This window comes from Zingiber officinale, chromosome 2A (assembly GCF_018446385.1).
Source record: "Zingiber officinale cultivar Zhangliang chromosome 2A, Zo_v1.1, whole genome shotgun sequence".
NCBI lineage: Eukaryota > Viridiplantae > Streptophyta > Magnoliopsida > Zingiberales > Zingiberaceae > Zingiber > Zingiber officinale.
Genome location: NC_055988.1, coordinates 166,266,110 through 166,410,288, shown reverse-complemented (window position 1 = coordinate 166,410,288; position 144,179 = coordinate 166,266,110). Strand labels below are relative to the sequence as shown.

General features: G+C 36.6%; 10 protein-coding genes across 15 annotated transcripts; 5 read left to right on the top strand and 5 right to left on the bottom strand.

Moving 5' to 3' along the window:
* The first annotated feature begins 24,239 nt into the window (after positions 1–24,239).
* LOC122043085 lies at positions 24,240–25,231 on the top strand. Its single transcript, XM_042603544.1, has one exon. The coding sequence runs from the start codon at positions 24,263–24,265 to the stop codon at positions 24,863–24,865; it is 603 nt and encodes a 200-aa protein (XP_042459478.1). The 5' UTR covers positions 24,240–24,262; the 3' UTR covers positions 24,866–25,231.
* A 2,105-nt stretch (positions 25,232–27,336) lies between these two features.
* LOC122040251 lies at positions 27,337–30,054 on the bottom strand. The gene is made up of 3 exons (XM_042599584.1): positions 29,965–30,054; positions 27,705–27,805; positions 27,337–27,604 (listed from the first exon to the last, which is right to left on the bottom strand). Exons 2-3 carry the CDS (start codon positions 27,796–27,798, stop codon positions 27,459–27,461), a joined length of 240 nt encoding a protein of 79 aa, XP_042455518.1. The 5' UTR covers positions 27,799–27,805; positions 29,965–30,054; the 3' UTR covers positions 27,337–27,458.
* Positions 30,055–32,898: 2,844 nt separating this feature from the next.
* Positions 32,899–40,200, bottom strand: LOC122043084 (ADP-ribosylation factor 1-like 2). 2 transcript variants are annotated; one of them, XM_042603542.1, is made up of 6 exons: positions 39,803–40,200; positions 38,810–38,900; positions 37,616–37,731; positions 34,126–34,185; positions 33,973–34,038; positions 32,899–33,303 (listed from the first exon to the last, which is right to left on the bottom strand). In XM_042603542.1, the coding sequence occupies exons 1-6, from the start codon at positions 39,875–39,877 to the stop codon at positions 33,127–33,129; spliced, it is 585 nt and encodes a 194-aa protein (XP_042459476.1). In that variant the 5' UTR covers positions 39,878–40,200; the 3' UTR covers positions 32,899–33,126. The 2 variants fall into 2 exon arrangements, with proteins under 2 accessions (XP_042459476.1, XP_042459477.1); XM_042603543.1 differs by having other exon boundaries at positions 39,821–40,198.
* A 38,472-nt stretch (positions 40,201–78,672) lies between these two features.
* LOC122043083 (protein transport protein SEC23-like) lies at positions 78,673–85,254 on the top strand. 2 transcript variants are annotated; one of them, XR_006129435.1, is made up of 13 exons: positions 78,673–79,596; positions 79,676–79,849; positions 80,442–80,603; positions 80,766–80,908; positions 81,564–81,639; positions 81,734–81,906; positions 81,989–82,067; positions 82,357–82,434; positions 82,815–82,976; positions 83,149–83,412; positions 84,186–84,290; positions 84,802–85,000; positions 85,066–85,254. XR_006129435.1 is itself a non-coding variant. In XM_042603541.1 (12 exons), the coding sequence occupies exons 1-12, from the start codon at positions 78,811–78,813 to the stop codon at positions 84,946–84,948; spliced, it is 2,349 nt and encodes a 782-aa protein (XP_042459475.1). In that variant the 5' UTR covers positions 78,673–78,810; the 3' UTR covers positions 84,949–85,254. The 2 variants fall into 2 exon arrangements, 1 of the variants encoding a protein (XP_042459475.1); XM_042603541.1 differs by having other exon boundaries at positions 84,802–85,254.
* Positions 85,255–85,584: 330 nt separating this feature from the next.
* Positions 85,585–95,362, bottom strand: LOC122043082. The gene is made up of 4 exons (XM_042603540.1): positions 95,258–95,362; positions 93,834–93,953; positions 89,025–89,104; positions 85,585–85,913 (listed from the first exon to the last, which is right to left on the bottom strand). Exons 1-4 carry the CDS (start codon positions 95,345–95,347, stop codon positions 85,841–85,843), a joined length of 363 nt encoding a protein of 120 aa, XP_042459474.1. The 5' UTR covers positions 95,348–95,362; the 3' UTR covers positions 85,585–85,840.
* A 103-nt stretch (positions 95,363–95,465) lies between these two features.
* LOC122043081 (pentatricopeptide repeat-containing protein At4g04790, mitochondrial-like) lies at positions 95,466–122,305 on the top strand. 2 transcript variants are annotated; one of them, XM_042603538.1, is made up of 16 exons: positions 95,466–95,798; positions 96,277–96,327; positions 97,167–97,799; positions 98,940–99,125; positions 101,453–101,517; positions 103,301–103,408; positions 112,675–112,788; positions 114,200–114,295; positions 114,782–114,880; positions 115,800–115,919; positions 116,038–116,142; positions 116,551–116,715; positions 116,831–116,958; positions 117,037–117,106; positions 120,616–120,827; positions 121,787–122,305. In XM_042603538.1, exons 1-16 carry the CDS (start codon positions 95,552–95,554, stop codon positions 121,917–121,919), a joined length of 2,532 nt encoding a protein of 843 aa, XP_042459472.1. In that variant the 5' UTR covers positions 95,466–95,551; the 3' UTR covers positions 121,920–122,305. The 2 variants fall into 2 exon arrangements, with proteins under 2 accessions (XP_042459472.1, XP_042459471.1); XM_042603537.1 differs by having other exon boundaries at positions 95,466–96,092.
* A 2,102-nt stretch (positions 122,306–124,407) lies between these two features.
* LOC122043080 (monodehydroascorbate reductase 3, cytosolic-like) lies at positions 124,408–131,288 on the top strand. Its single transcript, XM_042603536.1, has 10 exons — positions 124,408–124,577; positions 125,123–125,194; positions 126,976–127,027; positions 129,056–129,136; positions 129,491–129,609; positions 129,711–129,930; positions 130,136–130,254; positions 130,327–130,452; positions 130,620–130,760; positions 130,828–131,288. Exons 1-10 carry the CDS (start codon positions 124,527–124,529, stop codon positions 131,149–131,151), a joined length of 1,305 nt encoding a protein of 434 aa, XP_042459470.1. The 5' UTR covers positions 124,408–124,526; the 3' UTR covers positions 131,152–131,288.
* Positions 131,289–131,325: 37 nt separating this feature from the next.
* Positions 131,326–131,649, bottom strand: LOC122044218. Its single transcript, XM_042604744.1, has one exon. It carries the CDS (start codon positions 131,647–131,649, stop codon positions 131,326–131,328), a length of 324 nt encoding a protein of 107 aa, XP_042460678.1.
* Positions 131,650–132,138: 489 nt separating this feature from the next.
* On the bottom strand, positions 132,139–134,516 carry LOC122040250 (GDSL esterase/lipase At5g03610-like). Its single transcript, XM_042599583.1, has 5 exons — positions 134,447–134,516; positions 134,145–134,336; positions 132,983–133,257; positions 132,579–132,873; positions 132,139–132,501 (listed from the first exon to the last, which is right to left on the bottom strand). The coding sequence occupies exons 1-5, from the start codon at positions 134,502–134,504 to the stop codon at positions 132,281–132,283; spliced, it is 1,041 nt and encodes a 346-aa protein (XP_042455517.1). The 5' UTR covers positions 134,505–134,516; the 3' UTR covers positions 132,139–132,280.
* Positions 134,517–135,743: 1,227 nt separating this feature from the next.
* On the top strand, positions 135,744–140,308 carry LOC122043078 (nuclear pore complex protein NUP50A-like). Of its 3 annotated transcripts, XM_042603535.1 has the most exons (3): positions 135,773–135,942; positions 136,045–136,110; positions 138,667–140,308. In XM_042603535.1, exon 3 carries the CDS (start codon positions 138,695–138,697, stop codon positions 140,093–140,095), a length of 1,401 nt encoding a protein of 466 aa, XP_042459469.1. In that variant the 5' UTR covers positions 135,773–135,942; positions 136,045–136,110; positions 138,667–138,694; the 3' UTR covers positions 140,096–140,308. The 3 variants fall into 3 exon arrangements, with proteins under 3 accessions (XP_042459468.1, XP_042459469.1, XP_042459467.1); XM_042603534.1 differs by lacking the exon at positions 136,045–136,110 and having other exon boundaries at positions 135,744–135,898; XM_042603533.1 differs by lacking the exon at positions 136,045–136,110 and having other exon boundaries at positions 135,777–135,942.
* Positions 140,309–144,179: the final 3,871 nt, after the last annotated feature.

Here is a 144,179-nt window from a genome sequence, read left to right as displayed (position 1 = left end):
AGAAGATGTGTTACTAATTTCCATTTGTTGCATCGTGGGAGTTATTGGATTATAAATTGTCAACCATCATACCAGAATAGATAACTTCCCTATTTTTCTTGATAACAACTTTGTTATCAAAATAGACACAATATCTATAATAGTTTAGAAACTGAAATCAGGTTCTTTCTAAACTTGGTACGTAAAGATAATTACTTAAAATCCATATTTTATTCTTATCAAAAGATAAACATCTCCCACTGCAACAGCTACCACTTTTACAGTAGTGCCCATGCGGACGGTGATTTACCTTTCATTTAGTTGTCGGGTTTCCTGGAACCCTGCAATGAATTGTAGACATGATTAATGGCATCTTGTATCTGTTGGTGCAATATCCCTCAGGTCAAGGTTGACCTGGGTAACCAAGCTGAGTCTTGGTTTGAGTTTAGATGTTTGACAATAAGATATTGATTGAAGAAGAGTCAAGTAGGTCAAGGATGACTGGATACTTGACTGGGAAGTCCTAACTGGGATGTTAGGCAAAATGAAAGTCCTGGTGAGTGAAGCCAGGCAGAAGGAAGTCCTAGTGAGTGAAGCTAGGCAGATGGAAATCCTGGTGAGTGAAGCCAGGTGAAAGTCCTAGTGAGTGAAGCTAGGCAGATGGAAATCCTGGTGAGTGAAGCCAGGTGAAAGTCCTGGTGAGTGAAGCCAGGCAGAAGAAAAGTCCTGGTGAGTGAAGTCAGGCAGAAGGAAGTCCTAGTGAGTGAAGCTAGGCAGATGGAAATCCTGGTGAGTGAAGCCAGGTGAAAGTCCTAGTGAGTGAAGCTAGGCAGATGGAAATCCTGGTGAGTGAAGCCAGGTGAAAGTCCTAGTGAGTGAAGCTAGGCAGATGGAAAACCCTAGTGAAGTGAAGCTAGGTGAAAGCCCTGGTGAGTGAAGCCAGGCAAGGGAAAATCCAGATGGATCAAGGATGATCGGACATCAGTCTTGGGAAGTCCAAGTAGGTCAAAGGATTGATGGATACTTGGCATGAAAGAAAAGTCCAAGTAGGTCAAAGGGTTGACGGATACTTGCACGAGAAAAGTCCAAGTGGGTCAAAGGATTGACCGGACACTTGGTAAGGGAGTCCTAGCAGGTCAAGGGAGTGACTAGATGCTGGGCATGACATACCAACAGGTCAAGGTTGACCGGATGTTGGTTTGGGAGGTTTAGGACTTGGTTTTGGACAAAACCAAGTCTGGATCGATCATGGATCGATCCGGGCTGGATCGATCGATGGATCGATCCGGACTGTCTGGATCGAGCTTCGGATCGATCCGTGGATCGATCCGATGTCCCAATCGATCGATGGATCGATTGGGGCGCGATAAGCGTGGATCGATCCGTGGATCGATCGGGAGCACAGAGGCGCTCTGGATCGATCCAAAGCCTCCCCGATCGATTGGGAACATTCGAATCGATCGGGATCCGACCGTTGGCGTCGTTTATAGCTGCAGGCGTTCGATGGCTGCGGAAGAAGAACTTCTCCGATTCACTCCAGAGCTCTCGCCAACTCCTCCACAGCGCTCACAAAGCTCAGATCGCCAGTTCTTGAAGGATCTTGGAAGCTCTCCAAGTCAAGAGGCGAGTTGCAACGAGAAGAAGAAGAAGCTAGGGTTTTTACTGCATCTCTTGTAAGCTTTTGCTTATTCTTTACTACCCTTTCTTCTACTTGTATTGAGAGTCTTGTAGGGCTTCTCCGCCTTCGGTAGTTACCGAAAAGGAGTGTTTATTAGTGGAGGTGTGTGTGTGTGCGTGGATCCTTGGACTAGTCACCTCTTGTGAGGTGGATACCAAGTAAAATCCTATTGTTAGCATTGTTGTAGTTTGTTTCTTTGTATTCCGCTGCGCATCACTTGAAGAAACAAGCAACGAAGCTCGACGAGCACACGCGAAGCTATTCCCCCCCCCCCCCCCCTCTAGCTACTTTTCGGTCCTAACAAGTGGTATCAGAGCAAGGCCGCTCTTCACCGGAATCATTGCCGGAAGGGTCAAGCATAACAAGAAAAGCTAGAGGGTGTAGAAGTTGAAGCAAATTCTTCAAGTTCAAGACTTTATCAAGCTCAACTTCAAGATGCAATTCCAAGATGGACTTAGATTTGACACAAGGGTGGCTCCACCATATTCATCTACAAGCTTCGATTCTTGGAAATCAAGAATCGAAAATTTTCTTATGATGGAGATAGAGCAATGGTTTGCTCTCATGGAAGGTTTTGAAGCTCCCACAAATTCCAAGGGCAAAGTACTCAAAAGGAGCAAGTGGAGTAAAGACCAAATCCAAAGATGTGAGGCCAATGACAAAGTGACCAAGCTTTTGGTCAATTTATTGCCAAGCAACATCTTGGAACAAATTGGAGAGTTTGAAGATGCCAAGGAGCTTTGGAGCAAATTGGCAAGAATTCATGAGATCCCCTCCACTGTATCAAATCAAGGAGAATCCAAAGAGGGCGACTCATTGGATCAAGACCAAGAGGAGGACTCCGAGGTTGAGAGATGCTCAACCTCCGAAGAAGAGGAAATCCAAGAAGATTCATCATCAAGGGAATGCACCGAAGGGAACAAGGAGGGAGCATACTCCTTGTTTCACATTCAAAATGATGAAGCCTCCACCTCTAGGATTGAGGGGGAGCAATTCTTGGTGACGCCGGATCAAGAAGAAGGAGAAGCTTCTACATCCGGGTCAAGTGAAGAAGAAGAAGATTGTGCCACCTCCGAAATTCAAGAAATATCAAATGGAGGAGCAAGTGCCATCCCTATACAAGAAGGTATAAATGTTTTAATTAAAAATAAAAATCATATAATATGTTTTGAGTGTAGGGAAAGTGGGCACTACAAGAGCAAATGCCCTAAATTGGCCAAGAAGAAGGGCCAAGTGGCACAAAAGGGCAAGGAGAAGCCCAAGGAGACCACCCCCGGGACAAAGAAGAGCAAGGAGCACATTGTGTGCTTCTTGTGTCAACAAAAAGGGCATTACCGAAGTCAATGCCCCAAGGGGAAGAAGATGGTCAAGGCTCAAGGAGGCACTAGTCAAGGGGAGCCTCCAAGGTAAAAAGGAAGGTAACTTTCATTGAGCCTATTCCTTGCAAAATGGTAAAAGCATGCTAGATCAAATCTTTATCATTTTAATGCGACTTACCATAAGAATAGGAAGCATGAGGGCTTTAAGGAAAAGCATGTGGCCCTACATGCCAAAACTACTATCCCTAAGGCTAGGAATGTAGGTAAAAACCTAGGCGATAACTCTAAGGATGTAAGATACAAGCCTAGAAACAAAAATGCTCATGAACTTAATGGAAAACCAAAAACTAAGGACTTAGTGATAGAAAATCAAGTCTTGAGATCAAGGCTTGATAAAATGGAAAAGACCCTAAAAAGGATGGAAAATATCCTATTAGGGCAAAATGAGCATAACCTAGGTTTAGGGGTACAAAAGCCATCCAATGGCCATAGAGGTTTGGGATACAAACCAAAGGCTAAGAAGGATGTGCCCTCTTACCATAGAGTTCCATATAGTTATGGAACAAACCCTAGGTCTAGTGGTCAAGCCAAAAATACTAGGGAAGTCATCCCTAAGAGTATTTTTGCAATAAATGTGACTAAGACTTCTAAGAAGTCTAAGAAAGTCACAAACAAGGTCACAAGGGAGGTTATCCCTAGAGTTGACCTAGAAAATGTGACCAAGGCTTCTAAGAAGCCCAACAAGGTCACTAGGAAGGTATCTAGGGAAGTTATCCCTAGTGAGTACCTAGAGCATCCAAGGAGCACCAATAGGTGTTGGGTTCCTAGGAGCATCTTCTCTACCCCATAGATGGGTTAGAGAGTGTCAACTCCGATTAGAAGGGTAGTTAACCCAACTTTGAGGAAATTGACACTCAAGGAGCATTTTCAAGGTTTTAGTTAACCTTTGAAAATGAAATGGACCTTTTGATTACTCCTTGAAAGAGTAAATGTGTCAAATTGGAGAAGTATTGATTTTATTTTAAAGTGGCACAAATTTGAGAAAACACAAGAACTACCAAGTTGGGATTTTGGTATGTTCTTAGGAAATTAAAGGCAAACTAAGCCTTAATTTAAAAGTGCTACTCTTGAGGAAATTATAAATGCCAATCTAGGTTTTGGCACTCTCTTGAAGCACTTTAGGGCAATCTAGGTTTAAGGTGTAAGTTTAGCTAAGACTTTAAGGATACTTAGATAGTTAATCTAGGTATATTTTATTTATGCTAAATCTTGCCATGATTGTTTGCCCATCATATGCCATGACATCATGTCTAGTTTTTGCATCCATGTTTTATTATGGAAAATCTAAAAATACCATGTCATGACATTCATACATCATGTAGTAATAGGATATTTTTTTTAAAGTTATTTTATTTTGATGTATGCCATAACATAATCATGCATTAAGTTTAATTCCTTGTAATTAAGGATAAATGGCATTTAACGACACTTATTGACAAGTGACATCCTAGGTGGATGTCTAACATTTCTAAAATGCCTAGATAAATATGCATGATCCCTAGATTAGGGCAAAAACCAAAATCTACATCTCACAAAGACTATAAGGTGACTTGTATGTGTTTTAGTGCATATTATATACAAGTGAGATGTTAGGATGATGAACAAAGCTCAAGATGTTGATTTAGTGCATTTCTTTGAGTTTTAAATTCATCAAAACACATAGTTATGTGTTTTCTCATCATTGGGAAAGCTAATGTACAAGTCATGTGCATTATACCCAAGGAACATGATGGGATATTGGTTTTGAAAATGTTTTTAAAATGTTTTTGGAAAACCTTGGTGAAGGCTATCTTTTGATAGTAATCACCATTGAATAGTTAGACACAAACTTGAAGAAAAACACTAAAGTTTTTGCAAGTTTTCAAGTTTGTGTCAATCTTTGAAAATATGATATATTTTCATAGAAAGCTATTTTTTCATGATTAAGTATGCCCTAAATAATGTCTACACGAAATTTCATAATTTTTGTATTTTTGTAGAATTTTCTAGGGGTTTCTGAAGTTGACTGAAATGGAATTTCAGCAACTATCAGAGCTCTGATCGATCCATGGATCGATTGGAGTGCCCGAATCGATCCATGGATCGATTCAAACGGAAATTAGCAGAAGCTCACTGGATCGATCAGCCGATCGATCCGGGAGTCTGAATCGATCCGTGGATCGATTCGAAAGGTTCAATCGATTGGAACCCAACTCAATCGATCCAAGTTGCTGATTTTGGTGGGAAGGCCTGATTTCAGCATCTTTGAACCTCTTTGAGTCTAGGTAACCATTCCAAACCCCTTAAATACATTTGTATACATACAAAGGGTGTTTTCATGTTGAAAACAAGGATGGATTGGTTAACGAAGACTAAGTAGAAGTTTAGGTTGAGGTTGTTTCAAATTTTGAATATTTGAACCTCAAAACTTCCAAATTTGGGTTTCCTAATGTTTTAGGGATTCCAAGTCATTGTTGCAATGACAGAAGTAACCACCATGTCTTTAGGGGGAGGGACTCTTTAAAGACATGAAAATTATTTTTCATGAACCTTGGAAGGTGGTTAACCTTCTGTTGTAAACTTGCTCAAGGTTGAGCATTTAAACTTGAAATGGGGAGAAATGGGGAGTGGATATCCTCATTATTTCAAGTGGACACTCAAGTAGTAGATAATGCTCAAGGTTGGGTAGTTGTCTACATTGAGGGAGAAGTTAAGGAAAATGAAGGGTATGGGACCTTCATTATCGTGTTGATCACAACGAGTGATGTTGTGAACAACGATGAGCAACTCTTCAGGGTAAGAGTCTTCAACAAATGGATTTGTTGAAGTGTGCCCAGAATTGGAGCATAGGTTGATGTGTGTCCAACGATGGGTTGATGTGTGCCAATAGGGGGAGAACGTATGGTTAAGCTTAGTCCTTCATTACCTATGGGAAGGTCATAGGGGGAGAATGAAAGGACTCATGAAAGGGAGTAAGTTAGGCTTTCATTACCTAGAGGGAGTTTGCCCTCTTAGGGGGAGAATGAAGAGCTTAATTTATGCTTTCATTACCTAGTGGCATGAAGAAGGAGGCTATGGGATTAGCCTAACTTACATATGGGATTATAAGTGTTATTGTGGTATTGTCAAACATCAAAAAGGGGGAGATTGTTGGTGCAATATCCCTCAGGTCAAGGTTGACCTGGGTAACCAAGCTGAGTCTTGGTTTGGGTTTAGATGTTTGACAATAAGATATTGATTGAAGAAGAGTCAAGTAGGTCAAGGATGACTGGATACTTGACTGGGAAGTCCTAACTGGGATGTTAGGCAAAATGAAAGTCCTGGTGAGTGAAGCCAGGCAGAAGGAAGTCCTAGTGAGTGAAGCTAGGCAGATGGAAATCCTGGTGAGTGAAGCCAGGTGAAAGTCCTAGTGAGTGAAGCTAGGCAGATGGAAATCCTGGTGAGTGAAGCCAGGTGAAAGTCCTGGTGAGTGAAGCCAGGCAGAAGAAAAGTCCTGGTGAGTGAAGCCAGGCAGAAGGAAGTCCTAGTGAGTAAAGCTAGGCAGATGGAAATCCTGGTGAGTGAAGCCAGGTGAAAGTCCTAGTGAGTGAAGCTAGGCAGATGGAAAACCCTGGTGAGTGAAGCCAGGTGAAAGTCCTAGTGAGTGAAGCTAGGCAGATGGAAAACCCTAGTGAGTGAAGCTAGGTGAAAGTCCTGGTGAGTGAAGCCAGGCAAGGGAAAATCCAGATGGATCAAGGATGATCGGACATCTGGTGCTGGGAAGTCCAAGTAGGTCAAAGGATTGACTGGATACTTGGCATGAAAGAAAAGTCCAAGTAGGTCAAAGGGGTTGACCGGATACTTGGCATAGAGAAAAGTCCAAGTGGGTCAAAGGGATTGACCGGACACTTGGTAAGGGAGTCCTAGCAGGTCAAGGGAGTGACTAGATGCTAGGCATGACATACCAACAGGTCAAGGTTGACCGGATGTTGGTTTGGGAGGTTTAGGACTTGGTTTTGGACAAAAACCAAGTGCTGGATCGATCAGTGGATCGATCCAGGCTCTGGATCGATCAGTGGATCGATCCAGACCTGTCCCAGCGAACAGATCGCTCCGTGGATCGATCCAGATGTCCCAATCGATCGGTGGATCGATTGGGACGCGGCTGCTTTGGATCGATCCGTGGATCGATCCAGGCGCGTTTCCAGAGCACAGAGGCGCTCTGGATCGATCCGTGGATCGATCCAAAGCCTCCCCGATCGATTGGGAACATTCGAATCTATCGGGATCCGACCGTTGGCGTCGTTTATAGCTGCAGGCGTTCGATGGCTGCGGAAGAAGAACTTCTCCGATTCACTCCAGAGCTCTCGCCAACTCCTCCACAGCGCTCACAAAGCTCAGATCGCCAGTTCTTGAAGGATCTTGGAAGCTCTCCAAGTCAAGAGGCGAGTTGCAACGAGAAGAAGAAGAAGCTAGGGTTTTTACTGCATCTCTTGTAAGCTTTTGCTTATTCTTTACTACCCTTTCTTCTACTTGTATTGAGAGTCTTGTAGGGCTTCTCCGCCTTCGGTAGTTACCGAAAAGGAGTATTTATTAGTGGAGGTGTGTGTGTGTGCGTGGATCCTTGGACTAGTCACCTCTTGTGAGGTGGATACCAAGTAAAATCCTATTGTTAGCATTGTTGTAGTTTGTTTCTTTGTATTCCGCTGCGCATCACTTCGAAGAAACAAGCAACGAAGCACGACGAGCACACGCGAAGCTATTCACCCCCCCCCCCTCTAGCTACTTTTGGTCCTAACAGTATCTACACTCCAGGTTCTGGTAGATAACACCACTAGACATGTTTCAACTAATGAATTAAATACACCTAAATTGTTCTTAGTTCTAAGAAGACAGTCTACCTTAATGTCCAAGTCCTATTTCCAATCATTACAATTGGGACTACTAAGTATTTTTCTATAGTATGACTACTAGGGATTGACAAACATCCTAAGAATCACAAAAATATTTGGTCAAGATCAACTCCTTAAAATCTCCATGAATTTTGTGTATACAAAATCGAAGAGGAGATTTTATTCATTAATTTTATTATCTCGTCAACTTTACTTTATGACGAATAAAATTAATAGATGATCTGTCTTTGATCAAATATTTGGTCAAAACTCTTTGAATTTAAAATAACATTGATTCCTCAAACAATATTATTTAAATTCACCAACACCTCAAACACCGTGAATTTTGCATGCCACGTTAGTGTGGACGTATACAAATTCAGCATTTGTAAGAGGAGGGTTTTACCCATTGACTATCTTGTCAATATAACTTTTGACAAATAAAATTACCTCAAACACCATGAATCTTGTATGCCACGTTAGTGTGGACGTATACAAATTCAAACATTTGTAAGAGGGGTTTATTAATTTTATTATATTGTCAATCTAGTTTTATGACAAATCAATAGTTGGTTTCCCTTTGGTCACACAAGTGATAGTAGTGACTCCGTTGGGGAGGATACTATTAAATGTGTCTAAGTGTATACCATTACTTGACACTAAGTCCATTAATAAGATTATGCCCCTTCCGTTGGGGAAGATCACACGCTCTTAATTAACTTCCTATAGTCATCCAAAAATGGAAGTCTGTTCTAGTGATCCACAAACAAGCTCATCCGTTATGGAGGAAGACACTCAGAGCCAACGCGCAAGCTTGTTTGCATCACTTACAAACCAGTAATGGAGACCATGGGATTTACTTAAAAATCCCTCTCCCACTTAGTTATTTATAAATGAGGAATTTTAACTATGCTAGCCTACTAAATATGTAAACCAACATGCACACACAGCACAATATAAAAGAAATAAATAGAAAATCTAATTTTCAACTATTATGGCTTTTATCTCTAGTTGTCCTCCGTGTGTTGTCATCCCAAGCTGCTGCCATATTTGGCCACCGCCACCGGGTCTAGCTGTCGCATCCATCTTGCTCCTAGTTCCGCTGCGCCTCTGGTCCTTAGAAGGTTCCACGCTTTGCAAGATTCGATCCGCGACATAAATAGAATTTTACATTTTTTGATCCTATATTCCATAAAAGGAATGTACATGTATCTAGATCAAAAATAAAATCCTAATAAAACTAAATACAGCTCCTGCTGTATTTTAATACAATCATGCACACACATATAAATGCCCTTGACATGTCTAAGGGTCTAATCACACACATAATAACTAAAAGCCATAATAGTTGGATCCTGCATCCACAAAGTTAGCACATCCTACTATTATCCTGCCTAAATTATGTATGACATGTGCATAATTAAACTAATACCAAATACACAGAGGCAAAACCCTAGTTCTGATACCAATTGTTGGTTGCTACTCGGAAAACCTAGAGGTTCCACTGTACAAAAATTTTGTACAAAGGTCTGAACCTTTTCCTAGCTACCATGTGTTCTTTTAAATTAAATTTTGGATCGCCTGCGGAACTTAACACGTTTGATCCAAAACATAATCTATTCGTTCTTTTAGGTTTTGACTTGGGTCTCCTGCGGAACATAACACGTTCGACCCAAATCACCTTAAGTTATTAATTCCATTAAATATTAATTTCCATAATTGGTTCCCAGTACTGACGTGGCGAGGCACATGGCCTTCTTGGATATGGGAGCAACCACCACCGACTAGACAAAACCTTTTATAGAAATCTAATATTTAATTTCCTAAAATAACTTTAGGTTAACCAAAAAGAACAATCAAATCACAAGGGAAAAAAAAATAAAAGAACACAACTTCGAAAAACATATTCGAAATACTAGAACGTAAGCCTCTTGTACTTGGTATTATTTCCATAAATAACTAGTATGATGCGGAAAAGGAAAAACTACTAGTTATATCTTTTAGAAAGACCTCTTGATCTTCTACCGTATTCCTCTTCTAACTTCGGACGTTGTGTGGGCAACGATCTTCCGAGATGAAAAACCACCAACCACCTTCTTCTCCTCCTAGCTAGGTTCGGCTACAAAAAGCTTTACCAAGGATGAAGAACAAAACACCAACCAAGCTCCAAGAGATGCTAGCTTTTTCTCCTTCTTCTTCTTCTTCTTCTTCTCCAAGTAGTATCCAGCCGCCACAAGAGCTCCAAGCCTTTGAGAGTTTCGGCCACCACAAAGAGGAAGAGAGAAAAAGGATGGCCGACCCTTCAAGGAATAAAAGAGGAAGAGAAAATAATAGAGGTTGTTCTCTTGAAGGCACCCTCACCCCTTCTTTTATATTCCTTGGCCTAGGCAAATTAGGAAATTTAATTACAATAAAATTTCCTCAATTTCCTTGACATGATTTAATTGAGAAAAATAAAATAAAATTTCCCCAATTGAAATCTTATGGCCGGCCACATTAATGAAATCAAATTGGACAAGTTTCAATCAACAATTAAAACTTCCTAATTTGTTTCCGAAAATTTTAAAAAATAAAATTTCTCTTCAAAATCTCTTCATAGTTGATAAAAAGGAAATTTCTATAATTTTAATTTTACAACATGTGAATAATTTTTAAAGAGAAAATAAAATATCTCACCAATCTACAAATAAGGAAAGAAATCTAATCTCTTTCTTTAATCTTTTGTAGATCTTTTACAAGAGAGATATTTTAATTTTAATTCTCTTTAATAAATTATATCTTCCATATAATAAAAATTAAAATTAAATTTCTTTTTTAATTTAATTTGGCCGGCCCCCACTAGCTTGGATTCAAGCTAGGGTCGGCCACCCAATCTTATACCTAGGCCGGCCCTAGCTTGGTTCCCAAGCTAGCTTGGCCGGCCCCCTATTGGTGGGTATAGAAGGTGGGTATAGGTGGGTATAGTACTCTATAAATAAGAGGCTACGATAGGGACCGAGAGGAGGAATTGGTTTTGGTCTCCCGATAAAATTAATGTTCATTTCGAACACACAACTTAATTTTATCAATAATAATTCATTCCACTAGAGAACTATTATTGAACTACCGCACCAATCCCAAATTACATTTTTGGGCTCCTTCTTATTATGAGTGTGTTAGTCTCCCTGTGTTTAAGATATCGAATGTCCACTAATTAAGTGAGTTACTGACAACTCATTTAATTAATATCTTAGTCCAAGAGTAGTACCACTCAACCTTATCGTCATGTCGGACTAAGTCCACCTGCAGGGTTTAACATGACAATCCTTATGAGCTCCTCTTGGGGACATTATCAACCTAGTATCTCTAGGACACAGTTTCCTTCTATAATCAACAACACACACTATAAGTGATACAATTTCCCAACTTATCGGACTTATTGATTCATCGAACTAAATCTCACCCATTGATAAATCAAAGAAATAAATATCAAATATATGTGCTTGTTATTATATCAGGATTAAGAGCACACACTTCCATAATAACCGAGGTCATTGTTTCTTTATAAAATCAGTATAAAAGAAACGACCTCAAATGATCCTACTCAATACACTCTAAGTGTACTGGTGTAATTATACAGTCAAGATAAACTGATACCTAATTATACTACGACCTTCTAATGATTTGTTCCTTTCCATTTTGGTCGTGAGCTACTGTTTATAATTTATAAGGTACTGATAACATCATCTTCTGCATGTGACACCACATACTATGTTATCTACAGTATAAATTAATTGAACAACTACAACTAAATGTAGATAAATTGACCAAATGTGATTCTTTATTTAACATAAATGTTTACAAAAGCTTAGGCTTTCAGTATACACTCCAACAGTAACCCCTGTAGAGTACAAATGGGTTTTTGTACAAAAGCAAAATGAGAAAAATGAAATCATAAGATATAAAGCTCGTTTAGTGGCACAAGGTTTTTCTCAAAAATCTGGTATTGATTATGAAGAAACATATTCCCCTATAGTGGATGCAATCACATTTCGATATTTTCTTTGTATGACAGCACAAGAAAAGTTTGAAATGCGTTTGATGGATGTAGTAGCAGCTTATTTGTATGAAAAACTTGATAATGATATTTATATGAAAATCCCTGAAGGACTCACAATGCTAGAAGCATCAAGTTCATATTTTAAAAATATTTATTCCTTTAAATTACAAAGATCTTTGTATGGATTGAAGCAATTTGGACGTACATGGTATAAACATCTAAGTGATTATTTGGTGCAACATAAATATCAAAATGATCTAATATGTCCATGTGTTTTTATAATAAAGGATGTACTAAAATTTATCATTATTTCTGTATATGTTGATGATTTGAATATCATTGGAAGTCCTGATGAAGAAGTTATAAATACAATTGATATATTGAAAAGAGAATTTGAGATGAAAATCTAGGAAAAATGAAGTTTTGTATTGGATTACAAATTGAACATTTTGTAATTGATATCGATCGCTTGATGTGAACAAAGATCCTTTTCGACCTAGTGAAAATGGTGAAGAACTGCTTGGTCCTGAAGTACCATATTTAACTGCAATTGGTTCATTAATGTATCTTGCTAATGATACAAGACCAGATATAGCATTTGCTGTAATTATTAGCAAGATATAGTTCTCCAACACGTAGACATTGGAATGGAATTAAACATATATTTAGGTATCTTCAAGGTACCATCGATTTGGGCTTATTTTATTCTAATATATCTACTTCAGAGTTTATTGATTATGCAGATGCAGGATATTTATCTGATCCACATAAAGGTCGATCTCAGACTGGTTATTTATTTACATATGGTGGAACAACCATATCTTAGAGATCTATCAAACAAACCATAGCCGCTATATCATCGAATCATTCTAAAATACTTGCAATACATGAAGCAAGTCAGGAATGTGTTGCATGAAAAAGTTTTGCTATTAGAAACCAAATAGGGAGGGGTCTCACGGAGAGGCGACGGCAATAGGGACAGCGTGGCGTCGACGACTCTCGACAGACAATGACGGCAGCGACGAAACACGACAGGGATCGACGAGCAAGGAACGCTGAGGTGAGGGCTGCGAGGATTGGAGAGCGAAGAAGGCGGCTCTCGACAGACAGCGGCGGCAGTGACGAAAGACGGCGGAGATCGGCGAGAGAGGAGCATCGAGGCAGGGATCGGCGAGCGACGTCGCGAGAACGACGTCGAAAGCTAGGTTTAAGAAATAAAAGGAAATATCAAATGATGCGACAAAGAAAGAAAAAAAAAAAGGAAAAAAAACCGCATGAGATGCCACGTTAGATGACACGTTTACTGTTGCGTACAGGCGCGTAAAATAAAATTACGTATAATATCAGTATTTGAATGAATATAAAAAGATATTAAAAGATTTGCAAGATATCTTTGATTTGCATGTTACATGGTTTTGTTGGATTTCCCATAGATTTTGTTACGTTCCAATGGATTTATCAAAATACTATTTTTTTTATCCCTCTTATTTATAGAAAGCCTACCTTTCCATTAGATTTCTCTTGTTACTTTCCTCTCTTTTCTTTTGGCCCTTTTCCAACTTGAAATCAATTTTAAGAAGTAACAATTAGGGGGTGAGACTGTGATGCACGATAACTATTTTTTGGTAAAAATATCTTCTTTTGAATTTTTTTAGAGAAAAGTTGTTTTGTTTCATTACCTTAAAGTTTAATCACAACAACTTGTTTTTCCGGTGCATGATTAAATTTGGTACTCTGTAATGTAATTTTTTTTTTATCAAATTAATGATTCAATCAACACATTGCGCTATTTTTGCTAGAAAAGAATTATTTGTTAATTATTGTTAGATAAAGAAATAAAAAAATGTAAAAATTTAGTGGTAGAATTTTCTTTTATAGAGAATTTAAAATTACTCAAAAAAATGAATAAGATTGTGATTTAGGAAAGGGACGCGAAAATGATAATTATTATTATTTTTTAAAAATAGATTTAAATTTAAAATGTATTGAGTGATTTCTTTATTATAGAATGGTTGTATATTGATTAATCATTATTATTTTTTTCTCTTGTTTATAAAAATACATCTAAAAAAATGTTTATTAAATTTGTATCAAATTTTAAAGTTTCATTATATTGAAATTGCAAGATATAAATCAAAATTTTATTCCTTTAATTTTAAACATTTTTATTTTAATAAATTAGTAGAGGCTTATATTATTATTTGTATTATTATTATTATTACTATTATTATTATTATTATTATTATTTGAATATAAATATGTTTACTAAAAAAATCTATTGTTATCCGTCTCAAATCCGAATGAAAATGGGTGAGAGATTTTTTTAAAACAATATCAAAGCCTAAATCTTTTTCTACCTAGGGCCTCAACTAGGCTTAAGTCGGCCCTGAACAAGGCTATCGGATTTACTTAGTTTACAACTAGGGATGTTGCTAATCTAAGACAAGTGAAGTACATTATCGAAACTCCTTCGACAAGGTCAGAGACGGAGAAACCTCATACAATAATTAATAGCTCAGAAAATGAAAACTGACTTTAAAGACTCATATACAAGTGTTGTATTTGAATAGGAGAACAAGCTCTCCTTTTATAGCCCTCTGCTCAAATTTGACCATTTGCTAACATGATAGCTCCAGGTTAGAGTGGGTCCGACCGCCTCCAGTGGTGCACTTTATCTCCTTCGCAAAACGGCTCTTGGAAAAAATTTTATCCACGCCAGGACACCTGGACCGGTCCTGGTGTTGAACTGTCGCTGACACGGACTTTGACATCATCTTTGCAGCAACAGCTTGCTAAGGCACCCTTTCTGCACCAGGATGGTCCGAGCACTTGGAATTTAGGCGTCTGGACTTGGTCCAAGCACTTGGACAAGTTGACTTGTTCGGCTTCCACTTCGGTCGCTTAGGTGATTCTCCGACCATCTAAAGTTAAGCTCACCCGTTGTAAAATACCGAACTAGATAATAATTAAATAATAAGGTTTGATAGGCTAATAGCCTTAACGGAATTTTTAGAAATTTTTAAAAATTTTCTGAGATTTAATTGGAGCTCGTATGAGGTACGTTAAGGGGATCAATTATTGGGCCAAGGAAAAGTCTGTTTAAGTTACCTGATTTAAACGAGGAAATGTTTAATTTACTTAGATATGTTCTTTTCCCTTTTCTTTAAAAGCCCTCCCATGCCCCTCCTCCTTGTCGCCGAACACCACCACCTCCCCATGCCCTAATTCCCAATTCTCCTCTCATCCACGCCGATCTCCTCCTCCGCACGCGGGCACCAGCCGCCGAGCCACAGTGGCCTCTCCTTCTCTTTCGAGTCATAGTCGCAGCCTCACCTGTTCGTTGAGCCCCCGCCATCGCCCGATTACTCTCTGCCCCGCACCCTAATTGTCCTTGATGCCGGCGCCACAAGGGAGCTGGTCACTGGTAGCTGGGCACTCTATCTTTGTCTTCATCACCGCCGACAATCTCGACCCAAGCAGGAGTTCCCTGTCGTCTTCCCGGCGATTGCCCTTTCTTCCTTGACTAGCCGGCTACACGGTCCGAACTTCGGCCAAGGGAGGAAAGGTCGAGCCCTAGCCTTGATTCACTGCCGCCACCTTCTACTTGTCTCCGGCGGAGGATCACAGGTCAAGGCTTCGGATTTGGGTCTGCCATCGTTGGTTACCTAGCTGCCGGGAGATAGTCTTCGTCGGAGTTAATTTCGTGGGCACAGATTTGAGGTAAACATTAGGTTATCTGCTGATTATATATTCTATTGTTGGGTTAATGATCTGGGCTTCGATTCTTTAAATTGGACAGCACTGTCACCTTGCCGATCTCCACTTACTCCGGCCAATAACACCAGCAATACCACGATCGAGTTTGGGTGAGTTGGTTGGGATAGGATTGATCCATTATATAATTGGTTGTTCATGTGTAGCTAGGTTAACTTGGGGTTAAGTTAGGAATGGATTGTTGTTAATTTAATTTCATTTCTATATTGGATTTGGTTTGTGGATTGATGAGGTTAAACGTGGATTTTGTGTTAGTAAATCTCTCATGGTTTGCGTAATTGGGATTAGTTGAATATCATGATTGTATGTTTGTCGATGGGCTCATTGAATTGATTGTCATACGTGGAGTGTTTGATTTTCGGTTGAGGATTATTGGATTTATTCGATGAATTGGGAATGCTGGGTTAAACCTGACTCAATCAAATGGATTGGATAAATCGAGATTAAATGTTGAATAGGGTTTTCCTCCGAGGGTTTGGATCTTTAGGTCTAACCGCTTGTTGCTTATCTGTTAGCTAAATTATATAATATATGATTTGCAGGACTTGGATTCGAGATAAGTGTCTCGACGTGAGAACTTTCGGATACGATCTCTATTTTAAAGGCGAGTACTTCTTGCTTTGTTTTCTTTTAGTACTTTGACCTTAGTGCATGAATTATTTTGGGATAAGGACTGTTAACTTGACTCCACTCTTACTTTCCTGCGCTTGATACTTCCATGCAATTTTTGAGAAATTCATTCCATATCCATACAGTCTCTTCTTGTTGTCCATGATCCGTAGCAGATACTAAATATCATATTTATATGCTTTGACTGTTGCTTATTTATGTACGATATTGAGCATGCTGACTTCATGTAGCATACCTGTTTTTGCTTATGTATATATGATGACTGTTGCACTGTTCGCATCATGTCATTGCATGCATGCCGCATCCTCGGCCACTCAAGAGAGTGGTAGTTGGAGTTGATGTCGCTTGTCCTGTAGTGCCACACTCGGCCACTCGTGTGAGTGGTAGCTGGAGTACGAGCAGCAGGGACCCCGTCGCAGATGTAGCTAGTTAGCTACTATGCAACTGTCCCCTCGGCCACTCGTGTGAGTGGTAGCTGGAGTGGTGTACAGTCTGTCACTGACCCAGTCTCTCGACCATACAGGGGTCATGGTGCAGAGAGGTGGGTGGGAGTGACTATCCATGCATACGCTGTCGTTATTATATTTGCTTTGGCTGCTGCTGTCTATATATGCTGTTATTGCTTACTGCGGTTGTTCACATATACTTGCTTGTGTTGAGATATATTTTCATTGTCGACATTTAGTCATTGGAAATTTGTATACACCTTGCTTATTACCTCTGTAGTTATGAGCAGTACTGTAGTACCAGTTCTGACCTACTATACCTAGCATAGGATATGATTTCAGGTATGGGCATTTATCTTGGTTCTATTATAGTATCTGCTATTCTTCTTATGAGGCTGTATATTGTTGACACTCTCTATTTATATCTTATGTTCATGCACTATCTCTTTCCTTACCCGCTGAGTTCCAATACTCACCACCCCACAAAAATGGTTTTTTTTCGCCAGGTAACAGGTAGATGAATCATGGATGCTTGGAGAGTCTCGGCTGCCGGTCCCACGTCACACTCGAGAATAGTTTCTTTTGGGTCTTGTCACTATTTGGATGTATATTAGTTTTGCGTATTTTGATTTTGAACAAGTCGATTTATTTTTTTTAGAGTCCAGTCTGGTGGTTGTAGGTATTTTTGTTAGTGCCATTGTTGGTTTTACGTTTGTATTATTTTGTGTCTTCCGCTGTGCATGTTTCCATCCATGTGGGTTGTTGTTAACTGTGTGGTTGTTTTTTTTATTCATTTATGTCCAGTCGGGTAGGCTGTGTATATTAATTGCGTGGTTATATTATTTCTATTGTGTATATATTCCAGCCGAGTGTGGCTGATGTATATTTTGTATGTAGTAATGTTTCAGATTGTCACCCGTACAGGGGAGATGCTGTCGAAATTTCTTCTGGCAAGGACTCCTTTGGGGGCGTGACACCCGTACCCAACTTCGACCTTCTCTCCTCGAGCAGTATTCCACTCCAACTTCTCGTCCCTCAAAAGCATCACACGCGTCCTTAGGGATGGCAATGGGGCGGGTTCGGGCCGAGTTTAGCTAATCCCATAACCCGCCCTGCCTAAATTTTCAACCCACCTCGCCCCGACCCTGCTCAAAACCCAACGGGTCCATAGTGGGTTAGACCCACCAACCCGCTAAACTTTAAAAAGATATATATATATCAGGGTGAGTTCATTGAAACCCGTAACACGGCCCGATCCCGCTTCCAAACCCGGTCAACGAATTTAGACCTACCCCGTAACCCGTTTGACCTGGTTTAAACCCACCCTAAATGGAGCGGGTTTAATACGGTTCCAGGTTTAAACTCAACCATTGCTATCCTTACGCGTCCTTCTCGCTCTACCGATGTACTCTTCCATACTTTCTTGTCCCTTGAATGCACTAAGCCCGTCGACTCGCTTCCCATGTCATCCTTCTCGTCCGCTGTATCTTCCGCTCAAGTTCTTATTATGTTCCTAAATCCCTGCACACTTAGACACAAGGCATCAAAATATAACAAGACCTAACTTGACTTGATTGATTAAATTAAAACCAACCCGGGGTATTTATAATCTCCCCCTTTTTTGATATGCATCAAAAGTTAAAGTTAGAGTAAAATAAATATATAATTTATTTGAAAAATAAATTGACAATTTAAAACATGAATAATGCAATTATTAAAACATGAATTTTGCAATAATTTTATCCATGCCCGAGCGCCTGGACCGATCCGGCTGCCTGGACTGTTGCTTACATGGACTTCAATGTCATCCTCTCAGCAACGGCTCGCCGAGGCGCCGTTTCTACACCAGGGTAGTCTAGGCACCTGGACTTAGTCCAAGCGCCTAGATAAGTCAACTTTGCGTTGACTTGTCCGGCTTCCACTCCGATCGCTTGAGTGATTCATCGGCCATCCAGAGTTGAGCTCACCTGAACACAACTTAGACTTTCTCTCCTTGAGCAGTCTTCCGCTCCGGCTTCTCATCCCTCAAAAGCGTCGGACGCATCCTTCTCGCTCAATCAATGTACTCTTCTGTAACTACTCATCCCTCAAATACACCAAACCCGTCAACTCGCTTCTCGTGCTATCTTTCTCGTCCACTGTATCTTCCGCTCGACTTCTTATGTTCCAAAGTCCCTGCACACTTAAACACAAGGCATCAAAATATAACAAGACCTAACTTGACTTGTTTGACCATATCAAAATCAATCTAAAGTACTTATACAAACAACTCATATAAAAGACCCTGTTTGCTACATGTCCAGGAAAATTAGAAACAAATACAGAAAATCTTGAAGACTTAGATCTTCCTATAGATTATTTACTCTCTCTAGTATATTTATTTCACTTATTAAACACTAAACCCAGCTTAGACTCCCTAATTTCTAGATGGGAGAAAATAGAGATTATAGGAGAAAACCCTACTAAATACTAGGAAAGAGATAAAGTCAACTGCAAACTTTCTATAATAAATCTAGATCTAACAATTAAAGCATAAGACTTAAGATATATTAATTGGGAAGTAGAAGAATGCACCATGTGCATTAAACAATTTATTAAACATATGAGCAATCCAATGATCCATCTCTAGACATAGAAGCCCGACATTTATAGTAAATAAAGGATCTGAGTAAAAATGTAGACAGTCAAGAATGATCTTTAATTACAAGCGGTTAAATGATAACTATCAAGAGAATGAATAAAAAATACCAAATAAAGATCAACTTCTTAACAAAATATAAAACCCAAAATGGTATTCCAAGTTTGACATGAAATTAATATTCTAACAAGTGCAAATGCATCTTGAGTCAATTGATGGACAATCTTCTCATGTTTAGAAGGACATTTTGAATTATTAGTTGTCATTTGGACTTAAAGTAGTGTCATAGAGGATTAAAAATCTATTGAGAATATATTAAGGAAATAAATAATTTCCTAGCGGATACTTTATCTAGACTATTACATTAAACTTCATTGAATATTTTAGGATTATGGATAGGCAAAAGAAGATATGAACTTTTGCCATGAAAACTATGTGATTTGACAATCATTACAACAATTTACAAGACATGAGGAATAATTTCATTTTCCTCCAAAGATAAACTTGACCATATACAGATTACCTACTAGATAATATTTGGAATATTCTGACAATACCAAAAAGTTTCAATTATAAAATTGTTATCATCAATACTTTGTCCAACTATTTCTTAGCAACAGTACAGAAATCGAAAGGCAAAAAATTCTCTTATTAGGTAGTCTTTTCCGGAACACAACAGAAGTCTATTATGAGTAGGAGGTGTTAGAATGTATACTAAAAGTCTAACTTTTTGTATAAATATTTATTTTGAAATGAGAATCACATTAGTTAAATGCAGTTGCCCATTCAATTTATATTGTAGATAACATGGTGTGTGGTGTCACATAGAAAATCATGTTATCAGTTCCTTATAAATTATAAATAGTACCTCACAACCAAGATGGATTGGGACAAACCATTGGAATGGTTGTAGCATAATTTGGTATTGGTTTATCTTGACTATAAAATTGTGTCCTATTTATTAGGATGATGATGTCCCCTTGAGGAGCTCATAAGGATTGTCATGTAAACCCTGTAGGTGGACTTAATTCCGACATGACAATGAAGTTGAGTAGTACTACTCTTAGAGCTAGATGTTAATTAATTGAGTTGTCAGTGACTCATTTAATTAATGGATATTCGATATCTTAAACACAGGGAGATTAATGCACTCATGATAAGAAGGAGCCCATAATATAATATGGGATTGGTGCGGTAGTTCAATAATAACTCTTTAGTGGTATGAGTTATTATTGATGAACTTGAGTTGGGTGTTCGGGTCGAACACAGGAAGCTCAAGCTCATCAGGAGGTCAAAGTCAATTCCTCCTCTAAGTCCATATTGTAGCCTCTATGTATAAAGTCTCGTATCCAACCAAGTCCACTTCTTACCCAAGTAATGGGTCGGCCACATCCTTACTTGGTGGCCAAGCAAGGAACGGCCAAGCTTTGCTTGGAGCCCAAGAGGTTGTCGGCCAAGCCTTGCTTGGTGCCCAAGTAAGGGGCCGATTACAAGGGAATTAAAAGGGAATTTTAATTTTTTAAAATCTTTCCTTTTATAGTCATCCTCCAAGGGATTTAAAAGAGAGATTTTAATTTTAAAATCTTTCCTTTTATAGCCATCCTCCAAGGGATTTAAAAGAGATATTTTAATTTTAAAATCTTTCCTTTTATAGTCATCCTCCAAGGAATTTAAAAGAGAGATTTTAATTTTAAAACTTTCTTTGTATAGTCATCCACAAAGGGATTTAAAAGAGATATTTTAATTTTAAAATCTTTTTTTTTAGTCATCCACAATAGTTTAAAAGAGATATTTTAATTTAAAAATTTTCCTTAATTGATAAGGGTCGGCCACACATAATAGGAAAGTTTTAATTTTAAATCTTTCCTTTTTTGCATTCACCAAAGATTATAAAAGAGAAGTAGATGGCGTCTTATGGGAGAACACAACCTAAGTCTCTTCTTTTAATCCTTGTTGTGGCCGACCCTCTTCCCTTTCAATTATCCCCTTGTTTCCTTTACCAAGGGTCGGCGACATCAAGAGGCTTCATCTTCTTGTGGCCGGTTACTTGGAGGAGAAGAAGAAGAGAAGGAGGCTCCCTATTCTAGCATCCCTTGGTGGCCGAAAGTCTTAGAGGCAAAGAAGTGGTTCGGGTGGTGTTGTCTTAGTAGATCGTCGTCCACACGACGTCCAAAAGGAGGAGAGGAATACAACAGAAGATCAAGAGGTCTTTAAGATGCAAAGAAAGGTATAACTAGTTAATTGTTTCCGCTGTGTACTAATTTAATTTTCCTTTGTATGGATCCTAAAATACCAACACAAGAGGCTATCGATTTTATGCTTCAATTGAGTTCTCTGTAATTAAACCTAGGGTTTACTGTAAGGAGTTTAAATATTCAATTTCTTGAAAGGCTTTGTCTAGGAAGTGATAGATGATCCCATAACCAAGAAGGTAAAGTGTTTCACCAACGACTTGGAAGTCAGTTCTTGAAATAGATATTTAATCAACTTCTGTAATATGGTTTAACTTCTGAAGAGCACATGAGTTGAACTTGGATTAATAATGTTAAGTTTCATTTGCAATCCAAGTTTAATTTTTGAAGAACACATGGGTTGCTAGGAAAAGTTCTGTACTTGTACAAATTTTTGTACAGAGGAAACATAACGAAATTCCAAATAGCACCCAACAGGAGGAAGTCAAAATAGCAATAAAAAGTTGTAAAAAACCTTTTGACAAAGGCTTTTACGTTTTAGATGAAACCTTTACTTCTACAGGGTAGCAATAGGTCCTAACTGCTTTATCAGCACATTACTTGAGGAAGGCGAAAACATTCAGATAGAAAAAACTTAAAGTCAAGCAACTATCAATGAACGTGAACAAAACCTTCTAGTCCTCCTCATCGATCTAACTATTTGGACCCAACTTAAAGTCAAGGTTACTGAAACAATAGAATAAAGAGCTTTAGAAGCAATGCCCTTGAGACTCCCCACAACTATTCCAAAAGGCATCTCCACATATGTTCGTAGTATGGCAAAAAGATTCATCTTCCAAAATTTCTTAGACTTATTTGAAATACTTAAAACTTTTCATAGAAGCCCTCTCGCGAGCATGACAATTGTCTATGAGGCAAAATTCATCTATAAAATGAAATACCAAAAGACTTTCCAGACCCATATATATTCAGTAAAATATGATAATCAATGTCAACTAATTTGCTTTTTCAGAAAAGTCAACATTAACTATGAAAAATATATCTCAATAAACTTTAAAAGAAGACTTATCACTCAATTTACTTTCTAAGAGACAATATATTTTCAAATAATCAGCATTCAATTTCTATAGGATACATTTATTGTGATTAAATTACTCCTGTGATGTTGGATCGCCATGCCAGACCATGAATCATCACATGTCATGTCACACCATGAGTTATCATGCTTCCTAAGTTTACTTGCTAGATGAAATATGGAAATGAACCGTCCATCTCAAAATTAATCAGCTCAGCTCGTAAGAACTAGACACCGGATTATTAAAAAAAGGATCATGCTTAGCTCTCGATTCAACTTGACTACCCATGATCCTCGCTCGACGTGACTAAATTGAAGCCATGAAACCTTTTGAAAGTTTTTTAGAAGCTAAAAGTTACCAAATAGACAATTTTGATCCTGTCACCGATGTAAATTCAAATATCTTGCCTTTTAGCATTCATTATTCAACGAACTTGCTCTACTTGATGAGTCAAGACAAAGTCGAGCTCGAAGGATCAATTTGACCCATGTTTTAGCTTCGATCCTTGCCTCTCGCATGCAAAAATAACTATAAATGTCCCTAATTTAACAAATCATTTTTTAAAAAAAAAATAGAGAATATTATAGCCATTTTAATACTATAATTATCATAATTCTCCATCATTTTCATCCTAATTAACTTCTAATTCATCTCGTAAACCCTAATTCAACTACGGCTAGGTAACGAATGACCCATTGACATGATTATACAATTCAAATAAATAAATTAGCCGGTAAGAGACCAGCGACTTTCAAGATTAATTGATGTAAGTTGAATAACGGATGCCAACTTGAAAAAAAACAAAGGTTTCAAATAAATTACAAACCGCATTCATCTATATATACAAAAATGATTATTCAGCCTTGCTTAAGCCTCAGCTTTCACTTCGTTGAAAAATTATGGATATGTATTGTGCACGATAACATAATCGACAAACAGGAGAAGAACTTTTCCCTGATCAGAACATTCTACGATCGACACTTTCTATAGAACATGAACTTCACCGAAAGAATAATGCAGTAAAACGGCATGTAAGTACATAACAACATCATTTATAGCTTCCATAGCGATCGAGGCATTTACTATTGTTGAGGGAAAGCAAGCTTACCGATTTCGGATACACCAACTACAGATGGTTGTTTGAGATTCATTCCTTGTCAATGAAGTAATCTTAAGTTGGCATGTACTTGAACTCCGCTCGGAAGCCAAAGCCTTAGTTGCAAAACACAAACACCCGCAAAAATGATTAGAACACTATGATAAGAGAAAATATATTAGCCATATCGATTCCTTGATCTTCTCTAGTGATGGCACCTCGTAAAGAAAAGGTTGAATTGCACAAGGCAAGCATGGTATTTTTCTTCGGGAAACAAAGAAAGCGATCAATTCCTTAAAGATCACATTTAGCTAGAAAACCTATTACTCAGCAAAGAAGATACCAAACTTTCCACATTACCTTGGACAAGAACCCCAGCACAGGGATGAAGCCACCGGCCGACCTCATACCATAGCTAACATCATAAGAACACGAATTGCGGTCGCTGTATTTCTTCTCCCCAATGCTGTTGATCACGGCTCATAATGCCACCCCGCCTGATTTCCCAAGAGGGTCGGCAGACCCATTTCGTGATCTGGACACTTGCAGTTCTGTGTGCCATCCTTACGATAGCTGTTATCGTCGCAGGCATAGCGGTGTTTGTAGTGTACATGGTCTACCAACCAAAGATGCCCTACATCAGGGTGGCCTATGCACATCTCGACGAGCTTCTCTATGATCAATTAGGGTTGCTCGAGATAGACATAACCCTAAATTTGGAGGCAGTGAATGATAACAACAAGGCCCACACCAGCTTCTCGGCCCTGAGCTTCCTTCTCCAGTTCCATGACATTGATGTTGCAGTGCTGAAGTCCAACTCGCTCGAGGTTCCTAAGAACAGCTCCCGCCCACTCAATTATCACTTTCACTCGTCGCCAATACCACTGGACCAGGATGCAAAGGAGGCCATGGACAAGGCGTTGAGGCGGGGAATCGTGCCATTTGATCTCAGAGGGCATGCAAAAACCAGGTGGAAGGTGGGCATCTTTGTCTCCGTGAGGTTCTGGACACACATCTCGTGCCGACTCCATTTCTTCCAGACAAATGGCAGTACAGTTGAGTCAGGTTGCAGCACCACATCCCATTGATTGCCGTCGAATCAGATTGAATCCATTTCCCCTAAACAACAACAACTCCATTTCACATAAATTTACAAAATCTGTATAATCTAGATCTTGCTCGGTGATAGTTAAACAGAGATGCATAGAATGTGGCTAATAATGGAATAAGAACAAGAATCTTGTGAATTCATAAATAAGAACACAAACCTTGTTCTTCATGTTTTTGCCTCTACTTTCTCTCAATAGCATCTTCTCCATTTCCCTCAAGTTTATGAAATCTGTATGTTACTAGAGCAGTCTAGATCTTGCTTGGTGATAGTTAAACAGAGATGCATAGAATGTGGCTAATAATGGAATAAGAACAGAAATTTTCTGAATTCATCAATAAGAAACACAAACCTTGTTCTTCATGCTTTTGCCTCTATTTTCCCTGAACAGCATCTTCTCCATTTCCCTAAAGTTTACAAAATCTGTATGTTACTAGAGAAATCTAGGTTTTGCTTAGTGATAGTTAAACAGAGATGCATAGAATGTGGCTAATAATGGAATAAGAACAAAAATCTTGTAAATTCATAAAAAATAACACAAACCTTGTTCTTCATGTTTTTGTCTCTATTTTCCCTAAACAGCATCTTCTCCATTTCCCATAAGTTTACGAAATATGTATATTACTAGAGCAATCTAAATCTTGCTTGGTGATAGTTAAACAGAGATGCATAGAAAAAGGCTAATTATGGAATAAGAACACAAACCTTTGTTCTTCATGTTTTTGCCTCTATTTTCCCTCAACAGCATCTTCTGATCTTCTCCATTTCCCTCAAGTTTATGAAATCTGTATGTTACTAGAGCAATCTAGGTTTTGCTTGGTGATAGTTAAACAGAGTGGAATGCGAATAAAAATCTTGTGAATTCATCAATAAGAACACAAACCTTGTTCTTCAAGTTTTTGTTTCTATTTCCCCTCAACAGCATCTTCTCCATTTCCCTCAAGTTTATAAAATCTGTATGTTATTACAGCATTCTAGGTTTTGCTTAGTGATAGTTAAACAGAGATGCATAGAATGCGACGGATAATGGAATAAGAACACAAATCTTGAATTCTTGGTTGAGGATAAGATACGCACCTTGTTTTCGAGACAAAAGCACAAAAAAGGGGCCCTTTTTCATCTTCTTCTACCTTTACCAGCTAGGGTTCGCTCGCTTGTTCATTGCTGCTCAAATCCAGCCGAAAGCGAACACTTCGCGAAAAGAGAAAGTAGGAGAAAGAAAAGGCAAGCAAGATCGTCACAGTTTCCTTCTATAGTTGACTTTAATTGCAAGAAGAAATAGTTTATCCACAGAATGAGCTCCGGAAATCCAGAAGTAGATCGCAATCGGCGCTGGCGCCCCGCTCAATGCCTTCGCTCGTGAGAAGAAGCCGCGAGCAAGATAAATTTTCATTTTGGCCCTAATTGTTTTGTCTTTTTCATAAAATACTCTGAAGAAATAAGAATTGAACACGAACATCCTTCTTTATGTAGAGACCAGGTCTCCTGGTCCGCAAAAGAGAAAAAATGGGATGAAGAATGAACCATTTATAATTTTGATCAAAGCATGGCCGTGATCCTGCGATTCCTCATTCTCAAGTAATAGTTTGAATTGGGATGGACGACGAGAAGTTGTCAAAGTGGGCAAATGGTCATGTTGCGGGGCGCTAAGAGGGGGTGGCCTCCAACCACTCTCTCCGATCTAAATTATAATGTGGGGGACGGTGAACCTAAGAGAGAATTGAGCCCGAATCATGATCATAATTACGATTGGTTCATCCCTAATCATTTTTTTAATGAACCAAGAAATCTGTTCCCTTCATGTATGCCCCAAAGTTAATATTTTTAAGGAGAAAATTAAAAAAAGGCGACTTTTGTTTTTTAAAAAAAATTATTAAGACTGTAATGTATTTTAAAGTAAAATAGCTTTCATTAAGTTGTTTATCAAAGCTTAATATAATTGCTTAACAAGCCTCAGGCTGTGGTATTGCAATTAGGCTCTTTAAATAATTGGTCACTTGAATGGATTCCATAAGTACTTCCTAATTTCTCTTGGATAAATAAATATAAAAAAATAATTAGGTGGACGGAACTCCTATTAATAAATTTGAACCGCGGATGTTTTGAGTGACAACCTGGATACCCTGTCACCGCATCATAGCCCAAGGACGTTATCTATATTATAAGAGGTTGTTCCCTAAGTGGATAAATGAACATAAAGAAAATTAAAAGCATGAATATATAAATAGCATTTAATTTACATTTATCCCCCCTCCCAAAAAAATCAACCATTGATTTTTTTTTTCTTCTTTCAATGATGTTCAAGCATGATAAAAACAATTTGTGTGATTAGCCATAACACAAAGAAAAGCAAGAATTGATCTTTGAGTCCATGAATCTGAAACAGAGGAATCTTAAATGCTGAAACCATGTTCATAGTTTTCATAGTAAACGGATGAATAAGGACATAAACCGGAGTCAATCTGGAGAAATTATTACGACTTGGACATCTCCAGTAAGCAATAATTTTCAAACAGAACAGAAAAAATGGGAGATCAAAATGGCAGCAGAATGTTACAAATGGCTTCCCTTCTTCATGACTCAGACGAATTGACGATGAAGTTCTGTCGGCGAATAGGATTCATGACGACGGGTGGTCCAGCAGTACGAGGCCATGCCTGGAACTTCTTATCAGTCTCCTCCCACCAGCTCTTGTCCGAGACTGTTTTGGGGGTTGTACCTGGTTTGAAACAAAAAGATGAGGTAAGTCCATTTTGTTAATTTTCAATTGATGATCTCCAGTCTCCACCTACAAACTATGGGCGTGTGATCTAACTGACCTCCAAAAATCTTTACATCTGAAACTACTGTATCGGATACATATGATAAAATGCAGACTGCAACAGTCGTTCCAATAATTTTTCCGGCCGTCATGCCTGATCTGTAGAATAAATATAAGGATTTAAGTTTTTGAGCACTCAAGAAAAAGGATAAAGGCCATGTAAATATGAAATTAGAAGCCGGAACACCATGTTTGGAAATAACTTAAGTCATGGAATTGAATTGAATTCCATAATGAATTGAATTCAAATTGAATTCAATTCTCATGTTTGGAATGAATTGCAACTTAAGTTATGGAATTCTTATGTTTGACCATTTTATCCTTCTCTCTTTTTTCTTTTCTTTTTTTACAAAGAAGAGAGAATGAGGGCACAATAGACATAATATGGAGAATTGAATTTCCTAACTAAATCACACATAAAGAGGTATGATTTCCTTTTGCCTTGTTTGATGGAATTGGAATTGAATTCCATATCAATTCTTAACTAAAAAGTCATTCCAAAACATGGAATTCAATTCCAATTCTAAAAGGAATTGAATTCCATATCATTCCAAACAGGCTGGAAAGTGAAAATTGCAAAAAGGAACAACTATAGTTGGTAAATTTAAGGTTTAAAAATAGTATTTTGTGCCAAAATTTTAGTTTAAAATGGAAAATAATTTTTGATATCATGTTGTGCTCCCAGCACACTTAGTATGACAAGATCAACTCATGAGTTTTAATTTCATAGTCATCTTCTATTTAGCTTGTTTAAAAATTCAAGCCTACCACAATGAAAAGTCCACCCAAATTAAAATTTATGAAAAACAAGTTACAAAATAATAACAAGCACTTTAAGTAACTATTACTCACTAGTACCAAAATGGATGTCATGCATTCAAATGAGAGCATTGATTCTTGTAGCATCCTAGTGAGATCATTTTGATACGGTTGAAGAAAATTCACATCTATTAACTTTTAAGAAAACATAGTTGTCTAGTTGATTTAGTGAATGCCCAACTAACTCCAAATAAAGTGATGAGCATTGCCCCGTTATTATAGCTTTACAGTGAAAATGAAGCTTAAAAGAACTGTTTTACATAAAGCTCCAATGGGCTGGCACTTACTATATAAAACCACCTTTTAAAAGCTTGTCATTTCATTTCTATAGATCTAGACTCTGCCACTGTTTGTCTGGCGACCAATTCAACTCAATGAGACCCAACCTTACATATAACCAATCAGAAATCTTACCACTTCAGACCATCTTGAACATTGGTTCCTCGTATTCAATTTAAATTAGCTGCTTCCTGCCTAATCTATTGGTCTCATATCCCCATTTTTTGGGGTTGACTACACCCAAAGATCATATCCCATGTTTGAATTATAAGTCTATCTATATATTTTGTGATATCTAGATATTCTAAATCACTTAACCAAGCCAAATATATATTTTTTTGTGATATCTATAAAAACTTCCACAATGCTCATGCCTAGTCTTTGAATATGTCCATGTCCTCCAAATCCGTTTCACTTATATCATGAAACATCGTAGCTAATAAATAATGCTCCTAGACAGTAAGCTTGTTCACCGTACCATGCAATAACATCTGCAACCAGTAAACACCAAGGCAGTAGAAAAAACTATCGTAAAAGGCAAGGGATCCAAGAGATGCTAGAAAAATAATTAACTGCAAGCATTATTTTAGTTCATCCATGCTAGTTTCCATTCATCGAGGTCAAGGATCCACTTTCAACTGGATTCATAAACTGTATCTCTCATGCAACTGACATGGAATCTAAATATGTCAGTTCTAAATGGGCCGCCTATATATATGCATAGAAGATTCAAACACCAGATGGATACCCTTCTCTCTGAGGTCAGATACATGATCATTACTAAACCCCGCAAATCTGAAAGATCACTTGTTTTTGGTTGGCGCTATTGCGATCACGTAGAATTACAAAGTGACAAAAAAAAACTTATTTTCAACTCTAAGATAACCAAAAGAACAGATATATCAGAAGTTGAGATGAAAATCTTCAGTTATATCCGCAAGAGGAAGCCATTATCTTTTTAAATTGAGCAGGCATCGAAATTTGGAGCCCTAAACGCCGATCGGCCAATCCAAAAAAAGATAACGCGAAATAAATCCCTGACGACCACTGCAACACAATAAGCATCGAAACCCAAGATCGCCAGTCGATCGGGAAGAAGAAGAAAAACCAATCGAACAACAGAACGACTGAAAAACAGAAACATAATACGACAAACTCACGAGAGAACTGGATCGGTAGTTCTACTCTTCTCTTCGAGATTGCTCCACTGTGGATTTGGCGGCTCTGAATTCGGCGAAATGCGTAGCTGATTCCTGAAACGGAAGGAAAACGCTTAAATAGAGAATGGATTAATAGCGGACAAAATGGATTAATAGCGGACAAAAGGGGAGTACGGGAAGGTGACGACATTAGGGCTAAACTATAAATTTAGAGAGTTTAACGTGGAATTAGATTTTATATATTTGTTTAGATTTTTTTTATTATATTGATATCCTTAAATATATTTATTATACCGAGAACATTAATTTTTTTACAGATAAATCAGATTTTTAAAATATATTTATGTTTAAAAAAATTCACTGTTTGATATTTAAAAATATTAATATAATCGGTTAAATTAGACGGGCATATATAACCTAATTTTATATTATTTTAAATTTTTTATGTTTAATAATTAATTTTATTCAAAATTAATTGATAGATTTAGAAAATTTATATAAAATTAAGTCAGGTAGGTTTTTCTAGTTATCTTGATTATATTCATATTTTTAAATATTAATTTAATACATTATATGAGAATAATAATTTTTTATTTAAATCCAAATTAAATTTTAAAATTTAACTGACTGTAAAATCATTCTCAAATAATTTATCGTCGGATAGTAAAAAAAATAAATTGGATATGGAATATATGATTTGATAATTTTAAATTTTTAGATAATTTAAATATTCTGGAATTTTATTTACGTTCTTTAATTTGCCTAGACATAAAAATGGAGTGAATTTGATTTATTAGATTTAACCTTCCTAGAACCAACCGATTCATAAAATATTACCTTTTATGTTTAAAAAAAATTAAATTAATGTATTTATGGAAATCACCTTACCACCCACCTTTTAAAAATTTTAAAAAACTATAATTAAAACTATAAAAATGATTTATTTGGGATAAAATAAATGATAAAAATATTATTAATTATCTATATTATCAAAAATATATATATAATAATTTTTTTAATTATTAAAATAATACTCCACACTAATTAGATACCTAAATATCCCTCTTCGAGATTGCTCCGCTGTGGATCTGGCGGCGCTGAATTCAACGAAATGCATAGCTAATTCCTGAAGCGGGAGGAAAATGCTTAAATAGAGTAATGGATTAATAGCGGACAAAAGGGGAGTGCGGGAAGGTGACGACATTAGGGCTAGACAATTCGGTTTAGAATTCAGACCGGTGCAACTTTTGAAATTTACAAACCCAACCGGATTCTTGAAAATTTACAAACCCAAATGAAATCGTTCAAGTCGACTATAAATTTAGAAAGTTTAACATGAAATTAGATTTTATATATTTGTTTAGATTTTTTTATTATATTGATATCCTTAAATATATTTATTATACCGAAAACATTAATTTTTTTACAGATAAATCAGATTTTTAAAATATATTTATGTTTAAAAAAACTCACTGTTTGATATTTAAAAATTTTAATATAATCTGTTAAATTAGACGGGCATATATAACCTAGTTTTATATCATTTTAAATTTTTTATATCTAACAATTAATTTTGATCAAAATTAATTGATAAATTTAGAGAATTTACATAAAATTAAGTCATGTATATTTCTCTAATTATCTTAACTATATTCATATTTTTAAATATTAATTTAATACATTATACTGAGAATAATAATTTTTTGTTTAAATTCAAATTAAATTTTAAAATTTAACTGACTATAAAATCATTCTCAAATAATTTATTGTTGGATAGTAAAAAAAAATAATTTGGATATGGAATATATGATTTGATAATTTTAAGTTTTTAGATAATTTAAATATTCTGAAATTTTATTTACGTTCTTTAATTTGCCTAGACATAAAAATGGAGTGAATTTGATTTATTAGATTTAACCTTCCTAGAACCAACCGATTCATAAAATATTACCTTGTATGTTTAAAAAAAATTACGAAAGAGTTCTAAATTAATGTATTTATGGAAATCACCTTACCACCCACCTTTTAAAAATTTTAAAAAATTATAATTAAAACTATAAAATGATTTATTTGGGATAAAATAAATGATAAAAATACTCTTAATTATCTATATTATCAAAAATATATATATAATAATTTTTTAATTATTAAAATAATACTCCACACTAATTAGATATCTAAATATCCCTATTCTAAATAGATTTAAGGGCGAACTGCCCTAAACTTCCTACATGCAAATTTAATTAAAATTTATTTTCACCCTCTGTATATAAATTTTTCTTTGAAATACCTATTTATTTAATTATCCTTATTTTTTTAGTAAAAAAAATTTAAAATGAGATATAATTCTCCTAAAATCAGTATATTTTAATTAAAATTCAATATATTTTCTATTAAATTAAATATAACTCTTTTTCGGCTTAATTATACTTAATTATAATTAAATGATGCTAAATTTAAAATAAAATATGTCATTATTTTTATACCAAAATTATTTATTAATTTTTATAAATATAAAAAAAATCTAAAATAAAATATGATTTTTTTTAAATTCAATATCATTTACTTAGAATCGAATATATCAATCGTTTGATCAAATGAAAAAAATTTCTACCCAATTTGATTAAAAAAAATATAATCGAAGGAAATTGACTTTGCTATTAGGGATTTTAGGACAATTAGATCTAACCACAAAAGAGGATTATGTATGAAATACTATTTTGATCATTTTTAAAAGAAAATTTTCCTCTTAACAATAGAAATAATTAGACCGCCCAAAAATTAATATACAATTTTTCAATAACACACTATATAGCACAAGGAAATCTCACCGAAATAATTTCAGATTACTTATCTGTGTAAAATAAATCTAATATAAAAATTACAATATCTTTTTAATAATAAAATATTTATTTCTGAAAAAAATACAATAAATTTATGTACTAATATTATATTAAATTTATTATAAAAATACATTAATAAATTATCTCTATTCCAAAATTCAGAAGACTCTTCACTCATAACTTGTGATGTGGAGCAAATGCAGTATGAATCAGTATACAACATACTCTAAAAACCCAAAGACACTGTACAAAGTAACAAACAATCTTCAGGATCAAATCTATCATAAACTTGCAATGGAAACAAGGAGTCACAAACCAATCAAGTCGGATGCCGTCCAGGGACCTGCAACTCCTTCAGAGCTGACACTAGCCAGTCGAGCCCCTCGTACAGACCATTTCCGGTGAGGGCACAAGTTCCCTGAGCGTGCCAAGTTCGGTTCCGCAGATCATGGAGACCCAACCCTTCGGCCACTTCCATTGGAGTCATTGCACCTCTCTGAATGAGAAAAATGAAGTTGAACACCAAAATCAATCTAACATGTAACTTGAAAACATTGACTCTGATTATTGAGAAGTTATGATGTAACCGGACAGACGTAATAAGAAGATTTCACTGAGCTTAAGGCACGGCACGTAGGTTGATCTAAAGGAAATATCAAAAGGAGCAGGAAGAAAATTTTCAATGATAATCATGCGATCTGAATGTAGAATCGAGACAAGAATAAGGTCAAGTTAGCAAATAGAAGCATTCAAAATCCCAAAATCGAAAACAAAAACACTTCCATGTATTACTAACTCTACAAATACCATGAAGTTAATAACTGCATGACCCGGATGATATTTGGAAAATGAGGATAGATCTATGCAGGGATATTTAAGACGACAGAATGGTTTGAAATCTTATATCGTATCTGGAGGCACAGTATGAAGACGAAGACACACTTTATATTGTTTCATAAGAGATCTTCATATTGTCCCAACAAAAATTGATTGTATAATCTTTGCTGTCATAAACTCCTTTTTCTCTTATTTGCACATTTTCACAAGGAATAATTCCACTCTCTATCCTCGAAAATAAACACAGACAAAGAACAAAAAGCAAAGCCAATGTTTGTAACAGAAACACATTAAGGATGACATGATGAAAATGAGATCGCCTACTTACCAAGTCTTGCTTATTAGCAAATACCAATATCACACTGTTCAACATGAATGGATCTCTGATGATAGTCTGAAAGAAATATACAAACTATTTATCAGAATTTTGTAAAGGGAAACAAGGCTAAATAATGGCATCATCAATCATTACACTCCATACCTGAAATTCTTCTTTGGCCTTTCCAATCCTTTCTCTATCCAAAGAATCAACAACATAGATCTAGAAGCATAAACAACATTAGAGCCGATAGTGATCAGTCGATGGAAAGCAAATCTGTGATTCAACAGATAATCAATTGTGCGAAACAAGAAAACAGTGACTTGTTGTAACAAAAGTTGGAGAGAGAATCTTGATATCCTGCTAATATTGATCATTTTACCAGGTTATCAATCACCAAATAGCTTCACTGCAAAGAATAGAGTTTCGTACAGAGAAACCTTCTTAAGCTTGCATCAGTGAGAACCTAATGCACTTCAGCTGCACTATTCTAATGATTCATGATTATGCATTCAAGGTCAAGGATATTGAGGCTAAAATAGCCATGCCATGCATGACGTGTCGTTATTTTTGTTACTTCCTTATCTCACTGTATCAGTTTTTTTTTCTTTGATTCATAAACTTGCAGTATACAAGTTTGTCGAACTAGACACCATCATCAACTATTCATTAAAGTTTGTTCATAGATTCATGCCATCGTGCAATGCAGCAACAGAAAAAAAAAAAAATAAATCTCCCCCAAAATTACATAAAGATAATCCAATGTTATTGTTGGAATTTGTAAAGTTCATCATCATTATCAAGCCATAACATTTTGTTTGATTCTCGAATCATGAATCATATGGTTCAGATCAAGGTTTAAAATTTCGACCCGTGTCGAGGTTTCGGTCTCAGATCGGAACGATACGGTTTCGGTATCGTATCGTGCCGTGCCGATATAGTTTCGGTATTTTTTATTTATCTATAGTAATTATAAGATAAATATGTTTATTATGTATATAAAAATAAGTTGTATATTGATTTATTATAAGTTCTCAATTATTGAATAATTTAATATTATTCGAAAAAATAATTAAAAATAATTTTATTTAAATAGAATTGATATATTAATAATTCAAATTTAAATAGAAGTATCTATAATAATAATAATAATAATTAATACAAGATGTTACTTTATATTAATAATAATTATATAAACTAATTATTTATTCATTTAATTAATTATTAATTAAATAATATATATTTTAAATAGTAAAAAATATCAAGTAAAAAAATTTAAAAAAATAAAAAAAACAGAATATAAATATAATTTATTAGAATTTTTTTAAAAGTTTTTTAGAATTTTTAAATTTTTTTTTAAAATTTAAATGAAATTTAAAATAATAAAAAATATATTAGAATATAAATAAGAATTATTATATATTTTTTAAAAATTTTAAATAAAATTTAAAATATTAATTTTTCAGAATATTAATTAATAAAATTTATTTAATTTATTTTAATTTTAAATATATTTTTTATATATTTTATTAGAATAATTTAATTAGGGTTTATAAAAGTCTCTTCCAACTATCACACATTCTCCACATATCTTTGGGAATTCTTTAAATTAATTAAATAAAATACAAAATTATTAAAAACATAAAAGAAAAAAAATCGCGGCGGCAGAACGCGAGATCGCGCGAAATCGCCCGCGGGCGATCCCGCGAGGGGAGTCCGGCGGCATCGGAAGCGTCGCCGGACGCGTCCGGCGGCTCCGGAAGCGTCCGACGACCCTGCCGGACGCTTCCGGGGCCGCAGAAGCCGTGCGCACGACGCCTTCGGCGCCGAAGGCGTCGCGGGACGCCGCCGGAGGCGTCGCGGGACGCCGCCGGAGGCATCCCGCGTCTCCTCCGGCGCCGACAGAGGCGTCCCGCGTCTCCTCCGGCGCCGCCGAGACGGGGACGCCTCCCATGCCGGTTTCGGCCGCCCGGCGGAACGGTAAAAACCGTCCGTGCCGGTTTCGACCGCCCGGCGGAACGGTAAAAACCGTACGTGCCGGGCGGCACGAAACGGTATTTCACACCTTGGTTCAGATAATTTTTTAAAAAATATATTAAAAAAATTCTACTTTATTTAGTTTAGTTTTGATATCCTAAAATATAAAAAATCACAAAATGTTTCATTTAATGGCAAAATAGAATAAATACAGTAAGTTCATATCATCAATTTATGACAACATATAAATTATTGTTCCATTAAGAATTAAAATAAAATGAGAAATAAGAATCTTTTGCTTTTGACATCAAACAATACATTGTTGTCAAATGTAAGCCAATTTAGGCACCACGTATCTTCTAAGTCACTATCGATTTCATCATTATTCTCATTTTATATATCAATCCAACAAGATTTATTGTATTTAATCACTGTGAGGTGTCAAATTCACATTGCCTATCATAAACTTTGTATCTTCACTTAACAAATTTTTTTGACACATCATTAATTTCTAAATTTCACTCTATTTGATCATTATACTTCAATTCTATAACACAAAATTTATCATTTCTTCTTTTAAAAACAATTCAGTTTAATTTCTAGTATATTGATTTAATTTAGATTGACTTTAAATTGGTTAGATTTAAGTTCTTAATGATTTCTCTTTCTTATCTTTAGATTCATACAAAATCATAGGATAAGATTTGTTTCAAATTATCACAATTCATTTTTTTCATATGTTTGAATCTTATTATTTTATATGTGAATCATATTGCATTGTATAATACATATCGTGAATTGTATTCTAACAACTATGAATTGTATTCTTTGATCTTCATTATCCCTCAAACCTTCAAGTTTGACCTATTCAACTTTTCTGACTAAAAATCTATTAAATTTCTTTGAAAATGTCAATATCATCTTATGCTATTTTCTTTTATTTTATAATCTAATTTGTTCATTTGATACTGAATTAAACAGTAGCATTTTGTTCATCCATAGAGAAGCATACATACAACTCATAGCGCACACAAATTAACAACCAAGAAATTTTTGATGCTTTGCATCATAAAAAGTGGATGATAAAAAATATTTTAGTGAGTTAAATGGAGCCGATAATATACACAAATTAACAACTAACTAAAGAATCTTTTGATGGTGCCATTGTCGTTGTCATCATACTAATCAAGCCATCAAGCCATGTTTTTCCTAACTATTTAAGGTTGGCTACATGAATCCCTTCATTAATTTATGTTCATGGTAGTATGATTAATAATATTTTGTTTTACTGACTAATATTTTTTATAGTCTCTCTCTATCTCATACACCTACTCTATTCGATTCGACTCTTCTAACCTTTGTGCATTTAAATACAATTTTTCATTTTCATAATTGTTGAAGCTATACTTATTACATTTTGCAATAACTTTGAAATAATTCAGGTGACATGCCTCAAAAAAATGGAAGACAGAAGGAATTTTAGCAAGTCGAGATGTGTTTAAAACAAACAAAAATATAATCAACTTTGACACTCAAAATTGTCAGATATCTCACTACTGAATACTACATCAGTACTACTTACCAATACTAAAACTACAATCAGATATCTAATGATTAACACTAAACCATACTGCTAACCAAAACTAAAACTAGAACATGAAGGATGACAAATTACCAGTGCATCAGTGTTGCTAAAGTAGTGCCTCCATAAGGGTCTTAATTTTTCTTGCCCACCGACATCCCAGACAGTAAAAACCACATTCTTATATTGAACCTTCTCCACATTGAAGCCTAAAAATACGTAAAAGAGATTTATTATCAACAATGCAATAGAGGTCAGTAAAACTCTCATAGCTATATAATGAACAAAGAGAAGAATCATATTAGATATAATCACTAGAAAGTGGAATAGAGAATAGTTGGAAGATTCTAATATCATAGGCAAATAGATAATTCATTAATAAAGTTAAGAGAGCCATATGAAGCAAGAGATCTTTTACATAAAAGGACTAATATAAAACCAAAAAAAAATGAGTCACAAAACTAGTTGTCTATCTATCGATGATATATTTTAATTACTAATACAATATCAATTTTAACCATAGAAAGGTAACAGATTATAATTTGAGTGGCTGGAGGGATAAGATCCATTGAGCGGGACCACATTCCACTTAAAAATATGATATCAAAAAGACAATGATCAAGAGGAAATAATAAGCAAGATGATAATACTTCATATAAGCTCGAGTAGTAGTTCAAGATGATATCAAGAGGAAAGTTAACACATTATAATTTGAGTGGCTTGTGGAGGGATAAGATCCATTGAGCGGGACCACATTCCACTTAAAAATATGATATCAAAAAGACAATGATCAAGAGGAAATAATAAACAAGATGATAATACCTCATATAAGCTCGAGTAGTAGTTCAAGATGAATATGAACTTCCACCCATAAACTAGTGAGTTTTTCAAATCTATGTAGACAACAAAATGTCTTCAAGTAAAACAAATTTCTTCCCCTCCAATGCATGGTAGAAGAGTATATTCAAAACCAGACCAAACCGGCTAGTTCAACCAGCTAACTCAAGAACCAAAGAACAAGGCTGTCCAGTTTGATTGATGGGGGCATCCTGGTAGAACAGAATTTTAGCCCAGTTCAACCTGAAAAAGTAGGAACTAATTGGCCACCAGTCACAGTCTGGTTTTAAAAACACTTGGCTACTCTACTACTCACACCGAAATTCCATCACTATCAATGAAAGCCATGCAGATCTTATACTCATAACTTCTTGAATAATTATAATAAGCAAATCAGCTCCATAATTTCTGCAGCTTACCTATTGCATTTAACAGTGAAAGATGACTTACCAATAGTTGGAACTGTCGACAAAACTTCTCCAATGTGCAACTTATACAAAATAGTTGTCTTTCCAGCTGCATCTAATCCAAGCATTGCAACCTACAAAGGTCCAGATTCAGAATGTCATAGATATTCTCTGTGCTAATTCATAAAATGAATACAGATAAAACGAAAGGAGTATGATGTGAGATTTGATGCGCACAGAACCAACAAAGTAACACCTATGCAAAGGAAAAAAATGGCTGCAAACCTTTTTACTTATCTATCTTATAAAATCCTATCATGTTCTAATGTTTAAAAAGCATAGTTTCGATAGTAAATATAGCAGGTTGCAAGGGTCTGTATTATGGATTCAATTTCTTAATGCAGTTAAGCAATTACATTAGGTTCCTCCCCGCTTCTATAAGAGTAGCATCTGCTCTTCTTTGTTCTAACCCCAACAGAGTTATACAGGACACCCAATTGATAAATTGAAGTCTTCTTTATTCTCTGGCTAGCCAGTCAGCTTCTCCATTGTCTTCCTGCAGTCAGTAGTTGATCCGCGACTACCAGTTCTTCGTTCATCGACCCTTAATACATGGAATGTTGAAGCAAAGTGATGGGCACCTTCAGGCTCCATTCACGATTCCAGGAGCCTCCAAGCTGATATATCAAAATCCATCTCGGTACAAGTTACTCTGGACTGATAGGAATTATGAATTATACCATTCCACACAAGCTTCTGTGTATTCTCAATCTAGCTTAAAGCCTACATATCTTGCTATATAATTTTGGCGCCGAAAGTACATGTGCGTCTCTATACGTGCTCCTTCTCGTTCGTTAAATTCTAGATCAAAAATCTTCTTGCTCGTCCATAAAGCGTCTTCCCAGCTACCTACCTAAAAATCCGATCTTGCCAATCCTACCGATCACAGAGAAACAAAGAAAACTACGCGCTAATGGTTGATTTATCTGGACAACGAAAAATATCCGATCTCTACGAACAGAAAGAGATGAAATACGGGGAGCGGAAGAGGGACCCTCATTTCGACGAGGCCGAAGAATCTGTCGAAGAGCTTGCGGAAGGCTTGCCCCATGGCAGGACTCGCTGCTCTCTTCCTCCCCCCTTGCTTCTCCTCCCGCAGCAGATATTCGCGTAACTCGAAGCCGCTCGATCGAGCACCCGATTGGCGATGGCGAAGAAACGAAGCAGCACGTGCGATTGAACAATAGAGGAAAAGGAAGGAGGGGAGGAGATCGGTGGTGGGATATGGCTGCTCGACTGGCCGGAGACGACGATGGGTTTGCGCTGGGTGCCCTAAACCGGTCGGGATTCGGATCTAACTGCGAGGTGCCTGCGTTCGCAGGGCATCGCTGATTTTCCAACTTGAAGACAGTCGATCAGCCCCTCCACGCTTTTCATGATAAAAAAAAAAATAGTGTCCCCTCGGATGGTACGATGGTTAACATATGTTGCCACATGAGATTTTGGGGTTGAAACTCGGCGTGACCGAATATAATCTCTCCCATGTCTTGGCCATTTGCACTAATGGCTAGTAGTCATTCATGGTACAAAAGGCGGAATCCGCCGCCCCGACAGCCCCCTACGCCTGTCCCATGGTGATGTAGGAGGAGGGTTAATCAGGGTGAATGCTGGGTTGACAAGTGGCTGTCATTCATGATTTACCTCCTTCGTGTTGGCCTAGGGACGAGTTGGCGGGAGCGAGCGAATCGTCTTTTGTCACATGATAAAAAAAATAGTGGTACTTTCGGATGGATCTAGTGATTGTGTTGTCATGAAATCCAGTTCAAATCTCCTGTCCCTAAATTTCTCTGTCCCTGTGTCCCGGACCAGATTACATCTCAAGGCATCATGATATCCTTAAGATGTATGTAGTATCATCGTGATGTATAAGATATCCTTGAGATATAATCTAGTCCGTTCGATTGATAAGGGGACACTGAGACAGAGAAATTTAGGGATAGAAGATTTGAACTCCATAAAATCTGGGACGAACGTATTTATATTTTATAATGATAAAAAAATAGTCAAAATAAATAGCTGCAACAGCGGACGCCTTTAATGAATCTGAAAATATTAAAATTAATGAATGAATTTTCTATAATCTACTATTTGACTTAATAACATTAGGAGGTCCGCTCCATTTTTAAATCGATTTCAGATTTAATGAATTATCGGATAAATTTTTTTAATGAATAATTAATTTAAGAATGTTAAATTAATGGAATGTCTATTACGAATATTTTTTGATTGACCATCGAAACCTTTTTATAGGACTGATGCTTAATGTTAATTTAAAAAATAATAAAAAATTAAAAAATAAATACACCAGATAAAGATACTGGATGTTCAATAAAAAATAAATGTTTGTGAGTTTTTTCAAAAAGAAGTATTTGATTTATATTTTAAATTATCAAATTAAGTTGAATTAGATTATATTCGATATAATATTTTATTTAATTATTCATGAGTAACTCAGGATGAAATTTTATTTATTTTTATATAATTTTAATTTAAATATATCAAATTAAAATTCTAATAATTCAAATGAAATTGAAATTAAAATTAAAATCATTTCAAAATTATAATTTAATTACGCTCAAATTAATATTCGAACCACTTCAATCGAACTCAATCAAATTTCATTTCGAATAATATATATATATATACTTTTGACAATAGAATTTAAATATTAATATTTTTATATTATTCACGTTCAATTCGATTCCTTTACAACCTCTCCCTCCCATAGATAGAGATTTTAATTTTTTTTGTTTTGTCGGATTATTTTGTGCAGAGTGATCGTTTGGTCCTTAATTTTTTTTCTTTCATAATTTGTACGTTTGGTCCTAATTAAAATCAAATTAAAATTAATTATGATTTCTTCTAGGTTATCTTTTCATTTAAATTATAGTTTTGAGTCGAATCAGGTAACTGGAGGTCGTCGACGATGAATAGACTATATGGTACCGAGTAGGGTGGCCCACTCATTAGCGACAACCTCTAACCCCTTATTCGATTCAAAATTATAATCTAGATGTGAAGATAAATCTAAACGAGATCCTAGTCAATTTTAACTTAGATTCTGACATGATCGAATGTGTATTATAAAAGGGATCAAGAAAATTTAGAAATTATAGACCAAGAATCTAGACTCCTATTTAGAAAGATCATTTAACTAAGGTTCGAATAAATTTTTATGATTTATCCCTTCCAAAATATTTCTTAGTGGGCTGCTAAGGTGACAGTAGAGCAGAGGAGACACTTCAGCGGGGGAGAGATTTTTAAATTTTACTTGAGTTCGGATGAACTAATAATAAAAGAATGTCAATTTGCCACTTAACTTTATTCCGCTAAGTGCTCACTCACCCAGCCACCGTGCATGGTAAGCAATCAGGATGATTCTGTTGGTGTAATAATTATGCCCTAAATTTAATGATTGTTTATGTTAATATGTTCGATTTTACTCGAATTATAAGTGTGTAGGATAAGGAAATTCTAAGAAGATTAAGGGTTGAATTTTTTTGACAAAAAGATGTTAATGTAGATCGAAATATCATATACCAAAAAAAAGTCCAAAAAATTCTAGGGTTGAATTCTTAACAAGAAAAAATTCATACAAGTTGAAAGATCAAAGATCGGATGGTAAAAAAAAATCTAAAAAGGTCGATGGTTAATTTTTTTGACAAGAAACAAATGTATTAGGTCAGAAAACAAGATACATGGTAAAAAAAGATTAAAAAGAAAAAGTATAAAATCCACTGTCACATATTTATTATAATAACATCATTCTTTCACCCCACATTACTTTTAACATTAATTCTCATTATTTATAGGTCCCACAATCCGCTCAGTTATTTTAAAATTATATCATATTAAATAAATACATTTTAAATACGTCTGTAATGGATGTTTAACACTATCAAAAAAATATTATAACATCCTTATTAACTAGCATCGTAGATGCTCTTATATAATATTACAATAATTACGGATTCGTATATGTTACCGTATAAATATCGTTGAATAGATTAAATTTATCTAACATTATATTTAAATCCATCATTTTACAGGTTGGAGTGCTTTTTTTATTAAAAATAAAATAAAAAATGCCCCCTTCAACGTCCTCTTAATATTTATCATAATAATTTTAATAAGCACGAGGAATTTAATATTTTTTTTTGTTAAGATACTTTGAAAATTAGAGAGACATGATTAACCTGAATCACTTTATCGACGATGATTTGTCACAATAAGAAACTCGAATAAATACTAACACTATAATTTATTTGATATTCATCTTATTAAGGTGATTAATCCAAGAATCCACTCTCTTCACGACCTCATTCATTATGAAATCACTCTTTCTCATAAATAAATCGAAGGCAATGAAGCCTCGTACAAACTCACAACAAGAATACAAAGAAAAATAAGGAAGTAAATACATAATACAATGAAAACCTTGATTGTTTGATCTTTTGTTGCTCAGAGATGCCTCTTGAAGTTTGGAAAGTGCAACAACACTTGCTCAAGAACTGGCGGAGAGTGTGTGAAGGATGTGGTTCAAAATGTCCACGAAAACTCTTTTCTAGGGTTTTTTGACACCTTCCAATCGATTAGGCTCACTTCTGATCAATTGTCACGTAGGATATGCTCGTTCAACTTGCAAAATGGCTATTTTTCGAACTCTAATCGATTAGCGAGTCATCTCAATCAATTCAGAGAACCTTAATCAATTACCCAATCAATTCCGCAACTCTCTGTTCACTCGCAAGAATGCCTTGATTGATTGTCTCAAATGATTCTTGTTCTCGCGACAAAATACTGTATAATCGATTGACCCAATCAATTAGAAGTGACTGAATCGATTGGACGAATCGATTCAACCATTGTTTTCACAATTTCTTTTAGCGAAACTCCTAATCGATTAGGAATCCATACTAATCAATTGGAGCAGTCCTACTCGATTAGTCTAATCAATTAGGCTCGGCCCAATCGATTGCCCTAATCGATTGTCTAACTCTAACTTGTTTGATCCAAGTCTAAGGTTCTCTTGCCCAACATCTAATCAGCAGTGACTTGTTAGAACTTCTTCACCAAGTGTGTGTTAGGTCAACCTTTAACCCATTAGGGCTTTGCCAACTTTTCGTTGGACCTCTGATCACCAAGTGCAACCCTCCTTGACCTACTTAGGTTTTCCTCTTATCTAACTACAGTTAAGACTTTCCTTTTGCCAACGTTCAGTCCTCTCTAACTAACTTGGGATTTCCTTTGTCTAACCGCAGTTAGGACTTTCTTCTTGCCAATGTTTAGTCCTCTCTGACTAATTTGGACTTTTCTTTGCCTAACTACAATTAAAACTTTTTCTTTTAACAACGTGCGGTTGTCTTTGACCCACTTGGACTTCTTTTGCTTAACCGTAGTTAAGACATTTTCCTTTGCCAACGTGCTATCTTCCTTGACCCACTTGGACTTTTCCTTTGCCTAACCCTCGAGTTAAACTTGCCTTGCCAATGTACGGTCCACTTTGACTCACTTGGACTTTATCTTACCTAACCTCCAGTTAAAACTTTATCCTTGCCTAATCCTTGAGTTTCTTCATCCACGACCTACTTGACTTTCTTCTCACACATCGTCAAGTAATCAGTCAATCTTGACCTATTTGACTTTTTTAGATATTTTTCAAACATATTATCCAAATATCAAAACTTAAGTTTGAACTGACTCGAACTTAGTTAACTAGTCAACCTTGATCCGAGGATGATTGCACCAACAATTTTCTCCTTTTAGATGTTTGACAATATGTATGTTTAAGTTCGGCTAACCCATATACATGAATGTGGATTTCTAACTTAAACATGAATGTGGATTTCTCTTTTTAGCCAAATTCCCATGCCAAATACATGAATGTGAATTTATAACTTAAACCCTACATTTTCTCCTCTTTTAATACACATAAAAAATTCTTCACCTTAAGAGTCAATTTTGTCAAAAGAACTCAATGAAAGTCTCATACCTTTCATTATATTATATTCTCAACCTTAAGCATAATTCTATTATAATGAAGATTTCCAATCTTCCATAGTTTTCAATGCTCATCCTCGAGCATTCATAACAATGAAAGTTCCCTACCTTTCATTGTTTCTTCATCCTTATATAAAGAAAAATCATGCTTTTAAAAAAGACCTCCACCTCAAAACATGCACTAAATTTTTATCATTTTACTAACAATGATTTGATGTTTCTAAACTTCTAAGAAACCTAAAAATGAAGTTTTGAAGTTAAAAATTCAATATTCAAACCTCCTCCTAAACTCCAAATTAGTCTCCTTTAACCATGCATTTATTATTTTCATTAATAAAATTATTCTAAAATACTTGTAAAGACATTTCTTTAGGTCATGGATGGTTAACTCGACTAAACGTGCCTTAATGGACTGAAATCAGACCACTTAAACTAAAATCAGCCTTTCTAATTGATTGGTTTTAACTATCAATCGATTACAACCTCTCTTAATCGATTGGAGTTGGGATTCAATCAATCATCGTGTGCTAATCAATCAGTACCTCTTAATTGATCACTTGATCAATTCTGCAAGCCTCTGTGCTCGCGAAAATTTACTTCAATCGATTGCCCTAATCAATTATGGTGTGGTAATCAATTAACCAAACTGATTACCGTAACTAAATTAATGATTTTGATTTCATACTGAATTTCATAAACTCCTAAATAATTCTATAATTTTCTAAAAATCATGAAATTTTACGCAGACATTATTTTATTAGTGTAGTGAGTACCATTTATCAAACTTAGGTTTTTATAAATGACAAATGGTTAAAGTTAGGTTCCTTGTTGTTTAATGCTCTTATTAAGTGTTTAGGACTTGACGAGTCTAAAGGACCTGACACCAGGTTAAAATCCAGCTAGGTCTGTTGGACCTGACAGCCGGTGGGAAGTCTAGATAGGTCAAAGAGCAACCCGATATCTGGCGAAAAGTTCGACTAGGTCCACGGGACCTAATAGCTAGCCGAAGTCTAATTGGGTCTACGGACTGACAACTGACAAGAAGACCTAGTGGGTCAAAGGAGAGTTAAGCAATTTTGCATGATAAAGATAGTGATCTAGTGAAGATGAGTCTCATTTAGAGACTTTAGGCATTGGTCCGACTAATATTCATTTTAGAAGTCTAAGTTGAAACCACGATTAGATCTTTCTCTCAAAAAGATAAAATCTAATTAATAGTTATTTTATTTTATTGTGTTAACTCTTTTTTATAGGCTATTATTTATTATTTGGACTAACATGTATTACAGGAGTTAGTGTACAAAAATCAGTCTCGAATGAACAGTGTCTGAGGCGCTTCGGAGGGTCAAAGAGATTCTTTGGAGTAGTGCGGAGGCACCCTTGCACGGATGAACTTTGAGAATAAAGTTCTCATAGTGGGGAGGCACCTTGGAGGCTCCTCAGAGTGCATTAGAGGTTCCTCGGAGTGCCTAGAAAGCGCCCTTGCGCTGATAGGAACCGCAATCTGTGGAGCTTATTGAGTTCGAAGGCAAGGGGATCACATTTGTAGTTGGAGGCCCCCTCTGTTGGATCGAGACGCACATGAGAGGGGGGAGGGGGTGAATCATGTGGTTTTGAAAAAATTCTTTTTCATTTTATAAAGTCAAGTGCACAACGAAAAATTAAGTACTAAAGTGAAATAAAAGAACAAGCAACAAAACACGCAGTCGGTTTTACTTTGTTCGAAGTCTTCGGCGACTTCTACTCCAAGACCCAGGTCCCGTAAACCTATCGACGGATAATCAACTAAATAACTCTTCTGGAATCGCCGGAAGAGTAAATGAGTACAAGGAAAGTCAGAGAAGTGTAACACACTACACTTCTCGTTTGCAGAAAGTAAATGTAGTAATTAACTTGTTATCAAACACTTGTTTGTAGTCGGTCAACTTCAGCTTGGTGTTTGGGCAGCTTCTTGGCGGTAGTCGGGTGTAACAAAGTTGTAGTAAAGTAGTAGCAGCAAACCAGAGCAGTCAGAAGGCCGCTCGGACGCGTACAAGCTCGTATAGAAGTTGATGAAGAAGCTTTGGGTGAAACATCCTTTTATTGAGCATAGAAGGTGCCTTCCATAGCCTTGAAGGCATTTCCCATGTGAGAAATTTGATCCCGAACCACCCGCTCCTTATCTGCGATATGGTCTGAATTTTATCTTATGGAAGGCACCTTCTACAGTATCGATGGTGCCTTCCATGAATAGTGTGAAGATACCTTCCAATGCTTGAAGGTGTCTCAGGCACTGTTCATCCAAGGTCTTTTGTGCTCCTTTTATCCTGTAAAAAGTATTAGTCCAATAACCTTCAAGATAAATGTTAGCATAGTAATAATGATGAATAGTCATTAGACCATGTCTCCTCGAGACGAGGATCTAGTTAGGGTCTCAATTTAAATTTTCAAAATGGATCTAAATTGGACCAACGCCTAATGTCCCTTCAAATGGGGACACATTCTCACTTAGTCACTCTCCTCCAGTGACTTACCTCTACTTACCAGGTGTAGTCGTGTAGAGTTACCTTCCGGAATCAAACATCCAAACTTCGGGAATTAAACATCCCGACTTACCAGAATTGCACATCCCGACCTACTAGAATCGCACATATGGTATTCTCAATCGAGAATCGCACATCTCAACCCTTATAGAATCCCACATTTGGACTTCAACCTGTTGGGAATTGAACATCTCGACTTGTTGGAATCACACATCCGGTCTTCAACCAATCAGGAATCAAACATTCTAACTAGGGTTAGTCAACCCTGCACACTCGGTAATAAGGTTAAATTGTAATATCTCTAACTTTAACTTATTTGTCATTCATCAAAACTTAGGTTTGACTATCGATGTTGACTGCACCAACAATCTCCCCCTTTTTAATGCAATGACAACTTGAGTTAAAGTTAGAAAAATAATACAAAAGAAATAACAATAAAGATTAAGTAAGTTTGTTCTATTCTCTTGAGCATTTTAAGGTTTTCAAATTTTTAGTAGTTTTCTTATTTAACCCTTACCCTCCCCCTTTAACATTCATTAAAGAATAGGTAGGTAAGTATACCAAGAAATTGAAACACACAATCAATGTTTCCAAGAAAATTCTCACTTAATTTTGAAGAAGTTTACTTAATTTTGAAGAAGTTTTCAAAATTTATAACAGGTTTTGAAAGTTGACTTTTACAAAATAATTTCAAAGTTTAAAGTAACTTTAAAGATATTTTCAAACAAATTTGTTAAAATGCTTGAAGAGTGGGTTGCAAAGTATTTTTTTAAATAACTTTCAAAATAAGTTTTTTCAACCATTTCAAAAAAGTTAAGTAAACTTTAAAAATATTATAAGAATTTGAAAGATTTTCAAGAAAATTTTTTAACCAAGAATTTAGAAAGATTTTTAAAGTATGTTAAATAAGAACTTAAAAATATTTTCAAAATACTTTAAATAAGAATATTCTAAGTTATTTTGGTAAGTAAAAAAATTCAAAATAATTTTCAAGGTGAAAAAGATAACTTTTGAAAAATACTTTTTAAAGAAAATTCAAAGTTTTTTCTAAAAACGTCCTTTAAAATATTTTACAATTTGCATTTTTCAAAGCAGAAGGGAACTAAGTTTTAAAAAATTATTTTTAATTATCCTCCCCCTGAACCTGATATATAAAAAAAATTTATATAAAAATTTGGGTTAGTTACTAACTGACTATCAGAAGATAACAATATTCACTAGGATAATCAAGATAAGTAAACATATCTAGTTAGTGTTTGACTAAAATGGATTTCTTAACTTGAGCATTATAATTTTGGTATTTTTCGTCCAGACTTATATTGATGCACTAATATAAGCATCTGAAATAAAGCTAATAGGCGTATGCATCTCACGTTGTTCTAAGTTTGTGAATACATAATCAAGGTAGACCTATTGTGTTGTGAGATGCTCAATTTCTAGATCTATAGGAATATGCTTTCTATGCATTTGATATAAATTAAAGCTCAAAATTAATTTTGAAATTCTAAGAAAATAGAAATTTTTAGAAAAAATAAGTAAAGAATTTTTTCTAGAATTTGCAAACTATTTGAAAGTCCTAGTCTATCGTGCACATTCCCAATCGTCTTTGTAGATTACTGAATTTAGATTCTGGTAATAGTTTGGTGACAATGTCAACTAAATTTAACTTGGACTCAACACAATTAATTGCAATTGAGTTCAATATCTCCTTTGGCGACATGATTTCTAATAAAGTGATGTTTATTTTTAATATGTTTAGTTCTTGAATGATGTATTTGATTTTTGGTTAAGTTGATTAAACTAATATTATCAATATAATTTTTTACATTTTTATATTATAGGTTAAAATCGTTTAATGTGTGCATCATCCATAGTAGTTGTGCTACACACTCACTCATTGCTATGTACTCTGCTTCAGTAGTAGATAATGTAACACAGTTTATTTTTTACTAAACTAGTTGAAAAGTGATGATCCAAGTAATTGGCTTCCACCACTTATACTTTTACGATCTAGTTTATAGCTGACATAATCTGACTCAGAATAATCTATTAGTTCAAAATTAGATGTTTTAGGTACCAAATTCCTACATTTGGCGTGCCTTTTATGTAACGCCCCAAATTTCCTCAATTAGAGTCTTAAAAGTAATTTAAAAATGCTATAGAAATATTCTAGGGATTTTTAGGAATTTTTAGAGTATTTTTATGTAATTTTTGGAGGTCGTTTGGTATTTTTACTAAATGAAGGAAGTTTTGACAAAAAAATATCCAAACAGAGGTTCGAACCAGCAACCTCTGACCCGGTCAAAACCCGACTTACCAAGTGGGCAAGCAATCATTACTAATTAAAAAAAGAGAGAAATGTATTTAAGTAGTAGAAATTAATAAGAGGAAATAATAGGAAGAAAATGATTGCAGCCGAGAATCGAACCCGCGGCCTTTTGACTCGGTTAAAACCCGGCTGACCAGGTGTTCAAGCCATCAGATCTGTTTAGAAAAGGTAGGAAATTTTATTTAAGGAAGTTAATATAATTCGGGAATTTAAAAAGGAACTTAGGGCTTTCCGAAACCTAATTTTCCCCGATCCCTTCCTCTCTCGCGCGACAAAGGCAGCTCGGGCGGAAACAAGCCGCGGCTAGGGCACGATTCCGGTGGCCGGCGGGTGGCTGACTCGGGGAGGTTCTTCACCGTCGTGATCCTTGCGTCGAGGAGGAACCGTAAGCATGAAGGAGTCGAAGCTTGCAATTTCCGCAAGCCCTAGAAGTTGTTCCGGTTGTAGGTTTAAGAAGAGGTAAGTAGCTCCTCACCTGCGGTAAGAGTAGCTGTGGAGATTTTTTTTCTTCTTGTTAGTTTTCCTTTCTTCTTTTCTATCCGAAGTGTGTTGTAAGGAACAAGCTTGAAATTTTCTGCCGTGGATTGAGGTTCCGGGTTTCTTGTTAGTTTCCTGTTTCTTTCGGAGCTTTGTTGAAAACCCTAGAGTAGTTTCGAGATTTGATTGCTCCTGTTGCTTCCCGTTCGTGCCTATGGCTCGAGTAATTCGGTGTAGATTTTGTTTGTTATGGTTTGTTGCCGTAAACCCTAAGGAAGGAGGGAAGGATTAGTTCAGTCCAAGCATGTGGGATTGTTAGATTCGGAAGTTAACAGATTGTTTAGTTTGTGGTTGCTCATTTCGGATTTTTGTGTTCTTGAATTTGAAGCATGCTGTAAAGTTCGAAGCTTTTGATTTTGTGTTGCTGTCGTGAGGTTGTTCTGGTGCCAGGTAGTGCTATTTGGTTTTAGTTTGGGAATTTTGTGTAGCATACAAGCTTTGAACAAGTTTCATATAGGTTTAGTAGATATCAGTTTAAATCCTTTCTGTTTGTTATTTTAATAAGCATGTTCGGTTTACACAGAGCACGGTAAATCTCAGATTTTGTTGCTAGGCAATGAACGTAAGATAGCTTGAATAAATTTTGAGCATGTAGTTAGTTTTCTTCATTGCAGTTAGATTTTAGTTTGAACAACCCCATTTTCCTTGTGTTTACAATCAAGCATGAACAACTCTATTGAAGCTTAGAACAAACCCCTTTGGAGTTTATTCCAGTCCGAATTTCTTTTGTTATATACATGCATGAAAGGGAGTAAATAGCTTTTGTAGTAGTGCAGATTTTTGCATTTAGGAGCAGTACAGATTTTTCATATTGTAGCATTGCAGATTTTGGTTTTCCATTGCGTTTAGATGTGCACGAACAGATTTCTGGATTTCCTTATTGCCATTAGTTGTGCACGAGCAGATTTGAGGTTTAGATATATTTTCTTGTTACACTCATTCTAGGATATAGATTTGAATTTCTCTATTCTAACATGAGGTTTAGATATGTTTCCTTGCTACCATTTATTCCAGCAAGCTTCACATAAGTTTAGAGTCAGTCAGTTTAGTTCTCTTAATTTGAAGCATGCAGTATAGGTTTTAATTCCAACAAGTTTTAGATTTAGTTTAAGCTTGTATGGTATGCAGATTTATATAAGTATTGCTTGCAGATTTTGATAAGTATTGCATGCAGAACTCCAATCTTAGAACAAATTCTTATTAAGCTTAATATGCAGAATTTTATTAGCATAGTAGGCAGATTTTTTGTTCAAGCATTTTAAAGTTAGAATTTGCTGAAACATTTCAGTTTCTTTTTAAAGAAGCATTCTTTTAGAAGTATTAACAAGTATAAGAAATATAAAGAAAAGAAAGAAAAAGGCCAATGCCTTAAGTAGATCCCAAAGTCAAGACTTTAAGGATTTTGGCACACAAGGTGCTTAAAGAAAATGCCGAGGCATTATATATTAGAAGTATTAAAAGATAACAAGTATTTTACTTTTATCAGTGGCACTGTACTGGACTCTTAGTGGTCCTTGGGTTGGGCTCCCATAGTCGTCCCTAGGTTTAGATAACCTAGTATGCAGGACTCTCAGTAGTCCTTGGGCTGAGCTCCCATAGTCGGTCCCTAGGTTTAGATAATCTAGTAAACCCTACTAGATTCGGGACCAACTATCTCAGGTCTAGTTAGGGATGCGCGCATAGCAAGTACAATTGCCGGGCCCAAGAAGAAAGTTGATTATTATTTTGAAGTATTATAAGTATAAATTTTTGAACAAACAAAATAAGTTTCACATAAGTATAAAAGTATAAAAGAATAAGTTTAGAACAAATGAATTAAGTTTCACTTTGTTTTAAAATCAGCAAGTTTAGTTTCCTTTTATGTTAGCATGTTATTTAAATTAGTTTACTGTTCTTTGCTATTAGAAGAGCATGAGTAGCTTTACATGTTTAACACTTCAGTATGTTTGTTTATTTATTAGTAGATGAGCATGAGTAGTTTTCCTTTTGAGCATTCAATTTTAATTTTCAGTATATTCACATGCATATCGAGTTTTTGTGAGTTAGATAGCGCTTACTAAGCATTTTGCTTATAGTTTGCATTTCCTCTTACTGCAGATAAAGGAAGACGACGAGGAGGTGCTAATGGTGTGTGATGCCAGGACTATGGAAGTCTTGGGACTAGAAAGGAGTTCCTTTAGTCTTCTTTCCTTATTTTTAGTTTCCGCATTTTAGTTATTGTAAACATTTGAGTTGTATTTTAAGTTCATGTCATTTGAGATTATTCTATTTAGATTGCATGTAGGATGAGTTATCTTGTGTGGTGATTTCTGATATAGTTTTCTTTTGTTTTGGATTATTTACTGCATGAGTTGCATGATAGATGTTCCAGCCGCCTATGACTGAGGTATATTGTGTTTGTATATCAGTTTAAGGTCACCGGTACAAGGGAGACTCTGTCGAAATTTTTCGGTAGGGTTTCTATGTGATTTTTAATCATACCGGTTAAGTAGAGTTAGTAGTTAAGTAACGGTCATCCTTAGAGTGTAGTAGTAGTAAGAAGGGTGGTCGTTACATTTTAAATATCTAAAAATTCATTTTACATTAGTTAGGTAGGATTCTTTAGTACAGGTTTGATATCTGGTACACATACTAATTGTAAATAAAATATCAGGTCGACTTGTAGTTAAATATAAAAGGCTGCTTATGACACTCCTATAATATTTTAGATCTACAAGTTTTCCATTTAGATCACTATCTAAGGTTGTATTAGTTGTTATTGGTATTTTTATTTATTTGGTATTTTTCATTCCAAATTTTTTATATAATTCCTTTATGTATTTTTGTTGGTAAACATAATTTCCTTCATTAATTTATTTAATTTGTAATTATAAAAAATAGGTTAATTTACTTACTAAGCTCATTTCAAATTCTTGTTCCATTAAGGTTATAAATTATCATAGAAATTTTGAGTTAGTTGAACAAAAAATTATGTCATCTACATATACTTGTGCTATGAAAATATCTTATTTGAGTGATTTTACAAATAAAATTGGATCAATTTGACCTTGGTTGAACTCTTTGGAAATTAGATAGCAGGTTAACCTTTCATACCAGGCTCTAGGTGCTTATTTAAGACCATACAAGACTTTCTTTAGTTTGAATATATGGTCAAGATGATCTATACTTTCAAATCCAGGTGGTTGACTTACATACACTTCTTCTTTAATTAGCCTATTTAAGAAGACAGACTTAACATCTATTTGATAAAATTTAAATCCTTTATGGGTTGCATAGCTCAGTAGCATTCTAATAGATTCAAGTCTGACTACTGGAGTATATGTTTCATCATAGTCAAGTCCCTCTACTTGGCTAAATCCTTTAGCAACTAGTCTGACTTTGTTTCTCACAATTGCTCTATTTTTACTTAGTTTACTTCTAAATACCTACTTTGTTTCTATTACCTTTTTATTTTCAGATAGTTGTATTAAGTCTTAGACTTTATTTCTTTCAAATTGGGTCAATTCTTCTTACATGGCTATAATCCAGTCTGGGTCAAGTAGAAAGTCTTCTTGTAACGGCCAGGCCCCTCGGCCCCTTGGGCGGCCCAACTGGTGGCCCATTTGGCGGCCCCTTGGCGGTCCCTTGGGCGGCCCAATTGGTGACCCCTTATGTCATCGACCGACGACCCTCGGCCGTGTCATTACTCACTAGGTATTCCCACCCCTGGCCAGTGGATTTTTGCCTTCCTCAGGATTCGAACTCTAGACCTCCAGGCTAAGTACTAGAGTTTATGAATCTTGGTAGCTAAGTGAGCGCTTGGAGGTCTACCAGGATTCATAAACTCTAGTACTTAGCCTGGAGGTCTAGAGTTCGAATTCTGGGGAAAGCAAAAATCTACTGGCCAGGGGTGGGAAGACCTAGTGAGTAACGGTATGGCTGAGGGTCGTCGGTCGACGACATAAGGGGTCGCCAGTTGGGCCGCCCAAGGGGTCGCCAAATGGGCTGTAACGACCCGACTCCTGGGTACTAAGCTGTGAGCCGGATCGCACATTAACTACTGAAGCTACTGTGCCGTACTGTGCGGAAAACTGGGTAAAATAAAAATTTCACTAACTGACTCTGTTGATCTGACAACTGATACACCCATGCTGTTATAAGGAAGGATTCAGGGCCCTTTCCGGTTGGTGTACATGTGCTAAGGAGGATACTTGACCTCCCATCTGAGCTAGGAACTCAAATCTAACTTCCCAGCTAGCTATTGATCGATCCACGGATCGATCAAACTTGCTACGATTCTGTGCCCTGCTGGATCGGTCGGCATGACCGATCCAGGTGTGTCTGGATCGGTCTGCAGACCGATCGAGGCACCTGGAGACGCCGGGATGCCCTCTGTTCGATGCTGGATCGGTCGGACGACCGATCGATAGCATACTGTATGCCTCTGGATCGGTCGGCTGACCGATCCAGGACCCTGATACTGCAACGGATCGGTCGGCAGACCGATCCAACTCTGATATGAAATCAGAGTTCCTGATTTCAGAACTTTCAGGCACTGGAACGTGCCACAACTCACAGACATAGGTTCTAGATACATGAAAAACATTCTAACATTAACCTACATGCGTCCCAAACTGGACAACCTGAATAGTGCATAGTTCTACTGGATTAAAACATTTAACAAGCTAAGGACTAAACCATAAGTAAACTAACAACGTAAATGCTGGAATTAAGCTGTTTAGACCCCTAGGATCTTTATTCCAAACCCCTTGCACACACACACCTCCATAGAATTGTCCTCCAGCCTCCGCTAGTCCACTTTTCTTTTACCTGTATCTGCAGTATAAGAAAAGTAGTACCTGTAAGCTAAAGAGCTTAGTAAGAAACCATCTACCTCACAAAAACATGCAACGATGCGATTATGTTTTTAAAGCATGCTGTTTGAAAACTGAACTGAGCATGGCAACATGGCATGGCATACAAACATGTACTGAACTGATCATGACATACAAACAAGCTGAGCATAGCATACTGTATCTGAAACTAAGCATGAATACTGATCTAGTAATGCATAAACATCTAACTGGTCATGAACTCAAATCATGAAACTTCACTGAGATAAATAGCTGAAACTGAAACTAAGTTAGTGTTTCCATCACTGATTACATCTTTGGAAAACTATATATAATAATAGATGAAAATACTAAACATGTCATTGGGGCCCAATCAGATTTTCAGGCACAAGATCCCTACGAGACCCGGATTGCAAGTTCGAATCCAGGGTTACTAGGTTATCTCAACCTAGGGACGACTGTGGAGTCCAACCCATGGATATCTGATCCAAGTACAATGCCAAAAAAGTAAAATCTTGAATATTTTTTTATTGTTCTTTCTAGGTTATCTGAACCTAGAGCTAGGTTATCTGAACCTAGAGGCTACTGTGGGAGCCCACCCAATGGATATCTGATCCATATAGCTGTAATAACTGGTAATAAGCTGAATAAAATGTTTCTAATACATTTTACATGCTGTTAGGACGCCTACTGGTGCATCCTTCTGAACTGGGCATTCTACCGAATGCTTGGTGTGCACTAAAAGCACACCCTAAAACTGAAAACTGTAGAACTACTGAACTAACGCCAAAACTAACAAGCGAGAGCAATTATACTGCAGGTGAGGGGTTTCTTACCTCAATCGCAAGGTTTTCTTACGATTCTATCCGCTAGGTTTTCCGGAAAACTGCTCCGTTCGACGAACCGCTTACGTCCTCGCGTTCCTCTCGCAGAGAAGAACCGACTTCGTGCTGGTGTTGTCGCCGGAAAGTGAACACACGATCCTAGGGAAGGAACCCTAGGTCTCCTTTGCTTTGTTGGTTGCGCCGAGAGAAAGAAACCGGAGAAGGAGAGTTGCGTGAGGTTTTCTTTGTGAGGAGGGGCTGCCGAACCAATAAAACCAACCCAACTTATATTTCTAATTTATATTAAGTGGTTCAATTGAACCCAACTCTAACATAAATTTATTTGATTCTCCTTTCTTTCAGCACGGCCCTGCTGGGTTCACCGGTTACTAAAGCTAACTAAGGGTTTAGCGGACCCGAGAGGTTCCGGGTTCGATTCCCGCTTAAGCCTTTTTATTCTTCTAATTATTTTTTCTACTTCCGCTACTCGGAAAATTCCGGAAAAATATCTAAAAATTCCAGAAAATCACAGAATAATTCTAATTCAAGTTTGAGAATTTTCGGGCATTACAATCCCCCATACCTTATAAAAAGTTCGTCCTCGAACTTAGAACAATCCTGGGTACTTCTGTCTCATGCTGGCTTCTGTCTCCCAAGTTGCCTCTTCTGCTGTGTGATTTTGCCAACTGACTTTGACTAATGGTACTTCCTTATTCCGTAATTTCTTTACTGCTCGGTCTATTATCTGAAGAGATCATCACGGACTGTACCAACGGGGCTCAATCACCTGGTGGCGTCTGGAATATGCTTCAAGATGGAGACATGAAATACGTTGTGGACAGTGACATCTCCTGAGGTAGCTCTAGCTCATATGCTACCTTGCCCACTCTCTTCGTGATAAGGTATGGTCCCACATATCTGGGAGCTAGCTTGCCCTTCTTCCCAAAACGCATGACTCCCTTCATGGGAGCTACCCTGAGGAAAACTGTATCCCCAACTGAAAACTCTAGGGGTCTGCGTCGTGTATCAGCATAGCTCTTCTGACGGCTCTGTGCTGTCTCTATCCTCTGGCGAATCTGCTGTATGGCTGCTGTGGTATCTGCTACTAGATCTGTCTGAAGCTCTAGTTCCTTCTGTTCACTCATACCAGCAGATTGGTGATCTGCACCTCCGCCCATAGAGTGCCTCATAAGGTGCCATGCCGATAGTGGCCTGATAACTGTTGTTGTATGCAAATTCTGCTAGACTCAGATATTTGCACCAACTTCCCTTGAAATCTAGGGCACAAGCCCGGAGCATATCTTCGAGTACCTGATTTACTCGCTCCGTCTTACCATCTGTCTGAGGATGGAAGGCTGTGCTGAATTTTAACTGGGTGCCCATAGCTGACTGTACACACTTCCAGAAGTGTGATGTAAATATGCTGTCTCTGTCTGATATAATGGTTCGTGGGACTCCATGCAGCCTGACAATCTCCTTGAGATATAACTGAGCTAGCTGCTCCATGGAATAGGATATTCTGATAGCTAAGAAGTGGGCTGATTTAGTCAACCTGTCGACTATTACCCAGATGGCATCAAAACCATTCGTGGTTCTGGGTAATCCCACTATGAAGTCCATAGAGATATCTGTAAGACCGTTGGATTCGATAGAGGGGGGGGTGAATATCGATTCGAAAATCTCGAGTTAAAACGCAGCGGAAATGTAAGGAAGTAAAGAGATGAACACTGTTGATTTTTACTTCGTTCGGAGCCTGTGACGACTCCTACTCGAAGGCCCGTACTCCTTGAGTACTTTCGTTGGGCAATTCACTAGTAATTCGGATAATTACAATTTACGTACAAATATTGCTAATGAAAGGAAGGAAAACAAAGCTAACCGACAAACAATAAATTAAGAAGGAGAGCCGGAGTGAGTCGTCGGAGCTTTGTGAGCGTCGTTGGAGCGCAGAGCAGCAGAGTGATTGGATTCAGAGTTCTCAGAAGACTGATGTTTTGAAGCTCCTACATGGGGCTTCTTTTATATGCTGCTCCGGGCGCCTGGATCCCTTCCGGGCCCCTGGAATGTGACGTACCACTCCCAACCAGCATTCTCCAAGTGTCAACGTCGTCCTGGGGATAAAACTTGCCTCCGGGCGCCCGGGCCCCTCTTCTCCAGAAAGTCCTTCTCCTGCAAGAAAAGGTTAGTCCGAGGCAAATGTACCCTGCAGCAAAGAATGTTAGCACAGTTTTATCGATAAGCAAAGTATGACTTAGATTCCGTCTTTCCGAGACCGGAATCTAGTCACGATCTCGACTTAGATATCCGAAATGGATCTAAGCCGGATCGACGCCTAATGTCCCCTTCCCGGGAACGCGTCCTCACAGTCACTCCCCTCCAGTGACTTACCTTACTTACCTGCCAGACGTCCGGTCAGCCCGTCGACCCGTCTGGACTTCTCGCCAAGCGTCCGGTCAGCCCGTCGACCCGCTTGGACTTCTCGCCAGCTATCCGGTCAGCCCGTCGACCTAGCTGGACTTCGTGCCAGACATCCGGTCAGCCCGTCGACCTGTCTGGACTTCTCCTGCACACTTGATCAAAGTGTCAGACAACAACACAACTAACTTAACCTATTTGTCATTCATCAAAACCTGGGTTAGACCGTTAGTGCTACCCGCACCAACAATCTCCCCCTTTTTGATGGAATGACAACCTGGTTAAGTTAGTGAAAGCATATGTACGAAACAACATGCATTTGTGTGGTTTTAAAGTTAGTTTGTGTTTTCAAATTGGTTTAGCTAACTTAACCACCTAACCCTTCTCCCCCTTTGGCATTCATAAAAAAGTAAGCAGGGGTAAACAAGCATAGTGTAGAGTAATAAAAAGTTTGGTTAAAAAAATTCAAAGATATTGATAAAATTAACAGCAAAAAAATAGTCAAGTTGACTTGGGGGAGTTTAAGCTTTTGAAAATTCGTTTAAAGCATTTAGCTTTTAGCTTTTAGAAAGCTAGTTAAGTTTTGATTTTCAAACACAAGTTTTCAAAAACTAGAATTCCAAAACTAAGTTTGAAAAATTTATTTTTCAACACTAAGTTTGTAAACGATTTAATTTAAAACTTAAGTTTTGACAGTGATTTAAGTTTCTTTCATAATTTTTAACACTTGAGTTTTTGCAAATCAAATTTCAGTTTGTAAACATTGATTTTGAACTTTACTTTTAGTTTTCAAAGGAGTTTGGTAGAACTAATTTTGATAAAGTAAAAATAATTAAGTCTAATTTTCAAAAATCAAAATTTTAAAGTTCAAAAGTACTATTTTCAAAACCATGGTTTAAAATACTTGAAAAGTTGAGTTTTCAAAGACTAAGTAAAAAGGATAAAAAGTTTGTGATTTAAAACAAAGAATTTTCACAATTTTAAGCAAGTTGATATTGAAAATTGATTTTCAAAAGTAAGGAAAGTGATTTTGAGAAGCTTAGTTTGTAAACTTAAGTTTTGAAAAATCTAATTTCCACAATTTTCAAAACTAAGTTAAATCTAATTTTCAGAATCAATAAAAAGTAAAACCCAATTCTTAAAAAACAACTTAGTTTTATAAGAGTTAGTTTTCAAAAGTAGGTTTAAGAAATTTTTGGGAGAACATTTTTCAAACAAGATTTAAAATATTTTATATAAAGGAAAAATTTTTTTAATTAATTCCTCCCCCTGAACCTGACATCACTTTAACCAGCTGTCTAACCAATTAGGTACTAACTAACTATCAGAAGATAGTAGCTTTCACTTGGTTAGTCAGATTAAGTTAATTACAACCAGTCAGTGTTTGACTTGACTGATGAACTTTAATCTGATTAATATCTGAATTGTATTTAACGTCCAGACTTATGTTGATGCACTGAAATTAGCATCTTAAGTCCAGACAGTTGGCCTATGCATCTCACCCCTTTCTATGTTTGTCAAACACAAGCAAGGTAACCCTAGGGTGTTGGTGAGATGCTCAAAAACTAAACCTATGGGTACATGCTTTCTAAGGATTCAAAACTAGTCTAAGGCCAAAACTATTTTTGAAAAATCTAAAAATGGAAAGTTTCGAAAACAAGCAAGTTTAACCTATAATTTGATAAACCATTTTTGAAAGTATTTTGAAATTTCCTAGTCTATTGAGCACATCCCCAATTTTCGTCGTAAGTTGCTAAATTCACTCTCAGGGAGTGGTTTTGTAAAAATGTCAGCTAAATTTGATTTAGACTCAATGTACTTGAGTTCAATATCACCTTTAGTAACATGATCCCTGATGAAGTGATGTCTAACTTCAATATGTTTGGTTCTTGAATGATGTACAGGATTCTTGGTTAAGTTAATCGAACTTATATTATCAATTAATACTTTTACATTTGTGATATTTAAGTTGAAATCTTTTAGAGTATGCATCATCCATAATATTTATGCAACACACTCCCCTATAGCTATGTATTCTGACTCAGTTGTAGATAGTGCAACACAGTGTTGCTTTCTACTAAACCAGCTGACAAGGGATGGACCAAGTAGTTGGCATCCACCACTTATGCTTTTGCGGTCTAATTTGCATCCGGTATAATCTGAGTCAGAATATCCTATTAATTCGAAGTTGTTGGTCCTAGGATACCAAATTCCTACATTTGTGGTTCCCTTGAGGTATCTAAAGATTCTTTTGACTTGAGTCAAATGAGATTCTTTAGCACAGGTTTGGTATCGAGCACACATACTAACTGCAAATAAAATGTCAGGTCGGCTTGCAGTTAGGTAAAGTAGACTACCTATTGCGCTCCGATAATGTTTTAAGTCTACTGATTTTCCATTAGGATCATCATCTAGGATTGTGTTGACGGCCATAGGTGTTTTTATTTCTTTAGTATTTTCCATTCCAAATTTTCTAAGTAATTCCTTAGTATATTTTTGTTGATAAATATAATTTCCTTCATTTGTTTGTTTGACTTGTAACCCTAGAAAATAAGTTAATTTTCCTACCAGACTCATTTCGAATTCGTGTTCCATTAGGTTTGTAAATTCGTTTAAAAACTCTGAGTTTGTTGAACCAAAGATGATATCGTCTACATAAATTTGAGCTATAAAAATATCTTCTTTTATTGATTTCACAAATAGTGTTGGGTCAATTTGACCTTGGTTGAACTCTTTGGAGGTTAAGTAAGAGGTTAGTCTTTCATACCATGCCCTAGGTGCCTGTTTAAGTCCATATAATGCCTTTTTTAATTTGTAGACATAATCAGGGTGTTCTAGGCTTTCAAAACCTGGTGGCTGACCTACATAAACTTCTTCTTTTATCAATCCATTAAGAAAGGCAGACTTGACATCCATTTGGTATAGTTTGAATCCTTTATGGGCTGCATAGCTTAGTAACATTCTGATGGACTCTAGTCTAGCTACTGGGGCATAAGTTTCATCGTAGTCAAGTCCTTCAACTTGACTGAACCCTTTGGCAACTAACCTAGCCTTGTTCCTAGTAATTTCTCCAGTTTCACTTAACTTGTTTCTAAATACCCATTTGGTTTCTATTATTTTCTTATCGTTAGGTGGAGGTACTAGGTCCCAAACTTCATTGCGCTCAAATTGAGCTAATTCTTCTTGCATAGCTATGACCCAGTCTGGGTCAAGTAGAGATTCAGCTACAGTTTTGGGTTCAATGTTTGAGATTAACGAGATTTGACTTAGGTTTCTGAAAGATGACCTAGTTTGGACCCTCAGGTCTGGGTCACCAATTATTTGATTAGTAGGATGGTTTGGGTTTACTCTTATGGTTCTAGGAGGTTGACTTTCTTGTAGTTGTTCTTCTTCTTCATGATTTTGGGTTTGGTTTGTTCCCTCAGAATTGATATGTTCGTGAATAGAGTCAACTGGTTGAGGTTGGGCTTGTTCTAGGTTTTGATTGGATTCTTTGAATTTTACATTGGTGGTTTCCTCAATTCTTAAAGTGACTTTATTATAAATTCTGTAGCCTCTGCTATTCAGAGAGTAACCTAGAAAATTTTCATTTTCTATTTTGGAAGTGAATTTGCCTAAGTGTTCTCTAGTATTTAGGATAAAGGCTGGGCAACCAAATACCTTAAAGTATTTTATATTAGGTTGTTTGTTGTAAAATATTTCAAAAAATGTTTTATTGTGTTTTTTGTTTAGTGTTGTTCGGTTTTGTACATAGCAGGTTGTACTAACAGCTTCTGCCCAGAAATATTTAGGTAAGTTGTATTCATTTAGCATAGTTCTCGATGCTTCAAGTAAGGTTCTATTTTTCCTTTCTACAATTCCATTTTGTTGGGGAGTTTTAGGGCAAGAAAATTCATGATGGTAGCCATTTTCAAGGCAAAATTTTTCAAAATTATGATTTTTAAATTCTCCTCCATTATCACTTCTGATTCTTTTAATTTTTATGCCTTTTTCATTTTCAATTTGTTTGCAGAAGTTTGTAAAAATTTCAAAGGTTTCATCTTTATTTTTTAAGAATTTGACCCAAGTGTACCTAGAATAGTCATCTATTATAACTAAACAGTATAGACTTCCATTTATTGATTTAACTCCATGGGAGTCAAATAGGTCTAAGTGTAACAGTTCTAGGACTGAGTTGGTTTGGGATTCATTAATTGGTTTGTGGGTAGATTTTGTTTGTTTGCCTTGTTGACAAGCATTACATATTGTTAAATCTAAGTTAGGTAATTTTGGTAAGCCTCTAACTAGACCATTTAATTTACTTATGTTTCTGAAATGTGTGTGTGACATTCTTCTATGCCATAGCCAGGTTTCTTCTTTTTGTGTTAAATAACACTTGACTGAAGAAGTGGTTAAGTTAATGGCATAGATATTGTCTTTTCTAAAGCCTTTTAGGCTTATAGTTGGATTATCTAGATGTTTGATCAAACATTCTGTGGATAGAAATTTTACCTTATACCTAGTGTCACATAATTGACTTATGCTCAGGAGATTGTATTTAAAGTTTTCAACAAGTAGAACATTTGTAATTATGAAATCTATTTTTAATTCAATATTACCTATACCAATTACCTTGAGTTTACCGTTGTTTCCAAAGGCAACTGTTCCTAGGCTTTTGTAGGTTAATTGAGTGAACTTGGTGTGATCTCCAGTCATATGTTTGGAGCAACCACTGTCCAAAATCCACTTGGTTTCCTACAACAAGTAGGATTTTTATGTTAGTCTTAGTTTATCAATTTTTAATCAATCATTATTTAAGTAAAAAAATCTTAATTAAAATTTTGAAATTAATTTAAGTTTTAAAATTAAAGTTTTGAAATTAGTTTAAGTTTTAAAATTAAGAGTTTAAGTTTTAAAATTAAGATTTTGAAATTAATTTAAGTTTTAAAAATTTTAAGTTAAAGTTTTGAAAATAATTTTTAAGTTTAAAAAGAAATTTTGAAAATAATTTTTAGGTTTAAAAACAAATTTTTAAGTTAAAATTTTGAAAATAATTTTTAAGTTTAAAAACAAATTTTTAAGTGAAAATTTTGAAAATAATTTTTAAGTTTAAAAACAAATTTTTAAGTTAAAATTTTGAAAGTAATTTTTAAGTTTAAAAACAAATTTTTAAGTTAAAATTTTGAAAATAATTTTTAAGTTTAAAAACAAATTTTTAAGTTAAAATTTTGAAAATAATTTTTAAGTTTAAAAACAAATTTTTAAGTTAAAATTTTGAAAATAATTTTTAAGTTTAAAAACAGATTTTTAAGTTAAAATTTTGAAAATAATTTTTAAGTTTAAAAACAAATTTTTAAGTTAAAATTTTGAAAATAATTTTTAAGTTTAAAAACAGATTTTTAAGTTAAAATTTTGAAAGTAATTTTTAAGTTTAAAAACAAATTTTTAAGTTAAAATTTTGAAAATAATTTTTAAGTTTAAAACAAATTTTAAGTTAAAATTTTGAAAATAATTTTAAGTTTAAAACAAATTTTTAAGTTAAAATTTTGAAAGTAATTTTAAGTTTAAAAACAAATTTTTAAGTTTAAAAACAGATTTTTAAGTTAAAATTTTGAAAATAATTTTAAGTTTAAAACAAGATTTATATTTTGAAAGTAATTTTTAAGTTTAAAAACAAATTTTTAAGTTAAAATTTTGAAAGTAATTTTTAAGTTTAAAAACAAATTTTTAAGTTAAAATTTTGAAAATAATTTTTAAGTTTAAAAACAGATTTTTAAGTTAAAATTTTGAAAGTAATTTTTAAGTTTAAAAACAAATTTTTAAGTTAAAATTTTGAAAATAATTTTTAAGTTTAAAAACAGATTTTTAAGTTAAAATTTTGAAAGTAATTTTTAAGTTTAAAAACAAATTTTTAAGTTAAAATTTTGAAAATAATTTTTAATCCTAATTCATCTCACCCGATCTGTATTATCAATCAGGGAAACCTATGGTTTTTGTGAGATGAAATTGGTTTGATTATAGAGTTTCGGTTTAACTAGTGTTAGATTCAGACTTAGCTTTGGTTTCCACAAATAGGCATTCTTCGGATAAACTTCTAAGCTTGGTGAGTCACAAGGACATCATTAGAAGTAACCAACCTTTCGAGGTTTTCCGAATAGTCCTATCCACGGAACTTAGTACTAAATCTTGGTCTAACTGGTTAGGATTCGTTTAAGGGTAGCTTCGATCAGTTCTACTTGGCCAAATGCACCAGATCGAAGCCATATCTTTCTAGACATGCGATGCCCAAGCTTCCCTAACGTACTATCATCCAAAAACTTCACCAGTACCATGAGTCAAGTTAAACTTGGTCTCTTTTTAACTAATCCTAATTACCCTGTCGGGTTTGTTACTTTTGGAGGTGCCAGCTATTCTGGAGCCTCCCCCTGAATTATTGGCCATTAATTTAGATTTTGGGTTTGTGTCGATTCTTTTTATAATTATAATCAATTTGGTGATAATCTAAATTTTGTTGAGTTTTGAGTTTTGATTTTAAATTAAATTTATATTTTAGTTTTTGATCTGATTTATTATAATGTATTTTATCTTTAGGTACATAGAATTGATTAAGTCCTACTTGCGAGGTTAAGCACGCTTTCGGGACCCAAGCTTGTTTAGTTGCTTTGTGTTGGGTTAATAATGATTTAAAGGTTTTGTTTGAATTTGACTTATATCCAAGTCCGGTTTTATTATAGCATGCCTTTTGGTTATTTAGAATTAAATCTAAATTTTTAGATCTTGTTGTGAATTTTTCCAACAATTCTTTCAACTTATTAATTTCATTTTTTAATGATAAATTCTCCTCCTCAAGTGTTCGATCTTGAGTTGGATTCGAATTTTTTAATTGTTCCTTGAGGTTTTAATTTTCCTCAAGAAGAGATTTACTTTCATTTTCCAATTTAACTAATTTTTATTTAAACACGAGATAATTCTAAAGAATTTATGATTTAAGTTTAGGTATACCTCTTCGAACCTTCGGAAACGAGTGCGGACTCGTGGCTTGATTCGGGTTCGGACCCGTCTTCGATTCTTCCGATTCGTCTTCAGTTTCGGCTTCGCGAGCCATCATGCGAGGTGACTTTGGTGCTTTTTCCTTTCTCCTCCGATTCGTCTGAGGAGGAATCATCCCATGTTGCTTTGAGGGCTTTCTTCTTTGTTGACTTTGGTTTGTCAAGTTTCAATCTTGGGCATTCGTTCTTGTAGTGCCCCTTTTTGTTACATCCAAACATGTGACATTTCTTGAGTCGGCTGGCGAACTGCTGAAGTTTCTCTTTTTCCCGGTGAACATTTTCCTTACCAGGTTCACTGGTTTCTTCTTCAGAGTCTTGATCGGAATCTTCTTGATAGGGTTTGTTCTTCTTTTCTTTAGAGGAACCCGCAAATAAAGCTACACCTTTCTAGACCCGCCGTTAGTTTGCTCATGAAGTTCTAATTCACGAAAGAGTTCATCCAATTTTAATTTAGATAAATTTTTGAAATTTTGTAGGCATCTACAATTGATGCCCACAAATTATTTCACGGAAAAGCATTTAACGCGTACCTTATTAAGTCTCGGTTCTCCATTTGGTGGCCTATTGCGTGGAGACCGTTGAGGATATCTTTGATCCTCGCATGGAGTCGACTTGCCGTTTCTCCTTCCTGCATTTTTATATTAAAATTTTATTTAACAAAAATCTCTTTTGTTACCTTTGCATCGCTTGTTCCTTCGTGAAAGTTTATCCCAAAGCTCCTTAGCGTTTTGATGCGGTCCGACTCGGTTCAGTTCTTCTCGTGTTAGTCCGCAGTGTAGAGTATTGATGGCTTTGTTTTCAATTGATGCCTTTTTCTTTATATCATTTGTCCAGTCTTCAGGGTCTAGTATGTTCCCGGAGTTGTCTACTGGAATTTTGTAAGCCCTTGTGACGCTCATCCATTGGTCGTAGTCTGTCTTCATGTAGACCTCCATTCTCCTCTTCCAGTACGAAAAATCATCCCCATTGAATAGAGGAGGACGTACTGTGCTGAAGCCTTCTTGTTGAGACATCTTATCCTGCACACACTAAATTAACTGGAAAAAGAAAATCCCAAGACTTCGTCTTGGATTAGCAGTGCGGGAAAAAATAGAAGCTCTAAGTTGGTGTTGTACCAATTTAGATTTTAAATGCAACGAAAAAAATCTTCCAAAAAGATAATAATATCAGTTTGGAATTAAAAAAAATTATTTCACCCCCTGTCTGATTGGTGGTTGCACCAAATCAGAGCGGTACCTGCTCTGATACCACTTGTAAGACCGTTGGATTCGATAGAGGGGGGGGTGAATATCGATTCGAAAATCTCGAGTTAAAACGCAGCGGAAATGTAAGGAAGTAAAGAGATGAACACTGTTGATTTTTACTTCGTTCGGAGCCTGTGACGACTCCTACTCGAAGGCCCGTACTCCTTGAGTACTTTCGTTGGGCAATTCACTAGTAATTCGGATAATTACAATTTACGTACAAATATTGCTAATGAAAGGAAGGAAAACAAAGCTAACCGACAAACAATAAATTAAGAAGGAGAGCCGGAGTGAGTCGTCGGAGCTTTGTGAGCGTCGTTGGAGCGCAGAGCAGAGTGATTGGATTGAGTTCTCGAAGATCGATGTTTTGAAGCTCCCGCATGGGGCTTCTTTATATGCCGCCCGGCGCTGGATCCCTTCCGGCGCCGGAATGTGACGCACCACTCCCAACCAAGATTCTCCAAGTGTCAACGTCGTCCGGGATAAACTTGCCTCCGGCCGCCCGGATCCCTCTTCTCCGGCCCGGGCCTCTTCTCCAGAAGTCCTTCTCCGCAAGAAAAGGTTAGTCCGAGGCAAATGTACCTGCAGCAAAGAATGTTAGCACAGTTTTATCGATAAGCAAAGTATGACTTAGATTCCGTCTTTCCGAGACCGGAATCTAGTCACGATCTCGACTTAGATATCCGAAATGGATCTAAGCCGGATCGACGCCTAATGTCCCCTTCCCGGGAACGCGTCCTCACAGTCACTCCCCTCCAGTGACTTACCTCACTTACCTGCCAGACGTCCGGTCAGCCCGTCGACCCGTCTGGACTTCTCGCCAAGCGTCCGGTCAGCCCGTCGACCCGCTTGGACTTCTCGCCAGCTATTCGGTCAGCCCGTCGACCTAGCTGGACTTCTCGCCAAGCGTCCGGTCAGCCCGTCGACCCGCTTGGACTTCTCGCCAGCTATCCGGTCAGCCCGTTGACCTAGCTGGACTTTTCCTGCACACTTGATCAAAGTGTCAGACAACAACACAACTAACTTAACCTATTTGTCATTCATCAAAACCTGGGTTAGACCGTTAGTGCTACCCGCACCAACAATATCCTCCCACTTCCATTCTGGAATCTGGATCGGCTGCAGAACTCCTCCTGGTCGCTGATGTTCTGCCTTAACCCTCTGACAGGTTAGACAGATGCTGACGTATCTGGCGATATCTCGCTTCATCCCAGGCCACCAAAATTGTTTCTTTAGATCCTGATACATTTTGGTGGAACCAGGATGCATCGCATAGGGAGTCCTGTGAGCCTCGTCTAGAATCTGTTTTCGTAGTTCCTCCTGATCTGGAACACAAAGTCTGTCACCACAATACACTACCCCACTGGCGGACACTCTGAACTCTCCACTTTCTGATTCTGCTAACCCTTGCTTGATTTTCTGGATTTCAGGATCCTGCTCCTGAGCTGTCTGGATATCATCAAGCAAGGTAGATGCTAAGGACATAGTGGAAAGCTGCCCGACTATAAGCTCGAGACTAAAAGCTGTAATCTCCTTCCTTAGGGGTGGTGACATAGCTGCTAAAGATAATAAGGTAGCACTGGACTTCCTGCTGAGTGCGTCTGCTACCTTATTAGCTTTCCCTGGATGGTAGAGGATATCTATGTCATAATCCTTGACCAGCTCTAACCATCTGCGCTGTCGCATATTCAGATCCTTCTGAGTACTTCAGACTTTGATGATCTGTATACACTCTGCACTGAGCTCCGTACAAATAATGTCTCCAAATCTTGAGAGCGAACACCACTGCTGCAAGCTCAAGGTCATGAGTAGGATAGTTCCTCTCATAATCCTTGAGTTGTCTGGAGGCATAGGCGATCACCTTGCCCTGCTGCATCAGTACTGCTCCTAATCCCAATTTAGAGGCGTCACTGTAGATGTCGAAGCTGTCTGTGTTTTCTGGTATAGCTAAAATAGGAGCACTGGTCAATCTCCGTTTTAGTTCGCTGAAGCTGTTCTCGCAGTCCTCTGTCCACTGAAATTTCTTGTTCTTTCTGGTGAGAGCTGTCAGTGGGGAGGCTATCCTGGAGAAGTCCTCTACGAATTTCCTGTAGTAGCCTGCTAATCCCAGAAAGCTTCTGATTTCACTGGCATTCCTGGGTCTCTTCCAGTTACTTACTGCTTCTATCTTGCTGGGATCTACCATAACACCATCCTTGGAGATGATGTGACCGAGAAAGGCTACCTGGTCTAGCCAAAATTCACATTTCGTGAATTTGGCGTACAGCTGGTTCTGCTGAAGGATCTGCAACACTGTCTTCAGATGCTCTGCATGGTCCTCCTGAGTGCCTGAATAGATAAGAATGTCATCAATGAATACGATGACAAACTTGTCTAAGTATTCTCTGAATACTCTGTTCATGAGGTCCATGAAAGTAGTTGGAGCATTTGTCACGCCGAAAGGCATGACTACGAACTCATAATGTCCGTATCTGGTCCTGAAAGCTGTTTTAGGTACATCACCTTTCTTGACTCTAACCTGGTGATATCCTGATCTGAGGTCAATTTTAGAGAACACTGTGGCTCCCTTTAGCTGATCAAACAGGTCATCTATCCTGGGGAGAGGGTACCTGTTTTTAATTGTGACCTGGTTCAAGGCACGGTAGTCTATGCATAGGTGCATGCTTCTATCCTTCTTCTTCACGAACAACACAGGTGCTCCCCATGGTGAGTGACTAGGGCGTATGAAACCCTTGTCAAGAAGCTCCTGTAATTGATCCTGAAGTTCCTTCAGTTCTGCTGGAGTCATGCGGTACGGTGCCTTGGAAATTGGATTTGTGCCGGGAATGAGCTCTATCTCAAATTCAATCTCCCTGTCTGGTGCTAAGCCTGGTAGCTCTTCAGGGAAGACTGCTGGGTAGTCACAAACGACTCGAACCTCTGATAGCTGTTGGTTCTTGTCCTGGCTGGTGTTGACTACATTTGCTAAAAATCCCATGCATCCTGAATCCAATAGCTGCTGTGCTTTCAATGTTGAAAGAAACTTCCTGGCATTTCTCTTGGATTTTCCCATGTACTCAAACTGTACTTCTCTTTCAGGTTGGAATATGACCTTCTGTTTACGGCACTCTATAGAAGCGCCGTATCTGATCAGAAAATCCATTCCAAAGATGACATCATAGTCAGTCATTTCTAGCACTATCAGATCACCAAAAAGTTCTCTCGCTATAATGACCGCACCGCCTCGAGCCATGTGTAGATGCCATAATGTCTCCCGAGGGTAGCGTTGTCGAAACCGACTATTGAGTACCTCGAGGTGTTGCTAATTTCTCGAAATGCCCGGATACATAAGAGTGGGTTGCCCCAATATCGAATAAGACAGTTGCATTATGCAGTAAATCTGACCTGTGACAACCGTCGAGGCATTTGCTACGTCCTCTCCGGTCGGTGAGAAAATCCGGCATTCGTGTTAGCATGGGGGCTTCTAATCGCTCGACCGATCATGGACCATCTAAGGCAAGATACATCCGTGTAGGCGCGAGCTCCATCTTGTATCGGCCGAGGTTGAGGAAGGTCGTTTTGTTCTGCACTGCTTAGCCATGTGCCCTTCCTATCCACATTCAAAACAACCTCGCGTACCCTTGCGGCAAACTCCTGGATGATGTTTCCCACAAATAGCACACTTGGGATGTCTGGAATGTTTTCCTGCTGGCCCTCCTTTTGGGTCACTGCTTGCCTTGCGTTTCCCCTTCCAGTTGGAGCTATGTCCCTGTTGTTTCTGCTGAGTACCTGAGCCAGTTTGTCCCTTGGCCTCTGTGGAAACCTGCTTCTGCTGGGTGATGCTGTGCTGATAGTGCTCAGTGATCAAAGCACTACTCACTAGCTCCTCTGTGGTTTGTGGCCTATGAACGCCACCAGCCACATTCATTGCGATCTCTGGTCTGAGCATCTTTAGCATCAACCGTACTCGTTCCTTCTCTGTGCTGACTAGTTCTGGACACAGACGGGCCAACCTGTTGAATTTCTTCACGGCTTCCTGAACTGATAGGTTGCCCTGACGAAATTCTGTAAACTCGTCATAGTGTCGGTTCGTGACTTGCATGTGAAAGAATTCCTCGAAGAATTCTTTCTCGAAGTTGGCCCATGTCATCTGGTTTACTGGCCACTTCGATTTAATCCGCTCCCACCACATGCGTGCGTCTCCTGTTAAATAGAAGGAGGCACACTTCACCTTTTCGTGCTCTGGCCAGTCTAGAAGTTCCATCGTGCTTTCCAGTGTTTTAAGCCATGCCTGAGCATCCCATGGTTCGCTGGTGCCTGAGAAGTTCTCGGGCTTAATTCTCTGCCACTGGATAAGGTAAGCTTCTCTCTTAGCCCCTGCTACTGGGGCTACTGGGACTGGTACTGCAGGCTGAGCTGGTACAACCTCTGTGATTACTGGAGTCGTGAGGTTCGGTACTGGAGTGACTGGGGGAGTAGTCTGCTGGTTAGCCTTTAAGGAGGCTATCTCCTGCTGCTGTTCAGCTAACTGCTGCTGTAGGTCTGGGGGAGGCACTGAATTGCCTGCCTCTTGCTGGGGCTCAGCCGCTGATGCTTTCTTAGCTGGACGTCCTCGTATCATTTTCTAAATAGCAGAGAATACATATATATATAACTAGGCTATCATGTTATAGTTAACTACTGGTAACATGTTAAATACTATTACTGTAAACATGAATTAATTAACTACCAACATGAGAGCAAACATGAAAGCACATATAACTGATATGAAAGCTGAAAACAAAACTGAGTGAGAGATGTTCTTACTTGGAAGCTGTAGCCACAATGCTGATGTGTGTGTAGGAAGTGAGGAACTTGCTCTGATACCACTCTGTAACGACCCGACTCCTGGGTACTAAGCTGTGAGCCGGATCGCTACATTAACTATTGAAGCTACTGTGCCGTACTGTGCGGAAAACTGGGTAAAATAAAAATTTCACTAACTGACTCTGTTGATCTGACAACTGATACACCCATGTTGTTATAAGGAAGGATTCAGGGCCCTTTCCGGTTGGTGTACATGTGCTAAGGAGGATACTTGACCTCCCATCTGAGCTAGGAACTCAAATCTAACTTCCCAGCTAGCTATTGATCGATCCACGGATCGATCAAACTTGCTACGATTCTGTGCCCTGCTGGATCGGTCGGCATGACCGATCCAGGTGTGTCTGGATTGGTCTGCAGACCGATCCAGGCACCTGGAGACGCTGGGATGCCCTCTGTTCGATGCTGGATCGGTCGGACGACCGATCAGATAGCATACAATAGCATACTGTATGCCTCTGGATTGGTCGGCTGACCGATCCAGGACCCTGATACTGCAACGGATCGGTCGGCAGACCGATCCAACTCTGATATGAAATCAGAGTTCCTGATTTCAAAACTTTCAGGCACTGGAACGTGCCACAACTCACAGACATAGGTTCTAGATACATGAAAAACATTCTAACATTAACCTACATGCGTCCCAAACTGGACAACCTGAATAGTGCATAGTTCTACTGGATTAAAACATTTAACAAGCTAAGGACTAAACCATAAGTAAACTAACAACGTAAATGCTGGAATTAAGCTGTTTAGACCCCTAGGATCTTTATTCCAAACCCCTTGCACACACACACCTCCATAGCATTGTCCTCCAGCCTCCGCTAGTCCACTTTTCTTTTACCTGTATCTGCAGTATAAGAAAAGTAGTACCTGTAAGCTAAAGAGCTTAGTAAGAAACCATCCACCTCACAAAAACATGCAACGATGCGATTATGTTTTTAAAGCATGCTGTTTGAAAACTGAACTGAGCATGGCAACATGGCAACATGGCAACATGGCATGGCATACAAACATGTACTGAACTGATCATGACATACAAACAAGCTGAGCATAGCATACTGTATCTGAAACTAAGCATGAATACTGATCTGGTAATGCATAAACATCTAACTGGTCATGAACTCAAATCATGAAACTTCACTGAGATAAATAGCTGAAACTGAAACTGAAACTAAGTTAGTGTTTCCATCACTGATTACATCTTTGGAAAACTATATATAATAATAGATGAAAATACTAAACATGCTGCTGGGGCCCTGGCAACTGTACTTACTGTGCGCGCATCCCTACGAGACCCGAGTCATAAGATTCAAGCAGTTATTATAACGCATGCCCACGAGGATCATAGTGGTGCATTGCCATGAGTAATCTTGCTATAAAATCTTGAATACTGTTTTATTTTACTTTGCTGTTCTACGTTATCTGAACCTAAAGCTAGGTTATCTGAACCTAGAGGCTACTGTGGGAGCCCGCCCAATGGATATCTGATCCATATAGCTGTAATAACTGATAATAAGCTGAATAAAATGTTTCTAATACATTTTACATGCTGTTAGGATGCCTACTGGTGCATCCTTCTGAACTGGGCATTCTACCGAATGCTTGGTGTGCACTAAAAGCACACCCTAAAACTGAAAACTGTAGAACTACTGAACCAACACCAAAACTAACAAGCGAGAGCAATTATACTGCAGGTGAGGGGTTTCTTACCTCAATCGCAAGGTTTTCTTACGATTATATCCGCTAGGTTTTCCGGAAAACTGCTCCGTTCGACGAACCGCTTACATCCTCGCGTTCCTCTCGCAGAGAAGAACCGACTTCGTGCTGGTGTTGTCGCCGGAAAGTGAACACACGATCCTAGGGAAGGAACCCTAGGTCTCCTTTGCTTTGTTGGTTGCGCCGTGAGAAAGAAACGGGAGAAGGAGAGTTGCGTGAGGTTTTCTTTGTGAGGAGGGGCTGCCGAACCAATAAAACCAACCCAACTTATATTTCTAATTTATATTAAGTGGTTCAATTGAACCCAACTCTAACATAAATTTATTTGATTCTCCTTTCTTTCAGCACGGCCCTGCTGGGTTCACCGGTTACTAAAGCTAACTAAGGGTTTAGCGGACCTGAGAGGTTCCGGGTTCGATTCTCGCTTAAGCCTTTTTATTCGTCTAATTATTTTTGCTACTTCCACTACTCGGAAAATTCCGGAAAAATATCTAAAAATTCCAGAAAAATCATAGAATAATTCTAATGCAAGTTTGAGAATTTTCGGGCGTTACATGGGCCGCCAGTTGGCTCGTCCAAGGGGCCGAGGGGTCGGGTTGTTACACTTCTATTATTTTGGGTTCATTTTTAGAGATTAAGGATATTTGACTTAGGTTTTTGAAGGATGATCTAGTTTGAACTCTTAGGTCTGAGTCACTATAATTTGTTCAACTGGGTGGTCTGAGCTGACTCTTATTGTTCTAAGTTCAGCTTGTGTTTGTTTATTTTCTTGTGATTGATTTTGTTCATGTTCGTATTCATCTGTAGGATTTCACTTACTCTTCCTAGGTCAGTGCCTACTCTAATGAAATCAATTGACTGGTATTGAGGTTGAGTCGAGTTAGATTCTTTAAAGTTTATAATTTCATCAAATTTTGCATTGGTTGTTTATTCAATTCTTAGTATTATTTTATTATAAACTCTATATCCTCTACTGGTTAGGGAGTATCCTACGAAGATTCCATTTTCTACTTTTGAGGTAAATTTTCTTAAGTATTTTCTTGTGTTTAATATGTAAACAGGAAATCCAAATACCTTAAAGTATTTAATATTTAGTAATTTCTTATAGTAAATTTCAAATGGAGTCTTATTATGTTTCTTATTTATTGTTGTTCTATTTTGTACATAATAGGCTGTACTAATAGTTTTTGCCCAGAAGTATTTTGGTAATTAGTATTCATTAAGCATTGTTTTAGTGACTTATTAGAGAGTTCTATTTTTTCCCACTATTATATTTTGTTGAGGTGTATTGGGACACGAGAATTCTTGATGGTACTCATTTTCTAAATATAATTTAGTGAACTTATTATTTTAAACACTCCACCGTTATTACTCTTGATTTTAAATCATTTTCATTTTCAATTTGTTTACAAAGATTGCTAAATATTTCATTTTTAGTTTTTAGGAATTTTACTCAAGTGAATCTTAGGTAATCATCAATTATTACTAGACAGTATAAATTTCTATTAATGGACTTAATTCCATATGAGTCAAATAGGTCTAAATGTAGTAATTCAAGAATTGAATTAGTGTGAGTTAGATTAGTTGATTTGTGGATTGACTTAGTCTATTTTTCTTGTTGGCAAACATTATAGATTGTTGAGTTTAAGTTGAGTAGTTTTAGTAGTCCTCTAACTGAGTCATTTAGTTTGGAGAGGTTTCTAAAGTTAGTGTGAGATATTCTCCTATGTCACAACCAAATTTCCTCTTTCTGCATCAAGTGACACATAAGTGAGGGGCTGGCTAGGTTAATTATATAAATGTTATTATTCTTAAGTCCTTTCGATTTTATTGTAGGGTCTTTTATGTACTTAATTACATGTTCAGTGGATGTAAACCTAACCTTATATTCTGAATCACACAATTAACTAACATTGATTTGGGTTAACCAACCTTCCATTTAGAGTTGACACACTCTAAATCCATCTAGGGTGTAGAGAACACATTCTTATGAACCCAAAACCTATTGATGCTCCTTGGATGCTCTATGTATTCATTAGGGATAACTTTGCTTGATACTTTCCTAATGATCTTCCTAGTCTTCTTAGAAGCCTTGGTTACACTAGTCTCCTCAAGGTCAACTCTAGGGATAGCTTTCCTTGTAACCTTGAATTGAATCCTAGACCTAGGGATAATTTTATAACTATACAGAACTCTATAATAAAAGACCACCTTTTCCTTAGACTTAGACTTGTACCCCAAACCCTTCTTTCCCTTATATGACTCTAGCTTTTCCAAACTTAGGTTTTGTTCTTTTGACCCTCAAACAAATTTTCTATTCTTTTAAGGGATTTTTCTAATTACTCAAGTTTTGACCTCAAAACTTGATTTTCTGTTATTGCCTTGGACACTTTTCCTTTAGGCACATATTTAATTTGTTTTGATTTCTTATCTAAATTATTTTCTATCTTCCTATTCTTAAGTAAGGTCGTTCTAGCATGAAATGACTTATAATTTTCCCTAGGTTTTTCATGCTTTATATTTTCATGATAAATAACATTAAAATAATAAAAAAATATTTTTAGTATGTTTTTTATCATGACATAAGTACCATTAACTAGTGGTACATTGGGGTTGCCCTTCGAAGCTCTCTCTTGACTTGAGCTTCCTCCTTTCTTTTTGACTGAAGTTCTCCCCTTTAGATATTAGTTCCGATAATGTCCCTTTTGATTGCAAGAAAAATATACAATGTACTCCTTGCCTTTTTGTATCATGGGATTGATCTCTTTTGACTTCTCCTTGCTCTTGGGTGTCACTTGAGCCTTCTGCTTGGTTAATTTTGAACACTTGCTCTTTAGTGACATTTTTCCTACAATCAAAGCAAATAATATGATCTTTATTTTCACAAATTAAAATTTTTATACCTTTGCTTGTAAGGGTGACACATGATCCTTCTTCATTTGACTCAGAAGTAGAGACTTCTTATTCCGGTGTCAACGAACTACACTCCCCCTTAATCCTAAAGGTGGATGTTCTTGAATTTTGTCTTCGGATGTTGAATGTCTTTCAACTTATGAATTCTCTTATTCTTGATCCAATGAGTCTCACTTTTTAGATTTGTCTTGATTTGGTAAAGTGGAGGGATTTTTATAGAGCTTGGTCAATTTACTCCATAACTCATTAGCATTTTGATACTCTCTAATCTTGCATAAGATGATGCTCAATAATAGATTAACCAACACTTTGGTTACTTTTTCATTGGCTTCGCATCTTTTGATTTGCTCCTTAGCCCATTTCTTATTCTTGAGGAGCTTCCCATTTCTATCAATTGGAGTTTGTAATCCCTCCATTAAAGCAAACCATTACTCTATCTCTATTATAAATAATTTTTCAACCTTTGATTTACAAAGGTCAAAACTCCTAATTCCGTAGGGTGGAGGTGCTCAAATATCATATCCGAATCTATTTCCAAAATCCATTTAAAGTTGAGCTCCTTGACGATGAATCTTTGACCATTGAAATTAGGGCTTTACTTCAAAACTTCTTCTTCCTTTAGCTCGTCGCTTTCTCAGCGTTTAGTTTAATAAAGAGAGACCTCACTCTGATACCACTTGTTCGGACACTCTGGGATCTAGAGGGAGGGGGTGATTAGATTCAATCGCTTCGTCGATGATGATTTGTTGCAGCAGAAAACTCGAAGCAATGCTAACACTAGGATTTACTTGGTATCCACCTCCTTGAGGTGACTAATCCAAGGGGTTTACTCTCCTTACGATCTCATCCACTATAAAATCACTCATTCTTAGAAATAAACCGGAGGCGGAGAAGCCTCATATAAGCTCACAATAAGAATACAAAGATAAACAAGGAAGTAAATACACAATACAATAAAAATCTTACTTTCTTGATCTCTTGTTACTTGTAGATGCTTCTTGAAGCTTGGAAAGTGCAACAACACTTGCTTAAGAATTGGCGGAGAGTGCGTGAAAGATGTGGTTTGAAATGTCAATGAAAACCCTTTTCTTAGGCTCATTGCTAATCGATTGTCACATAGGATATGCTCGTTCAACCTGCAGAATGACTCTTTTTTCAAACTTTAATCGATTGGCAAGTCATCCCAATCAATTCAGAGAGCCTTAATCGATTCCATAACTCTTTATTTACTCATGAGAATGCCTTAATCGATTGCCTCAATTGATTCTTCATTCTCGTGACAAAATATTGCTCAATCGATTGACCCAATCGATTAGAAGTGGCTGAATCGATTGGGCCAATCGATTAAGTCATTGTTTTCATTTTTTTTCGTGAAACTCCCAATCGATTAGGAATCGGGGTGGCCCTAATCGATTAGGCTCGACCCAATCGATTGCCTAATCCTATCTTACTCGATCCAATCTAAGGTTCCCTTACCCAACATTTGGTCAATCATGACCTGTTCGAACTTTCTCACCAAGTGTCTGGTTAACCTTTGACTCACTTGGACTTTATCAACTTTTTGTTAGACCTCCGATCACCAAGTGCAGTCTTTCTTGATCTACTTGAATTTTTCTCTTGCCTAACCACAGTTAGGACTTTCCTCTTGCTAATGTGTCGTGCTCTCTGATCCACTTGGACTTTCCTTTGTCTAATCGCAGTTAGAACTCTTCCCTTTGCTAACGTGTGGTCCTCCTTGACCCACTTAACTTTCTTTGCCTAATCGTAGTACCTTTGCCAACGTGTGATCCTCCTTGACCCACTTAGATTTTTTCTTTGCATAACCCTCGAGTTAGGACTTGCATTGCTGACGTGCGGTCCTCCTTGACCAACTTAGATTTTCTTTTACCTAACTACAGTTAGGACTTTTCTTTGTCAACGTATGCTCCTCTTTGACCCATTTGGATTTTACCTTGCCTAACCTCCAGTTAGGATTTTACCCTTGCCTAACCCTCGAGTTAGGATTTTGTCTTGCCTAACCCTCCAATTAGGACTTTACCCTTGTCTAACCCTCGAGTTTATGAATATGTCTTGGCTAACCTCCAGTTAGGACTTTACTAGTTAAGTATTGGTCCTCCATGACCTACTTGACTTTCTTCTCACATATGTCAAGTATCCGGTCCATCTTGACCTACTTGACTTTTTTCAGATATTTTCCAAACATATTATCTGAACATCGAAACTCAAATTCGAATCCACTAGGGCTTAGTCAAATCGATATCTTGACCTAAAGACGATTGCACTAATAATCTCTCAACATTTTTAGGATGAAAAATAAAAAAAGTATTGATTTTCTATCATAATCATTTTAATAAGCACAAGGAATTTAATATTTTTAGGATGAAAATTTTTAAAAAGTATTGCTTTGATATTTTTAAAAATTAGAGAACCTTTTTTTTTAAAAAAAATTACAATAAGGGGGCTTTTGATTTTCACCTTTCTTCTTAATTTTTGCCACTTTTTTTTTAATAAAAATGTGGAGATTTAAGGGAAAAAGGCCAATTTTTAATTTTATAGGGGTGTTCTTTGAAAAAAATGAGCCAAAGGGTGTTATTATTAAAATTTAACTTTAATTCGATAACAGGTAATTAACATAAAAAACCCTTTTTCTTTATTTTGTTTTTTTTTCCTTGATCGACTCCTCCGAATCATCCGTCCACGCTTCCTCCCCGTAACCGTTGCCGGCGATCGATCTCCTCCGCCAACGCTACCGCTGCCACCACCACCACTGCCCCTATCAATGGCGGAGGAACTCGCCGGCACGGGCGCCGCCGCTTCCGATCCGGACGGTCCTGACGGCGTCCGCATGACCTGGAACAATTGGCCCCGCACAAAGGTGGAAGCGAGCAAGTGCATCGTCCCTGTCGCGGCCTCCATCTCCCCGATCCGCCCATCCCCCACCCTCCTCGTCCTCCCTTACCACCCTCTCCGATGCAAACCACCGTGCTTCGCCGTGCTCAACCCCTTCGCTGTCGTCGACTTCGCGGCCAAGATCTGGATCTGCCCTCTCTGCTTCACCCGCAACCATTTCCCCCCTCACTATGCCGGAATCAGCGAGAACAACATGCCCGGCGAACTCTATCCCCAATGCACTACGGTGGAGTACGCTCCCCCGCCCCTTGACCACCTGTCGTCCCCTCCGCCGCCCCCTCCTGTGTTCCTATTCGTGATCGACACTTGCATCATCGAGGAGGAGCTCGTGTTCCTCAAGTCGGCCATGCGTCGTGCCATAGGCCTTCTCCCTGATAATGCGCTCGTCGGGCTGCTCACGTTCGGCAGAATGGTCCAACTTTACGAGCTAGGGTTCACGGAAGTCTCCAAGATCTACGTGTTCAAAGGGACCAAGGAAATTCCCAAAGAGCAGATCTTGGATCAACTCGGGCTATCTACTACCAATGTCCGGCATGGCGCTGTAATTGGAGCTCCAGGATATCCCAAATCGCCGCAGAGTAATGGATTTCATCCATCTGGTTCGGTTAATAGATTCCTGCTTCCAGCAGCGGATTGTGAATACGCTTTGAATACTGTGAGATCCGCGTCTATGCAAACAAATTTATGTAACTATTCTTCTTAACTTAATCTTGTGTTTTTTTTTCCTTTTGCAGTTGTTGGATGAGATGCAGACGGATCAGTGGCCAGTCGAAGCAGGGAGTCGGTCTCTACGTTGCACTGGGGTGGCTCTAAGTGTTGCTGCTGGCCTCCTTGGAGCATGCATGCCTGGTACTGGGGCTCGTATCATTGCTTTGGTCGGTGGACCATGCACCCAGGGCCCTGGAATGGTAAATATTATGTTCTCCGCTTCATACATTTTTTAAACTTTTGTAGTTATTAGATTTCTTATCCCTAAACCACTTTAGCTTGTAATGATACATATTGATTGAAGATCTATGTAATTTAGTTTTTAAAACGATGCAACAAGAGAAAGAAGGAGGGAAAAAAAAATGCAATGTACTCAGTTATCACATTTCATTTTGTTCTTATATATATCTTTTCTAACTTCCTTGCAAATATAATGCTTCCCTTTTTTTATAGATGGCTTCAAATGTCTGGCTTTTAAATTTTATTTTATTTTATTCTGGTTCCTTGATATTTTAATTTTGATTGCTCTCACCATTCTATAGAATCAACCATCCCAATTATATAATTACTTTCATTGCAGTTTTACCCAACACATTATACAGCTTAAAGTCTTGTATTAGGCCTAATTTGCATCTTTGAGATTTCAGCGGAGTGTATATATATACATATATTATATAGTAGAAGAATTCATTTTTTTTAGCTGTGTTATACCCTCTTGCTTCAGTTATTTCATCAAGATCTTCTCTGGACATATTATGTTCATTTTCCTTGATTGTGCTATTTGATACGCAGATTGTGTCAAAGGATCTGTCAGATCCCGTGCGATGCCACAAAGATCTTGATAAAGATGCAGCTCCACATTTTCACAAGGCTGTTAAATTCTATGATAATTTAGCCAAACAACTGGTTAACCAGGGCCACGTATTGGACCTATTTGCTTCTGCCCTTGATCAGGTTTGAGTCACATGGCTCCCACTTTTTCTGTATTGTAGTAGTTGTTTTGCCTCAACTAATAAATTTCTCTGGTTGTAGTTGTTATAATGGCTAAATTCAGATAATATTTATAGCTGTGGTCACAGATTTGATTTTACTTTCACTATTGCAACACATATACAGGTTGGAGTTGCAGAGATGAAAGTAGCAGTTGAAAGGACTGGCGGGCTTGTTGTTCTTGCAGAAAGTTTTGGCCATCCGGTTTTCAAAGACTCATTCAAACAAATTTTTGAAGATGGAGAGCAATCTCTTGGCCTTTCTTTTAAGTAATTTTCTTGCATTTTTGGAGTCTTGTGTGATTGTTCTGTACTTAGGTTAACAGAAAATTTAGATTCTAATACGACCTGTCATATGTACTAACAAAATCTAACGTAGTAATTACGTGTAAGGTTTACTAAAGAAGCTAAAATAACAACAGTACCATCTGGGAGCAATTGGATGTAGTTCAAATAAATTAAAAATGATGGACAATGATATAAATATGTTCAAAGGCGACCAGAGATATTATCTTCTATGACATGTCAATCATGATTTGGAAATTGACAGTAGTTGATATTGATGGGAAAGTAACATAAAGTACTCAAGGAATCATTCTTTTAACATTCCAGTGGAACTGGTTCTCAATTATTAATGGAATCTACTGGTTGTTTGTAAACTATTTTATATTTTTAGCCCATACAAATTTATTCTATTAGCTCTATGGAATCTTAAGTGTAGTAAGTTATTTAGATCCGGTGCAGACTAGGTGGCAACGATTCAAGAGATGCCAAATATTCTTAGCTAATGGGCAATATTATTCACTAAATTTTTCCTTTTTTTATCCACTGATGCACCACTTTTAATATGCTGTCATCTTCATTATCTTCTCTTTAGCTTCTATTTCCTATACTGTTAATTCATACAATTACATGTTCCTTGTAGTGGCACACTTGAGATCAACTGCTCGAAGGATATCAAAATTCAGGGGATTATTGGACCATGTACTTCCCTAGAGAAGGTTGTTGTAAATCTCAATGTTATTTATCAGCACAAGATATATAATTAACATTCTCAAATTTTCAAATTGATTCCTAACTTTGTAACATTTGCAGAAGGGAGCTCTTTGTGCTGATACTGTTGTAGGTCAAGGAAACACAACGTCATGGAAAATGTGTGGCCTTGATAGGAGCACTTGTTTAACAGTATTCTTTGATATTTCAACTACTGAACGATCAAACCAATCTGGAATTCCCAATCCACAATTATATATACAGTTTTTGACAAAGTATAGTATCTTGTTTTTTTGTTCATTTACAATGCCATAAGTTGATGTTGCAACCTAAAAATCAGATGAGTTGTCCTTGCAGTTACCAGGGCCCTGAAGGTCAAATGAGGTTACGTGTTACAACTGTTACCAGAAAATGGGCAGATAGTTCTAACACAGAGGTTAGTCAAAATTCAGAAAACTGTTTGCATATATGCTTGAAAATCATTACTTTCTAAAGTTTGATTTAAAATTGTTATGAAGTGGTCATCTAGTTATTTCCATCTTATTAATTTGTGAATGTAACTTCTTGTCAGAAAATAAGTTGATATAAAGTATAAATCTCCTTAAACCACTATCATCAAAGTGAATATAGAATATAGTTGTAAAAAGAGACTCTTGCCGCAACTCCTTATTCCTCACTGTTAGTTTAAATCTAGTTGATTGATTTTTTAATGCTGCCTTGTACAGGAATTGGTTCAAGGATTTGACCAGGAAACAGCTGCAGTTGTTTTGGCAAGATTCACCTCCTTGAAAATGGAAATGGAGGTAAGATACAGAAATTTTAGATATGAAACCAAATGTTTACAACATGATATTCATTATTTGTTTTATTGTTTGTCACAATATATGGTGGTACTTATAGTTCACAGTTCAAATGAGAACATCAATTATGCCTATACAAGGATATTTGTTTTTCAACTAATTGTAATCTATGTAGTTTTTCACCTTTCACTATCCAGGAATAATCTCACTGTACACGCTTCCTTTCTATGAATTAAGAGTTTGAGACTATTTTGTCGCCTATATATTTTTCCCAAGTTCAACTTATTAAATGGGTCTCTTTTGTATTTTCTTTAAGCAGCTAAATCTAAAAACTAGGTGATGTGTAGCATTTGCTGTAAGAATCTGATCTCTTCAATATTCAGGAAGGATTTGATGCAACAAGATGGTTGGATAGATCTCTTATCCGCCTTTGCTCAAGATTTGGTGATTATCGAAAGGAGGACCCTGCTTCATTTACATTGAATCCAAATTTCTCAATACTTCCACAGTTCATGTTCAACCTGAGGCGCTCACAATTTGTACAGGTATCTGGATTACTTACAATATAATTTCATATCTGTGATTCTTTTTTGACATTTGCACTTGCAATATATATATATATATATATATATATATATATATATATATATATATATATATATATATTTTCCTTTTTTGCAAATCTTTCTAAATTTCTTTTTGCAATTCTTACGTCAGGTTTTTAACAACAGCCCAGATGAAACAGCTTATTTCCGCATGATGTTGAATCGCGAAAGCATCACTAATTCAGTTGTCATGATACAGCCTTCACTTCTTTTATATTCTTTTAACTCGCCTCCTGTTCCTGCACTATTGGATGTGGCATCTATATCTGCAGATCGTATACTTCTGCTAGATGCTTACTTCAGTGTTGTTATCTTCCATGGTATGACCATTGCCCAATGGCGCAATATGGGTTACCAAAATCAGCCTGAGCATCAGGTAATTAGATTATACACAAGCATTTCTATTGATCTGATCATAGCATCAGGTAATTAGATTATACACAAGCATTTCTATTGATCTGATCATTAAAGCGTCGACCTTTTTGAAGTTAGAATAAGTAAAGAAAAACAGTATCTAAACAGAAGGATAGGGGCCTCTTCTATTATGATGTTCTACATTAACCGAAAGCAAACTAAGAATTATCTCTACCAATGTTGTTTAGTGCAAGATTGAACTCCGTCAGTAGAATTTTACCTTTCACTGGAAAAAAATTCAGTCCATCGCAGAAATTCAATCTATCGCAGAAACTATCATGAACTTTTCAGACTGATACTACTGCAACCATGCAAACTATATGGGATGAGCAACCGAAGCAGACTGAGCAGGTCGGGTGAGTCGAGCTAGGATAACGGGTACCGACTTCTATTCTATTCCTAATCTACTTCATTCACTGTGGGAGCCCATCTTAAGTTCACAACCTGACTTTCATCTCCTCTAGGAAGTTAGTGTGTGTACTAAAGATATTTCAATGCATGTATGACCGATCAAGTCGATGCTTGTCATAGTTATAACAATTAGGGATTACAGGCTCGTTTTTTAAATGACACTTAATGTTGGTCTTTCAGTTTTGTGATTCCATCAGAGCCAACCTTGGATCCTGCATGTCTAGTAAATCATACTTGATGACAACGTGAAATCTTTACATGAATGTATTTGTTTTCCTAGATAGTATCACTATAATTGATTATATTTGCTTCTGCCATCCACAGGCATTTGCTGAGCTGTTACAAGCTCCTCAAGACGATGCCCAGACGATCATCAGAGAGCGTTTTCCTGTTCCAAGATTAGTTGTTTGTGACCAACATGGCTCCCAGGTTTGTTGCTATTTGCCTTTTACAATGTCAAAATTTTCTCTTCTACACTGTGTTATTCCTGGATGTTTCCTTTACTTTTACCTAGCATAACCAAATTGGAACTGAAGAAAGACATGGAATCAGATCTTGCATCCCATACATTTATGAAAATCGTTTGTTTGGAACTAAAGAAAGACATGGAATCAGATCTTGCATCCCATACATTTATGAAAATCGTTTGCTTGAAAACTGAAAGGACGAAAATTCTACAATCTCCAAAATTTTGAATTTGAAAATTCTTGTAGAAGCCATGAGCTCACCATCTTGTTAATATCACTCGATTTTACCTAATCGAGTTGAAAAAAATGTAGAAGAAACACTGTGGGCCTCCAGATATATGTTTCCTGATTTAGACAATTAACTGTTAATAGTCAACCTTTTCCCATTTGATTCCTTTTATAATTCAATTCAAGTTTCCCCCTTGTACAACTGCAAAAAGTTAAGGCAATTCGTGGTTTTTCAATCTCCGCAGGCAAGATTCTTGTTAGCAAAGTTGAATCCATCTGCCACATATAACTCTAGCCATGAGGTGGCCGTGGGCTCTGATATCATCTTCACCGACGATGTTAGTCTTCAAATATTCTGCGAGCATCTTCAGAGGCTGGTTGTTCAGTCATAACAGCATTGATCACCAACTGGATGCCTGTCTTCAAATATTCACTTAAAATGCAGTAAGCGAACTTAGATCACTTAGTTATTTGGTTCTTCGACACTTAAATCTATTGTTTCCCATCAGGAATAAGCCGCCATGCTTCTTGCTGTTATTTACTCGGGCAACTTAACATTTTACTCTTTTGAGAATAAGGTGGATAACTTTTATCAGTCGACTTTATTGTATTTTCGCCTTTTGCTTCCCTCACCATTGTCCAATGTAAGATGTATTGTATTAATCATCCTAATTTGAATTTATTTTTTTTACAATATATAATGATATTGGTTAGCATATAATGTATTAAGTATGCCAATATGTTTTACATTTAGAAGAGAAATTTTGACACAGATAAAATTATTATCATGTGATCTCGAAGTCGCAGATTTGGATCACGAAAACCTCTGATAAAATATAATATAAGACATAATGGACCTAATTTAGTCTAGATCTAATGAGATCCTTCTTTGGGATTTTTGAGATATTTCATTGACAGAAGTTTGGTATACTAGATTAGTTTTTTTTATACAATGTTTTAAATTTAAAACACTTTAAGTTGTAGTGATTAGAATGAGTTTTGGATCTGCCAAAAGGGGGCGATCGAGAGATTCAAACTAAAGCAACCATCCAAACAAACACAAACATGATGTTACATTAGAGTCTAAGCGCACAACTTATTCGTAACTGCGCCAATTTAGCACTAGTAGAATTCAAGCACTTTCAAGCAGTTTTAGCTGCGCTACATGTACATGCACATGTGATGGTTAAGCAACATTTGTTTCTCAAGGCAGAAAATGCAGCAAGAGCTAGCGGCACCACCAATTATCGAATAGCGAAGGCTCTTGTCCAACAGAAGCATCAGCTATTCTGATTCAGTCTCTGGCCTTTTTGGTGGATCCAATTCTAAGTAGTAGAACGGTTCAGTTGGTTCCTCCCTGCAAATAGGGACAGATGTATCTTCTTGATCATTGAAGCGAAGAAACACATGAAGTTTGAGACACTAAAACTTATGCTTTATAAGGACTTATTTGTGCTACTAGCTTTGCAGCACAAGGATTCTAAATTCATATGAAAGCATACTTTTCCTTGCTAAGAAAGTTGCTCGACAGGAGAAGCAACATTAACAACCAAATCATGAATTATCGTGTCCGGTGTAATCCAAACTCCATGATTCTAAGCTGGAGGATTTAGTATGTACATTATGTTAGAAAAACAGAACAGCTACAAAACTTCTGTCAATACAGGATCCCAAAGAAGCTGGACCACATTAAATCTATTATGTTAGAATTGATCCAAAAATTAAATAAATGCAATAAGTTAATCAAGAAAAGATGAAGTAAATAAAACCATGAGGCGAGAGGCTATGCCTTAGGCTATACATCCGAACAACCTGGGCAACCGGAATGTATATCCTAGACACAATTATAAGGGTGCGTTTGGTTCAAGTCATCATGTATAACCTTGGTTATGTGATTACCAAGTAATCACATAACCAAGGTGATCAGGAATAAAACATAACCTATTAAGTGTTTGGTTCAACTTAGGTTATGCAACCACTTAATTTTACATTTACTAATTTATCCATTGACCTTTTTAATTAATTTAATTAAATAAAAACCTTATTCTCTCTTCTCTCCCGTGACTTCTCTTCTCCCCCTCTTCGCTGCCGCGGCTGAACAGAAAAAGGGGAAAAGGGGCTTCCCCTTTTTCTTCTTGTCGCCACCGACTAGCCACACAACACATGACTTCTCTTCTTCCCCTCTTTGCTGCTGCCGCTGAACAGAAAAAGGAGAAAAGGGGCTTCCCCTTTTTCTTCTTGTCGCCGCCGACCAGCCACACCAGCAGTGGTTGTCGTCGCCACGCAACATCAAGGAAAGGAAGGGGCTGCCCTCTTCTAGCCGCCGACCAAAGAAGAGCTTTCTAAAGAAGCTGCCCTCTTCTAGCCGCCGGCCAAAGAAGAGCTTTCTAAGCTGCTGCTCCTCCTCTAAAGAAGCTGCCCTCTTCCAGCCTGGCTTGCCGTCCAAGCCTGCTGCTCGCATCAAAGAAGAAGGCTAGCAGTAGAGTCAAAGACGAAGGAAAACAGAATTAATTCTGTTATCTTTATGACTTCGGTCAAAGAGGAGAGAGGGGAGAGAATTGTGGAGGGTAATTTTGGGAAAAAAAAATGATAACCCCGGAATCGTCCAAAACCTTATATTTCGGAGGTAATGCAATTCCGGGTTACATGCCAACTTTGCTGATGTGGCGGGAATCGCTTATTACCAGGAATCCTGATTACCCAAACCAAACAATGTTTTTATTGATAACCTATCAAGATTATCAACGATAACCTCCAACCAAACACCCCCTAAGGGTAATGTTTTTGTTGATCTATAAAGGAGTATTACATCTTTAAATAAGGGATCTATTCAACTTATTATAAAGGAAATTGAGCTTATTCGATTTTGGTCTTTTGGAAGTATCATGATCATCCAATAACAAGGGTTCCAATTTATTCAAATGAACAATTGCTCATTCCAAGTTTTATCTAGCATTAATCAATAAAATAAAGAGTATAGATAAATTAGTTTGAAATAAATGTCAGCAACAAAAGGAAATAAATTAATATATATTTTTTGAATTTAAATTTAAAATTTTCATCATCCAGAAGTAGAAGGTTGACTAATTTGAAGTAGAAGGCTGACATTTAAAATTAGGACTCCCAACAACCCTCTTTTTCTTTGGAGTAGAGAGAGAAAGAAAACCTTTGGGTAAATTGATCTCCACATGCAATGCAATGGAGCTAAAATCCAACCTTTTAAAAATTTAAAATTATATTTTTAGAAATCTATTTTTGATATATATATATATATATATATATATATATATATATATATATATATATATATATATATATAACTTAAAAGTAAAATCTTATTGACATAATCAAATGTTTATTTATTTATTTATTTATTTTAAAAGTTGTATCTCGATCAACAAGAGACATACCATACGGACCTTATGCTGCACACCCGTGCATATCCAAAAAACTTTTTCTATTTGAAATTTTTGTTATGCTTAATACTATAATTCAACCCTTAAATCCTAAGGGCAAAATCTTATTGGGAGCTTAAAAAAAATCAAAGAAAAAAAAAATGAAAAACTACATGGTTGCGGATGGCATCTGCAAGAACGATTTAGAGCATAAAAAATATATTTACACTACATACCTTAAGTTGCACACCTAAAAAAAAATTGATTTGAAATTATATTTGTGCTTAATACTATGATCTAACCCCTAAACCTTAAAAACAAAATCTTATTGACATAACCGAAATTTAAAAAAATAAACAAAAAAAAGCCTACGATGTGTCGTCATGGACGAGTCCACAACACAAGGTCCGCAAGTTAACATCCTTTGATATATATATATATATATATATATATATATATATATATATATATATATATAAAAGAGAATTTTGATGCAACGATAAAGTTGTTAGCATGTGACTTAGAGGTTACACGTTCAAGTTGTGAAAATCAACTTTATCATGTGACTTAGAGGTTACACGTTCAAGTTGTGAAAATCAACTTTATCATGTGACTTAGAGGTTACACGTTCAAGTTGTGAAAATTATTTCTTACGATAAAGGATAAGACTACATGTAATAGATTCGTGGTCCAACCCTTCTCCAAAATCCTATGTTGGCAAGAATTTCGTGCACCGCCATTTATATTATTAAATAAATTTTTGACAATTATTCTTCATCCCCTTTCCTTCTTGCCACCAACAACAAAAGACAACCAAAACACAAAGCTACCGCTAATGTTAAATCCTAGAGAAAGATTGGACCATATTAAATCTATTGTACATAATCTTATCTTGTATTGCAAGAGACCATTTTCACAATTCGGACATATGATCAAAAGGTCACATGATAACAACTTTACTTTTGCGGCAATGCTCCCTTTTGCCAACAACAAAATCAATCCTAAAGGATTCACTCTGTACTATTCGTAAAAGGCTTAAAGCAAGATAAAAGAATGTCAGAGATCAACAATACCCAGGATTTGAATTCATGCATTGCCAGAAGAGCTTGAAGGGGCCTGGAACCGTTTTAAATGGATTTCCTTCAAAGCAAGCCTGAGAAAAGTAGCTTGTGAGCACGATCATTTAAATCATTAATTGCAATCTACAGAATGTTATACAGAACCACATTTGCTATGCACTTCAACAAGATGTATAAAAGAATTCTCAAAGCCACATATTACATGCACTTCAGTCCTCGAACAACTTAAGAAGTAGGCGAGAATCTTACAACTATAACCCGAACGAAGCTTGGAAGAATATTTAAGGTCATTGTTATGCTATGTGGTCGACCATGGCAAGTTAGCAAAACTACTAGTGCACCTACACCTTTAAGATTCCAAGCAAGCAGGCTAAAAACACACATTCGAACAGAAATCAGTCTCAGAAAGTATTTAATCGCACGCACCTGCCATATGACTTGCACATCACAGTTGACTTACCCAGATGAAACCGGTATTTGTGTTGGCTACAGTTAATATCTTTAGAACAGATTAAATGAGAAGACAATGATCAATCTAGTCATATTTTATACAGAACCATATTTGCTATGAACTCCAACAGGATGCATAAAAGAATTCTCAAAGACACATATTATGTCCACTACATTTCTCGAACAATTTTAGTAGGCGAGAATCTTGCAACTATATCTGACGATGGAATTGTGAACCTGAATGAAGCTTGAAAGAATATTTAAGGTCATTGTTATGCTGTGAGGTTGACCATGGTATGTTAGCAAAACTACTGGTGCTACTACACCTTTAATAGTCCAAGCAAGCAGAGGCTAAAAACACATTAGAACAGAAATTGTAGTCTTAGAAAGTATTTAATTGCACACAAATGCTATATGACTGCACATCGCAGTTGACTTACTACCACAGTCGATATCTTTAGAACAGATTAGATGGAAGACAATGATCAATCTAGTCATATTTAGTTTAACATAAGTATAAACAATGAATAAAATAAGACAATAATTGACTCTTTGGTTAAAAAAGGTGCAATAAGTTCATTACAAAGATCAATTAATTGACCGTTCCTAGTATAAATACTAGGGACTTAAGTATTATTTGGGTCATGTTAATCTCATGGGATGCCTCTTAGGTATTAATTAAGCTTTTAACTAGGATTTAGTACAGAAGATAAACTACTCCATTATCGATCTCTCTGCTTGGTTTGCAACTTGAAAACAAATTACGAAACATGTTGCTTCTGACCCTGGAAGTAACAGACACATATACTTTGGCATAGCTATTGAAATGTCCCATCTTCCTAATTGTTACAAGAGTGAAGTTTTCAAAAATACACTATACTTTCATTCAATAGGTTCAACTCTATATGATCCATATAATTTGGAGCATGATTAAAGTATCAAAATCAATCAAGTTTCTGATAATATACTGAACCGATCCTTATGTACCAACAGAGCTGAGGAGTCTGGATAGAAAAATACAACAAAATACATTAAAAAATACACATCAAGGACTAGCTCCCAGTTACAAGAGAGCTATATACAATATGTTTTTTTTCCAATCAAGATATTACTTTTGTCTTTGAAACAACAACAACAACAACCAAGCCTTTTCCCACTAGGTGGGGTCGGCTGTATGAATCCTTTTACGCCATTGAGCTCTATCTCCTATTATATCATCATCTATATTTATTGTTGCTAACCAAGTCTTTTTTGGTCTTCCTCTTCCTCGTTTGATATGCATATTTATTATAGTTTCACATCGCCTAACTGGAGCATTTATTGGTCGTCTAAGTATATGTCCGTACCATCTTAAACGTGTCTCTCGGAGTTTTCCCTCAATAGATGCAACTCCGACTTTCTCTTTAATGCTCTCATTTCTTATTTTGTCCATCTTTGTATGTCCACACATCCACCTTAACATCCTCATCTCTGCAACTCTCATCTTCTGCTCGTGTGCTCAAGTCATAGCCCAACATTCAGCTCCATATAACATAGCAGGTCTAACTGCGGTTTTATAGAACTTACCTTTAAGTTTAAGAGGTACTTTACGGTCACATAAAACACTCGACGCTCCCCTCCATTTCACCTATCCTGCTTGTATTCTATGTAAGACATCTCTCTCAATCCCTCCATCATTTTGTAAATATGATCCTAAATATTTAAATCGCTCGGTTCTAGGCAACTCGTCCTCTCTTATCTTAACAATTGTTTCATTACTTCTAATATTGCTAAACTTAAATTCCATATATTCTGTCTTTAATTTACTAAGCTTAAAACCTTTCTCTTCTAGTGTTTCCCTCCAAGATTCTAGCTTAGCATTTACTCCTTCACGTGTCTCATCTACCAAAATAATATCATCTGCAAACAACATGCACCACTGTGTCTTGTGTGTGTAATGAGTTCATCCATAATTAGTGTAAAAGATAGGGACTTAGAGTCGATCCTTGATGTAACCCTATCTTTATTGGAAATGCTTGATTACTCTTTCCGAAGTCTTTACCGTTACATCCTCGCATATATCCTTAATTAGTTCAATATATTACGCTAACACCTCTCTTTTAAAATTCATATAATTTCTCTTGGGACTCTATCATACGCTTTTCTAAGTCAATGAATACCGTATGTAGATCTTGTTTTGCTCCGATATTTTTCAATTAAGTGTCTAAGAAGATGTATAGCTTTTCCTTTCAGGCATAAACCCAAATTGATTTTCTGTCACTGTGGTCTCCTTCCTTAATCTTTTTTCTATTACTTTTTCCCAAAGTTTCATAGTATGACTCATTAGTTTAATACCCCTATAGTTTGCACAATTTTGTACGTCTCCCTTATTCTTATATAAGGGAACTAGAGTACTTATCCTCCATTGATCAGGCATTTTTTTCGTTTTCAATATCATATTAAATAATTTTGTAAGTCATTCAATACCTTGTTTCCCTAAGCACTTCCACGCCTCTATCGGAATATCATCTGGTCCAACGGCTTTTCCATTATGCATCTCATTTAAAGTTTGTTTTACTTCTGAAGTTTGAATTAAAATTTAAAATTCATTTGACCTAATTAAATTACCCAAGTTAAGTTGGTCTCCTAAACCTTCATTAAAAAGTTGATGAAAATACCTCTTCCACCGCTCTTTTATTTCTCCATCGCTTACTAATACCCTATTACATTCATCTTTAATACATTTTATTTGACTAAGATCTCTTGTTTTTCTTTCTCTCACTTTAGCTATTCTATAAATGTCTCTTTCCCCTTCCTTTGTATCCAATTTTTGATATAACCGTTCAAAAGTTTCATTTTTTGCTTCACTCACCACTTTCTTAGCTTCTTTCTTGGCTATTGTATATTTTTTTAAGTTTTCCTCATTCTTACAAATATATAATTCCTTATAAGCTATTCGTTTTTCCTTCACTTTCTCTTGTACTTTCTCATTCCACCACCAAGATTCTTTACTTAGCGGTGCATGCCCCTTTGACTCACCGAGGACACTCTTAGCTACTATTTTTAACTTTGATACCATCTTATCCCATGTTGTATTAGAGTCATTATATATTTCACCTAATGTTTGTACTTCTATCTTCTCCTTAAATATATGTTGTTTCCCATCCTTTAACTTCCATCACTTAATTCTAGGAATTGTATATATTTTCTTTCTATTGATACTATGTTTAAGGCGTATATCCAACACTACTACCCTATGTTGGGTAGTTAAGCTTTCTCCAGGGATGACTTTGCAATCTTTACAAATCTTTCTATCCTTCTTCCTAACCATAAGAAAGTCAATTTGCGATTTATTATTTCCACTTTTGAATGTGACTAAGTGTTCTTCTCTTTTCTTAAAAAACGTATTAGCTAATATAAGATCATATGCTATCACAAAATCTAATATAGTTTTCCCTTCCTCATTCCTCGTTCCAAACCCATAGCTCCCATGTACTCTCTCATATTCCTCATTTTTCACTCCGACATGCCCATTTAGATCACCTCCTATTAAAATCCTTTCATTTGGTGAAATATTTTGTAATATTTCATCTAAATCCTCCCAAAACCTTAATTTGGTAGCTTCATCTAATCCTACTTGTGGTGCATATACGCTAATTATGTTCATAGTTTCTTTCGCCACTATTATCTTAAGGGCTATAATTCTATCCCCTTTTCTAACTACTCCTACAACTTCATCCTTTAACAAACTATCTACAATAATACCCACTCCATTTCTTGTTTTACTCTTTCCAGTGTACCATAACTTAAAACCCGAGTTTTCTATCATCTTTGCCTTCTCACCTGTCCATTTTGTCTCTTGTACACACAAAATATTAATTTTTCTCCTAATCATCATATCTACTACCTCCATTGATTTACCAGTGAGAGTTCCTATGTTCCATGTTCCAAATCTTAGATTATTAGTTTTCCTATCATATTTGTTCTTATCTAACCTATGGTGTGAGAACTCTTGCCTATTTAACACTACACCCAAGTTCTCATGGAGATGTAGCGGTCGGACCCTATAACGCGAACTCTTGCATATTTATCACTACACCCGAGTTCTGGAGATGTAGCGGTCCTTGCCGAGACGTTACAGTCGGACCCTGCAACGCGTTCCTTCCGGGGAACAACCTAGCATTAGCACAATAGTTTAATGGATTCATTCATGAAATATTTGCCATAGTTGGACGCTAGCTGGCAACCTAACGCAACCCTCCTCCTTTATCCGGGCTTGAAACAAAAGAGAAAAATCCTGCATGCACTATTGAACGAGAAGCATACACTTAAGGCACTAGGTTATTTCAAAGATTTAAGACAAAGAAGAAGAACCTGAACAATGTCTTCTAGTCGATCATTGCATCTGTGTGCCTTGAGTTCTATTGTATCACTTTCATGTATACCCCAAGGGCTCTCTCTTGTTGGCACAGGCCTAGTGCTCATCCTTCTTTCCTATAGTGAATAATAAAATCACCACTGTAATAAATAATACATCCCTATTCAGTAAACTGGCTATGAGAAAACAAAAGCATATTGGGAAAACAAAATCCATTTTAAAGAGTAAAAAGATCTAACCCTCTTTTAATCCAGATGCACCAGAATTTCCAAATAGATCAACCAGAAAATGATGCATGGACACGGGATAACATAAAAGAAAGAACCGAAAAAGGCTAAAAAAGGCAAGTTAACAAACTGTCTAAAAGATCAAAATCGACAAACTGCAGTTCAGCAGCTTGTTAACAATGCAACTCTAGTAGTGATACACCAAAACTGAAATATCCATAGTTTTAAAATAAAACACCCTAAGCGAGTCTCCATGAACCATAGGCATGGCATGACACCAACAAGGGTCATGCAACAGTTTTTCCTTAGCGCCTGGGAAGTCAAATTCGACTACGCCAAAAAGATCAACATACAAAGCTTCCAACTAACATTTCTTTTAAAATTTTCAACACTAAAAATCATAATTTAAAATCTAGTATCGGGCTGAGCAAACTGGTCGAAACTTATCGTTCCGATAAATAAACAAAACTCAATACCACCTTCTTCCTCCTTCAGTCTCCATTCCAACACTAGCACCATAGTAATATCATTTCAATCAAAGACTGAAACTCTGACAGAGTGCGAGATTTTGAACCTTGCTAAAAACCTAACCAAGCTATTAACGGAACCATAATGAAAGCCCATAATCAATTATTAGTCATCTAAAGTCTTACATTATTAGCATAAAAATAAAGACAATACAAACAAACATATAAAAGAAACCTAACTATAAGATACAGAAAAAAAATAGAACAAAAAGTAAAGACTGAAATCCTCAAAAAAAAAAAAAAAAAAAAAAAAAAACACTAAGCGTCCATAGAAGCTCCACCTATCAAGGATCTATTCTCACTCCGCTGTAACCTAAACAACTTCCTCTTCCTCTCCCGACTCCGGAGTTGCAAGAGGAGGGATCGACAGCAAAAATGTGTAGGCCAAGTAGCACGATTGTATTCCTTTACGATCTATCATCTACCCTGAGAAATTGGAAATCAGAAGCAACAAACATGAAGAATTCAATCTCGAGAAGCATCCGGCGATCTCACCAGATGTTTCATAACATCCGGCTACGAAATAGTTATCTCGGCATCTTTGTTCCCGATAAGCATCAGGTCAGCACGGATAAAGAGACCATCTCACTCGAGATCGATCGAACTCTTCGCTCGATCGAAGGAGAAGATTCAAAGAGAGAGAGAGAGACAGAGAGAGAGGAGCACCTGAGCAGCGTTGCGTCTGTGTAGCTGAGGATGAGATCCGAGGATGACTTTGGTTTGGGCGTTAGGGTTTATAAAGTAGAAGTTTTTCATTTTGCCTCCTGTCTTTTTTATTAATTGCTGAATTATCATTTAACCCTTTTCATTTTTTTCATTTGTTAAATTGCACTTTTAAAAATGGAGCAGCGTTTTTTGTTTTGGTGCATTTCTCAAACTTACTGTGCGGTTCTATAAATTTGCCGAATCCAGTTGAGAAGTGAGAAACCCTCGTCCGCTTCCGCTCCCGCTCCCGCTCCCATGCCCAGGAAGAAACTGGCCAGTCTTTTCGCCTCCACCGCCACGAAAACGTCCAACAGATTCCAGAATGCCTCTCCACGCCACGAATCCTCAATCGCCAAGAGTAGCCTCGACCCTGTCCACGTCGCTGATTCGCCTTTGCCGCCCGCGGGGACACCGTCGAAGGCTTCGCCGGGCGTCTCGTTGCAGGTGCTGGCGCGGCTGAAGAAATCCTCATCGACGAACACCGATGAAGTTGTTGCTCCTGGTGATAATCAAGTGTTATTGCATCTGGTGAAACCCTCAGCTACTTCCGCTCCCATGCCCGAGAAGAAACTGGCTAGTCTTTTCGCCTCCACCGCCACGAAAACCTCCAACAGATTCCAGAATGCCTCTCCACTCCAGGATGTCTCAATCGCCAAGAGGAGCCTCAACCCTATCCACGTCGCTGATTTGCCTTCGCCGCCCGCAGGGACACCGTCGAAGGCTTCGCCAGGCGTCTCATTGCAGGCGCGTCTGAAGAAATCCTCATCGACGAACACCAACGAAGTTGTTGCTCCTGGTAATAATCAAGTGTTATTTTTATTTTATTTTATTTTATTTATTTTTTTTTTTTGGGGGGGGGGGGGGGGGGATAATTGGCTTACTTTGTCCAAAGATGCCTTTTTGATGCAATTTTGGGTGGCGAGATTGCAAAATACTTTCTGACATTTATTTCCAACCTTGTTCCTTTTTTTCTTTCTCAGGGAAAGAGTCTGCCATTGACGTTGCAAGTGTCATATCGTCAATCTTGTGTGGTATGTATGTTTTATTGGAATACTATGCTTTGACCTTGTATCATGAGATGAATTTTCTATTTTCTTTTAATTTTTTGTACTCATGTTATTAAGCTAATTACTCTTATCAAACCAATATATTATTACTTCATGTTTATCTTCCATTTCATATGAAGCACTGAACTTCTATTGTTTGTCCCTGCTATGCATAAACCTTTGGCCTTCCTCTAGTAGTATTTTCTGCTAGCAAAAAGATCCAACTACTGTTATTTTTGTCAATTTAGTTTAACACTTTTTTGGTCTATATCTATGTTAGTTATGTTGAAGGGGAGCCTTGGCGCAATGGTAAAGTTGTTGCCGTATGACCTAAAGGTCACGGGTTCGAGTCTTGGAAGCATCCTCTTACAAAGCAGGTAAGGCTGCAGACAATAGATCCTTTCTCGGGATCCGATATCGGCAGAAACTTCGTGCACCAAGCTGCCCTTTTAATCTATGTTAGTTATGTTGTGTGCATCTTTGTTCCATGTTCACACTATATTTATAATTCAGTTTTTTGACCCAACATTATGTTCTTTGCATCATTTTTTCTTTTCTCGTCTGTGTCTATGTTAGTTATACCGTGCACATTTTGTCCTATGTTTACAATGTGAAATATTTCTGTGGTATCTTATAATTCTTCTGGAGTTTGTAGTCAACTGCAATCCATTATTCTCTGTTTGGATTGACAGAAGTAGATGAGTGGCTAACATGATTTGCAATTTAATCCCTAAAGGATATGAATGAGTTCTTTTTAAATAGAAATTTTCCTTTCTCTTATCTGCAGTGTAATATTTTAAGCATTTCCTTTTTGATGTTATAAGGTGATCGTGATAAGGCCACGACTGCTCCTCATTCTTCCAGAGATTCCACCGGTGATATGCCTTTCAAGAATGTATTAGATTTTCCATGGTTTTCAAATGGATCTCAGAATTGCACAACACAATCTAAGAAGATATTATTGAGGGAAAGAAAGAAGAAATATATATTCAAGAATGTAGAATCTCGCAGATTTATAGAACTGATGAAAAAATGTGCTGACAAACTTGGCACCGAGTCCACTTTGCAGTTCTTCGAAAAGCTAGGGAGAGAAACAGGTGTGAAGGAATACAACACCTTAATAAAGCTTTGCATAGATAAAGCTAGAGGTTGTAGGAAAGAAGAAGATTCTTTAGTTTATATCAATAAAGTTCATGGACTTTTTCTATCCATGATTGAAAAGGGCATGCCAATTGAGGAAGAAAGCTATGGTCCGCTTCTAAATTACATGATTGACAAGAAAATCTTACTAGGATTCCAGATGTTCATTGAGTTATTTAAAAATGAGATTCCTGATTGCTCGAGAATAGGTTACTATGAAATGGTTTTTTGGATAATGGTGGGTAATGAAGAAAAGATAGAGGAACTTCTTGATCTAGTCAAAGTTGGTAGTTTTGAAGACAAGTATCCCTTTATAGGTAAGTGTTGAATTTGTTAAAAAATGCTTTACTTAAATTGTTATTTTGTGGTTTATCTATTAATAGCATCATTTTTTTTTTTGGTTTTTTGCTTAAACAAATTCTGTTCTTGCTATATTGGTAATTCCCTCATGAATTGTCTTGAATTTCTTCTTTTTTCTTTACCAAATTATAAGCACATGATACTATTTTTTTTCAATGTTTTGTTGTTTCCTTCATTAGTTTGAGTGTATCAGTGATGATTCTTCAAATTATAACTTCTTTTATGTTTAGTTATATTGACATTTTTTAATTGATGTAACAATAAGGTTAACCCTACTTAATGTCTTTAGAAATAGACACTTGGTTAACAAGTTGACCTATCTAATTAAATTGAGCTTTATAAGAATTTGTTCAGGCTTAGTCTTCTAACTGCAATATGAGACAACCCAGATATTGATTGGCCTAACTAGTTCTTGTCTATATGAATTTTGCATAATCTGGAACAATTTTGATTGGTCAGTTTTCCTGAATTTTCCTTGCTAAGTTATGGTTTAGCCTTTTAGGTTTTGCGGAAACCAGATATTGCAAAGGTAATTTCTTCTTACATTACTTTGGATATAAACTACAGTAGCATAATGCACTCTAAAATTAGTGTTATAACTATGATAGATAAAATTCCACCTTATTCTACTTGGTTGATATGTTTGTTCCTAACATTATAAATTTATCTGAGTCATGATCCAATAAAAAGTTGTCATCCTCTTCCAAAAGCCTTTATACTTCTTGAGTTTGGGAGATTAAAAAAATATCTTCAACTTATACCAGTCCAGATTCCGAGGTATATGGAGCCCAAGGTTTCATACCATTTAAATGGTGCATTGGTGACAACAACCAACCAAGTGGTTCTTGGAGTTGCTAAATGTTAATAAAATCCACTTCTTTATGAGGGACACCATAACATGATTGCATGGATCGATATATTTGTCTAATTCTCTTGCATCTTTCGAGATATCAGCTTTGTAATCTGCTGTCTGTGTTTTATCAACTTTAATTAAATAACATAATTTTCTTGAACTGTACTATTTAGATTTATTGAGTGCATTTTAGCTGATGTCTTGTTGGTTTTGCTGCAAATCTTATGCTACCTTGTTTTTTCAGAGAGCTACTTGTTGGCATTCTGTCGAAGTGGTAGTGATCGGAAGAAGGACCTCTTGCAATTGCTGGAGATTGTAGATATGGGGAGAATTTCTTCTCCAAAGTGCATAGAGTGTGTGTTTAGGTCCTTAGGGACATTGCAACTGGAGGATTTAGCAGAGAAGTATTTTTTTGAGCTCAATACAGCTGGTAGATGCCTTTTCTTCTTTTAGCTCATGCAATCCATTTAATGCAATAATTAGTTGGAAAAATATATAACTGACACTCGATGGTAGATAAGGGATCAATTGACAGGGAATAATTTGTGCAACTCCAATGACACTAAGTTGAGTGATAGATATAGATGTTGTAGAATGATTGTGGCTATGGGATATGAAGTGCTTGACCATTTTAAATTATTTTCTTACTGTTCTTTCATGAAGGGCTATGGGATAACTCTCGAACTGTGATTAGCAAGCTGCACTCTCTCCGGATCTATGGCGCAGTTTGGATATGATATATTTACAACAAATATTAACAGAGCACAAGAATCCAGAGACTTTTATGTTTGTTGGCAGCCTTAAGTTGCACCTATTGAGGGAGATGGCAGATTAGTGATTTCAGGACTAGTGATTCTTAGCAAGATTAACAAATTACTAGATTGTCAACACTGTCTTGTGCTAGTGTTATTCCTTCAAAGGATCTTAATATGGAAAAGAATATATTTACATAAATCTCAACATAGATGTAAATTAATACTTTTTGTTCCTGTAGAGGCTACAGTTAGCAGTTGTCAAATTTATGGACTTGATCCTAGTACTCTCAATTCTCAGAAAAGGAATTGTTGTAACTCTTTGTTCAATCGGCTAATTGAACTTGAGCTATACCGACATAGGTTTTTTGTGGTTTGCTGTCCATGACGAAGCATTACTGAATGGCATCAAACAATACTCATCCTGTCCTAGTTGGCATGGGCTGACAAAGAATCTACTGGGCATATAGGAAAAATAAGGTAGAGAATGAGAGGAAGAGAAAACATGGAAGAAAGGAGGAAGTGGTTTCCAAAGTCTTTGAAGAGTACATCTATAATTTAATTAATCTATAATCTGTTTATGGAGTAAGATATGATGTTATTGATCAATGAGTTGTAAAGTTTATTGAATTAATTAATTAATATAAATTAACTTGATATAGTTTGGTTATAAAGTTTATGATTAATTTAATCAATTTATAGGTTATATTATTTAAATTATTAAATTATTAAGTTATTGATCAATTAATTAACTAAAATTTATAGATAATAATCTATAAGTTATGTTATCAAACTTATGAAGTTATATAGTTGTTGATTAGTAAGCTAATAAAATTATTAAGCTTAATATGCTATATTATTAAATTTTTTTATTATAATTAATGTACAATGCAATCAGTTTATTAAACTTATTATTAATATATGTGATTAGATATTAAATGATTTTGATTATTTCTAGGTAATATAGTTATTAATAATTATAAGCTTATATCATAAATTAAATATATGGACTAATATGATAGAGTAATTATCATTATAAGCCTGTAACATAAATTAATTGCGTGGATTAATTTTATTATATTTAATTATTAATTATGTTTTAATATCAAGTTGGTAGATTAATACCTTAAATTTAATTATAATACTTTATATCTTTGTAAGTTATTGTAAACTTATGTGTCGTTACTTAATTACAGTTAAGTTTAAATATATTAGTATTATATACATTAAAGTTTGTACGTAATTAAATTAGTCAATTAATATCAGTTAATTTGTTAATTAAAAGTATTACATACTTTATAGTCAATTAATAAACAATTACAGGTAAATTTAGGTATATAATAATTAACTCTAAGTTAATATTAAATAGTCTAATTTTTATTTTATACATAAATAATTATACTTACCTATTAATTATATACTTTATAATTGAGCTTAAATATTTAATTAATTAGGTTTGATTGATACAACTTTGTAATTTAGTTATAATTAAAAATCTATATAATATATGAAATAATATATGATTTAGTAAGATATATCATTGCTTTAAATTTTTAACTTGTTTAACTTCATTATTTAAGCCAAGTGTAAGGAGATCAATGAAGAAAAATCCATCTGACTTTATCTTGGCACACTTCAATGCATGTTGGTTGTCAGCATGTTACATTACTGAAACATGATTTTTGTCAGATGCCTTACTTTAAGCCTTGTTAGAGATGATGCCATGACATATACACAAATTTTCAGACTTTAGGAACTCAATTTTTATCAAATGCTTGCTATAGTTGTCTCTTCCACTTGTTTCTTTTTCTTTATTATGTTGATGAAGTTTAGACTACATCTTGCTTGATGCTATTTGATTATCTACCACTTGTTAGTGAACCTGTAATTAGTGCTTTTTTGAACTGTAATTACTTGAGATCAGTTTCTTTTGGACTGTAAAACTACTTTGTCATCAATTTTCTCATGGTTCTACATTTTTTTAACATATGTTTTGTTACTGCAGGACTATGGAAGGAGGACATTTCATCCTTCATTTGTAAATATGTAACTTCTTTACCGAACTTAGTGGTGAGAATCTTTTCATGATGAACAATAATAATTTTAATGTTTCTAGAGATCATGTTGCATGTCCTTGTCTGAAGTAGGGATGATAATTTGTTTAGTGCCCATCAAAACTTCCCTGCCTTGACCTGATTGTGTTTGGTATGTGGGGCAGAGCATGTATGGGATTTGTTTTTTACTCCACCCCTTGTCCTAAAATTCACACCGAATTTGCCCTGAACAAACCTACTCTAAGCCCGATTGAACTTGCCCTGAGTATTTTTCTTCCTCCACCCTGCCCTATCCTAATCCAATCTGCTTCTTATATGGGAGTGGGGACGACAATTGAAAATTTCACTATGTCCCACGTTATTGCCATCCAAGAATTGTGCTTGCTGCTTTTTCTAGCTAAGATCTCAAAATTGATACATTAAAGATCAAGTCTACTGATCAAAGTTAGTCTCAAGTTATTGAACAATAAATTCCTGAGTTGAGAAAATGAAGAGTAGCTAAACATTGTTTACAACCTTATTGCTAAGCATAGTTTACAAAGTAATTGTGTTGAATCAATGCTCAATATAAAAGACATGAATCATTTAAAAGTTACAAATATACTTCCTGTAATTTATGTTTATAGTACATAGTCAGTGATTAGAAATTGTGCTTATTCAATGCTTAATATAAAAGACATGAAATTTTGAAAGTTACTTAACCTTAGACAGATATTACTCCCTGAAATTTATCTTTCTAGTACATAGTCAGTGATTAGAAATTGGGCTATAAATAAATTTTATCAAATAAGTCTACTTGATTAGAGATCTATACCATATCAACCAGTACAAACCTAAATGTTGAACCGATTTCGACTGCTTCCTCTTCCCTTCATGCCTGCCTTCCCATCTCTTTACAATCACTTCTCCATGCTTTCTGCTGGTGCAATTGATTGAAAAATAATTTATATAATCAGCAGAGGTTCTATTGGTTTTTTTCTAAAAATAAGCTCTTTTCTGTAGATCATTGTTCCTTGCACTCCTTAGAAGAAACTTAGGAGTCCAAATGACAGCGGAGAACCATAGATGTCAGGGATTGGTGATGGGACTCAATATGTTGCCCGCAACATCATCATCACCATCGCCGTCGTCGCCGTGGTTGTCCCAACTACTTAAGATTAACTGTCTACATGAATACATGAATTTTATCTTCCATTGAGCTCTATGCAAAATCATAGCATTATTAATATTTAAATTATTGAAAGTATATTTTGTTACTATGCGTAATGTTCTCTTTGATCTCTCTACTCCTTACAACTTTCATTCTATTAGATTCAACTCTTTTAACTATAAAATCCTTTTGGTTGTCTTTGAATTTATGCCCATACCATCTCAGCCTATTTTGTTTCATTTTATTTATTGATGCTCTTGAATATTAGTATTTTGGATTTTATTCTTTCTAATAACTTCTCATATTCATCTTAGTATTCTCATCTTCACTGTGCTAGTTTTAACTAGTAAATAACTTCTATGCTAGTTTTCACTGTGCTGGTACATAAACATTTCTGTATGAATTATTTATCATTTTATAGAATTCAATTGAAGTTTTTACTGAGTAAAATACATAATGTATTTTGTTTAGTTTGAGTGTAATCTACATAACTAAATGTAATGCACATTATGTGAATGTTCTTATTCAATTTTTTAGCTTTGAAGTTGGTTCCTGCAACATTATGTCTGTTACTGGTTAAGTTTAGACTACACTTATCATCCTTTCTTAGTCTGTAATTTGACCTTATGATAAGATGTCAACATTGAAGGTGGAAGATGTTATATCGAAGTTCATTAACACACACCAGAAACTTGGAATTGCAGCCTCCATTGCATCATACGAGAAGCTCATATCACTCTGTTGCAGCTCCAATAAGGTTATTTATGGCTCATCTTCTGTCATGCTGTTCTGATATTCATGATTTAATTCTTATTGGAAAGATTGTTTTTTAACAATGATAATACATGAAAGACAACAATGGTGAGATTCTGTGTAATAGCTTGTTTTTTTTTTTCAAAAAAGAAAAACATAGTTGTGCAATTCATAAAATAAAAGAGATTGTAGATGTTAAAAATTGGAAGGAAAAAAATTCTTTTGAACTCTTTTACTAAGGCCGTGAACAAAAACGTTGAACTTTCTGTCAGTCAATGACCTCCTTCCATCTGGTGCTAAGTCTGTGATGCTATTCTGATTCAATTCAACCACCACGTAAATGAAAAAATCAATTCAAAATAATTAAAGCCAATTAAATTCTAGATCATTAATTAGGGTATATGCATAGGTGCATGTTTGCAGATTATTAATGTTGAAGCTTGTTAATTGGTTAACTTATGCCCCTGATATGTATAAGCTTAGGTCATTTTGCCCCCAGGACGTAGCGCAGACGGTGGGCGCATGCCATCTCTGGCGCAATGGCCAGGGGTCGATTCTCAGGAACTGACGATCTGAGATTTATCCCACCATGCGCCTATGACCTATGTACCTGCATTTTCTGTTGGTGCAATATCCTTTAGGTCAAGGGTGACTGAGTTGACCAAGCTTGGGTCTTGGTCATAGTTTCGATGTTTGACAATACATGTAGACACATGGACAATGCAGGTGCAGTTGTTCATGTGGGGAGATTCTGGGGATTGAGTGTGAAGGAGAGTCAGTAGGTCAAGATTGGCCGGATACTTGAGTCCTAACGGTATGTTAAGCCAGGTGAAAGTCCGGTGAGTGAAGCCAAGGAAAGCCTAGTGAGTGAAGCTAGGCGGTGAAAGTCCCGTGAGTGAAGCCGGTGAAAGTCCTAGTGAGTGAAGCTGGCAGTGGAAAAGCCCAGTGAGTGAAGCTAGGCGGTGAAAGTCCCGGTGATGAGCGTGAAAGTCCTAGTGGTGAAGCTAGGCGGTTGGAAATCTGGTGAGTGAAGCCGGGTGAAAGTCCTAGTGGTGAAGCTAGGCGGAAGGAAATCCTGGGGATGAAGCGGGTGAAAGTCCCGTGAGTGAAGCCGGCAGGAAAATCCGATGGATCGAGATGATCGACGTCGGTGGAAGTCCAAGAGACAAGAGAGTGACCGGATACTTGCACGACGAGTAAAGTCCAAGTGGGTCAAGGATTGACCGGACACTTGGTGGGAAGTCCTAGCAGTCGAAGGAGTGACCAGATGCTAGGCGTGATGTATCAACAGGTCGAGTTGACCGGATGTTGGTTTGAGAGGCTTGGGACTTGGTTTGGGCAAAACCAGTCTTGGATCGATCGATGGATCGATCCGATTCGAATCGATCGATCGATCGATTGCTCGAACAGAGAGCCTCTGGATCGATTCGTGGATCGATCCAGATGTCCAAATCGATCGGTGGATCGATTGGGACGCGGCCGATTAGCGCTGGATCGATCCGTGGATCGATCCAGCGGTGCGATAGGCGCTGGATCGATCCGTGGATCGATCCAAAGCCTCCGATCGATTGGGAATATTCGAATCGATCGGGATCCGACCGTTGGAGCTGCAGGCGTGCGTTGGCTGCAGCAATCTCTTCTCCGATTCACTCCAGATTTCTCGCCAGCTCCTCCACAGCACTCACAAAGCTCAGATCGCCAGTTCTTGAAGGATCTTGGAAGTTTTCCAAGTCAAGAGGCGGATCAAAGCCAAGAAGAGAAGCTAGGGTTAGGGTTTATACTCATTGTAAGCTTGTAAGCTTGTATTTCTTGTATCCTTTCCCTCTCTTCTTGTATTGAGTCTTGTAGGGCTTCTCCGCCCTTGGTAGTTACCATAAAGGAGAGTTTTATTTAGTGGAGGGTGTGTGTGTTGGTGTGGATCCTTGGATTAGTCACCTCTTGTGAGGTGGATACCAAGTAAACCAACCGTGTTAGCGTTGTGTGATTGTTTCTTTGTATTTCCGCTGCATATTCTTGAAGAAACAAGCAACGCCAAGCACCGAGCGAACGCGACGAGCTATTCACCCCCCTCTAGCTACTTTTGGTCCTAACAAGTGGTATCAGAGCGAGGCCGCTCTTCACCGGAATCATCGCCGGAAGGGTCAAGCATAACAAGAAAAGCTAGAGGGTAAAGAAGTCGAAGCAAATTTCTCAAGTTCAAAGAAATTCAAAAGCTCAACTTGTAGAATGCAATTCCAAGATGGGCTTGGATTTGACACAAGGGTGGCTCCACCATACACTTCTACGAGTTTCGATTCTTGGAAATCAAGAATCGAAAATTTTCTTATGATGGAGATAGAGCAATGGTTTGCTCTAATGGAAGGCTTCAAGGCTCCAAGAAATTGAAAGGCAAAGTTCTAAAGAAAAGCAAATGGAGCCTGAGCAAGTCCAAAGGTGCGAGGCAATGACAAAGTGACCAAGCTTTTGGTCAATTTATCGCCAAGCACCATTCTTCTAAAATCGAGAATTCAAGACGAAAGGAACTTTGGAGCAAATCGCTAAGCTTCAAAGAAATCCTCCATCTGACAAGATCGCTGAAGAATCCAGAGGGTGACTTTTGGAGCAAGACCAAGAGGAGGACTCCGAGGTCGAGAGATGCTCAACCTCAAGAAGAGGAAATCCAAGAAGCTTCATCCTCAAGGGAATGCGAGGGAACAAGGAGGAGCATACTCCTTGTTTCATATTCAAGACGATGAAGCCTCCACCTCTAGGATCGAGGGGAGTCCTTGGTGACGCCGGATCAAGAAGAAGGAGAAGCTTCTACATCCGGGTCAAGAGATGAAGAGATTGAAGAAGCTTCACCTCCACGAGTCAAGAAAAATCAAATGGAGGAGAATCAAGATCGGATCAAGAGGAAGCTTCTATCTCCGGATCCAAAGGAAAGATGCCACCCCTACAAGCAAAGGTATAAATATTTCAATTAAAAATAAAATCATATTATATGCTTTGAGTGTAGGGAACATGGGCACTATAAGAGCAAGTGCCCTAAATTGGCGCGAAGGAAGCCTGGCACAAAAAGGGTGCCCAGGAGATCATCCCAAACACAGAGAAAGGGCGGCTTGCCCTTTTCTGGCAAACCAATAGGCCATTTGACCTCCCCTCAGGGAAGATCATGGGGCTCAAGGATTTTGACCGCCGGATCCAAGGTAAAGAAGAAGGTATCTTTATTGAGCCTACCCCTTACATTATGGTGAAAAGCATGATAGTTCTAACTTTTATCATTTTAATGCAATTTACCATAAGAATAGAAAGCATGAGGGCTTTAAGGAAAAGCATGTGGCCCTACATGCCAAAACTACCCAACCTAAGGTTAGGAAGGTAGATAGACACTTGGGCGGGAACACTAAGGAAAATAGACACATGCCCAAGATCAAAAATGCTCATGGACCAAAACCTAAGGATTTAATGATAGAAAATCAAGTCTTGAGGTCAAGACTTGACAAACTAGAAAAGACCCTAAAAAGGATGGAGAATATCCTTAAAGGGCAAATGAGCAATACCTAGGGCTAGGAGCACAAAGGTCATCCAATGGCTATAGAGGTTTGGGATACAAACCCAAAGCTAAAAAGGATGTGCTTAGTTATCATAGGGTTCCATATAGCTATGGAACAAACCCTAAGTCTAGAGGTCAAGTCAAAGATACAAGGGAAGATATCCCTAGAAGTATCTTTGCAACCAAAGTGACTAAGACTTCTAAGAAGTCTAAGAAAGTCACTAACAAAGTCACAAGGGAGGCTATCCCTAGAGTTGACCTAGAAAATGTGACCAAGGCTTCTAAGAAGCCCAACAAGGTCACTAGGAAGGTATCTAGGGAAGTTATCCCTAGTGAGTACCTAGAGCATCCAAGGAGCACCAATAGGTGTTGGGTTCCTAGGAGCATTTTCTCTACCCCATAAATGGGTTAGAGAGTGTCAACTCCGATTAGAAGGGTAGTTAACCCAACTTTGAGGAAATTGACACTCAAGGAGCATTTTCAAGGTTTTAGTTAACCTTTGAAAATGAAATGGACCTATTGATTACTCCTTGAAAGAGTAAAATGTGTCTAATGGTGAAAAATTGATTTTATCTTAAAATGGCACAAATTGGGAAAACCTTGAGAAATACCAAGTTGGGATTTTGGTATTCTCTTGGAAATTTAAGGCAATCCGGGCCTTGATTTATGTAATCACTCTTGAGGAAAAATGGAATATGTCAACATTTGAGGATATGTTTAATTATTAAGTGGCATAAACAAATCAAGAGAAATAAGAAATGTCAATTTAGGTTTTGGCATTTCTTTGAAGCAGTTAGGGCAATCTAGGTTTAATGTTTTAAATTAAAACAAGTGGTATCATTTTAAGTTAAAAACAAGTGGTATATTTTGAGTTTAGCTAAGTGATTAAGGATATTTAGATAGGTAATCTAGGTATATTTATTTATGCTAAACATTGCCATGATTGTTTGCCCATCATATGCCATGACATCATGTCTATTTTTGAATTCATTGTTTTATTATGAAAACTCCAAAAATACCATGTCATGACATTCATACATCATGTAGTAATAGGATATTTTCTTTTGAAAATTATTTTCTTTTGATGTATGCCATAACATAATCATGCATTAAGTTTAATTCCTTGTAATTAAGGACGAATGACATTTAACAACAATTATTGACAAGTGACATCCTAGGTGGATGTCTAATATCTCTAGAATGCCTAGATAGATATGCATGATCCCTAGATTAGGGAAATATCAAAATCCCACATCTCACAAGGACTATAAGGTGACTTGTCCGTGTTTTAGTGTACATTAGATACAAGTGAGATGTTAGGAAGATGAACAAAACTCAAGATGTTGATTTAGTGCATTCTTTTGAGTTTTAGGTTCATCAAAACACATAGTTATGTGTTTTCCCATCATTGGGAATGTACAAGTCATGTGCATTATGCCCAAGGAACATGATGGGATATTGGTTTTGAAAATGTTTTTAAAATGTTTTGGAAAACCTTGGTGAAGGCTATCTTTTGATAGTAATCACCATTGAATAGTTAGACACTTGAAGAAAAACACTAAAGTTTTGTAAGTTTTCAAGTTTGTGTCGATCTTTGAAAATATGATGTATTTTCAAGAAAGCTATTTTCCATGATTAAGTATGCCTAAATAATGTCTACACGAAATTTCATGATTTTGGATTTTGTAGAATTTTCTAGGGTTTCGAAGTTGATCGAAATGGAATTTCAGCAACTATCGAGCTCCGATCGATCCATGGATCGATTGAGTGCCGAATCGATCCGTGGATCGATTCGAGGATCCAGAAAGTTCATGGATCGATCGACCGATCGATCGGTAGTCTGAATCGATCGGTGGATCGATTCGGAAAGGTTCAATCGATTGAACCCAACTCCAATCGATCCAAGTTGCTGATTTTGGTGGGAAGGCTTGATTTGCATCTTTGAACCTCTTTGAGTCTAGGTAACCATTCCAAACCCCTAAAATACATTTGTATACATACAAAGGGTGTTTTCATGTGAAAACAAGGATGGATTGGTTAAGGAAGGCTTCATTGAAGTTTAGGTTGAGGTTTGTTTCAAATTTTGAGTATTTGAACCTCAAAACTTCTAAATTTGGGTTTTCTAAAGGTTTAGGGATTCCAAGTCATTGTTGGTGCAATGACAGAAGTTACCACCATGTCTTTAGGGGGAGGGACTCTTTAAAGACATGAAAATTATTTTTCATGAACCTTGGAAGGTGGTCAACCTTCCGTTAAGAACATGCTCAAGGTTGAGCGTTTGAACTTTAATGGGGAGTGGATATCCTCATTGTTCAAGTGGCTTCAAGTGGATAATGCTCAAGGATGGGCATTTGCCTACATTGGGGGAGAATGTAGGGTTAAGGTTAATGAAGGGTATGGGACCTTCATTATCGTGTTGACCACAACGAGTGAAGTTGTGAACAACGATGAGCAATTCTTCAGGGGGAGAGTTTTCAACATTGGGGCATTTGTTGATGTGTACCCAAAATTGGGGCATGGGTTGATGTGTGCCCAAAGATGGGTTGATGTGTGCCAATAGGGGGAGAATGTGTGGTTTAAGCTAGGCTTTCATTACCTATGGGGGATCTCATAGGGGGAGAATGAAGGGAACCAACATTCATACTTTTGGCATGAATGGAGTTAAGGCTATGGGACTAGCTTGGAGTTAAGGCTATGGGACTAGCTTAACTCAGAATGGTCCTAACTTAAAGGTATTGTCAAACATCAAAAAGGGGGAGATTGTTGATGCAATATCCTTTAGGTCAAGGGTGACTGAGTTGACCAAGCTTGGGTCTTGGTCATAGTTTCGATGTTTGACAATACATGTAGACACATGGACAATGCAGTTGTTCATGGGGAGATTCGATCGGGGATTGATCGGTGTGATTGAAGGAGAGTCAGTAGGTCAAGAGGACCTGACACCGACTAGGAAGTCCTGGATGTTAGGCGGTGAAAGTCACGGTGAGTGAAGCGGGGAAGGAAAGCCCTAGTGGTGAAGCTAGGCGAGTCACCTGACTTGGTGAAAGTCCTAGTGAGTGAAGCTAGGCGGTTGGAAAGCCCTGGTGAAGCTAGGCGGTGAAAGTCCCGGTGAGTGAAGCGGTGAAAGTCCTAGTGAGTGAAGCTAGGCGGTTGGAAATCTGGTGAGTGAAGCCGGTGAAAGTCTGAGTGAGTGAAGCTAGGCGGAAGGAAATCTGGTGAGTGAAGCCGGTGAAAGTCCCGTGAGTGAAGCCGCGAGGAAAATCCGGATGGATCGAGGATGATCGACATCCGTGGAAGTCCAAGTAGACGAGAGTGACCGGATATTTGCACGACGAGTAAAGTCCAGTGGGTCAAGGATTGACCGGACACTGGTGGGAAGTCCTGCAGTCAAGGGTGACCGATGCTAGGCGTGATGTATCAACAGTCGAGGTTGACCGGATGTTGGTTGAGGCTTGGGACTTGGTTTTCGGCAACCTCTTTGGATCGATCGATGGATCGATCCGGCCTTTCCTAGCGATGAGAGCCTCGGATCGATTCGTGGATCGATCCAGATGTCCAAATCGATCGCTGGATCGATTGGACGCCTGTCCACGCGATAGCGCCGGATCGATCCGTGGATCGATCCGGCGATCGATGATGAGCCACGGATCGATCGTGGATCGATCCAAGCCTCCCGATCGATTGGGAATATTCGAATCGATCGGGATCCGACCGCTGGCGTCGTATATAGTTGCAGGCGTCGTTGGCTGCGCAATCTCTTCTCCGATTCACTCCATTTCCCTCACTCCACAGCACTCACAAAGCTCAGATCGCCAGTTCTTGAAGGATCTTGGAAGTTTTCCAAGTCAAGAGGCGGATCAAAGCCAAGAAGAGAAGCTAGGGTTAGAGTTTATACTCATTGTAAGCTTGTATTTCTTGTATCCTTTCCCTCTCTTCTTGTATTGAGTCTTGTAGGGCTTCTCCGCCCTTGGTAGTTACCATAAAGGAGAGTTTTATTTAGTGGAGGGTGTGTGTGTTGGTGTGGATCCTTGGATTAGTCACCTCTTGTGAGGTGGATACCAAGTAAACCAACCGTGTTAGCGTTGTGTGATTGTTTCTTTGTATTTCCGCTGCATATTCTTGAAGAAACAAGCAACGCCAAGCACCGAGCGAACGCGACGAGCTATTAACCCCCCCCCCGCTACTTTTGGTCCTAACATTTTCCTCTCTCCATATCCATGGGGTCGACACTAGGGGGGTCGCTAAGGTACCGGATCTACCTTTATTTTTAGGTCGCTCAAAATTCATTAATATTCTAGGTACTTATGCTCCTGATGTTGGATTGAATGACCAAATTGAAAGAGAATATTGAGAAATTATTCTTGATATACCTATGACTAAAACCTTGGAGAAGATTTAAATTGTTATGTAAGGAGAAGATACAAGGGACACAAAAATTTGCATAAAGGATTTGGAAAGAGAATCAAACATAATAAAATTTTGGATTTTGTTACTTATGAAGTTGATTGTAATTATCATCATCAAGCTACATTAGACCCAACTTGAATATTATTTCTCTATCAAATTCTTGCATGCGAGATTGTATCACTAGTAATATGCAAATTTATCATTTTTAATTATATTAACTAGAATTTCTATGGTTCCATTTCCCATTTGAACCTTCAGTTCTAATATGTTCATGATTGATAATGCTTCTTAGCTGAACATTTGAGTTCTTTTGAGAGAGATAATAATCATGGATATATGTATCTTTTTCTTACTAGTAGGGAATCAAGTTCTGCATAGAAATTGCAGTCTTTACTTAAGAAATGCTTAACTAATCAAGATCGATTAACTTAAATATATTTAGAAGAACTAAATTTTGAAATTTTAATGATAATTATAGTGGTCAAGATAAATTTCTCGTTGTTTGTTCTTTGCTGGCAATATTCTGTTAATTGATATGAGTTAAATTAGAATAAATTCACTCTGAACTTTAATATTTTTATTTAATAATAACAAAAAAGAGGGGATAACTAAAATAAATTGGTGAAAAACTACTGCAAATTAGGCGTAGTGCAAATGAAGTGCATCTTTTGAAGGCCTGTGTGATCGCCTTGTGCACTCTAATTAAAAGAAAAAAAATATAACCCTGGTACAAGCAATTAGGATTCATGGATCAAATTTCTTTTATAGACTTACATGTAATTAATAGGGATATAGAGCGCCAATATCTAAATGTGATGTTTGACACAATTGCAAGACGAGATTATCAAAATAGATGTGCAGACTTGTAAGAAAATAAAATAACAATACTATTCAAGAGTATTTAGGTGTAATTCCATTAGATATAAAAAGAGAAAATAGCGTAAAGGTGGTATGGTCATGTTCACAGACAAGAGATAGGTTCTATAATTAGACAAGTTGAATTTTTTATAATTGAAGCAATTAGTGGTAGGGAGACTATAAACTCTAAGCACAATTAACAACAATATAAAGATCTGGATATTAGTAGAGAAATAACCTATTCAACATGGGATTGGGTCCGCTTATACTGGTTGTACTGGTTTTAAGACCTATTATGGTTTTAAGTTCAAGCTGGATTCTTATTGGTACATATCAGTTAGAATATTCCACTGATTATCTATAGACTATGCTAAAACTGTCAGGTTTTCTTTAGCTTCACTTGATAGTTTGCTTTTTCACCATTATCTTTTGTTTCTTATTGCATGAACGAAATGTTCGATGCTTACTTGCAGGTTTGCGTTTCCCTTGATATAGTGGATCATATGTATAAATCCGGTCTGTGTGTGCCAATTGAAGTTCTTAGTCCAATATTGCACGCTTGTGAGCAAAGTGGCCAACTTGAGATGGTATGCTTCTCTCTTCAACTACCATTTTCTATGTGGATTAAAACAAGATAACCAAGGTTTTCTGCCCATTATGGTTATGCAGAAACTCAAACATTGGAACAGTTAACCAGGCTGAGAAGTAAAACATTAATCTTCTGTTTCATTTTTGCTGATAGTCTCTACTGGGTTTAAGTTTAACTACTTCCCTTAAAAAAAGGTTACTAGTAGATTATGCTGTTGATTATTAGCTTGATATCTTTATTTTAAGGAAAGGTTGGTTCTGTGGTCTTGTTTGGTTATGAGAGAACAATCTATTGTTTTTTTCCTTATTTTCCCCATTTTTTGTAATATTTTTTTATTGAGGGAAAATGAGCAGCGTTTATGTCAGAATTAAATTCTATTATACAATAATGGCAAGAGGAGGATGAGAAATGTCTTTTTTTCTTTTTTTTTCAAGTTATTTTATAAAAATGAAATTAGAAAGAAAAAAAGAATTTTTTTCACAAACCCAACGTCGTGATTTAAAATCTTGACCTATGCCGACGTTTCAGTCTCAGAACGATACAGTTTCGGTATCATATCATGCATAGTTTCGATATTTTTAAAATTTAAAATATATTTATTAAAAAAATTTAATCTAAATATTTAAATACAAAAATAATATATATAAAGTTAATGGGATAGTTTTGTTAGGGTTTAATTAAGTCTATTTAAATTATCCCTATTATAGTTAAAAGTTGATTGAATTAACGTAAGTTTTAATTAAAGCACCTTCACCCCATGTGCTGTTAGTGACCTTTGGGCTTGCACGAAGCGTCCACGCCGGCCGCGAGTCTCGCGATGCGTCTGTGGGCTTGCGCTACATGTCCGGTGCTGGTCGGTGGGCAGAACTAAATGTTTCACCCATGTTGCTCGGTATTGCACGAGATTTTAAATCATGCCCGACACATTAGGGCCCTAATTGGGAAAACCACACATTATAGGTGTTTAAATTGTAAAGTTACAATAAGGAATATAATAAAAAAACAACAACCAAGCCTTATCCCGCTAGGTGGGGTTGTCTAACAATAAGGAATATAAAAAAGACTACAAGGTAAACAACCTTAATTTTTTAATTACACCATAACTTATTCTGGTACTATGTTAATTGGGCTACAGAATCTTGTAATTTGCATCTATAATTGAGTTAAACAGTAGATGAGATCATTTATTTCCTGTTTCTGATGTACATACACTATAAGATCTAGAAATTGGGGATTATTAATGATACAATTTTGTACATCAAAAGGTTGGCAATGAGGTCATTTGTTTCATAACTTGTGTTGACCAGTCTATGTTGAAATATTTTGAACTTGTCTCATCCATTTCAAAAGTTATTTCCACTTGTTCTCATTGCATTTTTTTATTGAAATTGAGATATTTGTTAATTTAGGTTCATCCAATCTTTCTGGTGATGCGGCAACATAATTTGCAACCAACAGAAGACACCTTGAAAAGGATAATACACCTATACATGAAGATGAAAGATGTATGTTGGTATAGTTTTTACTAATATTCCTGATTATCAAGTCCATGGTTTGTAGTTCCTTTGTTATATGATATACTCATTTGGTACAATTTCTTGTTCATTTTGTGCCATGAAGATATGTAAATATTTTGGAAGCACCATATGATGTCAAATGTTGTTAGTCCCACATGGGTGAACTCTTGTCACCTGTTAAATAGAGAAATCAACTAAGGAAAAACAGCTAAGCAAAGGGTAGCAAGAATGACTTGCTATTTTGTTGCATGCGTTCATGCTATGTTCTTTGGAGCTGTTTCACTGAACTAGTCATAGTTCTGGGAACTTAATGAAAAGAGATACTTTTCACATATATAAGTGAGTATTAGGCTAAAATAATAGGGATAGTGGAAAATTATACAACATTATAGTATTTTTTTACCATAATTTTGATTTTCTCAATATTAATGAAGTTAAGTTTTGATGTTTAATTAAGTATTTTCTGGCTAGCAGTTCGAAGGTGCATACAATGTAATAATAGATGCGCAGGAGATGAATGTAATGCCTACGACAGCCATGTATAATGCTATTATGGCAGGGTATTTTAGGGAGGTAAGTATAGTAGTTAGTTTATTTCTCTGTATCTTTCATTTGGTTTTCTAAAATGAAACAGATTTCTCAAAACCATTGAATGAATCATTTTTATAACAATTTCTTTCTTGAGAACATTGAAAAAAATGAAGAACCTATTACATTTAATTATATCACATCTTACTCAAAAATTTATGCCATTTAGAAGACCTATCTTAACCTAGACTACTATATTCTCTACTTTATGTGTGGTTAGCTGATTAGAGTGTCTCAAGACAGCTCATGAATTAGTTTAATTTGGCACTCTATTCTCTTACTCACCAGCTGTAGCAAGATTTGAACAATATGTCTTCTTGATTTGATATTATCTTAAAATTGGTTGGTAGGTCATCTATCCAAAATGTTATAGTATTCACCTGTTGTGATTTATTCTCAACATTGTCACTGCTGAAGAATTTTTGTTTTTGGGTCTAAATGTTATTTTCATCTAGCAAACTTTTGTACATTCTTTTCTGATATTGGTCAACTCCGAAAAACAATCTAACCTTTGAGGGTTGTAATAGATGCAACCAAAATCAAAAGATGATAAATTTCTTATACACTGTTAATAACTATTTAGTTGGTTGTTAATCATTGATATGCAACCGTGATGTGTACGAAGGTTCTCTCGATAGTCTGACAAATTACCTTATTAATATAATCTAAATTTTGATGCCTGTAACAAATATTTTTTTTTAGCAAATAATTCTTAATCTTAAATGACATCTAAGATCTATCCTCAGCTACTTTCATGTGGCCTAACTTGTCTAAACATGGAATTCAAAATGAAAGTAGCTACCCCTGAATATGATTTTGTTTCCTTGGCCTTGTGCCTAGATCTCTTTTCTTTTGTATCTAGGGTGTTTTTTTATTTCCTTTTTCATTGTTTTCTGTATTGCAGAAAAACAATCATCGAGCGCTAATGGTTTTGAAACAAATAGAACATGCAAATCTGAAACCTGATTCTGAGACTTACAGCTATTTGATAGCTAATTGTGAATGTGAAGAAGATATTGTCAAGGTTAGTATGATCTGTAGATAATGAGCTTCTAAATTTCAATTTTCATGATTCTATTTTAGATCCATGGATCACAAATTCATTCTTTGCCACTTATAAAAGAACCTATTAATTCATGCAGTACCGTGAACAAATGTGCTGTTCTGAAGTCGGATTTACTAAGTATATTTATATGTCTCTTGTGAATGCATATGCAAAATTTGGAAATTTTGAGATGGCAAAACAGGTAATCTTTTTTTTGTGCATACACTTCCCTTGTCACGATTGAGGCAATTATTGCTCCTTTTACGTCTTATGTTCTATATTTTGTTGGGTTGATTACCACATTTGTGATATACTTTTTAGGGCTAACTATTGAAGTCTAAGGATAAAGTGCAACTTATTGAGGGTAGTTCTAGAGAAGATAATCTCGAAGAGATACCCATAAATATATCATAATTGTTGTGAACCTTCTGGATTCATAATAATATAATATTAATCTGAAGTGATAAAATATGAAAGGTTATAGATGAAAAAGATAGATTAGGATTCTAGTATTTACTCTTATGATAAAGTGTTAATATAGACTGGGTAAATCTAATATCACTTATATAGACAATGATTAGCATGACACTGATTTTGTTTTCTTATGCAGATTATTTTGAATAAAGAAATACCAGTGAATTACCTTAATGAAATCAATGGTGTGCTCATGTCAGCCCTCGCATCGAATGGACAAATACATGATGCACTTGGTATTTATGCTGAAATCAAGCAATCTAGAGCTAACATAGAACCTAAAGCTGTTATATCCCTTCTTGTAAGTACTCTTTAAGTTGGTTGTTCTTCAAAGTTTTGTTCAGCTATCATTTAAGGTTATACATAATGGATAATTGTTAGACATCATTGATTAATGTCTTATCCTTGAAATCAAGGAACATCTTCAAACAGAAGGAGAATTGGATAGATTGCTTCAACTGCTAGAGGAGTTGAAGGATTCAAACAGTTGGTTTGATGGATGCAGTAGAGTAATTCTGTACTGCATACAATATAATCTTACCGGGTATTCTGAGCTGACTCTGTATTTCTTCCTGTACAAAATATATTGCTATCTATCTGATGCCTCTGTTGTCTTAACTAGTTCCGCACTTGAGTTACTAAAGAAGCTGAAAGAGAAAGATGTGTCGAGTGCCAATCTTATCATCGGTCAGGTCAGTCTTCATCATTATTGTTACTATCGAGCCTTGTTTGTTCCAACTATTTGGATTGGCTATATTGATTCAACTCGAGTAAGGATTTACTTGGTATCCACCTCAAGATGAGGTGACTAATCCAAGGATCCACACACACGAGCCCTCTCCACTAAGAAAGAAACTCCTTCTCGGTACTATCGGAGGTTGAGAAACCTCTTACAACACCCACACAAGCATACAACTCAACGCAAGAAGAAAAATACAAAGAATATAAATGAAAAACCTTCTTCTTGCTCTCTTGTTGCTTATAGATGCCTCTTGAACCTTGGAAGTGCATCAGCATTTGTCTCCAAGAGCTTCCAAGAACTGGCGAATAGTAGTCGAAGAAGTCGTGTGAAGATCGGGAGAATGCTCGAGTGAACTCTACGGAGAAGAAAGCTCGTGACGACTTTATACTTGACGGCTCCCAATCGATTGAGCTTACTCCTAATCGATTGGGCTTTCTCCCAATCGATTGCCACGTCACATCCACGCAATCGCAACAGTCCATTGCTCGCTACCTGTGCAACGGTCATATCCCAATCGATTGAGAAGACTTGAATCGATTGATCAATCGATTCAGAGCGCCTCTGTGCTTTGCTGGAAAAGGCCTGAATCGATCGCCAGATCAATTCAGCATTTTTCGCGTCGCGCGAGAATTCCAGCCACCAATCGATCGATCGATCAATTGGCGGTGCCCAATCGATCGGTTGATCGATTGGGGAAGCTTCTGTGCTCGCAATTCAGGTTCCCAATCGATCGGTCAATCAATTGGGTTGTTGTTTGTCGCAGTACTCTCCCAATCGATCGGCTAATTGATTGGGGTTTGGTTCAATCAGTCGGATGATCGATTAACCACCCATGACTTGCTTAATTCAAGCTCAAGGGTTCCCGAATCTAACATCCGGTCAACCGTGACCTGTTGAAACTCCTCATGCCTAGCATTTGGTCAACCTTGACCTGCTAGGATTTCTTCACCAAGTGTCCGGTCAATCCTTTAATCCACTTGGACTTTTCTCCTCATGCCAAGTGATCGGTCAACCTTGACCCACTTGGATTTACTGTCTCGTGCCAAGTGTTCGGTCTTCCATGACCCATTTGGTCTTCCTTTCACCGGATGTCCGGTCATCTTTAACTCATCTGAATTTTCTTGTGCCAAGTATCCGGTCACTCCTTTGACCTACTTGGACTTCCCAGCACCATGTGTCCGGTCAACCTTGACTCACTTGGATTTCCACGTGCCTGACTTCATTCGCTAGGTCTTTCCATTTGCCTAGCTTCACTCATTAGGACTTTCAGTCTGCCTGGCTTCACTCACTAGGACTTTCAGTCTGCCCGGCTTCACTCACCAGGACTTTCATCTGCCTGGCTTCACTCACTAGGACTTTCACATAGCTTCACTCACTAGGATTTTCACCAGACTTCACTCACCAGGATTTTCCCACTGTCCGACTTCACTCACCGGGACTTTCACCTGTCTGGCTTCATTTGCTAGGACTTTCACCTAGTTTCACTCACTAGGATTTTCACCTGGCTTCACTCATCAGGATTTTTCCACTGCCTGGCTTCACTCACTGGGACTTTCACCTGCTTGGTTTCACTCACTTTCACCTAACTTCACTCACTAGGATTTTCACCTGGCTTCATTCACCAGGATTTTTCCACTGCCGGACTTTCACTTGTCTGACTTCACTCATCGGGACTTTCACCTGCCTAGCTTCACTCATTAGGATTTTCCCAACTGCTTAACCTCCAGTTAGGATTTTCCCAGTCAAGTATCCGATCAACCTTGACCCTACTTGACTCTTCTTCACATCTAACTAATCAAACCTTGACTAAAGGTGAATTACACTAACAATCTCCCCAATCGAACGATTGTACATGCAATCTCCACATATTGTCAAACATTGAAACTTAAATATTAAGACTCAAGCTTGAGCTAACTCAAGTTTAGTGAACTTGGTCAACCTGACCCAGGGGATATTACACCAACAATCTCCTCTTTTTTGATGTTTGATAATACATTTAAGTTAGGCTAATCCTATAGCCTCAACTTCCTTTCATGTCAAAGCATGAATGAGGGTTTTCTTTATTCTCTCCCTTTCCTAGAGGGCAAACTCCCTCTTTAGGTAATGTTTAGGTAATGAAAGCCTAACTTAAACCCTACATTCTCCCCCTTTGGTACACATTAAAAACTCTCCTCCTGAAGAGTTACTCACATGTTGTTCACAACTTTACTCGTTCACAACACTACAATGAAGGTCACCGACCCTTCATTGTCTTAATTCTCACCCTTGAGCGTTAACCAGTTTACAATGCTCATCATAGAGCATTCATCATTCCAACAATGAAAGTCTCATATCCTTCATTGTATCCAATGCTCACCCTTGAGCATTGATCCACTTCATAATGCTCATCCTAGAGCATCCACAACTAAACAATGAAGATATCCACTCTCCATTGTTTTTCAATGTTCAACCTTGTGCATTTACTTTAACGAAGGTTTACCACCTTCTATGGTGTTTGAAAAATTAATTTTCATGTCCTTAAAGAGTGACTCTCCCTAAAGACATGCTCCAAACTTCTGTCATTGCACCAACAATGACTTGGAATCCCTAAACCTTTAGGAAATCCAAAACTTGATATATTCCAAGGGGTTAGGAGTGGATACTAAAAATGGCTTAAACCTGACTAGGGGATATTGCACTATGACCTGGATTGATCGAAACTCAATCATGTTTAGCACGGACCATGAATGAGTTTGGTCCATTAATTTTTATTAAAATATTAATACTATATATATATATATAATATTTAATAAAAATTATCATTTTTAATCTTTTTTTAGTAATTTTAAAAAATTGGGCCCTGTTTGACTCTAGCTTAGTGCAAACCTCGGTTAATTGAGATCGGGCTGAACTTGATACAGCTTCTCACAGGTCGTCACCGACCCGTGCGCTCAGCACAATCACAACCTGTTGACCCGTGTGTGATAATTTTCCAAAAAGTTTGCTTTAGATAAGTAATTCCTCTTCATGTTTTCTTGTGTTATTTCATCTTACCCACTGCATCGTAATAAATTAAAGTTATAATCGTTGTACTTCTCGTCAGTTAGTTGTGTTCTTGGCTGGAGTTGATCGAATACCAATTTGGCATCAGATTATTGATTCCTTTCCTTTCTAGTAAACATCATTGACTTTGCATACATCAATTCCTTGATTACTTGTAAAATAATTGGTCTCGTTGAATAATTTAATCTAATGCATTATATGAGAATGTTAAGATGAACGTGTAGACTTATTTGCCGGAACAAAATTATTATTGGCTGAAACAATTAGATAAAACTCTAACGGACAATAAAATGATAGTAAAAAAGGTTAAAATGATCTTAACTTGCCCGACTACTGGATTTTTTTTTTATTTATTTACACAGATATGCATTCCAGTTCTAAATAGCAATGCTATTGACTGGTTTTCTACTATTGCAGATGTTTAGCCAAATATTTAAAACACCTACTAATTTGAAGAGTGGGTTTGAACTACTACAAGGTGTTAAAGAACTCGGACTTCATCCTTCGCGAACGTGTCTTGATTTTCTTCTCAGTACCTGTGTCAAAGCAGAAAATTCACAAATGGCTTGGCGTGTTTGGTCAGAATATGAAACTTCTGGTCTCGCTTACAATTCTTTGACTTTTATAAGGTATGATTTCGCTTGTTATAACGAATATAATTTTCCAAATTTTTTCACAGGTATATTCACTGCAATGTTTAGATTTAATGTATAAACTCTCTGACAAATTCAGTAACAATCGACATGGGCGAAACATATAATTATGTCAGCTGATTAGCGCAAGGTTGAAACCTAGACACTCATGTGAAACTTCCTCCGCCTGTGTTCCTCTAATTCAGGAAGGCATGTTAAGACACAAGGTCCCTTTAGACGAGTTGATGAGGATCATGAGATTTCTAAGGCAATATTAGGCAAGCAACCTTCTTCTCGATTCCACTATTGCCGCGGACACCATGTATCAACACATTGGTATGATGTTGGCTGGCACTTGAACAATACCATTGTGGTGGTAGTCCGACCGATAATGTAAACGAGGCAGGGGTGGGTGAATATATACCCGGTTGAGGTGAATATGGTATTAGAATATTTATGCGACATATTGCTTTGCTTGCTCACCTGATTTAGTTTACCATATATATCTATACAATCATATATAATTTATTTTAATTTTGGCTGGCTGCCCCAATTCGACCCCCATGAAAAGCAGGCTAAGGTGGGGATGGGAAAGAAAAATTCATTTCATAACCCGCTAGCTCTCCTATAATAAGAGCCAGTCGGTCCCAGAAAAATTCTTAGATAGTTGTGATTTCAACATTGATGCCCGCAAGCCGCTCCTGCTCCCTTAGCTTTTCTTTTGGTAATGCAGGATTGAAAGCTTTCGATCTCTCGGCCTGGTTGTCTTCTTTTATAAATATATTTTATCAGGAGTTTAAATTTCTTAATGATATTTTTGTTGTGTATCTTCAACGCCCGCGCCCTTAATTATAGGAGAAAAGATTTCCGCAGTCGAAGTAGTTAAGGATGAATGGCTTCTGCTTTAGTTTGTTAGTAGTATTCTTACATGCTGCTTGTGTCAATGTTCCTTGCAGAATGTACCAAGCGCTTCTTGCATCAAAGGAATTTGCCGCGGCTAAAGAACTTCTTAAACGAATACCGATAGAGGATCGCCATGTTCAATACCTTATCAACGCTTGTAAAACGAGATACTGCATTGGCTGCTAAAGCGAGGAGAGGGAAATGTCTCCCCCCAGCAACTTCACATTATGAAAGAGTTGAATGGAGTTGATGTCTGGTTCAGGCGGAAGTCGACCGGAGACAGACTGATAGTGGCCCGAGGAAATTGTATCGGCAAATCCGAGAGCTTTGGAAAAGCATTAGCCGTTGATAAGTCGCCCCTCGTAAACTTTTGGTTCGGAACGATTCATAGCGAAAACCATTTTAATTCTCGTTTCAGCCTTTGAAGATCCGTATAGGACGAGCTCAATTCGAGTCAATCGAAGTCATTTTTGTGTGCTACCTAAATTACCCGATATTTGATCTAATATTTAATTATTATTTTTTTAAAACTTATGTTTGATCTAATATTTAACGCGTCGTAGTTCTGATCATATTTTTTTTTATATAATTCTTCCAGTAGAATCTAGAGGATATTCGTTTGGCATGCATATTTATTAATTAACGGGAATTATGTGAATGAGAAGGATGCCACACACCCTTTTCTACGGTTGTGTGAAGAATAATTTTCTGTATAAATAAATAGATTTATGGTTATTTTATTCATGTCCATTTATATATATAAAAAAACTATTTTGTTTTGGAAATATATATTTTCATATAGGATGCATAATCTTGATATTTTAGTAAATCATTTTAGCAATTACTTTTTAATTCCAAAATTGAGGCAGTGGTTCCATTGGTCAGCGTTCGTATCAATTGCTCCCGACCGAACCGATCTGGTTATTTAGTTGAGCTGGGTTGAGAAATTGGTTCGGTCCGGTTTGGGCATTTTATTTTCGGCCATTTACACATAAATCACGCACCTATTTTTTTTAAATTTCTAAATCATGCATTAATTTTTTTAAAAGTCTTTTTTTTTTTTTCCTTTACGGTTTACTTTCAGATAAATCATAAAGCCCTTTCATCAATCCAATATACGCTCATTAATCAGAATCGGACTAATAGAATTTTTTTTAGACACATCAAACCGTCGAATTTTATTATTAAAAACGAATAAATATATAAAATTCGAAGGGTTATCGTTCTTTTCTTAATAGTGGATTGATGATGTAATTAGTCAATTAATATTAAATAATCTAAGTCAATCTAATTTATCAATTGATCAGTTGAATTGAACCATTGGTGTTGATTCAAATAAACAGTCAACTGTACCCATTCTATTTAATCAATTTAATCAAATTTTAAATTTTAAAATTAACATAAAATAGAATAAATCAAGATTTTTTAAAAAAAATGAAATTTCAAATTAATTATTATTTTTATATTAAGTATTCATATTTTGCAAGACATCCCAATTTCATTAGTAATTTAATCATTATAAGTGTGTCATACATTAAAACTAAACCCTAATTATTTAAGAAATACACGTTATAATAAGTAACCATTCGATTCATTCAATTAATTATTTTAATTTAATCGATATTTTATTCAATCCAGCCACTTAGTTTCTCAACTATAATTTTAAATTAGACCATAATTTTATGACATACTATAGACAGATGGGGGTGTGAATAGTTAATTTTTTTTAAAAAAAATGGTCGGTATTAAAAAAATAATATTTTAATAAATCGGGAAATGCACGCCACCACAAGCCTAGAAGTAGGGGTGTAATTGAGTCGAGCCGAGCCGAACTCTTGGATATTTAAGTTTAGTTTGTTTATAATCGAGCCAAACTCGAACTTTATTTAACGAATATATTTATGGCTCACGAGCTTATTCAAACTTTTATCGAGTCTAAACGAGCTTAATAAATATAAATTATAAATTTAAATATTTATTAAAAATTAAATTATATATTTTTAAAAAATTATAATATTCTGGTTAAAATTTATAATTTTATTCTAATAAATAAATTTAATATATTTATCTATGTTTTTCATAAGTAACGTGTAAAATCTATAAATTCACTATCAAAACTATTATTTTTTTATTTAAAAATTGATTCATGAGTTTAACGAACATGTTCACAAGCTAACAAACCGAATATTGTGAAACTTGAGCTTGATTTATTTATCTTAACGAGTTTCATTAAACGAACTCAAACGAGTTTTTATCGAATCGAGTTTCGAATAACTCATGAGCGACTTCGCTCATTTACACGCTTATCTAGAAGTCCAATATTTTTTTATTACGCCCCTTATTTAAAGGATAAATTCCTATAAATATGTCGATTAAATCATGGATATTAAATGATAATTTAGAATTCTTACCATAACGTCATGGTACGGACGAAATGGTCAGTATTTAAAAACTTTACATAAATTGTTATTTACTTTAATTTGGACTTTTCATTTTACATTCGATTGATTTTATCTGCGGCTCCGGTTTGCGGTTTAATGATTCAACCCGGTCTGGCCGGTTTGATTTCCATCCCGAGGGATCAACCACAATCAGCTGACGCAATCGCTGACGTGGGCGATCATCTTCCCAATCTCGCGCTGTTGCTTTATATACCAGCCGATACCGATGGCCATGGTCTCATCAGATCCTGCGACTTCGACTCTCCGATCGCGCGGGCAGAGAGAGCAGAGGGAAGTTGGGCGACTACTTCTGTTGCGAGAGTTTTACTGATTTTGATTGGAGACATCGAGCATGGCGGAGAAGCACTTCAAGTACGTCATCCTCGGAGGCGGCGTTGCTGCGGTGAGGATCATCTTCTTGATTCCTTGATTCATGTTTTCTTTTGGTGGAAGAAGATTTTTGAGAATCCTCACCTTGACACTTGCTGTTTTTCTTCTCATCGCATAAAGAAAAGAGTTGGATTTTGATTCATTTTTCCCCGTTTGTTTTGGAAATGAAACTGAAGAGACTGGAAGTAGATAATAGAGCAGATATGAGTTTGTTTGGGTGGAGAGCATATATGGGGAACAGAAGCGTACAGAATGGTCTTCACCATAAAACATTGTTTTCCCTCTTTTTGGGTCAAATATTCATTTTTTTTTTTCGATTTAACAAATACAATTAGAACAAACATTCCCTTTGCCTTCTCCTTTTTCTTTTGTTTTCCTTTTCTTAAAAACTATTCTCCAAGCAGGATTTTGTAACAAAAAGTTGTGATCACTGGTTACTTCAAGGACACTAATTGCGGCTTCTGTATGGACATAAAAGATGGAATTCTTTTAAGAGAGAAGACAGTCAAGGATATTTGAAATCTTTGGTATTTCCTGATGTATTGTTCTAATTTTCAGGGATACGCTGCTAGAGAATTTGCAAAGCATGGCCTCATTCCAGGAGAATTAGCGATTATCTCAAAGGAGGCGGTATTGTTCTGTTCTGTTTTCCGATAGTATATTTTTGTGATTCCTATTGCTTGATTAATGGCTAAGTTTCACATAATCTTCGACCAGAAAGTTTTATCTGGAGTTCTCTCAATCTAGCTGTTCTTATCTTCAAAAATCAAATATCCGCTTGTTTCAGTTCCTAGTGATTTATGTTGCAAAGCTATGGAGTCTTCAAGTCAAACTGAGATTAGGATCAAGTTTTTCAATATGAATTTGATGCCCTGGATATTCTTTTGTGCCTGAATAATGATGCGTTCAGGGAGATACATCCAAGTAGAAAGTAGTTGTATGAACGACATTAATTATCAGATATGTCAAACGTGTGAGTTAAAAAAACACATGGAGCCAAGATGGTAAAAATGAAAGAAATGAGAGAAGTTGATTAAGTTGCGCAATGTCTAGTGGCCATACTTTGCCCTATTGAATTTTAGGTGGAAAACAGGTCAAGAGGCATCAAGATTACGATGCTGATACGGTTAAAAATTAATAAAGGTGCCAAGTGAGTGATGAAAAATAGAGCCAGGGATCTGGGGATCTTTTATGTTTCATGGATGTCTATGTGCTTGTTACAAAAGAATCACCTCTTCAGCCATTATCATCATGAGCAGAGAAGATTTTTGTAATTAGGCATGCTTTATACTTTTTTGCTTTGTACGTTGCATGATAAAGTCTGCATAGATCTTGGGATTGAACTGAGATAGAAATGCAAACTTTCAAGTTGTCCAAATGAACCATGTTTAGACCATTCAAATTTTGAAGTCTTCCAGGTCTGATGCTTGGGTCCAAAAGCTAATATCCAACGATGATCTAGAGAGGTTAGACATGTGCTGAGCTGCATAGTTGATTTCAAATTCTCTTTGTAAATGGGCATTCCTCATGTGGAAGGTTCATGTTTTCTTTGTTTGAATTGAATTGCTGGAGGAGCATACCATAGAAACAAATAAAAACAAATTCCAACTAGAGTTCATATTGAGTTGGTTGTGGCTAGGCAGAATTTGAATAGATCTGGTTATATTGTTTATTCGCTGATAAAGATCTAGGTGGGGTGGATCCGCCACTTCAACAGCCCCCCTAGAGCCGGTCCACGGGTATGGAAGGAGGTAAATTCAGGTACATAGGTGGGAGGTCCATGGTGGGGTGAATTCCGAGTCGTGAGTTCCTGCGAGATTCAACCCCTGGCTCTTACACTAGAAATGTCATGCACCCACCGTCTACGCTATGCCCTGGGGCACTGATAGAGCTTGTTATGATCTAGGAATCTAATGGATAATGTCCAACAATGTATAGATCTTGTTATGTTGTTTGCTGTGCTAGAATTGAGTGTCAGGTTCATTTCCACTCTGTATGCATGATTGATACCTAATAAGTTTCTCATTTCCCATTTGCCTTTCCAAATGTCTCACCATCTATTTGAGTTATCCACTTTGCATCGCTATTTTAGCAAAGAAAGCAGCGGCCTTACAATTTCTGTTCATGCGCTGCTGAGTGCTGTTAATTTATCTTCCTTATCCAAATAGCAAGTCTGAATTGATTATTTTTTCTAGTTTTGAATTGATTATCTTCCTTATCCAAAAAAAGTACAACTGACAATATTCTAGAAATTCTTAAATCTCTGTACTTCATCAATATTTTCACTTAAGGGGCATTTTATATTTTCAATTAACATTTATGAAATGAATATTAATTAATCTTCAATAGTCCTAATTTTTGTCGTTATTCAACAATTTTTCATATTTAATGTACCTAATGTCATTTTGCAGGTGGCTCCTTATGAACGCCCAGCACTTAGCAAGGCATATCTCTTCCCTCAGGGTAGGTCATGCACAATCAACCTCCCATTTTCATCACTTAAATAATGAAATGTTTGAGTTGATAGATCCAAGTACATAATAGGAGTCTTTTTACAATCAACCTCCCATTTTGATCGCTTAAATAAGAACCAACCAACCCCCGTTTGTATGAAGTTGTTTTGGTTAATATATACATAACTTCTAAATATACTGAAATTATTCTTTTTGATGAAGTTTTAGTTCAAATACTAAGGTGGTGTTTGGTTCTTTCCTAGTAATCGGAATGGAAATGAGAATCATAGAATTGGGGAATGGAAATGGGTATAACCATGCATATTACTCTTAAAAATAATGTTTGGTTAGTTGAATATTTTCTTTCGGAATGAATCTAAATTTTCTTTTTTTATCCTTAGAGGAAAATAAGAGAAAAAATTATATGGGAGAAAAAGTTGGATGTGAGAGAAAAATATGATGAGAGAGAAAGTGTGATGGGAAAAAATGAAGAGAAAAAAGTGTGATGAGAGAAAGTGAGGAGAGAGAGTGTGTAATGGAAGAGATTGAGGAGTGAGAAAGTGTGATAAGAGAAAATGAGGAGAGAGAGTATTGATGAGAGAGATTGAGAAGAGAGAAAGCATGATGAGAGAGAATAATGAGAGAGAAAGTGTGATGAGAAAAAGTAAGGAAAGAGTGTGTGATGGGATAGAAAGTATGGTGAGAGAGGATAAGGAGAGAGAAAGTGTGATGAGAGAGAATGAAGAGAGAAAGTGCGATGAGAGAAAATGGTGGCAAAAGGCGATTACGCTCGCCCTCAGCGCCCCCACCAACCCGTTCAAGGACTAACACGGAGGAGGTAAATCACGGGTGAGGGAGTCATTTACCTCGTCTATGCCGAGATTCGAACTTCAGACCTCATGGTGGCAGTACCTCATGCACTAGCCACTAGACTGTCCTTAGGGGACAAGTGCAATGAGAGAAAATGAGGAGAGAGAGCGTAGAATGCATGATGAGAGATAAATAGTAGAGAAAGTGTGATGAGAGAAGAGAATGAGAGTAAAAGTATGATGAGAGAAAGAGGAGTGAGAAAGTATGATGAGAGAGAACAAGAGAGAGAGAGTGATATAAAAGAAATATTAAACAAATATATTAATAGTATTTTCGTCCAAAACTTAATTTTCATTCTCATTCCCATTCAAACCCGAGGGAGAAGGTGGGTTTCATCAATACTTAAGTTTTTGGGTTTCATTCCAAAATCTTGATTCTATTCCTAACAACCAAACACAAGGTTTGAGAATGAATCCAATTCCCCATTCCTATACCCATGTACCAAATGTCACCTAATTTTTTTTGACATCAAATTTGGCATGATTTGGGTAAATTATGGACAGGTTTTGTTGGATCATTTAGTACTATGGCAATAATATTTTTTACAGAAATAGGATTTTGAACATGACTTCAATTAATATAATAACAATTGTCTAAAATTAAAAACCCAGACATCCTTTTTAGCAAAGTAATTGCGTGAAAACATATGCAGTATATGAGACACATTACCTTTCTCAGAACTTCTTGCTTACTCTTTCAAAATGACCCATGCAATTTAAATATCTGAAAAACATGATAATATTCGCAACCCTCATACTGTATGCATGCACTGCACACTAATCATGGAAGAGAACAATATGCTTAATCACAGGAATAGTTTTGTGTGCTTACATCAATTGTATCAATCCTCCTAGATCAATACCGAATGAATTAAACTATTGGGATATGTGGAGATGGTTTCTTCATCAATTGTCTCACATTAATGTTTATCAGTTAAAGATGTTTATCAGTTTTGTGTGCTTACATCAATTGTGTTGTACTGAAGCTGTGCTTATTTAACGTAGGAGATGGTTTCTTCAGTTCTCTTGTTATTCAGTGTTAATGTTATCTTGTTTTAGACTGATTATTACTGATGATCAGAAGGTCCATTGATGGTTTCCATAATGATGCCTTTTTCATGCTTAGTTATTTTCTTTTCCTCATTGTCAATTAAACTTGAATTTCCCAGGTGCTGCAAGGCTCCCAGGTTTTCATGTTTGCGTTGGAAGTGGAGGGGAGAGACTACTTCCAGAATGGTACTCCGAAAAGGGTCAGTGTTCATGCATTTGTGTGCTTTTATATCATTGTGAAACATACAGATTTTAGTTTTAGTAGGTAAGATGCTATAGCTATTTGTATTTTAGTGTTTCTAACTCAAAAAAAAAAAAGTTGCTTATGTTTGAACTCAACCAAAGAAATACCATGGAAGGTTAAAAAAAGGATGCTACTCAAAGACAATTACTTGCTTCTACTGAAACAGCTGTTCTTTTGTCTTCTACAACAGCCATTGGTTCTGTCACTTGTACTTGTCTAATGGATTTTGTTCACGATTGTAATAGAAAATGAAACAAATTCGATGGAATATCATGGTTCTTGCATTCAACCAATTTGTTTCTGGATGCAGGAATAGAGCTGATCCTCAGCACTGAAATTGTAAAAGCAGACCTTGCTTCCAGGACTTTGACCACTGCAGCTGGAGCAACCATCACATTTGACATTTTGATTATAGCCACTGGAGCCACTGTAAGTTGGATGAAGTTTCTCCTTTTAGTATCTGGACCATTTGCCAAGACCAAATAGGCTGCTCTATAAGATATATTGATTTTGTAACATGGCATTTGTAGGTCATAAATCTCTCTGATTTTGGTACTCCTGGAGCTGATGCTAACAATATATTGTATCTGAGGGAAATTGATGATGCTGACAAGCTTGTGGCGACCATCCAAGCAAAGAAGAACGGGAAGGCTGTCATTGTTGGAGGTGGATACATTGGGCTTGAACTTAGTGCCGTTATGAAGATTAACAACTTCGATGTCACTATGGTGTATCCTGAACCCTGGTGCAGTATGTCCCTTGCCTATACCCTTTAACTTCTCCCTATCTCTCTTTAACAAAATCAAAGTTAACACCATATATGCAGAAGTACAAGGTCCTAAAGAATCATCTTTGGTTAATTCTACACAAGCAACATATATTTGATCTTTTCTTATTCTGAGAGACTTGTCAATTACCGTGTCACAGGATCCTTAATCTCTCTTCCTTCGTGCAGTGCCGAGGCTATTTACTCCAGATATCGCTGCTTTCTATGAAGCTTATTATGCCAACAAGGGAGTCAAAATAGACAAGGGCACACTAGTCATTGGATTTAATTCTGACACCAATGGGGATGTATGTTTTTTTTCTTTAGCAGTGTGCATTTTGTTTTTTCAAGAATTAGATGATACTCTTTGCTATTAACAGGTAACATCAGTCAAGTTGAAGGATGGAAGAGTGCTCGATGCAGATATTGTAATAGTCGGTGTTGGTGGACGGCCTCTAACAAAACTATTCAAAGGCCAAGTTGAAGAAGAGAAGGGAGGAATTAAGGTTAATGATTTTTTTTTTCACTTTCGAAGTTAATGTTACAAGAGCATGTTTCTCCCAATGCCTTGCTATTTCCAGTCTAAGTTTAAATTTTCTTTCGACTTCCAGATGATCTTCTCTTTGAACTTTTTGCGTGTCATTTAAGGTAATGTTTGTTCTTTGTGATGCAGACTGATGCTTTCTTTCAAACAAGTGTTGCTGGAGTGTATGCTGTCGGCGACGTAGCTACCTTCCCTTTAAAGCTATACAACGAAACACGAAGAGTGGAGCATGTCGATCATGCCAGGAAATCAGCAGAGCAGGCCGTGAAGGTAGAAACTAACATCGCACCAAAAAACTTGTTTTCTTCTTTTTCTCACTCCTTTTGTTATCGAGCAGGCAATCAAGGCAAGCGAGGAAGGTAAAGCAATTGACGAATACGACTACCTCCCTTACTTCTACTCCCGCTCGTTCGATCTGTCATGGCAATTCTACGGAGACAATGTGGGAGAAACTGTCATATTTGGCGACAATGACCCTGCATCATCAAAACCGAAGTTCGGGTCTTACTGGATCAATGAGGGGAAGTTACTGGGAGCTTTCCTGGAAGGCGGATCTCTGGAAGAGAACAAGGCCATTGCCGAGTTGGCAAGGCTTCAACCTGCAGTTCCAGACCTCGAGCAACTGGCAAAGGAAGGTCTCTCATTTGCTTCGAAGATTTGAGGGTGAGAAAGTTGTTACTGTCTTTTATGTCAGAATTAGGCAACTTGCGGACCTATTCTTAAGTTTTCTTGAGAAATAACTTCTTGTACCTTTGCAAATCGAGACAATAATATCGAGACAAACTTCTCATGCCTTAAGTAATTGAATTCCACAAACACAGATACATAGTTCAAATTAGTTCCCTCCGAAAGAAGTGATCTTGATGACGAGACCTGGGTACACATCATCGAAGTCCAGAATGTGAGGATTCTCCTCGAGTATGAATGGATCATTGCACTTTTCACTTATCGTCTGAAGTGTCTCACCTTCCCTGACCACATAGATCTCATCGCAAGGTTGGCCGTTCATCGACCGACTCCTTCTAGCCAATGTTGTATCGTTAGGCAGCTGTTCCTCAGGCTCACAACAATTCAGAACGAGGAGGAGCATCAAGATAAGGGTAGAGTACCACGAAACCTTCTCCGCGGCCATCCACAAAACTGAGGAAGAGGAAGCCATGCTTAGAATTGGGACGAAGAGAGGCACATCGTGGTGACCTTTAAAAGGATTTACTTACAAGTGGTTGAGACTTCTGGAGGTGGTTGGGGACTCGAAATAGGAGTAGATGAGTTACAATGGATCCTTGTCTTCTCGGTGGTTGAACTCTGAGTTGGAGCAAGTAAGACATTCAAAAGGAAAGCCAAAGAAGGAACACAATGTATTGTTTTAGTAATTAGCATTTCAAGGCCATCTCATTTCGCCGCAAACTCATCTCATTTCGTCGGCGGTGTATCTTAATTGTCACATATATCATTCAGTTGCTCTAACATTGTTAGTCCTACTTATTATAATGCCATCTATGCTCAACCCTGATAGATTTCTATTGTCATTGTCGTCACTTGAGACACATTTTCGCGTGTGATACTCTTTACTTATCGTGTGTTTTATTTTGACAATGTCGATATCATTAAGCACTAGCCAACCGCTACAACTTTGACCCAGCAAAACTATTAAACTAACCACTTCATTAGCAGGGCAGCATAAACACTACTGAAGACGTCAATATATAAAGGGACACAATTGAACAGAGAATTCAAGTTCCTTATTCCTTCCGTTATTTTCTATTTTATAGAAATCACCAACAATTTACTCATCCGAGGAACCTTTTGATGGTTGGCTTGAGGTACTCAAAGGCCGCGGCCCAACCGGCTTGTGTCGGGTGCAACGAGTCCCAATAGAAGTGATCCTCCGGTTGTTGGCACACCGAGTACAACTTTTGCCCCTTATCGTCCAAGGATCCACATTGGGTCTTTTCCGAGCTACTCTCACAACACGGCAACAAAGGATACTTCATCTTCGTCGATCCTCTCACTAACAATAAAGGAGGGAAACAAAATAAGATACTTGTTGCCATAGCATTGCAACAAACATTATATAATTTTGTGCACCTTGGTGGAGTATGCTCAAGAAGGCTTTATTCAGATTGAGAATTAAGAAATCGGTATTCGAATTGTTGCTTCTCCGCAAGTCCAACACGAGTTTGTTCATCGCATGGTTGTGCTCGTAGGCGATTCGGGAGATGTTTTGCGAGCAGAGCGTGTAGTTGCTAGGTCTAGTCTGCATTGGCGTGCACTCGATCGGATGCAAGTTCGTAACCATTACCTTGGGGACCCCTATTTCTTGTAGTCGAAGTAAATCTACTTTGAATTGTGCAAACAATTTTCGTATGAATTCGTGAATGTGCTATTTGTCACAACAAGAAGATCTTGGTTAGTCGCGACCATAGAAAGGCATGTTAAAAGATACAAAGAGCTAATTCAAATGTTTTGATATTGAAGGATTCAATACTCACCAACCAAGAGTTGGGATCTTGTTCCCCGAAGTGTCCATAGTCATTGCCAGAGACGACGACTAGCGCGGTGGAGGAACGAATGCTAGCATTCGAGTAGACTCCGTCATCGATTTGGGATTGCAAATGATCGATCTGAGTGCTAAGGTTGCTCTGGAAGTTGCCGGTATCGAAGATGCCACTGCCGGAGACCGCAAAGTTCATACCATAAGGGAGTAGGGTTGGGCCATATCTCCTGATCTTGTAAGGAATTGGGGACTTGCTCTGCATGAAAGAAGCTGCCATAGTAATTGGAAAGTGTTATTTTTTAAGTATAAGGGGTATAATTGCATTCTGATAAATAGGTAAAGTCAATGGGTAAAAATGAAATTTTCCCCTTATTTTACCAAAAAGAACCTTTTATAATTGGTATTTATTTATTTATCCTTATTTTTTGTCTCTGCCCCAAATCGTCTATTATATAAATATATTTCAAAGCTATAGATAAGTGTGAGAGTTTGTTTGAAACACGTGGCAAACATGGAGTGAGACACGTATTTTCCATGTAAAAAATTCTTTATTTATTTATTTATAAAATCTCGGTGGCCATCCTCTTCCCTGTCTATTGGTGAGAATTTATGCCTATTTTTAGGTTATAGATCATGCTAAAGAACTAAGGAAAATTATTCCTACGAAAATTTAGGCATAATTCTGAAAATAGATATCTCTTAATTTTTCTATCTTGTCTATAGTAAATTTGAAATACATTTATCTATATTCAGATCATACTAGTGAAATTTATGAATTTTTTTTTATAGATAATTCAGATATTTAGACTTTCACTTGATGATGAATCATATTTTTTTTTCCTAATTCATATATCCGACAAATTGAGAACACAATTTATTGAAGACCCAATTATTATCTATGTTACAAAAAGGTATGTTTATACCTACCTCATCTATTCCATGTCCATTGTCTTCTCATACTATGTCGAGATTTCATCCTACTAATCTTAGAAGTAATTGTATTTCTCTCTGTTTCATCTACCAAGAAAATTTGAAATATAATTTATATATACTCAGAAACTAATTTCTAAAATTCATTTCATTTTGATAATAACATAAGTTAGACCCCCTATTATTGAATACAATGTAAAAAAAAATATCGATAGAGAAATACTAACCTACATAGTCGGAGAGAACTCGGCCATCAGAGTAACGACCCGTCGGCTTCTTAGGGAAGGTCATGCCATAAGGCTCAAACCATGAACGTGCATTCCGCCCCAATACTCTCCCTAAGTTTCCAGTATCCGCATAAGAATCTCCAAACACAAACAACTTTTTCCTTGTGTTATCTTCATAACCACTCTCAATCCCTAAACAAGAAACATAAGCAAAACCAAACAAAAAACATATTAAAAACACTTTTTAACAAATTAAAAAAAAAATTACACAAACTAAAAACATGCACGAGATTATTAATTACCCTTCAGGAGGAAAAATAGAGAGATCACAAAGAAGAAAGCCTTGGCGGCTTTTGCCATTGCGATGAAGGAAGGAAGGAAGGAAGGATGTTGCTAGAAACAATGACTAGAATGAGTATTTATAGATACCACTAGATGCCTTTGGAATTTTTTGGTAAATAATTATATTTTACAATTTTAAAAATATATAAAAACAACGAGGAATCTTAGCTGGTCTTGATTCATGGCAAGAGAGGAATTAAAATATAATAAATGGAAATTAAATTATTTCCTGGGGCATGTCAAATTAAATAGAATAAATACTTATTGGTAGCATAAAATAAATAATATTTCTTGTTGAGTGTTTTTAGTGATTTTTGATGTTTTCTATTCAGCTCCTCGTCGCCACCTCCGCCGGCGAAGAAAATTATTTTGGTAATTTTGATAAATAATTATTATTATTGTTATTTGAAAGGTCAATTAAATCCATTTACACTATCACAATTGAGTCGTGATAAAAAAAAAAAAAATATGTCCTAGATAATGACAGGGCGCGTTCTTAATTTTCTAGATATTTAAGGATTGAGTTTTAATTTTAGTGAATTAATAGATAAATTTTCATTAATGGACAGTTGACCTTAAAATACTTATTTCCTAATTTATCTTGGTAGGTGATGAGAAATTTTTGTAAAACCTGATCAATCAACATAAACTGAATATTTAATACCAACTTAAAAAAAAAAAAAATTTCATAATGGTAATTTAACTGGGGCAATTGTTATATGGTTATAACGACTAGTTGCTATAAAAATTTGTAGGTGATTTTGATTAATTAAAATATTTGTAATAAAATTTAATTAATTTTGATAAATTAATAAATAATATTTTGAGAGGCTACGATTCCTTAAATATGAGGCTTATTTTGGCATGCTACGATTGCTTGAATACGAGGCTCTTCCGATTACAAATTAATCCATAATTTATTTCGTTGCTTATAAGTGACATTTAAAATGGCCTTAATTATTTTTTTAAGTATGATTAAATATGAGACCCTCTTTAATTTAACCTTTAAAAATATGGTAAAATACTTTTTAAATTTTTTATTGGGCCCTTGACTTCGCTTTTGATTTTAACACTTATTAAATAAATGGTCCCAATAAAATAAAATTTAAAAATAGAGTCCCTTATTTGACATTTGTCCATTTTTATAAAACACACAAAGTCTTAATTATTGCCTCCTCTTTCTCCTCCCTTTTCCCATTTGTCCACACTCTCTCTTAAATCAACGGTCAGGATTAGTTAGGTCAACTCAGTTTCCGAATCATTAGAATTAGAACTATTCGACGAAGACAGAGAAAATTACCATACAGCCATCGCCGTCACTGCTCTGCTTCAGGAGACTTCACGTTCCATTTCCGCGATTTGGGCACTCCTCTCGCGACCGACAGCGCGTCCGGCGATCGATCGAGCTCACGGTATCTTCCTCGTCTCACTGCTACCTCTTCTACGACTCTTGGAGGTGCTCGATCCCTTCCCTGTTTTCGATTTACCGGTTTCTCCGCAAAGGAATTTCTTTGATTGGTTTGTGTTCTGATTGAGGGTTTTGGTCTGTGATGCCAAGGAATTACTGTTTGTCTTGATGAATTTGAGCGATCTGGTGCTTTGAGTCGCTAATATTTGGATTTAGGTATTGTTCCCCCCCCCCCCTTCTTCCTTTTTTGTGGTGGTTGTTGCTAAATTCAATCCAAACACTGAGGAGGAGTTTTATATCCACAGAGAAAAGTATATTATAATCTTCTGACTACCTCTTTGTTTGTCTGTTATGCTGATCAATCAATTACAAAATACTATCTCCGCCTAGTTCTCTACGGAATCTTGGTCGAGATCACCTTTAAATGAAGTCATTCACTAATTAATATGTGCTTAACAGCCAAATACAAAGAACAAGTCCGCTATCCCAGCACAAAAAAAGTATCGTTCTTGTCTAAATAGTGAAGATGTCTGCACATGTGCTCAGGGCCACCACACAATAATATTGTTGGTGGGTTGAGGCAGGATATCGCGTTAGTATCATATGAGCTTATATGGTGGTCATTGGTGTCCACATAAGAAGGAGATATTGTCGTCCCAAATGGCTAGTAATTTTGAGTTGGATAGAGTTCCTCTTCGTTCATGGGCCAGTTGGGTTGGACGAGTGCCCAATCGTACCTTTACAATGGGGTGGAAACCTGGCCACACTTATGTGAATGCTAATTTGAAGTGCTTTAGCCTATATGAGTTCTTCAGGAAGAACACTAATTTGAAATCTGCAATCATATGACTGCTCTCTTTGGATTTCTTTATTCTTCATTTCTTTTCTACTTGCTTTATAATGGTTCTCTATTTTTTATTTTTTTTGTTGATATGGTTTTTTGTATCATTTATGCTTTAGTTCTTTTAAATCAAGTACATTACGGTTATGCTTTAAAATGAAAATATCAGGAGGATACGATTGATATTTTCGGTTAAAACAGAAAAAATGGACCATCTTCTAATTTAAGTAGTTGAAGTCAATGAATGCAGTCAAACTTTGCAAGAATAAAGCTAGAGAAATACAAACATTGTCATGCTGCTCAACTTATTCTCTCATTTTATTATTATCGGAACTAGACCTAATTCCTCTTAAAATAAATGTGTTTTTAAAATTTTTTTACTGCACGCATTTGTCTTCGCATTCTTATCTATTTTCTACATATTGCTTCCTAATGGTCCAACACTTTGATCCATGAAGCATGTCAAATGGTGTACAGTTTTATAAAATTTTCCTCTTAGACTAAGGGGCACACGATGATCACACGAGATTGTAGAAGCTCCTCTCTACTTCAATCACTCAATATTTGTTGTAACAAATCTTCATCAATATAACTTTCTTGTCAAATAAAAAATAATCTGATATAAACTGTTAAAGAATAACTTGGTCCATTATATACCATAAGCTCAAATTGTAGTGACACTTTTTGTCCAATCTTATCTTTTGCCAGTTTGCCTTGTTTTTAATCTTTTTTCATCTCTTTCACAGTTGAAGTTTTAAATTTTACAAGTAAAATCCTTTACCTTGTAACTCATTTTACTTCTATGAAGACCGACCTTCAAAATGTGGTTTTTCTTCAACACTCTGGTCTAATTCTCTAGTGCTCAAAAACTTGCCAGTTAAGAATGATCCTTGTGAATTAAAATTATAGTCTTTGTTGGATAACAAAACATCATGGATATCCAACTGATTAGAAAAATTTGAATCCAAAATATTCTTTAATAAACCCATACTGGCAAAAGATGCAAAGCAGATAATAGTTCATAAGAAGGGAAGAAACTACAAGTCATTATTATGTTGTTATCGAGATAAAACATCTTGGTGTATTTTATTCTGCAAGTATCTGAAATGAATAGAGAAGGAAAGTTCTGATTGCTAGCTGCTAACTTTGAAATTTCTCACGATATTTCAAAGTTAAGTGGAAATAATTTATTGAGAATAAAAAGAATATCTCCTAAATAATAGTTCATATAATATCACAATATGCTAACAATTTCAAGGGAATAATTATTGTTTACAGTTCTTAATAAGACTTATTATATGGAATTTTTGAATGAGATAAGGAAAGATGCAAAAATTTCAGAGATAATTTCGTTCTAGACACCCCTGTAAAATTGTATTTTGCCTTTGATTTATGATTTAACTTTATATTATGTGAAAATTATCTTTAGTATCAATAACAGCAAAATCACAAACTTGTTAGTGCATCTTATTATGCTATAAGAAAACTACCACTTCCACTCACATCGTTTGAACTGTGATATAAAATTCCCCTTTTAAAGCTTACCTTTGTTGTTTTGGTCGGAGTATGGCTAGCTTCCACTGTCACGGAGCATTGGTAGGTTTCCACATTTCATTAGGTTATGGAGAATCAATATAGTTTTCCCCTGGTAATAGAGATTGTCGCTCTTGTTTCTACCGTGATTGAAGAGCATTCTTTAGAAAGGATGGCCTTTTCAACATGTTGCTGATTTTCAAGACTCTTTTGGCATGCATGATCAAATATTTTGAAGAAACTGTTTCTCTTTAAGAAAATGAGGAATTATCTTCGAAACTAATGATTTAATACAAACAATTTTCAGCTAATTGAGCAAACATTATTAGCTAATTTTGCTGCCAATTAGTACAGATCGTCTTCAAAGTTGGTAATACAAACTTCTGTTTTCTGTTCAGTCAATTGTTCGATCTAAGACTTGCGACAATGGGAGATGCAGAAGATGCCCTACCTCCATCCAAGAAGAGGGTTGCTGGGAGACAGCTTACCAAGGACGACCCTGATCGGGATGATGATGCTCCTGACTTGGAGATGGGTACATTTAAAAAGGCCACTGAGGAAGTGATGGCTACCAGAAGAATCGTGAAGGTCCGTCGCAGTCAGCCTGCACCAGCTGCTTCTTCGAATCCTTTTGCCGGAATCCGCCTAGTTGCTTCTTCGGACACTAGTATAGAAGCAAAGAAATCTATGGATTCTTCTAAAACTGATGGCTCAACACCACAAGATGAAGAACAAGGTGAATCTAATGAGAACAGTGCTGTTGGAAATGTTGCTAAGGGAACTGAAATTGCTGTTAATTCTGACAATATCGAGGGTGCAGAGAAGAATGGTGAGAAACCAGATAAATTTTCTGAACCATTATCAGATACTGCTGACGATAAGGAGAAGAATATTCCTGTTGCAGAGGAAGTTCGACCTGAGGAAACCAGTAAAGCTGAAAAAAATGGCAGAGAGAAAACTGACAATGAATCTGTAAAAGAAAGAATCGAAGATCAACAGGAAGAAAATGGAAAGGAAGCTGAAGAAACAGAGGGGGATGCTGGACAAAATGTTGAAAATGCAGTCGAAGAAAGTGATAAAAAAACTGCGACAAATGATCCGAAAGAGCCAGCAGCACCTGCTGCACCTCTGAGTTCATTCCAACAATTATCAAGCAGCCAAAATGCCTTCTCAGGGCTCATTGGAACTGGATTCTCAACTTCATCTTTTGCCTTCGGCTCTTCTGTTTCAGGGCTTGCAGGAACTGGAATCTCGACCTCTTCTTTTACATTTGGATCGCTATCCAAGGAAGGATTCTCGTTTGGAACATCTCCAGGAACGACATTTAGTCTCTCTACTGGGTCTACAAATGGGGGGTCTTCCTTTCCGTCGTCGCTTGGCACTACACCAGATACCTCTAAAAGTGTGAAACTGTCAATGCAAGAGGTCCCTCTAGAAACAGGCGAAGAAAATGAGAAGGCGGTTTTCACTGCTGATGCGATAATGTACGAGTACATGGATGGAGGCTGGAAGGAAAGGGGGAAGGGAGAGCTTAAACTGAATGTCTCAGTATCAGATGTCGAAAAGGCAAGGCTTGTCATGAGAGCCAAGGGGAATTTTCGACTGATCTTAAATGCAAGCATTTACCCAGACATGTCTCTCACCAACATGGACAAGAAAGGAATCACCTTTGCTTGCGTTAACAGCGCGGGGGAAGGGAAAGGCGGCCTAATCACGGTGGCGCTCAAGTTCAAAGATAGCAGCATCGTGCAAGAGTTTCTCGAATCAGTCTCGGCACACAAAGGGAATAAAGCCTCTACTTCAGAACCCACAAAGGATGCAGATTAAGCAACCAGGAGTCATCAAAGAAAAGTTTCGAATTCTCAGAATCGACACCGGCGGTGTCTCACTGTTACCCCTTTAGAACTTTTTGATCGATTTGTTTAAGTCCGCAAACTGTTGCGTTATTCTCCGCGGACCGCCCGTCGACTATGTCATTTGCCAACTCTCGTCTATGAGCTGAAACTTGAAGAACAATACAGTTAGCCTTATCTTCCCACAGACCCAGTTGTTCTTGCTGTTATTGAATGCTTTGGTTACAATTTAGGGTCTGTTTAATTGGTTGGAAGACTGGGAGGATAGACATCTAATAATTCTAATTGAGTTTGTCCTCAAAAATATCTATTAAACATCAGGAACACTAGATAAATCTTATAAAAATCCTTTTCAATTAATGTTTATATTTTTCTATGATTCTAAAAGTAATTTCATTTCTACATTATTAAACTCGTAGCAGATATTTAAATGTATTTAGTTCCATTAATTCTTTTCAATTTGATTTTATTTAATTTTTATTAACTTTATTTTTATATTGACATCCATCACCCCAGCTCTCTCACACCGTTGCAATGCTTGTTTGTTTGGTATACTTATTTTTATAATTTTTAATCGTAACTATTAGAAATTAAAGATATCTGTTTGATATATCATTTTTATAAAATCATAAATTATAAAAAATTATTATTTCATTATTATTTTTTTTTAGTTATAAATCTATATCTGTTTATACTAATCAGGTATAAATTTATTAGACATATTCAAGATATGATACCTATATTATTTGGTAATGATATTATTTGGGTATGTGAGATATGTGAAAATATTGATATTAAATTTGAATTTTGATAAAAAAAAATATATATAGTAGAATTAAAAGATTTTAAATTTAGTAGAGTAAATATAGAAAATATAAAATTTAAGTTTAAAAGCATTAATATAATAAGATAATTATTAAGATAGGAGGTTCATAATTTTAAATATTTAAGATTTTTTTAAAAAAAAAATAAAAGGATTGAGCAATGTCTTACATATTATAGCAAAAGGTAGTTACACTCGTCCTAGACATTTCTCACAATTTATCCTTGAGTTATGTGAAGGAATATAAATCTTAAGGGCCTCTTATATTCAACTGTCAAGTGATTAGAGGATGGGAGAAGTTTTTTCCAAAAGCATGTGCTAGCCAAGAATTGATTTTTGCCCCATTGTAGTAAAGCTGTCACTCTCTAGTTAACTGGGTACTCTCGTGGGGACAAGTGATGTCTTACATAGAATACAAGTAAAATGATTGAAATGAAAAAAAAACATATGTTCTATATAATTGTAAAGTGCCTCTAAATTTAAAAGGAAGCTTTAGAACATGACAATTAGATCCTCTATATTATATGGATCTACCATATGGATAACAATTTCATCCGAACTTGATGGAAAATTTAATATCCAACACAAATGAAGGAGAATATTGATGGACTACCGATATCTAATATCCAACCTGAATACTCGATTAAATTATATATATACACACAAAGTTAATTCTAATATGTTTTTTTACCATGATAATAGTTAGATGGAAAAAAGAAAAATTATTAGTATAAAAAATATCTAATTCTTTAATGGATATTGATCCTGACCGAAAGTTGAAAAGACGGAAAGCTGGGGATGTGGTGCTTGTTGGTGCAGCGGAGACTGGCAAGAGGGGGGTGAATTGCTGAAAACAAAAACAAACTATACCCTCCTCGGATTTCAACTCAGAATTTAAATCAGCAACTAAATTAATGAAACAGAAAAAGAAACACGAATGGAAAAGACTCAGAGATTTAACCTAGTTACAACCAAGGAGGTTGTTAATCCAGGACAGTAGAAAAGCGTAGTAAGAAAAATCTCCTTCTCTGAAGGCGGAGAAGCCTTTTACACTTTTGAAGCTCACTAGTTGCTTAGGAATTGCTAACAGATTGATTGCTTGAGTTGTTGTTCAATTCCTAGCTCCAGGAGCCTTTTTATAGCTCCTGGAAAGTCTATCCCAAGGGTCCAAGGCGCATCCAACAAGGTTTAAGGCGCCTCCAGCTCGGTCAGCGGATAAAACTTTATCCGCAGTGGAAACGGTCAAAACAAACTGTTGAAGGCGCCTTCATCAAGCCTGAAGGCGCCCTTGGAGGCGCCTTCAGCAAGGTTGGAGGCGCCTTCAAGCTGGAGGCGCCTCCAAGCTGGCAGCTCAACATTCCAGCTTGTTTCTTTGCTCCACTTTGACTTCCGACGCTCCGATCTTTTGGGTGATTGCGGCCAACCGGAATAGGGCTCACCCGAACCCAATTCCCCGCCTTCTCCTCAAGCAGCCTTCCGTCCCGGCTTAACGTCCCTCGAACGTCGCGCACGCTCTTCACGCCCACCGGAGTACTCTTCCGCAGCTCTCTCGTCCTTCGGATGCACCGAGCCCGTCGGCTCCCTTCCCGTGCCGTCCTTCTCGCTAGCTGCGTCTTCCGCTCGACTTCCTGTGTTCCTAAGCTCCTGCACACTCAGACACAGGGATCAAACACAGCAGGACCTAACTAACTTGGTTGATCACATCAAAACTACCACGGGGTCCAACAATCTCCCCCTTTTTGATGTGCATCAACCCAAGTTCAAGTTAGGGTTAACATAGACATAAAGAGTAATTTTAAAGAAAAAATTACTAAACTAACAAGTTAAGCATAATTTTTGCAATTAGTAAAATTGCAACACTTTTTATAAAAGTAATAACAGAAATTTTAAATTTTTTCTAACTCCCCCTAAACTTGTACTTTTCTCTCCCCCTTTGATCACAGCAAAAATGGGATTAAGAAAATATGAAACAAATAAGTTAAGTGAAATGCATAGAATTTTAAAAAAAAATTCTAAGTTATTCAAAAAAATAATCTTCTAAGTCAAATTTTTGAATTTTCAGAAAAAAATTTTCTAAGAAAAAAAATTTCTCAGTCAAATTGAATTTTTCTAAAAAAAATTCTAAGTCAAATTTTTGAATTTTCAGAAAAATTTTCTACCTTAACATTAATTATTAAAAAAAATTCTAAGTCAAAATGAATTTTTCCCAAAAGAAATTCTAAGTCAAATTTTTGAATTTTCAGAAAAATTTTTCTAAGTCAATAAATTTTTTTTTTTTATTTTCACAATCTGACGTTTTAGAATTTTAAAAAGATTTAGAAATTTTTAAAGCATTATTTGATTCTAGTTTAATGCTTTTTCAAAAAAGTTAATTAAACATTTTCTTTCAATATTTTAGCTTCCAGGTCGTGGCGAGGCACTAGGCCTTCTTGGTTATTGAAGCAACAACCACTTCCTTAGACAAAGCTTCCATAAAGAATTTCAATGTTTAATTCTCTCACTTTAAGCTTTTAATTTTTGAAAAATTAATTAAGCACAGATTTTGGAACCCAATAGAGGTTCCTTCCTACAGGATTATTCAAAAATCTAGGGGGTACATAGTTTCTTGGTATTTTTCTAAGTTGACCTTGATGCTTCCTTATATACCAATTTAATTTACCATAAGTTCTAATTTTTGGCTTTGGAAATTTCTTTAAGCATGCATCATTTTTCAATTTCTAATTTTAAATTTTCATTTTCTGATTTTAGATGATCATACATTTCTAACGGGCATGCTCTTGCTAAGTTCAATTTTAGTTCAGCATTCTCTTTTTCTAATTGATCTAACTCTTTAGAAAGAGACTTGATAAATTTGAAAGATTGAGTTGGGGTTAGATTGCGTACCTTACTTACCTGGTCTGGTGACGCTCCCCCTTCACTGCTGCTTTCTTCTTCTGATGTTCCTCCCCCTTCATCGATGTTCATCTCTGAGCTGGACGTTTCTTCTTTCTGATGGTTGGCCATCAGTGCTAGTCCCAAGAATTCTTCGACTTCCGATTCGGAGGATGACGAATCTGACCAAGTAGCCTTCAGATTCTTGTGCTTGGAGGGTTCTGGTTTCTTGTATTTTGGCTTTGCCTTTTCTTTCTCCTTTCTCTTTAGCTTTGGACAGCCATCTTTGATGTGTCCCTCTTCGTTGCAGTTGTAGCAGCTAACCGTCCTCTTCTTTCGATGATGCCTCTGCGATTTAAATTTA

Bases quoted from the DNA above. Each gene is read 5' to 3' on its own strand.
- LOC122043084 (XM_042603542.1), bottom strand. From the start codon at position 39,877: ATGGGGCAAGCCTTCCGCAAGCTCTTCGACAGATTCTTCGGCCTCGTC. The intron at 37,732-38,809 runs GTAAGTCATCTT...ACGTATTTTTAG, and splicing joins GTCGACAGTTCCAACTATTG to GCTTCAATGTGGAGAAGGTT. The intron at 34,039-34,125 runs GTATGGAGTGTA...TATTTCTTTCAG, and splicing joins AGGCCAAAGAAGAATTTCAG to ACTATCATCAGAGATCCATT.
- LOC122043081 (XM_042603537.1), top strand. From the start codon at position 95,552: ATGCCCAGGAAGAAACTGGCCAGTCTTTTCGCCTCCACCGCCACGAAA. The intron at 96,093-96,276 runs GTAATAATCAAG...TTTCTTTCTCAG, and splicing joins CAACGAAGTTGTTGCTCCTG to GGAAAGAGTCTGCCATTGAC. The intron at 117,107-120,615 runs GTCAGTCTTCAT...CTACTATTGCAG, and splicing joins CCAATCTTATCATCGGTCAG to ATGTTTAGCCAAATATTTAA.
- LOC122043082 (XM_042603540.1), bottom strand. From the start codon at position 95,347: ATGAAAAACTTCTACTTTATAAACCCTAACGCCCAAACCAAAGTCATC. The intron at 93,954-95,257 runs GTGCTCCTCTCT...TATTCACTATAG, and splicing joins ACAGACGCAACGCTGCTCAG to GAAAGAAGGATGAGCACTAG. The intron at 89,105-93,833 runs GTTCTTCTTCTT...TACTTTTCTCAG, and splicing joins GACTAGAAGACATTGTTCAG to GCTTGCTTTGAAGGAAATCC.
- LOC122043078 (XM_042603534.1), top strand. From the start codon at position 138,695: ATGGGAGATGCAGAAGATGCCCTACCTCCATCCAAGAAGAGGGTTGCT.
- LOC122043080 (XM_042603536.1), top strand. From the start codon at position 124,527: ATGGCGGAGAAGCACTTCAAGTACGTCATCCTCGGAGGCGGCGTTGCT. The intron at 129,137-129,490 runs GTCAGTGTTCAT...TTCTGGATGCAG, and splicing joins AGAATGGTACTCCGAAAAGG to GAATAGAGCTGATCCTCAGC. The intron at 130,453-130,619 runs GTTAATGATTTT...TTTGTGATGCAG, and splicing joins AAGAGAAGGGAGGAATTAAG to ACTGATGCTTTCTTTCAAAC.
- LOC122040251 (XM_042599584.1), bottom strand. From the start codon at position 27,798: ATGACGGCCGGAAAAATTATTGGAACGACTGTTGCAGTCTGCATTTTA. The intron at 27,605-27,704 runs GTCAGTTAGATC...GTTTCAAACCAG, and splicing joins AGATGTAAAGATTTTTGGAG to GTACAACCCCCAAAACAGTC.
- LOC122044218 (XM_042604744.1), bottom strand. From the start codon at position 131,649: ATGGCTTCCTCTTCCTCAGTTTTGTGGATGGCCGCGGAGAAGGTTTCG.
- LOC122043085 (XM_042603544.1), top strand. From the start codon at position 24,263: ATGCCACCCCGCCTGATTTCCCAAGAGGGTCGGCAGACCCATTTCGTG.
- LOC122043083 (XM_042603541.1), top strand. From the start codon at position 78,811: ATGGCGGAGGAACTCGCCGGCACGGGCGCCGCCGCTTCCGATCCGGAC. The intron at 81,907-81,988 runs GTATAGTATCTT...TTGTCCTTGCAG, and splicing joins TATATACAGTTTTTGACAAA to TTACCAGGGCCCTGAAGGTC. The intron at 82,435-82,814 runs GTAAGATACAGA...TTCAATATTCAG, and splicing joins CCTTGAAAATGGAAATGGAG to GAAGGATTTGATGCAACAAG.
- LOC122040250 (XM_042599583.1), bottom strand. From the start codon at position 134,504: ATGGCAAAAGCCGCCAAGGCTTTCTTCTTTGTGATCTCTCTATTTTTC. The intron at 133,258-134,144 runs GTTAGTATTTCT...TTACTATGGCAG, and splicing joins AGTTCTCTCCGACTATGTAG to CTTCTTTCATGCAGAGCAAG. The intron at 132,874-132,982 runs GTGAGTATTGAA...TGTGACAAATAG, and splicing joins AAGATCCCAACTCTTGGTTG to CACATTCACGAATTCATACG.